At 38.5% G+C, this 144,008-nt stretch overlaps 2 protein-coding genes across 15 annotated transcripts; both read right to left on the reverse strand.

The window, feature by feature from the left end:
- Positions 1–10,335: 10,335 nt before the first annotated feature.
- SLC12A1 (solute carrier family 12 member 1) lies at positions 10,336–114,048 on the reverse strand. Of its 5 annotated transcripts, none has more exons than XM_003987165.3 (27): positions 113,900–114,048; positions 112,141–112,766; positions 99,282–99,416; positions 99,051–99,126; positions 92,431–92,526; positions 90,331–90,470; positions 89,168–89,278; positions 87,133–87,244; positions 85,030–85,157; positions 65,923–66,007; positions 63,333–63,484; positions 62,083–62,190; positions 61,641–61,764; positions 59,754–59,855; positions 57,453–57,608; positions 53,970–54,069; positions 53,076–53,187; positions 44,954–45,094; positions 42,321–42,427; positions 38,312–38,394; positions 28,597–28,740; positions 25,672–25,803; positions 25,322–25,433; positions 23,373–23,459; positions 14,595–14,730; positions 12,687–12,754; positions 10,336–11,647 (listed from the first exon to the last, which is right to left on the reverse strand). In XM_003987165.3, exons 2-27 carry the CDS (start codon positions 112,558–112,560, stop codon positions 11,512–11,514), a joined length of 3,303 nt encoding a protein of 1,100 aa, XP_003987214.1. In that variant the 5' UTR covers positions 112,561–112,766; positions 113,900–114,048; the 3' UTR covers positions 10,336–11,511. The 5 variants fall into 5 exon arrangements, with proteins under 5 accessions (XP_003987214.1, XP_044915298.1, XP_044915297.1 ...); XM_045059363.1 differs by lacking the exon at positions 92,431–92,526 and adding an exon at positions 93,028–93,123; XM_045059362.1 differs by lacking the exon at positions 92,431–92,526 and adding an exon at positions 93,659–93,754.
- A 3,255-nt stretch (positions 114,049–117,303) lies between these two features.
- Positions 117,304–127,223, reverse strand: CTXN2 (cortexin 2). Of its 10 annotated transcripts, XM_023255397.2 has the most exons (4): positions 127,030–127,223; positions 125,364–125,461; positions 118,724–118,810; positions 117,304–118,105 (listed from the first exon to the last, which is right to left on the reverse strand). In XM_023255397.2, exon 4 carries the CDS (start codon positions 118,046–118,048, stop codon positions 117,803–117,805), a length of 246 nt encoding a protein of 81 aa, XP_023111165.1. In that variant the 5' UTR covers positions 118,049–118,105; positions 118,724–118,810; positions 125,364–125,461; positions 127,030–127,223; the 3' UTR covers positions 117,304–117,802. The 10 variants fall into 10 exon arrangements, with proteins under 10 accessions (XP_023111165.1, XP_023111164.1, XP_044915302.1 ...); XM_023255396.2 differs by lacking the exon at positions 118,724–118,810 and having other exon boundaries at positions 127,030–127,222; XM_045059367.1 differs by lacking the exons at positions 118,724–118,810; positions 127,030–127,223 and adding an exon at positions 127,008–127,025 and having other exon boundaries at positions 125,364–125,398.
- Between the last annotated feature and the right edge of the window lie 16,785 nt (positions 127,224–144,008).

Below are 144,008 nucleotides of genomic sequence, written 5' to 3' on the forward strand. Positions count from 1 at the left end.
ACAATTCTAACGTCAGCTAATTATTCATGAGACAAGGAACAGAGTCTATGGCTGACTTTGTCAGCTGATGTAGGCAAAAGGGGAACGATTTAGGTTTGCTCTTGTCACAGGTAAATACAGCAGTCACATCCATAAGTCTTGAGAGAATTATGAGAAAGAGTGGACAGCAAGTCTTATCTAAGCCTGTGGGGAATGGTGGTTCATTGCAGTTTGCCATTTTCTAGAACACAAAAGGGTGGGCGATTTGAGGGGGAGGGATGTTTGGGGATATTTCTTAACCATCATTGTTTTCCAGGAGCATAGAGTTCAGGTAACATTAAACATTGTCAGCAACTTCTCTTCCTTAAATAATTTTTTGTAGATCCCCTCACTGACCACTCTAAGTACACCCTAAGTTTCCATCATTCTCTGTTACAGTTTCCTCTTTATTTCTTCATGGTATTTTTCATAATCCATAATTATTTTGTGTATTTGTTTGTCTATCAAAACCATAAACTTCTTGAGCACGGGGAACACAGCTGTCTTATATTTGAAGAGCTTAGGACAATGTGTCTTCATATCTTCAGGACATTTTTGTTGAATTGACAAAAGAAGAAATACCAGATGGCCAATAGACTCAGGAGAAACTGTCTAGTAATGACCTCATTGGTAGTAAAAGAAATAAGGATGAAAATAACAGTGGGATAAGCAAAAAAGAGTCAGAAATCCCAGACAGGAGGACCCACATGTTCAGAGACACAGAGGTGTGTGCTAAATGTGAGTCACAGCTGGTGTGGGATGGAGTCTGAGCTGGGTGGGGTGAGGCTCCACAGTTAGTCAGAAACCAGACCCCAAAGGAACTTGGGATTTATACTTCCTATTCCCCTCAGTGCCCTGCATTCATTCATCCTTTCAACAAATATTTGTTGAATATATTTCATGTGCCAGGCACTGGTCTAGACGTTGGGGACATAGCAGGAAACAGAACAGACAAAAATAAGTCCGAATAAATAGAAGTGATTGAAATAAATAGTTCTGAGTGTTAAGGAGAAGAGCAAAGCAGGAGGGTGAGATGTGGAATGTAGGTTTGTGATTTATAGAGAGTGGCCAGGAAAGGCCTCCATGAGAATATACTATCTGCCAGGTGTGGAGTTGAGGGGCAGGGGGCCTTTAACCAAACTTAAAGGAAGTGACATCCTAGAGAAGGGCATTCTAGGCAGAGGGCACAGCAAACACTCAGATCCTAAGGTGTAAACTCACCTGTCAGATGGCTGGTGTGTTGGGGTGCCTGGGTGGCTCAGTCAGTTAAGTGTCCAACTCTTGATTTGGGCTCAGGCCGTGATCTCATGCTTCATGCGTCATTGGGCTCTACACTGACAGCATGGAGCTTGCTTGTGATTCTCTCTTCTCTATATGCCCCTCCCTTGCTTCTGCTTTCTCTGTCTCTCAGAATAAATAAATAAACATTAAAAAAAAAAAAAAAAGATGGCCATTGTGGTCTGAACAGAGTAACTTGGGTCTTACAGTTGTCGGAGATGAGATCACAGAAGCGGGGGAGGGGTGCAGTTGCAGGGCCTTGTAAGCTTCTGTAAGGATGGTGGCTTTTCCACTAAGTGAAATGGGAAGCTCTTGGAAGATTTTGATAAGGGGAGTAACATACTGTATTTCATTTAATAGGATCACTTGGGCTGCTATGCTGAATGAGACAAAAAGGATCGAGGCCTGATGGGGGAAGACCCTTCAGGAGGCTACTCAGTGATCAGGGGAGAAATGATGATGGTTGCACAGATCAGGGAGGTCGCAGTGGAGATGGTGAGAAGTGGCTAGATTCTGGATATATTCTGAAACTGGGTCAGATGTGAGATGAGAGAGAGAAGTCAAAGATGACCCCAAGATTCATGGCAAGGATGGGGTTGCCATTTACTGAGATCTGGAAGAATGCTAAAAGCAGCTTTGGGAAGGGAGGCCAAGAGCTCAGTTTTGGACACATTAAGTCCAAAGTTCACAAGTAATACTTTTTCTTTTTAACGTTTATTTATTTTTGAGACAGAGAGAGACAGAGTATGAATGGGGGAGGGGCAGAGAGAGAGGGAGACACAGAATCGGAAACAGGCTCCAGGCTCTGAGCCATCAGCCCAGAGCCCGACGCGAGGCTCGAACTCACAGACCGCGAGATCGTGACCTGAGCCGAAGTCGGCCGCTTAACCGACTGAGCCACCCAGGTGCCCCAGTAATACTTTTTCAAAAGCAAATTTGTTTTGCGAATATATCTGCGAGCATTAGGAAATCATAGAACTGGTGTTCATACCTCTCCAATGTGCTGATTGCATTAGTGGCTGCATAGTTTAACACGACTCAAGACCTGTTCTTGCTTTCTTCTCTGAACTTCCTACCTTCCCTGAGAATATTTCTACCTCTCCTTTGTTGGGAGGAGTACAAGGAAAATTAGAAAATTTAAGTACATAATTGCTTTGGAAGTAGAAAGTCCATATGTGAAATAACTCCTTTTGCTGATCTCTTGGGCATCTAGAAGAGCAGACAAACTGCATTCAGAAGGTCAGGACAGCCACTAGCTTTGGGGACATAGGTGCATTGGAACGGAGGCCCATGCTTTGGCCCCCAAGGCTCTGCAGCTGAGTGCACAGGTTGGCATGTCTTTCCCCAGTAAATCAAGTGTTTAGCTTTGGGCCCAAACAGCCCTCTGCTGAGAGGTCGTCCAGGCTAAGAAAGCAAGCAAAGGCTCTTTGCTTCCAATGCCATTGCTCTCGCCTTCTCTGAAGCCGCAACATTCATAACCTGGAGCCTGCTCTCACACTCTGAGTTCCCCTTCCATATCCCTCATCTTGAACTGTCCAACCTGAAAATATACTCTGCTTTGCTGCAGAGTCATTCCATGTAACTCAATTTTCCAGATAACTGAAGCTTAGCTGTCCTTTGACGTCACCTATGTGAAGGAGAATTGTTCTGAGGATGAACTGCACCATTCTTGCTTTCTTAACCAGAGTACCTGGAAGAGAACTGAACATTTCTGCCAGAAGGCTGTCCTCTCACAATGATGATGTCCTCTGGCTCTGATGTAGAGTCTGTGTTTGCTACACTTAATGACCTCAGACTGCCATGTTTTTGAGGTGTGTATTTCTTTTTCAAAGTGTTTCTTGTTTTCTTCTGCACTACCCTTGCTGTCATTCATTGTTAGTTTCTGCCCACTTAACGTGTTGGAAAACACTGACTGAAAAACCATGTAATCAGAACTATATATGCAGATACTGTCTGAGAACCTTGATTTAGTACTAGAGGATCTCTGAGGTCTTTTTCAGTTTTAATTTATTTTTGTGGCTCTAGATTTCCTGGAAAATGGGCATAATTAATTATGCGTATATAGTGGGCTTTTGTTTGGATACTTCTCAGGGTGTTTGTAACTTATTATCTAAGTCCTAACTTGGCTCTTAGTGGCTGATATATGATCTTCAGAAGTGTGAGGTACCATTTGTGATAGAATTCTAAGATGGCCCCTTCATGGTCACCCTGTGTAATTTGCTTCTCTTCAGCTTGGGCAAGACCTATGAGTATGATAGGATGGTACTCCAATGACTAGGTTACCTTCTATGTTTGGCAAAGGTAAAGGGATTTTGGATATGTAATTAAAGTTTCTAATTAGCTAGCTTTAATGTAATCAAAAGGGAGATCGACCCTGGTGGGTCTGGCTTAATCAGGTGAAGCCTTTAAGAAAGGGTCTAGAGTGAAGAGGTTTTCTCCCCTGCTGGCCTTGAAAAAGCTAGCTGCCATGATTTCTATAGTTGCAAGGAAATTAATTTAGTTAGCAACCACGTGAACTGGAAGCACCTTGAACCTCCGATGAGACCACAGCCCCAGCCAATGCCTTGACTGCAGTATTGTGAAACCCTGAGCAGAAGACTCAGTTAAGTGATGTCTGTACTCTCGACCCATGGAAACTGTGAGATAATAAATGGCTATTGTTTTAAGCTGGTAACTTTACAATAATTTATTATGGAGGAATAGAAAATTAATACAGCATCCTATTTGGATTTTGTGTTTAAAAGGTAAAAGAGCATACTGCACTTGCCATGCATGGGTTCACACAAACTTAATCACATTATGATAATTACCTCATCCTACTACGTATGGATAATATCAATTCTGAGGTTTATGCAGGCCTGGAAATAAAACCCAAGAATTTATTAAGATTATGCTTGTCCATTCCTGAGAATCAGCAAATAAAACGTGCAGGGCTGTTGTGGGAAGTCCAAGCCAACATTTCTCTGTCAGTCATTGTACCCAGGAGAGAATCATAAGTTTAAAAAAAAGATCTCATGTTAAAAATAAAAAAAGCTAAACTACACTAAACTTAGTGGATATGAGGTGGAGTCAAAGCGTTTTTACAGTGATGTTTTTTTTGCTTACTTATTTTATAGATAAGTGCAGCACAATATAATGATGGTACAATATCTTACATTTTTCATAGCTTTATAAAACTTTTTAAAAATGTTTATTTATTTATTCATTTTGAGAGAGAGAATCCCTAGCAGCCTCCGTGCTGTCAGCGCAGAGCTCGACCCGGGACTTGATCTCATCAACCCATGAGATCATGACCTAAGCCAAAATGAAGACAGTTGGATGCTTAACCAACTGAGGCACTAAGGTGCCCGAGTGTTTCATAAAACTTTTTAAAGCTTATTACATATGGCCCTCACGATATATGTCACTTCAACTTGACGTTGTATTTAATTAATTTAATAATTAAATACAACCTGGAAGGCAAGTAGTTTAGTTATTTATGGATGTCATTTAGAAAATTTTTAATTCCAGTATAATTAACATATAGTATTATATTAGTTTCAGGTGTGCAGGATGGTGGTTCAACAATTCCACACATTATGGGTTTCATTTTTACATTATTTAAAAAATACTCTTTTTGAGTAGTCATTATTGACACGGTAAAAATTGGATTTCTCTCTCACATACCTGTCCTTCATTCATCTTGTTTTCCTCTTTAGAGTCAACCCCTACTGGTTACCTGAGCATTCCTCTAGAGGTATTCTATGCAATAACAAATAAATATTCAAATTATCAATAAATATAGGTACCTAATGCTCACTAGGTGTGATTAAGTAGTTTACCCTATTTTCTAAAAAGATAAATCTGTATCCCTGATTATGACAAATTATTACCTCAATATATTGATAAAATTGAGTTGTTAATATTTTATTTGGGATTTTTCTGTGTTTATTCCTACAAGGAAGTTATTTGTCCTTTCCAGTTTTCATGGTCTGTTGTCTTTTGATATTGTTATGGTAGTTTCCCAGAATAACTGAAGAAGGGAAAGAGTTTTATCTTGCTCCATTCAGCAGTAGCTTAAATAGAATTGTAATTATCTCTCCTTTGAAAGTTTAAAAGATGTCACCTGGAAAAAAAATTCTTTGGGTTGATACCTTTCTGCAGCTAATTACTTGACAATCTTTGTGTTTTATTCTGAAGTATTAGGTTTTGTCAGGTATTTTATGTCTTCTTCTGTTAATTTTAGTAAAAAATATAAATTTTACTGGAAACTGATGTATTTCACTGGAATTTAAAAATTTACCAGGCTAGAATTTTATTTTTTATTTATTAAAAAAAAATTTTTTAATCTTTATTTTTGAGAGAGAGAGAGAGAGAGAGAGAGAAAGAGAGTGTGAGTGGGGGAGAGACAGAGAGAGAGACACAGAATCTGAAACAGGCTCCAGGCTCTGAGCTGTTAGCACAGAGCCCAATGAGCCCAAGCCGGGAGCTCAACTGACTGAGCCACCCAGATGCCCCCAGGCTAGAATTTTAAAGAGCATTCTTTAAAATTCCAAAGTTGTACCAATAGTCTCTTGCCTGTTCATAAATTTATAAATTTGTATGCATTTCTTTTTTATCTTTCAATGTTTCTTTTTTTGTTTTAGTAATAATAGCCACAAACAGTACTTGAGTTTGCCAGCTGTACTGTTTTTGTCTTTTCTGAAAATCATAATGTCTAACACTTAGTTAAGTTACCATGAAGCACTCCGCTATTAATACACATGATTTCATTTCTTTGCAACAACCCTCAAGGGTAGTTTTGTGGGTTTTTTTTTTTAACATTTATTTTTGAGGGAGAGAGAGCGAGGGGTGAGGGCAGAGAGCAAGGGGGACAGAGGATATGAAGCAGGCTCTGCCCTGTCAGCTCAGAGCCCAAAGTGGGGCTCAATCTCTTGAAATGCACGATCATGACCCAAGTTGAAGTCAGATGCTTAACGGATTTAGCCCCTCAAGGGTAGATTATGAATCCTCAAGTTATGTAGGAGAAAATGGATTCTTCAGGAGGCAGGGTAGTGATCCCTCCACTACTCAGTAAGGCAACTGAGACTCAACTCTTCTCTGTGACTCCAGAAACTGAGTTTTTGATTTTACTTCTCTACTTTTCTTCCTCAATTTTTTGAAAACAAGTGTTTTTGAAAACACTTTCTCTGCACAAAAAAGGAAGGCTGACATCATTGTTTCAACATCAGAAATCCTCAGAGAGGTGCATAAGACTGGGCATGCCTTGCTGAGGAGAGGGGGTTCCACCAGTGGAACAGGGCTGATGGTGCGGGAGAGCTGGTGGCTCCGCAAGGGTACATGGGCCACCTGCTGGGGCTGGAGCAAGGTCTGACTTCTTGGCCATTACTGCAACTAATTGATGGGGGTGTTGTGAGCTGTCAACAGCTGGGATGCAGTAGCACTAAAGTGACTCACACCCCAAGAGAAATTTCTCTTCTCCCCTTGTGGAGTTCAGACAGATCTCACCCTCAGGTTGGTGTGTCCCTAATCTCTGTAGAGGGAGGGATTAGAAGTATCTAGTGACCGGGGTGCCTGGGTGGCACAGTCGGTTAAGCGTCGGACTTCAGCCAGGTCATGATCTCGCGGTCCGTGAGTTCGAGCCCCGCGTCGGGCTCTGGGCTGATGGCTCAGAGCCTGGAGCCTGTTTCCGATTCTGTGTCTCCCTCTCTCTCTGCCCCTACCCCATTCATGCTCTGTCTCTCTCTCTGTCCCAAAAATAAATAAAAACGTTGAAAAAAAAATTTAAAGAAGTATCTAGTGACCTGGGGGGCAATATCCAGTCAGCCAGGGCCCCATGGGGCACTCTTTTTCTTTTTTTAAGTTCATGTATTTTTGAAAGAAAGCATGAGCAAGGGAAGGGCAGAGAGAGAGGGGGACAGAGGATCTCAAGCAGGCTCCACCATGATAGCAGACAGCCCCATGCAGGGCTGGAACCCACAAATTGCAAGATGATGACCTGAGCTGAAGTCATCCTTTAGGGACTGAGCCACCCAGGTGCTCTGGGTGCTCATTCTTTTAAACCACAATGATGACAAGCAGATATGACAGGACTTGTTGACACGGGGACCTCCACCATACCTCTTGGTCAGTGTGACAATCTTCCTATTTAATCTTAACTAGGGGTCTGCTTGATACCATCTTGCAGGGCCAGTGTAGTAACCCAGCAGCCTGAGAACAGTGAGACCCAGGGCCAGAATCGCCCATCCCTGTGAACTTTCTTCCTTATATTAGGAGACATGCACTAAAAGCTGATTTTCTCCTGGGCTCAGCCTCTGTGGAAAGCACTTAACTTTCTGGTACCTTTCCAGGGCATTTGTGAGATGCTCCACTGCACCTATGTCTGCTTCCAGTGCTGGGGTGGCCTCACTGGGTGGTCTTTTCTGAATACTCTTTGTATCCAGCAAAATGGATCCCACTCAGTGCTGTACTCTGGCCTACCTCCACTTTCTCATATCCAGATGCAAATTGTGGACAGGTTAGTGGAAGTCTTTCAGAGTCTCCTGTGATTTTTTTCCCTCTGGAGTATTGGTTGCAAGCTGACCTTTGCTGAATCTTGTCCCAAGTAAACTATAGCTTGATTGGTTTTTTTAAAGTTTTTACTTATTTTGAGAGAGAGAGAGAGAGAGAGAGAGAGAAAGAGAGAAGAGGAAGGGCAGAGAAAGAGGGAGAGAATCCCAAGAAGGCTGGGAGCTGTCACTGCAGAGCTTGTTATGGGGCTTGGTCCCATGAACCATGAGATCATGACCTGAGCTGAAATCAAGAGTTGGACCCTCCACCGACTGAGCCAACCAGGCACCCCCTAGCTCAATTGCTTTTTAAAAAGTTACCATGTTGATGATATACTTCCTTAGTTTCCTACTGTGATGCAGATCTTTCCTATTTTCATTTCTTTGGTCATTTCAGGGGAGATAGGATACTCAGTAGAGAAAGAAAGTCTTTGCTCCAGCTGTGCTTGGGGTGTTTTTTGTTTTTTTGTTTTTCTTTTTTGAACAGAAGTCTGGTCTTCCTGCATTTAAGGTATCTGTAGGACTTACAAAGAGAAACACTATGAAAATTAGTGATTGAATGTTTGGATCTGAGACTTCAGGGAGATGTGGGTGAGAAATACAAATTTGGGAGACATCAGCCTATGGTGGCAGTCACGTCACAGGAATAGGAGAAACTGCCTGGAGCAGGTTCCAAAATATTACAGATCATCAGTCCCTCTCCCAGATTCTAATTTAGCAGGCCTAGAGTAGTCTCCAAGAATCTACAATCTATTTTTTTTTTTTTGAAGCTTCCAAATAAAGATTTCTAGAATTGAGTATTAAGAGAAGAACTTGTAAGACAATGCTCCCAGAATGGTCCTATTTAGGTACGAAAGGTTTATGTCTATTGCACATAGTTATGTTGTAGGGATGGTGGCAGGGTCATCCACTGAAAAAGTGATGAAGATTTTGAGAATCCATGATGAGGAAGAAGTGGGGATACTGTGGAGACACATAGACAAAATGAGAGGACTGAGAGACACCAATGCAGGTGATTGTGCAACTGTCTCCTTCCTACTCAGAAAGTTGAGTGTAGACAGGAAGATGAATGGTTGGCTTAACTGAGTTGGGTGAAGCATGGGACAAGTACAGGGCATTAAGGGCTACAAAAATCTGCTGGTGTCTGACCACTGCCTCCATCCATTCCATTTTCTGCTGCCCTAACCTAACCTACTCTGGACCTCAAAGCCACAGTCCCTTCTGCCACCTGACCCTTTTCTCTCAGTCCATGTACCCTTCTTTTGTTAACCTGGAATCCAGGGATGTCGCTTCAGTCACTATCTTGCCGGGAGCCCTCAGAAAATTAAATAACTAGTTTAAGGTCAAACTACTATAAATGGTGAGATGAAAATTTGAACTTAGGCCAGTCCAAGTTTTGTTTGTTTTAAGACCACTATTTTATAGGACCCCCGCGATGGGAACGGTGATGTCCTACCAGACCCTGGTTAATGAAGGACTTATTGCCCCAGCCACCAGGAATGCAGTTAGCAGTCAGACTTCAGCTCCCAGGCCCCTCAGGGATCCCTTGGCTGCAGAGAACTGCCTCACCCAAGGTTACACCCCTTCGTGGGCAGCACACATCCAGTGATGAATCAATGCATAAATATAAAGGCCCGGCCCTCTCAGCCCTGCTTGGGACTACTCAGAAGGAACTTTCTGTCTCCAGAGCTCCCTGTGACATTGGCTGAGGCTGTCCTCGGGCCTGCATCACAGCTCACCTTTCCTTCCACAGTTGTTGATCCCAAGAATACTCCTTAATAAACACACTGCATGCTAAATGCTCTTTCAGAGTCTGTTTCCCACACTGGAACCCAGTGTGCAACAGCCTCTCAAGGATATAGGAGCCAGACTTTCCTGTTACAGAAGTCCTATTACTTCTCACTTTTCCCAGAGTGTTTCTGAGAATTGTCAGGTCCAAAAGAAGCTGAATGCTCCTTCCCCTGGTCACAGGACCGCATCTCATACAGTCTTTGGATTTCAGTTCTGTAGGGCTCAAGAGAGATGGCTTAATATGGGGCTGAGTTAGGCAAACAGTCCTGGATTTGGAGTGCAGCTAGCCTGCTGCTTAAATCTTGCTGACTGTTTTTCCCTTTTCCTCCCTAGTCATCCTCCTGAGCTGAGTCTGGGCTTGGAATTCCTAATCTTGATTCCCAGTTTCAAACAAGCTTCAGACAAGGCAACTGATTGAAAAATTTTTTTTAAGTTTATTTTGAGAAAGAGAGAGAGAGACAGCGTGAGCTGGGGAGGGACAGAGAGGGAGAGACAGAATCCCAAGCAGGTTCTGTGCTGTCAGTGCAAAGTCTGAAGTGGGCTTAAATTCACACACCCATGATATCATGACCTGTGTGCCAAGATCAAGAGTCAGACGCTAACTGACTGAGCTACCCAGGAGCCCCACAACTGATTGAATGTTTAATGCTCACATTTGATATGCCATTGTACCGTGATCTTAGTGACTAAAAAGTAAAAACATGAGCTAGGCCAAAGCAAACAAATTTCAGTGCTTTTATTTCAGGTTCATTGTTTTCCTTGTATTTTAGCAGTTAGAATAAACAGTCGAAACATGTTAGGAAAAAAAATTAAGTCATCCATCAGAAAAAAAAATTATAGGGTTTTCAATGTGATTAAGTATAATAAGAATACTAACAAAAATGAAAAAAATCAATACTTGCATGTTACACACAACATACAATTTTGTAATTTTGTAAGTTTCTCCATTTTACATTTTAATTATTCTTTTCAATCCACACAATCACTATATAGAGTAACTAAGTATATGATTCAGGATATATTTGTTTATAATGGTTTGAAAATTTGTGGTATTTGGTTTTCAGTTAGACATCTATGAAGATTTCATCTGTGTTAACCACTTAATTAGAAAAAAATATGCAATGTACTATGATGGAGATTTCAAAATATTTAGCAGGTGAAACAATTGAAATTTATCTATTAAAATGGAATCTAGTTTATTTAATTGGAATATTGTTGCCTTCTAATCCAGCTAACATACTCTTCAGTCAGCAGCAAATTGAAGCCCTATGTTATCAATGATCGCTCAGATCACTCTAAGTATATAAGCTATGTTACATTAAATAACCTTATTTAGGTAACTGCTTTAAACATTCTGTAGACTCAAGTACTTCTTAAAGTTTTCAGTTATTGATTTTCAAATCTTCTTTGTAGGTATAAGCCTCTCAGAAGGCCAAGCATAATCACAGTTCCTACCCAGCCGGTCTTTTCCTTTGATAACCACCCATGGTTACTATACCAGCCTGTCAATAAGCATTTAATGAAAACCTGCTATGGGGCTGAGGCCTCTCCTGGAGCTGAGAAGCAAACAAAAGATTTGCCTAGAGAAGCTTACAATCAAGTTGGTGGTTTTCATGAGCATAAGCCAGCATGGTTTCCTTGATTTTCTTATTTATCAACAGCAACAAGAAATTGTTTTTCTAGGGGTAGCATTGAGTTGGACACCCTCTTAAGCTGAGAGAGGAAAAAAAATAGCCCCCAGTAACTAATAAAAAAAAATGGCATAATTTATGTGGAATCCTGTACGATTGTCTCCAGAGGTTTGCATATCCATCTATCAGATTTATAACATGAAGTACCACACATGTTTCTTAATTATCTACACATTAAGTTAAGAGGTGTTCTTATCCTTCATGTATTAAGAGTAAAATGTCAGCACATTTTTGTGGTTTCCTCTAACTAGTAAAACAGGAGGGAGGTTCTTCGTGAGGATTTCCAACCAAGCCATGTACAACCAATCTGATATAGATCCTTTTCTCGCCACTGGAAGGCTCCTGACAGCAATGGAAGAAAAATTTTAAAAGTGACAATTACTACAGGCAGTAACATCACTAGTCATCTGAGCTATTTAATAACCAGTGGCCTGAAACTTTTATAACCCTCCCCCACAAAATGAAAGCATAGACGTTATTTTGAATATAGATATTAAACTGATATATTTCTTGGATAATACAAATATCTATAAACCAGAAAAATAGGCTTAGGCACTGTAGAGTAGCAACAAAGCATAACTATAAATTTTCACTCCTCTTTAAATAGAAAATTTGATCAAGCAATACCTCTCCTTTTTGAATGGAAATGATATTCCCAGTAGTTTAAGTCTCTTATATTTGGCAGAAATCTCAGAAAACAGCTATTTGAACCCTCTCACCCAAATTGGGAGACTGTTCTAGGTCTTAGGTGGATAGTTCTCCAGTGTAGACCTTGAAGACATATTAATCTTCACACACAGGAATCAGACCATGAGGTATAAACGTAAAATAGTTCGTTTTCATGTTTAGCTATCACTGCTTGAGTCCACATTCATATTTACAACAGGTACACTTCTAACATTTGTGGGATAGAGGGTAAGAGTGGAAATGGGAAAGTCCCCTGCCTTTTTCTCCCACCCTGACCTCTTCTAACAGAGCAAGGAGCCTCCTGAACATGCTATAGACTCAATATCTCAGGACCATTCCCAGAGAAGGAGCCCATGAGCCTCAGAGGCTGACTTAAGGTCTGCTAGGCAGGGAGTTCCAGGGTCGGGTTCCTGGAGCATGGTCTGAAGAGGAACCCAGGGTTCTACGTGGGCACATGCCCTGGCCCCATGGGTAGGGCACACCGGATGGAAAGTCCAAGTGGGGCCTTCTAAAGCCCACGGGCTCCAGTTGGCAGGGTCTCAGGGTGGCATTTATTTTCCTTCACCGTCTAAAATCCCACATGTTCCAATTTTTTTTAAACTTTCCACCTTAATAGTTTGGACTTTTTAAGTTGATTAACCCATTTACCTAAGATTTCCCATTAACATTCTTAAATATCTGCAGTGATACTTACAGGACAATGAGATTAGCAGCTCTTGAGTGTTCCTGTAAGAGTTCATTCAGGCGAACTTGGCGGTAACTCTGTGGACAACATTCAGGTTTTGTTGAGGGCAGTTCTACCAGAATTATGAATGATAATCTATCTTCTTCCCTCAAATAGTGGAGAAGTAGAAAAGCCTCACTTTAAAAAATTACAATTATTTCATCCATATTTGGAAACTAACGGCGTTTTAAAAACTCATGAGAATTTTTGGAATTAAAAAGAGTAAGACAAGGTTGTCATTGTGCAATAGTGGCTTATTAAATTCTAAGGGAAAAAGCAAGCAAGCAGAAGACATGGGTAATAGTAAAGAGAAGATGAGAATGGCCAGATGTGGGAACAGGTTTGAGGTAGAAGAAAACTAACTGAATCTTGATACCTAAGAACATAAATTATATCCTCACCTACACTGTTTAGGCTCTTTGAATATTTTATCAGCACAGGGGACTCGTTCCAACTAAAAAGTCAACCAAGACTCACTTGGAAAAATAACTACATTGATGATTTTGCTTTGATGAAAGTAATATTTATTATTATATTGCATTGGTTCAGAAACCAAGGCTTAGATGTATGATTTGCTCAATTATATGAAAAATCTTTGTCAGATCTGGGCAGTTTATTATACACAGTTTATAAATTTCAGCTCAGGGGGCTCCTGGGTGGCTCACTTGGTTAAGCATCCACCTTCAGCTCAGGTCATGATCTTGCAATTTGTGAGTTCGAGCCCCACGTGGGGCTCTGTGCTGACAGCTCAGAGCCTGAAGCCTGCTTCAGATTCTGTGTCTCCCTCTCTGTCTGACCCTCCCCCATTCATGCTCTGTGTCTCTCTGTTTCTCAAAAGTAAGTTAATAAACATTCAGGGAAAAAAATTTAGCTCAGTATTTTTTCTACTAAATTTGAAAGGCTTTAGTATCTCTCATTCAAATTTGTTTCAAATTCAGCTCCTAATGTAGTTTATTTAAATTCTGTAGTTTAGAGGTTTCTGTGGCCCTTTTCCTTGAATATCTAATCCAATTCAAATGTCAGTTCTTCTACTTAATTCTGTTGTCCCAGCCCTTTTCATTATCCTCATGATCACAACTTCATTCAGCTCAGGCCACATGGGGTAACTTCCGTCTTCTGGGTTCTCCAGAAAATCTCCCCACTTTATATCCATCCTACAACATGTGCCCAATCCAACTTTCACAATTCTTGTTCCAATTGCATATTTTCTCAGATCCCTTTGTTAGTTTTCATAGCCTCATCAGGTTAAAATTTCTTTGTTACTTGTGTTATATTGTGAGTCAACTACCTTGATGTACTTTGCACACATATTGACTTAAATTATTTTAGACTGATGGGTATGTCTCCTGTTCTATAAAATTAAATTTGAAAGAAGACTTCATAATATATATATCAATAATCTGGTTTTTTTTAATCTTTTTAAAAAAGAATTCATTTCGGGGCGCCTGGGTGGCGCAGTCGGTTAAGCGTCCGACTTCAGCCAGGTCACGATCTTGCGGTCTGTGAGTTTGAGCCCTGCATCAGGCTCTGGGCTGATGGCTCAGAGTCTGGAGGCTGTTTCCGATTCTGTGTCTCCCTCTCTCTCTGTCCCTCCCCTGTTCATGCTCTGTCTCTCTCTGTCCCAAAAATAAATAAACGTTGGAAAAAAAAATTAAAAAAAAAAAAAGAATTCATTTCATATTAAAACTGGAAACTAGTTTCTAAATCCTCATATCCCATAATATGATTGAAAAGCACTTGAAAAATGCAGAAACCCTGGATCTTGAATAATGAAATTCTATAACAGACAATGTTACTTCTTGATCATTAAATCAACTGTTGTTTTCTTTTGCAGCTAGTTAGACAGTAAAGTAAAAATTAAGGAAGACAAGTCCTTACCTTTTCCTTGACTGCTTCCAGTTCTGCATCTGTAATTTTCCACGGGGTTTCTCTCTTTAATTTCTCAGCAGTTGTTAAATCTTTGCAGCTTTCATGGAGACGATATGGTTCAATCATCTCTTCAAAGACTTTCCAGCTGAAATTGGAATTATAAAGGAGGGCTCACAGTGGGAAACTAACTCATTATTTCACAGATACTCCAGGTATGACTGGCTCTGCTGGCTGCAGAATCAGAGCTGAATGTCATGCAAATCTTTTAAGAATTATCTTTGCAGGGGACTTACTGTGAGTAAAGTCATGGATATAGTACTGCCTCCCTACCCAAGGCAAGGCCTCAACATGTTTGAGGCCTTGTTAGCCTACTGGGTATTAGATCCTCAATATAAACGCACCAACACACAGATAGCAATTATTCTGCAAATACACTTTCTACACGGTATAGTCAAAGACACAGTTGTAATGTAGACATGTTAGCCCATAAATAAGTTTCCATCTGCTGAACTGAGTTTCCATCTGCTTATTGTACAGACTGTATGGGAGACATTTATGGATTAATGTGGGAGATGAGCTAGGTTCCTTGGGGGTGGGAGCTGGCAAGTCCTGCCCTCCCCTTTAGTCCAAGCACCCCACCCCCTGCTGGCAGGGGGCTGTGGACAGCTAGAAGAATAATAAATTTAATGGTTATAGGGCAATTTGGATGTATGCTGCAAATAATGGAGCTTTCGTCCTTCTGATGTCTGCTGTTGCTGCCTGAGATTTTTAAATGACTGTTTTTCAGGTGCATGTCAGAGAAAAGAAAACAAAAATCAATAATATTTTAATGTCTAAAAATCCAAGGCCATTTTACAGCAATTAAGAAGATGTCATTGAGTAGAAAAGTAGCAGTGCTATCTCACAGCTGTAGATCATTTTAAAACTTGCTAGAAAATCTCATTCTTGTCTTTCATAAGAATCTCATAGGATTTTTTTAAAACAGCAGTACAAAACAAAGCTTATAGTTTATGAGAGTAGTTGTCTTTAGTGTGCTACTTTAAGATGATCTCAAATATAAACAAGATCTTTTGATTTCATATAATGTAGCTTACTTATAATTTAGTACCTTTGAATTGAGGGGGAACTAAAATCAAAGTGCTGTTAGGTTAAGGGGTGCCTGGGTGGCTCAGTTGGTTAGGCATCTGACTTCAGCTCAGGTCATAATCTCATAGCTCGTGGGTTCAAGCCCTGCATCGGGCTCTGTGCTGACGGCTCAGAGTCTGGAGCCTGCTTTGGATTTTGTGTCTCCCTCTGTCTCTGTCCATCCCCTGCTCATGCTCTGTCTCTCTTTCTCTCTCAAAAATAAACAAATATTAAAAAAAATTTTTTTTGTTTAAGTGCTATTAGGTTAAGGAATTAAAATATGAGGAGATGAGTTCAATGATCTCATCAGTTGCCCTGATTTAGGATTTGCAGATCAAAGTGCAGAGATTACAAAGGAGAACATGCCAGTGTGCCTTTGTTAGGGATAGAAGAGCTACTTAATGTAGTAGAGTTCTGACATTTTGACTCATTTAGAACGATAGACAACACCAGAGAACACTGATATGCCTTATTATTCTTTCAGCTACACAATATTTCTCTTTGTTATTCCTTCCAACAGTGCCATGCCTTCAGAGACCTTTGGCAGTAATCTGTGCAGTGGAAAGACCCTGGCCTAGGAGAGAAGAGCCTGAGTTCTTAGTCCTGCTCTTCCATTGTCCTCCTGGACCTGGATAACCTTGCCTGTAATAGGAGGTCATGATGGTTGCTCAAAGCTGGCAATGAGGATCGGTGTGATGGGTAGATGTGATCTGGGTAACAGTGCTCTGAGAAGTATACAGTGCCCTGTAAAACCAAGGCATTCATTTTACTGAATAGCCACAGGACTGAGGTTAGTACTGACTCTCTGTTTAAGCTCTCCACGTAATTATTTTGATCAGACTACATTTTCTTTGCATCTCAACCCTGGTACTTACTAGGAAGACCAGTTCAAAAATAGTTTCCTAAGAAATAGAAGTAGAGTAGAGGTTGCTTGCTGTCTCCCTGGTATTCATACTATGCCCCTTTGGATGGGAGTGACTCCATCCTCAGCATCAGCTAATCAGGACAATTCTATTCCTTCTACCAGAGCATTTGGCCCGGGTAGACACATAGCCCAGGCAAGGTTGACCAAGAGGCACCTAACATCCCATTGACCACAGTAAGTGGCTCAGTGGCTCAAGCTGGTACAACCTGAATGGAGCCCATGACCTGAGTTCGATGACTGAAGAAGAGACAAACCTTCTCTCCCACTGAACATAAATGAGCAAGTATGTAGATTGCTATTGGCTGTCATCCTGTTTTTATGAGCTAAATCAATTTGATTGATGATTTCATAATGGAAGGTGGGGTAGAGATTATGGAAGAGAATTAGTCCTTGATTACAAAATTAACCTTCTAGATCAAACTTTGCCTGAAAGCCAAAACAGTTGGATTTTTCAGTTATGTTTGCAAATAATTTTCATTATTCAAGTCATTGTCAGTTTTCTTTTCCTGGTATTGAAACATGCTAAGTGACACAATAGGTTATAATGGGACTGTATTTGCCCATTTACTTTGTCTGAACTCTTAACGGTTCCTTGTCTATGTTCGTCTTTGACTTCATCCTAAGGTTCATCCCTGAACTGGCCATTTTCCATCCTCCTAGCTAGGTGATGCAAAGGTGGCTCAAGATTTCTATTCTGATTCTCATTAAATCTGACTTTTCTTTTTAATTCACTCTAGAATAGGCCAAGATTTACATGCTATTGAATGTAAATGGCAATGAATTCAATTTTAAAAATTAACTTATACCTGCCCTGCCTTCCCCATCCTGTTCTTCACAATAACAAAGTTAAAAAATTTTTTAATTGCAAAAAATTTTTCCCTAAGTTCATGTAAGATTTCTTTTCTCAAATTAATATACCAGTTGTTTTGTGACCACTTTAGTAGCTTCAAACTAAATTATCCAGTTAATTGCTTCTACTTTCTCTTTAATTTCTGTATAAAGATTGTTGTCTTTTTGGCCTATGGCTTTTAATTCAGCATATTCAATAAAAAATTAATTTAACCACAAGAGATTTTCAGTTTCTCCAGGCTCAATTATTTTCTCATTAACTTTGCTTTTATACTCCCTTTCACCCTTGCCCAGTCATATTTATAATGTTTCTATGATCAAATATCTCCATCAAGACTTACTGATATTTTATGGGTAGCTGAAAGATTTATTAGAGGTAACTTAAGGCATTTAACATTAGCCTCCAACTTGGGAATCATTGACAAACTATTTTCGACATTGTGTGTCACCTGGTGACCAAAAAAAAGCCCAGTGATGGAGAAATGATTATTAACGGTAGATAGGGGCTGTCTAGTCAAGAAAAGCTGAAGTTGAGCTGGTGCCCTAAGCGTTGGGCCCTGGAACCAGGGCCACATCAGCCCAGAGGAAGAGTCTTCTTCCTCTAATTGAGCCACTCAGAGGAGATGCCTTTTAAAAATTATCACAAACGCCTCAACAAAGTAGGTTTAGAGGGAACATGCCTCAACATAATAAAGGCCATAAGTGAAAAACCCACAGCTAATCATCAACAATTGTGAAAAACTGAAAGCTTTCCCTCTAAGATCAGGAACAAGACAAGGAGGTCCACTCTCACCACTTTTATTGAACATGGTACTAGAAGTCTTAGCCACAGCAATCAGACAAGGAAAAGGAATAAAAGGCATCCAAATTGGTAACGAAGAAGTAAACTTTCACTATTCGCAGATGACATACTACTGTGTATCAAAAACCCTAAATATTCCACTAAAAAATTACTAGAACTGATAAATGAATTCAGTAAGATCACAGGATACAAAATCAATGTATTGAAATCCATTGCATTTCTATACACTAATAATAAAACAACAGAAAGAGAAATTAAGAAAGATATCCCATTTACAACAAAAATAATAAAATATCTAGGAATAAGTTCAACCAGGAGGTGAAAGACTTGTGCTCTGAAAACTATAAAACATTAATGAAAGAAATTGAAGATGACACAAACAAATGGGAAGATAATGCATGCTCATAGATTAGAAGAACAAATATTCTTAAAATGTCTATACTGCTCAGAGCAATCTCCAGATTTAATGCAATCTCTATCAAAATACCAACAGCATTTTCACAGAACTAGAACAAATAATCCTAAAATTTGTACGGAACCATGAAAGACTCCACATAGCCAAAACAATCTTGAAAAAAGGAAAACAAAAGAAAAAAGAAAAACAAAAAAAGAAAAAAGATATCTGGAGATATCACAATTCTAGACTTCAAGTTATACTACAAAACTATAGTAATCAAAACAGTATGGTACTAGCATAAAGACAGACACATAGATCAATGGAAGAAGATAAAAAACAAGGAACAAACCCATGATTATATGGTCAATTAATCTTCAACAAAGGAGGCAAGGGCATTCAATGGAAAAAAGACTCTCTCTTCAACAAATGATATTTGGAAAACTGGACAGCAACATACAAAAGAATGAAACTAGACCATTTTCTTACATCATACACAAAAATAAACTCAAAATGGATTAGAGATGTATATGTGAGACTTGAAACCATAAAAACCCTAGAAGAGAGCAAGGCAGTGTGACAGTGGCCATAGCAATATTTTTCTATGTATGTCTCCTGAGCAAGGGAAATAAAATCAAAAATAAACTATTGGAACTACATCAAAATAAAAACCTTCTGCAAAGTGAAGGAAACAATCAATAAAACTAAATGGCAACCTAATGAGTGGGAGAAGATATTTGTAAATGATATATCTGATAAACTGTTAGTATCCAAAATATATAAAGAACTTACATAACTCCACACCCAAAAAAGTAAATAATCCTGATGGGTGGAAGACATGAACAGACACGTCTCCAAAGAAGACATACAGATGTCCAACAGACACATGAAAAGATTCTCAATATCACTCATCATCAGGGAAATGCATACCAAAATTACAATGAGATATTACTTCATACCTATAAGAATGGCTAAAATAGAAAACACAAGAAAAAGTAACTGTGGTGAGAACGTGGAGAAAAAGGAACCCCATGAAATGTTGGTGGGAATGAAAACTGGTGCGGTCACTCTGGAAAAGTGACTTTTTTTGGAGGTTCCTCAAAAAGTTAAAAACAGAACTACACTGTTATCTAGCAATCATACCACTGGGTATTTTACCCAAAGAATACAAAAACACTAATTTGAAAGGACATATGCATCCCTATGTTGACTGCAGCATTATTTACAATAGCCAAATTATGGAAGCAGCCCAGTGTCCATCGACTGATAAATGGATACAGAAGAGGTGTATATAGACACACTGGAATATTATTCAGCCATAGTAAAGAATGAAATCTTGCCATCTGCGGCAACATGGATAGAGCTAGAGAGCATAATGCTCAGTGAAATAAGCCAGTCAAAGATGAATACTATATGATTCCACTCCTATGTGGAATTTAAGAAACAAAACAAGCAAAAAAAGGAAAAAGAGAGAGAGAGAGACAAACCAAGAAATTTACTCTTAACTATAAAGAATAACCTGATGATGATCAGAGGGGAGGTGGGTGGAAGATGGGTGAAATCGGCGAAGGAGACTAAGAGTACACTTATCATGATGAGCACTGAGTAATGTATAGAATGGTTGAATTACTACTTTGTATCCCTGAAACTAATATTACACTATTAACTACACTGGAATTAAAATTAAAAACTTAATAAAAAATTATCACAAAGTACCAGATGTGCTACCAGTGGCCATCTGTGAGATTTACTGAATGATCATTCTCTGTTTTAAAATAGGGTTACCTTTACATATTTGAATAGATTTGCCAACACCAGATACGTGACTGTTTTACAAAGCAATATGGCGTCAGTTATGGTGGAAGACTGAAGAGAGGAGAATGGCACTTCCAGCACCCCTCTTCTTGGTGGTGTCTTGTCTTCACACCAGGTGACATTAGCTGCAAAGATTCTTTTACTCCAATATAAAATGGATTTTGTTTTTTGTATCTTCCTCAAGACATTGAAATATCAGAGAAAAAGATCTCCAAAATTGTGAAATCTAATTCATTTTTTTTCCTGAGAAAGGGAAATAGATCTCTTCATTGTAGGATGGTGAGGATATTAGAAACACCGAATTAAAATGGAGTCTAAAATCAAATTTAAGATACCAGGACAAAAGCAAAAATGCCTGGTCCTTTGTTTCTTGCTACTCTCCATAATGTCTGCTGCCTAAAAAGAGGGAAAAAAAAACATGGCACAAAGTTCAGGGTTAGTAAAATAAATTGTGTCTAGACTATGATGGGCACTCAAAGAATGGAAAGACATTAGTGGAAGAGGTACATTGACATTCTTCATGATAGGACAGATAAGACAGGTATGCAGGGGGTGACCACAGCAGCTGGGCAGAGAGGAGCATGGAAGGGAAAGAAACAAGGACTTGAGTAGAGAAAACCAGATTGATGGGTATAGAGGCAAAGGATACAGGAACAAATTAATCAGTAAGCACAGACAGTCCTTAGCTACTGCTAAGACAAACAACAGCAAGAGGAATTTGGCTGCAAGAAGTAGATGACTAATTTGTGCCCAGCATTGAGCCAGGGCCTCTGGAAAATCCAAAGGCAGTAGGGTACACCGTGACTACCCTCCAGACAACAGTAAATGGCTCTATGCTTGCAGAGCTCTGGCAGGCTCTGGCCTGTTGCAAAGTAGCACATGCTAGGAAATCATTGTACCTGCTGTGTTATGAAATAGAATGCATTTCCACCAATTAGAGACACAAGATGAGCCTGTTTGATCACATCTCTGCAAATGCCAAGAGGTGATGACTTAGGAATTAAAATTCTTCAAATGAAGTGTGGGAGGTTACCAGAGATTACTACATGACAACCCAATTCATATCAGAAAGTTAATTACATTTACCAAGGAGAATTATAAACTTTGTTCTTAATTTTTCTTAAGTATTTAAAGCTGCAGAAATAGAGGAATACAAGGCATTGGTGGTATATATGATATGAAGACATATTCCATGGTAATAACCAAAATGTAATCTGTTGATTATAGCTTTCTTATCACAGTTAAAACATTTTGGGGGCTCCTGGGTGGCTCAGTCAGTTAAGAGTCAGACTCTTGGTTTCAGCTTCAGGTCATGATCTAGAGGATCGTGTGTTCAAGCCCCAAGATGGGCTCTGTGCTGGCAGTCTAGAGCCTGCTTGGGATTCTCTCTCCTTCTCTCTCTGCCCCTCCCCACTTCTCTTTTTTTCTCTCTCTCTCTCAAAATAAATAAATTAAAAAAAAAAAAAGGTATTTTGTAAAGCCACTTTAATTGATCCATAGCCTTAGAGGAATCATGAATACCCTCAAATAACACAAAGTTCAATGTTGTTGTTTAGTCAATAAGAATGCATCTTAAATCTAGATGTTTCTCCATTAGTTATTAAAGTCATCTAGGATCAAAAGAAGGGAAGGGCAATAAGACTGGAGTGTGGAACTGCAACCCATCAAGAACTGCAGGCGAAGGGAGAAATGACTGATGGCCAACAGAAATGAGAAGAGGTCCAACAGGCCACCGAGAACCTAAGCTATACTGAGATCCTCATTTCCCTTTGTAGTCTCAACCTTGAAGGACCACTCCACACCGAATCAAATGTGCTAAATTGCATCCAGATGTTGGGACGCCTGGGTGGCTCTGTCAGTTGAGCATCTGACTCTTGATTTTGGCTCATGTCATGTTCTTGCAGTTTGCGGTTTTGAGCCCCACATCACTGCACTGAACTGAGCCTGCTTGGGATTCTCTCTCCCCTCTCTTTCTCTGCCCTTCCCCACGTGCATGGATGTGTGCTTTCAATCTCTCTCTCTCTCAAAATAAATAAACTTTAAAAAAATTTAAATTGTATCCAGATGTAATAGTAAATATGATTCTGGACTGTAAACAGTTGAAAATGTTTTATAATTGCTAAATTATCACTAGGTATTTTATTCAGTCTCAGCTTTAATTTCCAGGCAATTTTCTTACACCTCTGGGAATTCCTGTGAGAATCTAACCTACAAATTGTTTTCACATATATGGACTTGACACATTTAACAATTAACAAGGGTTAAAAAGATGTCATGATCTGAAGACATTTAAACAATTACTTCAATTTTGTCATTTAAAAATTTTGAAGCCAATACATTTCTTTGCCAGGCTTCAGTTTTAGAGGACCCCCTGCCTCGCCAAATTTCATAGCTTGACGTGTTGGGTCCCTAGTGCCTAAAAGTGAAAATGGCCATGGAGGGTGGGTTCTGTCATTGTGCCAAGAAGACTCAAGCTCTTTCTATCTTCTCTATCAGAGCTCCCCCTGCAGGATGCCCCACTAGGAATTTTAAATGATGAAAGCTTGCCCCCGACTGCTCAGTCCCAAAGAGTCTGAGCCCGTACTTCCTGCTATTTTGGCCACCACGGAAAGCAAGAACAGGAAGGGCAGTTCTAAAATGCTAACTAACCTGTGTTTCAACAGCTCTCCCTCTCAAGCTCAACTTTACCATAAAACCTTTTCCTTCTGTTAGAATTTATTTGATAGCTCGGCATGATTATTTGAAGTCCTTTTTTATTATATCTTATTAGGCAGTCACTGCAGTGAATAGATAACATTTCTACCCCTTAATAATCAACACAAAAGAAAATGAGAGAGTACCAGGGGTAAACAATGGATCTTGTTAAATGTTTCATACCTCTCTTTGTTTGGCTTAATGTTGATGTCTCCAATGATATGGATATCTGCAAATTTTATCCTAAATTTGCTCAGAAGGGAAGCCATTCTGAAAACATAAAAGAGAAATACCCCATCACTGCATGTTTCGCTATTTTCAGTCAAAGAGGTTTGTGTTTAAGATACCACAAGCAGTCCTGTCTTATTTCAGGTTCACTTTCACACAAAGGCTGTGGTCAGGGTTTGGTTTTCATCGCAGTGTATTAAATGTGGACCAAGCGATTCCACCAAAGACAGAGAAATTCATGTAGGTACAAACCCTGGAAACAGAAAATCCAACCCTGCATTCATGTTCTAGGTAAGAAAAAATAGAGCTGTACATGCTTCCTTATCATTTTGGGGGAAAAAAAAGAGGACAAGTTTTAACATTACTGGCTATTACCTTGCTGATAATTTTTATAGAGTTACTGACAATGTACTGAAAAACTAATAATTATGTCACATATATTGGAGGTTCTTTCCCTGGCAACTGGAATTTTTTATATAATTTCAAAGTTACAGAAAAATTGCAAGGACAGCACAAAAAAAATGCCAGATCCACCAGCTGTTTATATGTTGCTCTATTTCACTGAACACTTTTTCTTCCTTACATATAGCTACCTCTATCTACAACCTTCTTTTCCTTCTTTCTTTCTTGCCTTCTATCCATCTGTCCACCTGCCCATCTGCCATTTAAAGTAAGCTGCAGCCATCAGGTCCCTTTCCCTCTAAACACTTGGGTGGGTATTTCCTAAGAATAAGAACATTCTCTTATACAAACCGAGTATAATTTTTGAAAGCAGGGCATTTAGCACTGATGCCATACTATCATCTAATCTACCGACCAATTTTAAATTTCATCACTTGTCCCAATAAGTTACTAAAGGCTTTAAGAAATAGAAATTATTATATAGAAATTATTATAGCTATCATGTAACTTTCCATTTAAATATGACTCTCTTTAAGAGGAATTAAATCTATATATCTATGTCTGTCTATGTCTATGTCTGTATCTCTATCTCTCTATCTCTATCTCTATCTCTATCTCTATCTCTATCTCTATCTCTCTATCTCTATCTCTGTATCTATATAATATCCTTCCAGGACAGAGGAGAAAACATGAAAAATCACTGAATAAAAGCCTGTCATTATTTTGTGATTTCTGGAAGGCCTCAGGATGTAGTCCTACCATAAGGGAGCAAGGGCCCCTCGAGGTCGCTCCTCAGATTTCCACCAGAGACCTTTGGATGCACCACATTCTCAATATCCTTGCTGCCTCCACAGCCACATGTCAGACCTCTGTGACTAAATTAATGACAAATCTGCGAATTTCCACGGTGGGCACTTATTTATTTTTTTAATTAAAGGAGTTTTCAACAGTTATCCATTTAAACTCTTTCAAACTACAGATGAGAAACTGGGGACCCAGATATGTACAGTGACTGTGACGAAGTCTTGCAGCTCGTTGGTGGCAGAGCTGGGACAAGGATCGGGTTCAGTCCTTTAGTTCTATTTTAAGTGTACTGTGCTACAGTGACCACCACAAATCAAAAGGTTCGGCCCCCCAGCCCCACCCCAAGGAAGCTATTGAACACAAATCCCTTCGGGCTTTTTGTTTCTTGGATACATTTACTAGTCAAACCAAAACAAACATTATACAAGATAATGATGCTCTCAATAAAGAATTGAGATGAGACTTCTGTGTCAAATTCCTTTTAAAAGCATTTGTGGCAGGGGATCAAGGGACATGAAGACAGTGATTACAAAATGTATGCAATTTATTGACCAGAAAACCAAGTAGACACGAGGCTTATCGCGATGGCTTTATCTTTAAATCTGTTGTGCCTCAAAAACACTTAAAGTTCTTAAAATTAAAGGATTGAAACAAAAAACATCCCAAGTGTTCTAACAAATGAGTGATGCGTTACTCACGCAATTTTTTCTTCTTCAATGCGGTTGATCTTCCCTCCAACATAGATCCTTAATTTACAGTCTTTCCATTTTTTTCTGAGAGTCAAGATATAGGGGATAAGGAGTGTTAACCCTGAAGAAAGAGTAAATTATGACAGAAAGTATAAGCATATCTCACTGAAAGAGAATGAATAGCCTTATATCTTTATTCATTCCCCCATTTGTTGCTCCTAAATAACTTAAAATCTCTGGGAAACACAGAAATATTATTCTTAAACTGATATCATTTTCATATACCTTCCCATGCAGTTTGTTAAATTTATCAACACAGTAATTTTGCTCCCTAGTGTATATTCTGGAATTGTTTTTACCTCCGTCATCAAACAACCACCACACATCAATTGTGCCTTTTCCCTGTTTCTTTTTAAATTGGGTGCTGGCTTCCACTAGTTTCTGGTTGAACTCCCCCACGTGCATTGACTGGATTGTGCTCATGCTGCTGTCTGTAATGAAAGAAAAGTGGTATACCTATTGGTCTTTTGAAGAAAGAAACAAAATAACTTGCCAATAAATCTATTCAGGAAAATAGAGGAAGGGTCATGAATTTTAAGTGTTTTTATAGCTATAGGTAAACAGTGAGCTATGAGAAGGGGAGATAAAGGTCAAGTCCCACAGTAATTTAGGTTACCTTCAATAGTCCAACAAAATATGATATTGGTTTTATGATTACAGTTTTCATTATAAAACAGTAGATTATTTTCAAGTTCTTAGTAATCTCCAGGGTGGAATTTATTATTTAGACAGGTAACGATGCTAAGTTATCTGATACAATAGCCAAAACCCCCATTTTACAAAATTTCAGATATAACTCAATCATATTTCAAATTTACTTGAAACTAGAACATGTGGTGATTGGTTTTCTAGAGATAAGCAATAGAATCAGAACTATTTCTTCATTAGAGCATTCAATGAGTACAACTGGTATAAATTCCATGAATGTCTGCATTATGAAAGTGGCTAGGGACCAAATGCATCTTGACTCTATGACCCTTTGGACCTAATGTCAGCCTGGCTTGCTCTCTGTTTTCAAGGAGACCCCTGAAGCCAAGGAAAAGCCATGGAGCTCTATGAAAGAGATGAAAAAGCCAATACGGAAAGACAAAATTCCTTGACTGGAGTTATAGATAAGGGTGCACATAAAGTACTTAAACATTTTTTTGATGCTTTTTCCACCCTATCAAGGATACATTGAAAGTCTGCTAGGGAATGAGGCCAGTTTGAGCAGGACCCTCACTCCTATTTGCCAGTAGAGGTTTTTGTTGCTACACTGTATATATTATTTCTCATTTCCATGTCTTTTAAAGTTGTGACTTTATTGCTCTATTTCAAAGAGATGATGTCAGCCAAGTGCTTAGAGTAGGGCTGACAGCTGCTTCCGAGCTTCCTCTCTGATCTGAGAGGTTCTGAAGATGCTTTGTTCTGTCTTTTGCGGCATCCATGTTTTGGGCCTGTCAGTCCTGAAGCAATTATCTTACATTGCTTCTATCTCCCTAGGACTTCGGAGGGAGAAAGTAAATATCTTTACAAAATGGACCAAACTCTGCTCCCACTTACATGCAAATCAAAGCATCCAGGGGACTCACACATTAGTGTCTGGAGGTAGGGTTTGTCCTGATCTAGAACTCAAAAGAGTTGTCAACCAGCGAAGGCCCAGAGCAGTGAAGGGGCCTACTTTAGAGCTGCGTTTGAAATTTTAGGTGTTGGAAATAAAACATAACATCATTTTGCTTTTCTGAGCAATGAGACATGTTGACTTTCAGAAGAGTACCTCTTTGCCAAAAGATTTGTGATGCAGAAACAGGCTTCCAAAATAAATAATAAGTCCCTTCTCATTAATAAGAACATTGATGCTTCCCTCCTCTGCCATCAGCTAAAGAATAGTATTGGGCTATGACTTCTGAATTTTCCATTGCTTTTCGAGACGGTAACTAACATTGAAAGACTGAATGGTAGAGCAGATTCAATGAATAGTTAACATGTCTCATGAATAAACCAAATAATTGAAAAGGAAAGAAGATAGTTAGAATCTAGATGGTCTTATTCTAATATTTACATTCTGAAAGTCCTGATGTACCTCCAGCTTTAGATTCAAACACATCATTTTCCTAGACAATGTCATGTTAAGGTACATAATATATAATAAACTTTCCTATAGCCCATGGAATATTCCAGAAACCCGAGGGTACTTCCAGTATTTGAAGGGGGCAATGTTTATATTTTATGTTATAAATATGTTGTAAATATATAAAAATATTGTATACAGGTAAAATTTCATCCTTGGACTATAGTAGGAAAACAAGCAAACAGGTCCAAACTTTTTCCAGGGTATTAGAAGGCCTCATTGAAGAACCTCTTTGAAAGAGGTCAAACTAGCCTATAAGACTGCTAAGGTGCAATATGGATCTTGCTATTTGATGTAAAAAACCTCCCAGAGAAATAATCTTTTCTGGGCCTCATACCAAGTGACTTCAGTTAAGTATAGGATTATTTGTGTACGTTAACATTATAATTTTCTACCAGCAGAGGTCGCTGTGGACCTCATTAAACTTAAACCCATGGTTTTTCTGGAAAGAAAGCAATTTCTTATTTACAAAAAAGTTATATATTTGAATCACCTATTTATAAATTTTACAAAAAGCTCTCATTCTGTGGTCTTTCGTTACTGGGGTGTATATTGGACATTCAGAGGTTGAGTGTACCTCTCTGCTGAAATCTACAGGTAATTGGTATTAAGAAAGTTCCTAGTCCAGAATTCAGGTTTGTGATAAAGATGGCTGCTTTTTGAAACTAGGGATCTAGCTGGATCCCTCATTTACCTGTACTAGTTAATTTAAGTCTCCTTAAATGTCTGCAAGGTGTGTGTGTGTGTCTGTGTGCATGTGTACAGATAAACCCATTTGGGTATTCATTCTTAAATTTCTATCCCCTTTCCATTTTAACTAAGAAATGTCTATTTTATGGCACTCCAATCTGCTTAAGCACTTCAGGACTCCCAAACCAAATATTATTATTTTAAAATTAAGTTTTTACACTTAGATGGTACAAAGGGCTTAATGTTATTGATAAATGACAACAATGTCTACATTTTATCTGTGCTATCGTCTTGAAAGAAATGTCTTTCAGTCCTGAGCTACACTCAATGCCCTCAACATCTTAGATGCTGACTTCTGACCCCTATAGATACTCAAGCAGTGGCTCATTTCATAATCTTTCTTGCAAATTTGGAAAGCACTTACCTTTCTTAGGCGTTGGCTTAGTGATGTTCAATTGGCTGGCTTTTTTAAACAAGCCTCGGATGCCTCCACTCCCTTCTTCACATTCGTTATCTTTGATAGTGGCTTCCAAAGCCAGCCGCTCCTGTTCCAATTTCTCTAATTCATCTAGTGAAAGAAGACAAAACTCACTTACTTAACTCAGTGACAAAGTTTCTAGGAACCATCTCATAGACTATTTTAATATAAACGTGGTGGATATGCAATAAAATTAACATCATGTGATTTTTCCATATGATTATTAAAAGGTAATGCATATCAGTAAAGTATATTCAGAAAGTAATAACTAGCTTGGAAAAATATCTCTATGTGTTGTTATAATACATGAAATCACTGGGCTTTTTATTTGTGAAGGCAAGGGAGGCTATTTAATGACATCTTTATTCACTTCTGGCAAAAACCAAAATGCCAGATCCATTGTACATAAGATCTTGTACACTGTATGCCACTGATTTACTGACCTAAACTACTGTGTCAGATATTTTACAAGTAGAGGTGACAAAATTACCAAAGTATACTGGTATATATCAGGCACCCAACAATGCCTCCTGAACTGCAACGTAAAACTAGACAGCAAGAAGTAAGGAAAGGTGACCAAACTTTATAAAGGCTTAAATAAGCTCCAAATAGAAATTACAGTGAAAAATATCCACTAACAATTCTTTCTGATAGGCAAAATACTTTCTGGAATGAGTGGCCAAAGGGAAAGAAAGAAAAGCTGAGGTTTCTGTGTGCCTGTCCGAGTTCAAATTGCTAAGAAGGGTCTCACAACACTCGAGTCTGGAACAAGAGTCAAGCTGTGCAGCCTCCTGTCCAGGGCTTAGACCCAGTTTCCAAGCTTTGATGTTGCATCTGACTGCCTTTTATCTTTTTTGGATTCTGATTGTGACGAAAAATTCCTAGCTCCTACGTAATGCCCTGCATCACTTTCTGACCTCAACCTACATTGGGTCAGGGTAAATAAGACTTTAAAAGCAGTCATGGGACAGTGCTTAAAGAATGATGGGCATTCTTGCTTACAGTGGGCAAGGTGGCCTCTTGTCAGATCCCCTCATCTTCTTGCTTGCTGAGAACAGAGCCTTAGAAAATGAGCAGTGTTCTGAGGAACAGAGTGGAAAACCTAGATTCAGTGTTACAAAACACCGGTAGGGCTTCTGTAAATGTCAACCCTTGGAGCCCATTGCCTTATCTATCTGGGAAGCGAAGCTATACAAACTCTAGATTTATCAATTATGTACTAACTAAATCTGTCAGGACAGTCACATCCCTAGACGGTGCTGTTATTCAGCTACACAGAATTGTCTGGCCTCTTTCCAGGTCTTAGCAATTAATCTTTTGCCAGTGGCATGAGATTTAAGGTCAAATCACCCATGTGATTTCCCCAAAGCCTCAAAGGTTCTCAAGATCAGCAGCTATAGAAAATCTGAGAAATTAGACTGATGGTATTAAAGCTCAGACAGGAGTTGCTTACCCCTGACTTTTGAAAGGTGAACACAAGCTGCATTGCACTGGAGGTCATGACCCATTACAGCTATGCTGCTGGCTTTATGTGACATTAAGCAAGTCATTGACTTTTCCTATGCCTCTGATTTCCTATCTGTGAAATGGAAAATTGTAACCCTTCCCCTTTCCCACTCTCCCAGCTTTGCAAAAAGAACAAACAACAGTTTCTGCATGGTACTTTGTTGCTCCTTAAAGACCAAAGCAACGAGTGTGTTCTATAGGCAGTGTATTTATGCAACTTCTGGAAATGGGCTTAGTCATGCAAAGCAAATTGAGTATTTTGAGAAGCCTGGGAGTTATTTTAGCAGTTACCATTTATTGTACACTCTTTGGGTGCCAGGGATTGTGCTGCATATTATTCCTTCCCAAATGCTTCCGAGATAGTTGCTACTGTTATCCTCATTTTGAAGATGAAGAGACTGAGGCTCAGAAAGGTTAAGTGATTTGTCTGATGTCACCCCGAAAATAACAGGGTTCAAATCCAAAGTATCCAAAAATCCAAATCCAAAGTATCATGCCCCTTGCTTTCATCTACTGTTTGGGGTGCTGTAGGGGCCAGTTGAGGGGTCATCTACCCTTTGCAGTCGTCCGGAAGGCGCGTATTTGTGTGCGTCTTCGGGGGCAACTGCCAGGGCCATGCTGGGGAAGGGTTTCTTTTGCTGTGCTTTTTTGGCAGACTCCAGCACACCCTGTGATTAGACACAAGTTGCCACATTCTTTGTCCTCTAGTTTGGACAAAGGAGGAAAAAAGATAAATCCTCCTTTGTAACAGAGTCAGCTGGCTGAATGAACTGGGAGCTACTCCAACTATTTGCTCAAAGGTATGTACACAGCCCATCCTGGACAGAGCAAACTGCAAAATCCCAGGCCCCAGAGACAAAACCAGACTTTGCTTGAATGCGTCAGATTCCGCGGTCCCCTCAAAGACAACAGACAGAGGCCGACGGAGAGAGTCTGTTCTAAGGGCTAAAATCTGCTTGCTTGGCCCTCTTGGATTTTCAGATCCACACGGTGGTCTGCTCACTTGCACAGTGACTTTGCAAATTCTTATTAGAGTTAATTCTTAATTATTCCCTTTGTAGGTGATCTAAGGGCTCCTCCTGTGCAATCCATCCTTTTCTAATTTCAGTGCTAAGCAGAAGTGACGGTTTGATTATCTGTTCTGAATCATCTATCTGGTGTACAGCTTGCTTCCGTTCACATGCGAGTCAAGAGTGGACTTTGTGAAAACATTTCTTTCAACAAGAGTACTCGCCAGCTGACTTGTGGAAGTGTGCCATTGGCCACAAAGGGGGGTGAGCCAAGGGAGTATGAATGGAGAGATATAAACGGATTTCCACGAGCACAAAAATAAAAATTGCTCATTCCCTTACGACTGCATCTGTGATGTTCAGGATTCACAAAGCCCTTTCCTCATAGTCTCTTATTTGATCCCAACACGAGTACGGGGATGCAGGCAGAACTAGTGGCATTCTCCCCATTTTACTGGGAAGGAAACTTGGGCTCAGACAGTTCAAGGTTGCACACTGGTGATGCAAGCCTCCTGCTTCCAATTCTAGCTCCCTTGTTCCCATCCTTCCTCAGCAATAGGCCCTGACTGCCAATAGCTACCTGTTGAAGAAATCCACAGTCTGCATTTTTTTGAAGAAGCCATCCCTAAATCTCTCAATTAAAGAAATTTTTATAATGCTCTATATGTCCATGATACTCTGCTTCAAACTTTATTCCAGTAGACATAACTGCGTGACCTAGACTAGTTTTAAGACACATGTTTTTTTATGCCCTCTAGACTGCAAATTCCTGGAGGATAGCTTATTTCATACTTCATCACCTCCATTTATTGAGAGTTTATTTTGTGCCAGGTACAATGCCAAGCACTCTGCAGCCATAATATCCTTTAATCCAAAACAATACATCTGTGAGCTAGGGGCTATAATTATTTCCATCGGAAAATGTGAAAAGTGGGACACAGAGAAGATGAGTCATTTGACTAAGGTTACACAGCCAGAAAGTGTCAAGCTGGGATTTAAACCCAAGTCTGACTGATTTCAAAGTCTTCACATACTGCCTCTCACATTCTCAGCTGTGCCCAAACCTCCCTCCTCGTGCCTACCATCACAGTAAACACTCAAGAATAGTTTGTTGGGATAAAAGAACAAGTCAATGGTATTCAACACAGTTCAATACAGTTGAAAGTATCTCTATAATGGAGGGAAAACAAGTGAATTGTGGTCACAGATGAGCATGTGTAAAATTATGTGGAGGGGGGGATACAAAAGACAATGTTGAAAAGGAGTGGGGTTAATGCCATATACAGAGTTATAGAAAGAGGACGTAATAGGGGCTGTTGGCCCAAACCAGGCTGGAATGTCACAGAGGGTAGGACAGGCAGGACTGATCACAAGAAGGAGAGTCAAGAGAATGAGTCCTTTCCCTGGAAAGACCCACCACCTGGGCATCAGATGGGAATTTGAATCTTCCATAATAGATAATTCTATAGTCTATCACAATTTACAAAACCACAATGCGAGAGAGAGAGAGAGAGAGAGAGAGAGAGAGACAGAGAGAGAGAGACAGAGAGAGAGAGAGAGACTGAGAGAGAGAGAGAGAATAAGAGCCTGCCTTTCTCTCATTCCAAGATTAAGAGAGTTTCTGAGGTTCTAATGATGGAAGAAAAAGCTTAGACCTTTCTGTTCTCTCACTTGAGTGGATTTGTAACCAATTCCTCAGATATAGTCCCAAACAGTTCTCATGGACAGAACAAAGAGTGACCTTGTTCCATGTCTTCATGCAAATGCCAAAACCACTTGAACAGTAGTTACCTGTTTTCAAGTCCTTTATAAATTGATTGTATGATAACCAACGGGAGTGACTATAGTTTGAAATTCAATTTAGTTGTCAAGATTGCCTCAAATGTTCTATCCCCAGTCTTTATATATATATATAAAGATGTTTTCAGAAATAGGTAGGAGTCTACACATTACAATTCACTTTGAATCTCAAGGATGGAGAACAGTCAATTATCTGACAGCAGAAAAGGGAACAGGGAAACCCACTGAGGAATCGCATCGCCTCCCATTTCACAGCATCCTTTCTCTTTATTAATTATTAAATTATGATTCTTTCCCTGGTCAATCAATTCAAAGCTGTAAATGCTCACATGAATCAACGTGACTTACCCCAGATGAAGTCTCGTTGAATTGAAGGCAGGAAGCAATCCTGCAGTGGTCGTCTTCCAATCAAGTAATTATTTACTACCCTGCCATCTGTCTTTATTTTGCTAAGCTACTCCATCAGACACAGCAGAATCCCCATGCTCGGAGATGGTCATAAATCGTGTAGTACTTACATGGAGCACTTGACCGCAATATATTGCGGATCACGTTTCATCATTTTATTCCTACCAGTGCAATTTGGACTCTTTGTTGTAGATGGCAAACTTGCTAAATACCCCTGGGAAGCTAACAATATGAAATATTGCATTTTTTTGTGTTGTCAGGCAATAAATTAATTTATTAAGAGAAACTGTCAGCCATCAGTATTGGATGAGTTGCTGCAGTGTACAAGTTAGAATGTTATGAGCATCGATCTTATTTATATGAAAAAGTTATTCTCCTCACATAATCCTGTGACACAGTATAGAAATAATTGTCATTAGCTGGTAAATTACCTATAAAGCTGATTTCTATTCACTGCTTTATTAACTACAGTATATGGGCACTCTGAATTGCTAATATTTCCTTTAAATTATAATCTGTGATGACACTGTGGTGCCTGTGTTGGAAAAGCTATGATGATAATCATTAACATAGTATAATGCAATACTTAAGATTTATCAGGCTCTTATTAAGCCCTATATTACAGTATAATATAATGAAACACAAGCTTATTTCTTCCAATTCAAAATCTAATATGAGGGTGGTGTCATAAATTACATAAACTTCAAAACAATGCATGGAAATGTGGCATAAAGTTAATTTCTATCATTATGCTGTTGTTTTTCTGCATGTTCTTCATGTATTTGTATAACACTTTTTTGTTTACTCTAGATAATTGGTACTTATAATTATTTTATTAGCATCCAACTGTATTTTTCCTTTCTTGAGTAAGAAACAGAAATATTTCAAACATCAAAGTTGATATAAATTGGATACATCCCTTGGGAAATTAAAAGGGGATGCAGTTCACTGCCAGGATTCTTTCAGAAATACTACAAAATTTGCTTGCTGTATTGCCTTACAGGACTAAATTGATGGTGCATTTTGGTGGATGGAGCAGGAAAGGGTGGGAGTGATATTTTCCAGCTACCATCTCATCTTTCAGCTTGAGGAGATCAACATAACATACAAAGAAAATGTGTAATCTTAGTCATTTTCCTCTCTAGATCTCCTTAAAAGGTAGACTGGCAGTTTCAAACAGACACAGGTTTGAATCTTACCTCTACCAATTGCTAGCCTTGTGAATCTTGGGTAAACCTCAACTTATTACCTGTTCTCTGGGGCAAAGGTAGGACACTCTTCATAGGGTAGTTGGGATGACAAATGTTATGATATATGTGAACATGAAGCATAACACGTGGCACATAATAAGTGCTAAAAATGGTTAGGGGTGCCTGGCTGGCTCAGTAGAGCTTGTGAGTCTTGACCTCGGGGTTTTGAGTTCAAGCCCCACACTGGGCATGGAGCCTACTTAAAAAAAAAAAAATGGTGGCTCCTGTTGCTGCTAATGTATTAAGTTCTACCAGAAAAAAATATAAATTAATTATGAACACTGAATGAGAATTAGTATATCTTTCTGCAGACGTAAAAGATCCATAAAAGAGAATAGGGGCATAAGACAGGAAGCCCGAAGATCTCTTTGTTACATTTTTGCACAGGATAGATTCTCAGCTTTATCTTTTAAAGCTCTTCATACATAATCATAGAGTATACATATCACACAGTGGTTCTCTATCCTATATAAACGCTTGATCTTCAATTTCTTCTTCTCCCTTACAATACACTGGATTGGCTGCATCAGGAAGTTCACCTAATCCTCTTACATTGCCTTCTGTTATGAGGGAGACAATCATACATGGCCAGATAGAATCTGGGCCATCAGGCACTGGCCTTCTCAAATCCCTTTCAGGCTCTTCCTTCCTGATGAATCAGTCAACAAAATCCCGATCCTCCTCTACCTGGAGACCAAATGCCCCAAGAGAAAAACAGGCAACTAGAGAGCTTGCTCTACCTCCAAAGAGAATTGACACTATTGTGCACAATCGTCCTCAATTTATCACTCTACACTTATAAATCTACATACCTAATCATCATTCCTCAACTCTTTTGCTCTAATTTTAGAAAATGAAGCTTTTTTTTTTTTTTCTGTTTCAGACCAACTCTTCCATCCATGCCTATCCCATGATTCATCCTATTCTTCCAGAATCTTACTCCATGGGTCATCCTTTGTTTTCATTTCCATCTTCAATCTCTCCCATTATCTTGGGCCCATTTCCTCAGTGTGAAAACATGACCCTCTCTTGCATTCTAAGGTCAATGGGTCTTCCTCTGGTAAATCTCAATCTCTTTCCTCTCATTTGCATCCAAACTTCTCAAAGTGGTGGGCCACATCCATAGTCTCTGATTCTCTCCTCAACCCACTCCAACCCAGATCCTGCCAACACCACTCTACAGATAAGATTTTCACTCAGATTATCTGTGCTGTGTCAATTGCATTTCAGGAACAATCTCACTGATATTTCCTGCTGTATTTGACAATGTTGATGATTCTTATTTTGAGCACTCTATTCCCGTAGCTTCTGTGACACCACAGATTCCTGGTTCCTTTATCTTTCTGAGGGCTCCTTTCCTGCTCATCCTTTAGGGGCTTTTTCCCTGTACTTTGGGGCTCTCGACTACATGCATTCTTTAGATTTTATTTTCCAGTGTCATTGTTTCAAGTTTTACCTTAACTATGAAGTCTCCTGTACCAATCCACTTGGGTTGCCATAACACATACCACAGACTGGGTGCTTAAATAATAGACATTTACTTTCTCATAGTTCTGTAGACTAGAAGTCCAAGAAAAAAGTGTTGGCGGGGTGGTATCATTCTGAGGCCTCACTTCCTGGATTGTAGATGGCTGTCTTCTTCCTTTCCTCTGTGCTTGTCTGTGTGCTAATCTCATTTCATAAGGACACCAGCCATATTGCATTAAGTCCCACCCTTGTGATCCTATTTTATCTGACTTACTTCCTGAAAGACCCTATCTCCAAACCCAGTCACATTCTGAGAAATTAATTCGCTACAGAACTCTGGGGGAATATAGCTTGGCCCATAACATCTCCTAAATGTGCATCTCCAACTCACACTTCTCCTTTAAGACCAGGACTATCTAACTGCCAATTGGACATTTCCGGTAGAATTTCCCACAGGAGATTGTTTAAAACTAAACCAGGAGATTGGCTTCATTATACCTACTCTTCCTCTTGTGTTTCCCATTTCCACAGGCAGTATCACCATTGATGCAGTCAGCCAAGGGGTCCTTTTTCACTCCTCCCTTTTTCATATCCAACCAACCCCCAAATGCTGCTCTGTGTGTCTTCAAAGTACTCCTGTCCTTTCCTCTCCATCCCTAGCTCTAGTTCAGGCTGTTTCGTTCTCTGCCTTTGATTTTTACAAAAATCTTTTTGATTTGTCTCTCTGTTTCCATTCTAGCCCCTGTAACTGAAAGAGTATGAGATGTAAACCCCAATTTGACCACATTATTCCGTCACTTAAATCTCTTCAATGGTTCTGCACTGTCTGCAGAATATTTCTACACTTTTTAATATGGCAAATGAGGCTTTTAAAATCAGGATCTTATATCAGCAGCCTCAAATTTCACTATTATCTACTTCATACTTCCTACTTCAGTAACCTGAATCTGCTCTGGGTAGCCCATATACCCCATCCTTCCATAATCCTGTGTATTCACACCTTTGCTTGATGCTCTGGTCTTTGTCAGGAATGCTGTTTCCCAAACTCATTTCTCTTTCGCCCAACATTGCCTAGTTAACTCTACTCATCCACTAGATATCAAATCTAAAGTAACTTCCTCCAGAAAGACCTCTTGGAGTAAGATGTCTCTCTCTCTTCTCCATTATACTCTACAAATATACTTACTAGCACACTAATTAGTTTTGGTCTACCCAGCACCATCATTTACACCATGTCTGGTACACAAGAGACACCCAAAAAGTATCTCTTTGTTTTAGTGTTGGTCATCAGGGGACTCTATTTTCAAGTTCATCTGAAGAGATAAGTCATGAATTAGTGCCCTGTCCTAATATTTCAATGACTATTTAGATGTGTCCTTTATCTCATTCGTAAGTTTAAACATAAGTTATAACAAAAAGCTAAGTTTAAACATAAGAGGGTATGTTTAACCTCTTAAGATTAAACAAGTATACTGGGGCGCCTGAGTGGTTCAGACATTTGAGCATCCGACTTCACCTCAGGTCATGATCTCGTGGTTCTTGAGTTCAAGCCCCACATCGGGCTCTGTGCTGACAGTTCAGGGCCTAGAGCCTACTTTGGATTCTGTGTCTCCCTCTCTCTCTACTACTCCCTTACTCACACTGTGTCTCTCTCAAAAATAAATAAACCTTAAAAAAAATTAAAAAAACAAACAAACAAACAAGTAATCCTCTAAAGGGAAAAAAGCAGAGTTACTAATCTGAATTAGTGTTTCGGCCTGGGACTTAGATTAGTGATTCACAGCATGATACATTCAGGCTCATTTCCATGTTGGCTGAAAACCAGATCATAGACTCTTAAAAACAAAATACATGGTTTTTTGAGGAAAGAATTAATCTCTATTTTCTCAAACATCTTGCAGAAATTAATTCAGCAGTTTATTTTACCAAAGGTGTTTATTTTCAGTGATGCTAGCTTTGTAGTTTTGTGATAAGAATAATAATTTATGACTGCCCTGGATTATTCCATATTTTATTTTGCAGGACAAAGGCGGTTTGTGTTAGCAGTGGAGAAAACACTGGGGAAGTGTATACACCTCAGGTCAGCACAAGAACATAAGCTCTATCATTAGGGGGTTTTGTCTGTATTGTGCACTGCTCTATCCCCAGCACCTAGAAAAATACCAGGCATGGAGTAGGTGCTCAATAAATATCTGTGGCTTGAATAAAGAAAGTACATACCTTGTACTTGAAGAACCTGAGAGATGTCAAACCCTTGGCTGATTCTGACTATGACCACACCAATCTCAAAATCAAATGCATCACTGAAAGTGAAAGCAAAGTGGTTATTTAAATGACCCCTTTAATCTTGAGGTTTTGTACTAATAGTGAGAGTCTAAGATTCTCAATTCTAAGATTTTAACATAACTAAACTATGAAAATTCACTTGAGAATACAGCCAAGAGCTGATGCCTTTTGTTAGTTTGTTTTTCTCCCTTTATGCCTTTTAAAAATGTATTCTGGATAAAGGTAACTGATTCATTTACTCTGGAACCAATTTATTCAAATAATACTAGAATTTTGATTAAGAGCTTGTTACATGCTTTTAAAATAATTGTTTCATTTCTAATGTAAGCAAAACAATCACTGAAATATTTAGAACAGAGAGTTTCTAGGCTGCAAAGACCCTTTGAGATTATCAGCCAAATCCCTACTTACGGAGAAAGAATCCTACAACATTTCTGACATCAAGTTCCCAGTTAAAAATATCTCCAGTTCCTTTAAGGAACTTTCACCATTGACTTTGGGCAGACTGTTTGAAACAATGCTTTTTCATAACAACCCAATGCCGTTGGCTGTTGTGCCTTCTCTACACTCAATCCAATAGAATTAGATTTTCTAGAAGGAAAAGAAAGGCTCTCTTTCTTTTATCTCTGTTCTTGTAGAATATTTTTTTTCTCTGCTCCTAAATATGGGGCAAACCAATTAGTACTTTGAGTTCATTAAAAATTTTCTCCTTGGGGGTTCCTTTGTTCAGTCTCAAATGGATCGGAAGCCTAGGACCCTTTCCATAGAAGGTCACCCTCTACCAGAAATCATGCAGTTTGTGATTATCTTATATAGGCAAACAGGTTTCTAATAGCCAAAGTGAACCTGAATTTTCAAATAATGATATGAATAAATTCAGTGTAATATGAATATCCATTCAAAATTCAATCTATAAGTGATCTTCACTTAGCAACACAGACCTAGCAAAAGTCGCCACAAAATAAATTCCTGATAAGTCTTGTTTCTAATTGTCCTTGATTGTAAAAAGGAGACAATGTGTTCCACAAAAAATATTTGGGTTCTGTGCTAGGAAGAATAATTTTAGACTTCCCAAAGACATCCACATTCTAATCCCTGGAACCTGTGAATATGTTACTTTATGCCGCAAAAGGGACTTTATGGATGGGATTAGTTTAGATGAGATGAGATTAACCTACATTATCTAGGAGGGTCCAGTGTAATCACCAGGGTCCTTAAAGTGCATTTGGGAAGCAGAAGAGGAGGTGAGGGCAATGTGGTATGACCCATCAAGAACTTTGAAGATGGAGGAAGAAGGCCATGAGCAGTGGACTGCTCTAGAACCTAGAAAGGGCAAGGCTGGGGATTCTCTCCTAAAGCTTCCAGAAGGGAATATAGCCTAGCCTACACCTCGATTTTAGCCCAGTGAATTAGTGTCAGACTTTTAACTCACACATCTGTAGGCTATTAAATTTGTGTTGTTTTAAGCCACTAAGCTTGAGGCAATTTTTTATGGCAGCCAATGAAAACTAATACAGATTCAAATTAAAATTAAGCCATACCTAAGAATATTATAAACATTCAAAATCTTTTATCTAAAGAAAAATTATAAAATTCTATATTGTTGTAATAATGCCCCCATGTTAACAGTAATACTCTGCTTTACTCTTACTCACAAAACCAATCAAAATAGTTAGAAAGGGAAATATAATACAGTATGGAGGTATGATGGTCTTCCCTTCTATATTGACCTCACTGCTGTGGTAGTAAGGTCATTTAGCCTTACTAAGCCAGCCAAGTTTTATACTAGTATAAATTTGAGCCACCTTAACACTGAACTTTACTACCAATAAGACCAATTTGGTATAAAATCCAGAAGTCGCCTTGGCCTAATATTATTGGGTTTGATTATATTGGTCCCTTTAGATTTCTAGAATGTTTCAAAGGTGGGCACATTGGAAGATGACCCCAGATAATTTTGTATCAATTAATGGACACTAAATGACTGACGGTTTACATATGTCTTATTTGCTTCAATACTTTTTTTCCCCAAAGATGAAGATGAAATTTCTTTCCTCTCTGTCCCCCTTTTTTTCCCAGTGGTAAAGATGAAATTTTATTTTAGAATCTGGATAACAGAGAGCAGCTCTAACCTATTTCCAAGAATGGTCAGCAACTGACTGTTTCTGAATATATCAAAATGCTGGTTGGTGAACATGGTAAAATTCTACCCTCATCACCTGCTTTAGCCTTAACATACTGAACTTAGGGTATCACCAGGGGCCAAGTGGCAGCATTTGGCATCCAGACTTTATACCTTCGGGAAACACAATTCAGGAGAATGCATTTAGTACACAAGTTCCCCATGTCAGAAGGATTGTTAGGTGAATGTGTTTGGTCAGTAAACACACAAATTTCAGATGATGAAAATTATTTTTTTATAATTCTTTTCAATACACTAAAACTAGAATGCTTTTATAATGTTCCTTAAATCTCTCCTAAACAATGATAAATACAATGCTCATTCTAGCAGGGGCCAGGACATAGCCCGGTATAAGAAGCACTGTGAATACATGTGCTTGTTTTGAAGAGGTGAGGGTTTCTTTCCTGTGTATTACAGACTTTTAAAGTTCAGCCAGACTTCTCAGGGCACATTCCCTACCCTGTTGTATGGAATCAGAGCAAAGCCAGACTCCAGATGGGAAATATTCCATTTTCAGAGCTTTTGACAAAAGATAGCTGTTAGCATAGCTAACATTGCCCCCCTTGAGACAAATATGGCTAAATATTTTCAAGACGGGAAGAAAGGCTCAGTTTTCTAGAATGGTCGCTAAGGGTACTCTGAGCCTTTCCATATGTGTAGACTTCATTTTCACTTATGCAAAAGAAAGAACCAAGCCAGGTAATACTTTCGCTATACATGTACTATTGGAGGCAGCATAGCATTTTGGTCATGAGCTTAAACTTTGAGTTTGGATAGTCCTGGGTTGGAATTCCAGCTATGTCACAACTGTCATTTTCTGCATGTTACTTAATTTTTAATGTCTGCATCTCTCCTTATAAAATGGGAACAGTGGGGCGCCTGGGTGGCGCAGTCGGTTAAGCGTCCGACTTCAGCCAGGTCACGATCTCGCGGTCCGCGAGTTCGAGCCCTGCGCCAGGCTCTGGGCTGATGGCTCAGAGCCTGAAGCCTGTTTCTGATTCTGTGTCTCCCTCTCTCTGCCCCTCCCCCGTTCATGCTCTGTCTCTCTCTGTCCCAAAAATAAATAAACGTTGAAAAAATTTAAATAAATAAATAAATAAATAAATAAATAAATAAAATAAAATGGGAACAGTATTAGCACTTACTTCAAAGTCTTCTTGTGGGAATTAAATGGGATAATTTGTGTGAAGGACATTAGCCTGGTGCCTGCTGGTCTCTTAAAGACTATCGTTACGACCCTTGTCCCAAGACTTTTCCAATATATAGATATTAGATGTCACGTCCCATTTAAAACTCACTTTTTGTCCTTAAACCAACCCAGAGACACTGATACATGAAAGCCTCATATCAGCAAAGAGGCATCTGAGGCTCAGGGGTAGTAAACTCCTTATCCAGGGCTCAGAGGAGACGATGACTGAATTGGGCACACCAGCCAATCCAAGATTCCAGGTGTTTTGAAAGAACACTTCCTTCTTTACCTAGCTGTCCTTTGCTTTTAATCTTATGAATAGGTTTTAAGACTGCAAATCTTAATAATTACCTTTTTCTTTGACAGCAAGTTTCCTCCACCCTGCTTCCTCTGACACTATGATCCCCTCAAGTTGTATTATTGGCAGTGTTTCTTGCACTTTGGTAAAGAATTCAGAGTACCAGGGGAATGTCTTCTTCTCAGGCAATTTAATCTGGTACAACAGCACCTGTTATGTACTGCCCTGGTTAGTGGTTTGTAAACAAGAACACGTCCTGAAAGCCATCACTTACTGTATGATTCCCACATAGTTCTCAATCTCTGTCAAGGGAGCTTTCCTCCAGTTTTTTTTATATCCGATCACCAGAGTGTTGGGTTTCATTCTTCCTAAGCCCGAGGCCTAAACAGAGGAGATAAACACATGGGCAATCCTTTCCAGACCAGGAAACTACCACTGCAAATGAAAAATAATGTCCAAAAGAGCACTGAAGTAATGTTCTGAAGATTCTGAAGATTAGATTACATTTTAGAGCATGTCCTTCATGCCCGTACCCAAGCATAAAATAGAAAGATTAGTTCTAAATCATCTCAGCCATAAATGGATTTTAGATGACAGAAATGTAGCTTTTCTAAATTAGCAGTCATTTGCATTTCTTCTGACACACTCATTAAAATGGTTCAATAATTTAAAATCAAGTGAGGGTCGGCTTAACTGTTGGCATGCGTGTTGTAACTTAGTGGTTCAAAGCTCATTTCCACCTGTTTTACCCATAATGTCATTAGCAATAAAATCCATGTTTGGAAAATTCTAAGATACAAGGATCACTGAAACTCGTACTTGTATTATTTATCGAAGGGTAATGGCGCTATGTCTCTAGGACCTAAGCTTCTTACCTGATAGTATCATTAATAGCCATCTTCCATATCAGGTTTCACTCCCCCCCTTTAGATGACAGGATATGGCTTCCAGTTAATTAAACTTAATTTGGCAATAGTATTGAATACCTATTAATTACAAAGTGTTATGTCAGGTGCTGTAGAAGAGCAGTGAAGCATATTCTTTGGCCTTAAGGAGCTTGGAATAAGGTGAAGAAGGCAAGATACACACAAATAATTATAATTCAAGTGCACATGCAGTAGGAACTCATATGGAAGCATAAGGGAAGAAAACCTGAATTCTAGCTGTGTCTTCATGGATGGCTTCAGGGGAAAGGTGCCATTCATTCCAGATCTTGCAGGTCAGTTAGAGGTTGACAAGCATGGAAAAGAGAGCAGTGGGAGTGAAGGAAGAACACCCTGGGTCACAGGAGGAGTGAAACCAATGACCAGAGCAGAACACATTAAAGGGGACAGTGGCGAGCAGGAGGAAGCAGGCATTGATGGAGGGTTCCTGAAATAAACTTTGCCTCCACATCTGTTGTGTTTCTCCTAGAAATGTCCAGGTGGCACGGTAACTCCTTACAGCCATCGTTTGGTGCTCAGCAGATACACGGCAGGATGGAGCTTGTCTTTTCTGTGACTACAGTTTGGGGATGTGGCCGTTTGTACCATAAATTCTTAGAAGCAAAGAAGTCTTCATCCAAAATGGATGGTCGTAATGGTCAGTGCTTCCCTTTAATACCACCCTGTCTTTCCCTTTGTACCCCACTTTTCTTTAAGGAAATTCAAGTGAACAAGCTTTCTGCATTGTCGAATGTTTTATGGTTTCTTCTGGATTAATATAAGACTTACTTTCCAGGCCTGTGTCTTTTCTCTCCCTGCTTGTTTCATGTCAGACCACCCATTCCTTATTGAAAATTTTATTATTTCACCAATCTTCCAAGATAATTTTACCTTAAATGTGTAACCTTCCCAACATATTTCACCACAGGGCTCCTGAAAAGTAACTCACTAAAGACAATCAGCTTCTTAAAATGACACCTATTTCCATGGTTTGGCAAATTAGTAACAGGTGAAAGGATGCTCATTGGGGGTAACAGGTCTTTCAGAAATGGCTTCTGTATGCAGCTACTTTGCAAGAGTTCTTCAGGAATATAAGAGACAGAAATATACCAAATACTCTTAATCTCCAAAGTAGTACAGTTTATTTTTTCTCTCCTGACTGCATAAGCATCGGTGTCACCTGGACGTCATCCTGAATTTTGTCATTCCTGTAAATGGTAACTCTGAAGGCAAATACATCATTCAGTACATATAGAATCAGGGCTTTCCAACCATATTAAAGCCAGAATGATTAGAAAGCCAAGCCCTACAGTTTCTTGGGGTCTCTTGGATTGTTTGAAGAATGGTTCACCATTCTATTATGATCAGAACTGGGGAAAGACTCTGTGCACTAATTATGGAAGGGGAGAAAAAAAGGAAAGAATAAGGGAGAAAAAGATAAGAGAACCAAGGGCTTCTGTGTTGAGCCACAGAGATTATTACATTTTACTCAACATTCTGGAAATAATTTAGGAGGATAGGGAGATTTTTACGCCCAGATCACCATGCATTTATTTAGTCGAATCTAGCAGCTTGCCCTCGCGCCATTCACAGAAGAAAAAAGGAGCAGAATGCCTGACTTGAGTATTGCTATATGCAGTATGAGATGCAAAAATAGTTTGAAGTTTTAATAGGATCCTGAATGTCGTCAACCATCAGAACAAATTTGCATTTCAATAAGTGTGGGGACAGAATGTATGCTGGTGGCCAAAGGCAACCTCATTTCCCATTTCCAGCATATCATCCATAGTTCATTGTAATAGAACCTCTCTGCTTTTGTTTTAGTTTTGCCTCTCCTCAGGAATTCGAAATGAGTTCCTTAACCATCTGCATTGATCTCTGATGCTGGGCTGCCTAACGGGAGCCATTCACTTCGGGAGCCTCATTAATAGCGAGTGCTAATTGTCTTTTGCCTCCGTACTCATTCCCTCAGTGTCAGCCTTACCTGAAGGAGACTTCGGACACCATCTCTGAAACAGTCTGCTGCCACTGCAGCATAAAAAGCCTTGATTTTGTTCTTGATAAGCCAGGCCTGCTTTTTTGCCATGCCGCTGTTCATCTCTTTAACACACAGCTTGCGCGGTCCCTGTACGACACGATGAAATATTGGTTAGAAGCCCTGCTATTATCCATTGCGCTGCTGTTGTTTTCTAAAGGACAAAAATAGCCAGCAATGCCCCATCGAGTTAAGAAGTGGGAAAGAGGGAAAAACACCTCACTAAACAGGGTTCACGTAGACTCAACCTTTTGGAGCAGGCCTCTGCTGCTCCCATCATTCACTTTCCACCCAGAATGTCCAGATGCATTAACACCTGTTTAATTAACTGCCTCATGCCAATGAAAGAAAGAGCTGAGGGCATCACGGCACAGGAGGAAAACACTGAAAATGCGAAGAAGAAATTCAGGATAAATACACAATCAACCTTTGACTCAATAGCAAGAGGTATGTTTAAGAACACTAAGGAAATCTCAGCTAGACCCCAATTTGAAGAAATGGGCAGAGATCTTGGCAGTCAGAACATGGTGGGTTGCCACTTTCCTTGTGTAATGTTGACCTACCCCCATCCAAATAAATTAAGATTTCCCTCTCACTCAATGAATTTCGTGGGAACAGAAGTTCATATACCTGTGGCATAGGAAGAATACGGGAGCTTAATAGAGAAGAAGGTAGGTATCGTGGTGGTAGATGAAACATTTTATAATTTTAAGATTTGAGCTCTGGAAATTCATTTCAACTAAAAATTTGATTCTTTTTCTCCTTCCTTACAGGTCCAAGCCAACTCTTTTCTTTGCAAGTTTCAAATCACCCCTAAAAGTGTTTCCGATGATCTATCATGTGCCTGATAGGATATGAATCTATTTTCCTAGGAAATTCTTCCAACTCATGAACAGATTAGGTATGTTGTTGAATTGTCTTAGATCTCTTACAAGCTACCTAGGATCTTGATGAAATGCAATGTGTAGGTCTGGAATGAGGCTTAAGATTCTGCATTTCTAACAAACCCCCAGGCCATGCTTGGAGTCACAGTCTTAGAGGGTCTTTCACTAGAGAGGAAGGGCGTGGGATATATGAAAAAGATACCAGGATTTGTGGTCTGCAGAAGTGGTTTCAAATCTAAAATTGGCCGTTTGGAAGAAGTTAATTATTTCTGAGCGTTGCTATAATTTTCTGAAAACAGGGATAAAACCTCTAGCCTGCAGGGTTGTTTTGAGCAGTAATGATAAAGTGCCCAGTCTGGTGTCTGGAATATAGTAGGTGCTCATTCAAAGTTGGATGATTTTTATAATCTTAAATGAGTTTTCACAATCTTGCTGGAGCCCCAGACCTATTTCTACCACTGTGTTTGTTCTATGACAGAGTTTTGAATTGGGAGCCAGAGCTGGCTCTGGCACTGGCTGGCTGATACCCTGGTGTGTCATGTGCCTTTTCTTGGTGTGGGTTCTACATTTTAAAAATAAGGGAATTGTCTAGTTCATCACTATCCAGTATGAGAGCCCTTATCCATTCGCTGTTGAGCATTTGCAATGTGTCTGCTCCACACTGATATGTGCTGAAAATGTAAAATACACACTAGATTTTGAAGCCTTAGGATGGAAAAAAAGAATGCAAAATATCTCATTAATATTTTTTATATCGTGCATATTGAAATAATAATATTTAGGATGTATTACATTAAATAAAGTGCATTAAACTTAACTTTTCTTGTCTCCTTTTACTTTTTTGATGGCTGCTAGAAAATTTTAAGTTACATATTATGTTTCTATTATGCAATACTAGACAATCTTTGGTCACTTCCATTTTAATATTCTATTTGAAATGGATCAGATTCGTTATGTACTAATTTTAGTATTTTTTCTAGAACTTGCCAGCCTTTCAGAAGACTTGTCAAAAACTTTTTAAAACAGTTTGGATGGCTTACATTAAAGTTACCAAACAAGAACCTTCAAAGACGGTGGGTAAGTAAAGATACAGGGAGGACAGTTATTAAGCCAGAAGACCTAAACTAAAGAAAGATATGCCATTACAGATAAAATTCTGCTTAGGGTTCTAGAATGTCCATGCATTTTGAACCATTAGTTCTCTTTGGGCACTCTAGACTCCATCAGCTGCAAAGAAAGAAGAGATATTTTTTCAGGGAGGCTCAATGGTAACAGTATCCATGTGACAGAAGAACAACCAACAGCTAGAAAAGGTATTGGGCCATCAGTATATTGAGTTGTACCACAATGACTGTGCACCCCTGGGGAAAGTGGCATTGATTTAAATAAATGCAGTCTAATGTATGTCTATTATTGTTACAAAAATCCAGATTAAGCATTAATTGTGACAGAGAGATGTACTTTAATGCCTAAATTTGCCATATTGAGAAGTCATAAAAATATTTCAGACAGAATCTCTCTTTGCTAAAAGCGATTATAGTATCATTGTAGCACACTTACTAATGTGAGGCAAGGCTGCAATACAAATGTAGTAAGGAAAAATAAGCTAACAAAGAGGGAACACATACTGGAACATAATTACTCTCAACATTCAAATATGTCATAGTCACAAAAATGGATTTTGCCACTCAATTAAAATATTATAGAGATTAGCTCAGTTAGGATCCAAAATATGAATGCATAAATTAATTCAGGATTTGAACAAAGAAGCCCTAAAAGTCTTGTACGTATTATAACTTTGACATTGATTGAGAAAAGGGTAAAGAGATTCTAATTATTTAGTCTGGAGAAGTAGTTGATGGGATGCTACCTCAAATAAATGAATATTACGAAAAGAATTTGCGAATGAGTTCCAACATCATTAGGATCAAATAGAGAAATTTGGGCCAAAAGCAATGTTCTTTCCAACTTTCATTTTTCAAGACACTGAGAGTCTTACTGCTCTGTCTTTGCTTTCATTGCCGCTTTGGTTGGAAGTGTAGGAAAGAGAATTTTTCCTTTCCGATTTGGTCCATATTTCATCTCACCATGTGCCTAGTGCCCATTCTCAGGTCATTTCATTTTTCCTGCATTGTGCCATGTCACTCTCTTATGAACGTCATGACAGAGCCTCGATGACTAAAGAATAATAGATGCATCTATAAAAATGCATCAACTTGGTGGTTGTGAACATTGAGACGAAGAGGTTGAAGATAGAAGAAAAAATGAAAACTTTAGTTTCCTCTGGTTCATCTGTGCTTGAACTGCCCTCTGCTGTGCCAGAGTTAGGAGTTGGTTGTGTTCCCTGAGTTTTCTGAAGAGTGTCTTTGAATTCAAATAGAGCTTTAGGTTTTATTAAGATGTTTTCTAAATTTTAAGAAAAAAAAAAGAGAGAAAGGAAAACAGTAAGGGTGAAATTCTGTTAAAAGGGGATCTACGTAAGGAAGCTGGTCAAAAGCTATCTGTCATCTCCTTTACCATGAGAGGAGAGCAGGACAATCAAGGTTTAAGGAAAGTGAAAGAGTAGGCAAACATTAACCAAAATAGATCTACACCTTGGCACACTTATGTGAAATGAGTAGAAGAATGCCAACAAACCTCAGGTAACATTGCCTTTGGAGAGGGAGAGAGCCATGTGCTAAGTGGTTTTAACAAGGACTTCAGCTTGAGCTGTGGTTTATTTCATTTTAAAAGTGAGTAGGAACATTTATGACAAAAATGTTAACAGTCATTAATTAAAAGAAGTAGGATATGGGTGTCATTTTATTTTATATAGTCTAATCATATGAAATTGCCTGTATTCAACAGTTTGGACCGACAAAAATGTAAATTTCATATGTTTCGACATAATATTTTTCTTAATGTTTCAAAATAAAAAATAGAAACAATCTAAAAAAACTTTATTTTTCAGCCACCAGAACAGCACAATGTACTTAATAAAAGATACCACCGTACACTTGAAAGTCTTTTGCAATTTTAAGACAAACAAAATTTAGAAAAGAGCTAAGTATTGCATTTGGGGGGCAATAAAGGCTTTATCTGATTTGCATTCTAAATCCCAGATCAATTGGATCAAGTTTCCATCTTTAAAGTATATTTGTCTTTGATTTGTTTTCATAAAAATTACCCTGCCTTTCAACTAAAGCTGAGAAGTATGTGAGTGAGTGACTGTTGCGGCATGCACGATGCCTTCTCGCACGGGGAAGGTAAATGTGAGATGGCACCAACTGAGCAAGGTATACCCAGAGAACTAAGGGTACATAAACCCAAACTAAATTATTGTAATGATTGATTTTATTATCGCTCTAACTCCTATGAATGAGGTAAGTGAGGAGACTAATTGACAAAGAAAGGCAATGTGTTTTTATGTTGGGAAAAGAGGGTAGAATTGGTGGAGATTGCAACCCCTGACTTAATACTTGCTTGTGGCTGAACCCCTGAATTAGACTATGCTTGACAATATGAGAAGATACTAGAAGGTGGAGTCCTACTCCCTCTGATCTTTCTATGGTGATAAGAATGAAGCACAGAAGAAGAAAATTACTTTTGTTCCGATTTTCTTTTCAATGTTTTATATTTTTGAGAGAGAAAGAGACAGAGACAGAACGTGAGCGGGGGAGGGACAGAGAGAGAGGGAGACACAGAATCCGAAGCAGGCTCCAGGCTCTGAGCTGTCAGCACAGAGCCCAATGCGGGGGGCTCAAACCCATGAACCGTGAGATCGTGACCCGAACCGAAGTCCAAACGCTTAACCAGCTGAGCCATTCAGGTGCCCCTACTTTTGTTCAATATAAAGCCTCCTGGGATATAAGTATATCAATGATTTATCATGTGGTAATTCAAAGAAGAATAGCCAGCATTTTAAGTTACCAAGCTGGATTCCTTAAAAGAGATGCCCATATTTGTCCTGATGAAGGTACCTCTGAAATCTTAAGGCTTGTAGCAAAGAAGCAAGAAGGAAAAAGAGGCTCTGGTGGATGAGTGTAAGAGTTAGTTGAATATTTGGAAGGATACAGTGGGGGCTTGGGGTTCAGCCAAAAGAATAACTCTTTCAATTCAATTCAGCAGCTTTGAGGGCTATGATGTCTAGTCCTTTAAAAATGTCTCTGTTGTAGGGGCACGTGGGTGGCTCAGTTTTGGTTAAGCGTCCAACTTCGGCTCAGGTCATGATCTCACAGTTCATGAGTTCAAGCCCGGCGTCTGCCTCTGTGCTGACAGCTCAGAGCCTGGAGCTGCTTCAGATTATGTGTCTCCCTCTCTCTCTCTGCACCTCCCCCAACTCACACTCTGTCTCTCTCTCTCAAAAATAAATAAACATTAAAAAATTTAAAATGTCTCTGTTGTAGAAAATGGCAGCTGGGCCACACACTTTCCATCGACCCACCAGCATCGAAATACCACTGAGCTCTGAGTCTTGCTCCTTCCTTGTAGTGTCACCACATTTCAAGTTAGCTCTTAAATAACTGGAGGCCAGCAGAGGGTTGGAGCACAAAGCCAGCTATTCTATGATTAGTTGGCAGGAATACGTATCTTATTGTTCTATCATGATCATGTTGGGTACCTAAAAAAGTCCAAAAATCCAGTGTCTGGATCTGGTTTCCTTAAGAAAGGATGCTTCCAGTTTTGTTGAAAGGGATAGATTTTTGGAATGAAATGGCAACTATGGTATACCAAAAATAATGATGATGAAAATAACAATACCAACAGTAACAACTACAATTAATTGAGCATTTACTGTTTGATAGATGCTGAGCTGGCACTGGAAAGATCATCTGATAGAATTCTCACAATAGCTTTGTAACACAGGTGCTAATGTTGTTATTATTCTTCCCATTTTCTAAAAAAAGAAAGAGCATCGAGGCACTGTAAGACTAAATTATGTACCTAAGGGACTCACAGCTAACAGGTGGCAAAGAGTGATTCAGAACTTGACCATGTGTCTCAAAAGCCCATGAGCACCAGCTTCCCAGAGTTAAAAACTACATTGTCACCTCTCAACATTATCTTCTCTTATTTGACCTTTCCCATAGGTTGGCCTAAACACCAATAACTGTGCTTTCGGAAAAAGTTTTCTAGTGGTATGCTGACCTCCCCCCATGTCACTTTCCATCTGTTTCTTTGCAAAGATGATTGACGACTAAGTCTAGAGTTGAAAAATGCTGACAGCATCTGCAGCCCCAGGAGCTCACAGAGAGTAACTAACTGGAAAGTCATTAACTGATTCAGTAACTATTTCCTGTCCCTGAGAGAACCTCAGGACCTGGGAGCATGACTCATGGGCCTTACTCAGAGAGACCAGCACAATGATATATAATGTGGTCCAATATACCTGTCAGACAACAGGGCTATTGGAGGCACAGACAAGGATGCTTACTTCACGTGATAGTCCACAATCACGCTCTTTTATTAGAGTGAAAGCAGCAAAGGGTTAATTAAAAGCAATATCTCTTGTCTCTATTAGAAGACCTTTTCTCCCTTGCCAATATAGGACTGTTCATACTCTCAGTTCATTTCTTCTGTCCTAAAGATTTTTTATTGCCTGCTAAACTAAGTTTTCTCTAAACTGCTGGAGAAGAAAAACATCCCAAACTGCTTATTCCATCAAAACCAGCTCTTGTATTATATTGACCAAAATGAAATTCAGTAATCCAGGGCACAAAAGTTGATAATATGAGAGAAGGGTGCTTGATAAGATTTTTAAAAATCCTCTGGAGTCACAGTTGGTCATTACTTAACCTGTCAATCTTATGTAGTTGGTAGGGTGCCTTCTACTCCCCTTCTGGATAATTGCATTGAGTTCTATTGTCTCCGTTACTAGCATATGAGCACTTAAAGGAAGGAGAATGTGACCAACTTGCTTCATACAGCAAGTATTAGAGTACTGCCAAGTATAAAAAGATGCCTAAGTGCTGGTCATGATGATGTGCGGTAAATTTTGTCCCTGCATCATGGCACAGCTGACTGGCCCCAGAGTTACACGGCTTACTGACAGCCCTATTCCTGACAAGTACTGGAAGTTTGGGTAGTGGTACCTGATTCTATCAGCACTCCCAAGGACACAAGTCTGCTAAGGCTTTCTCCTCATGGGGTAACGCAGAGCACAGTCTGGTGGCCTGGACTGACATCCTGGTTCTGCCGCTTTCTTATCATGTGACCCTATGCAATAATTCAATTTTCTTGCATCTCACTTTTCCAACCAATAAAACGAAAAAAGGCATTCTTTTTTTCCTTCCCACCTCACTAGGCTGTTATACACCTCAAATAAGAAAAACTAGGAAAAATCTTCAAAGAATTGATAGTTACTATAAAAATACATTGAAGGAGCTAAGAATTTTGAGTTGTGTGTATGTGTATGAGAGAGAGAGAGAGAGACAGAGACAGAGACAGAGACAGAGTTTGAGGTAGAGATGGGGGTAGAAGGTGTGAGATTGCTATGGGAACACAAGTAGAGATAGGCTGATTTGGAGGACTTAGACTTACTATTTTATTAGAATTTTCATGCTTTCTCCTCACTTTAGAGATTGGTAATTGGTCAAGAATCATGGTTAAATTCTTAGCATCTACTTTTAATACCTCCTGGGAAAACCATCAATAAGTTATCATTAGTCTCCTACACACTTCCTAAAAAAAAGGAATTCATTCAGCTCCAAATGTTTATCTAAGGCATGGGAAACTTGGTTTAATTCCCTAGATATCTGTAGTGTCATCAATTTTATCCAAATATTTAATCTAAATTCTATGTGCTGTCATTTCAGGACATTATGTCTGGTTTTCTCCTCATCAGTTAATCTATATAATAGTACTCTCTGGCTCATTCCGTGCTTTTATATTTCTGTGGACAGTTACCACCCCAAATGCCTTCATTCTATTTCTGAGCCAGTTCTCTTTTTCTTGTCTCAAAGGCCATCATTTGGAAATATTTATCACTTTTAGTTGGTCTCCCATGAAATCTGAAACGTTTTTTATCTACTTATTTAAATTCAGGATCACGGACTTTGCTAGTCCTTGCTCTATGAATCAAGGAAAAGGGCCCCTGTCCAAACTGCCTTGCCATTTTCTTATCACTGCCTGTGCGCACTTGGCTCGCCTAAAACAACACAAAGTGAGCAGGGAGGGAAAGCACCTTCCTGGGATGAAGTGGCTCTTACCACAAAGACTTCGCAGCAGATGCAAAGGCCACTGTTCTTGGTAAAGGCATGAGTAATGTCCAAGAGAGCAGGTCTTGTCATCGGTCCCCCTGTTAAGACAATGCACTGGGGCCTGGAAATGGAGAAAAGAAGACGTGAAACTGGCCGTTTCAAGAAGCCTATGAACCAGAACAACCCTGATGGAAATGGCAGGAACAGAGTGTTTGGCAAATGGGACAACTTCTCCCCTAAATAGTTCTTGGGTTTCTCATCAGAATTCTTGAGTCATCCTACCTGTTCATCTTGCCATCTTTGTATTCTTAGTTCATTAGTCATGGCGAAATGTGAAGTACAAAACAGGTGGTCTTGGGTTTACCCCTGTTTTCTTCCCTCCAGATGCTACCCTATCCTAAATCCCCAATGTGACCTCTTACTCTCCAGCTGGCCTTTTCATGCTGCTTTCCTTCATCTTCCTTGCAAAGCTCATTTTTTTTCAGGTTCCATTCAAAATAAGATATAACTAATGAAGAGTTTAAAATGTTACTTTTCCTAAGAGAATTCAGTAAGCCACAAAGCCTTAAGCTGAACCAAGACAGCACCAATGATTAAGGTTTTGGGGGATTTGGGAACATCTCTCTAAAATCACACTCTTGGATCACCTCTCTATTTCTGTGCATGGAAGGTGACACCTGGCATTATGATGGTTTGTAGTTGAGAGTGGGCATAGCTCAGGGTGGAAGAGAAGAAACACTCATTCATAGAGGTGTTGTCATGAAAATGAGGCAGTTTTGTAGGACTGCCTATTCTGAGAATATACCCATAAAGTGTATCACTACTCCAGTGCATTTGTCTCCCATAAAGGAAAACCACTTCTAATGTAGAGCGATGCCAAGATGCCTGAGAGGTTAACTTTACCTGAAATTTTTCACATGGTCTTCCACGGTCGTTAATTCCAGGGCATTGTCTAACGCGCTCACATAAGAAAGAGCCTGTGTGGAGGAGCCCCAGTTCACATCTGTGGACAATGGAAGAATTTGGCATTAAAAGCATTGACCTTCCCTCTGTGTAAGCTGTTGCCTTCTATGATTTTCCTTGGCTATCTCATCAGTGAGGAGTGCCCAAATTAGAGAAAACACAATGTGGCATTTCCTAGAGATAGCATTGTGTCCTTTTATGAACACTTTATGAATTCTTAGAAGTGAGATCTCTCTTTCCAGCTAAGGGTCAGACTTTAAAGATTCGGCTCCAGAAATTTTGCTTGGTGAGAGAGGCTATGTGACAACCATGTTGCAAGTGGATAGACTTGGAAAAGGTTAGTCCCTAAGTAAATTGAAAAGGTCTTCATAAATTCTTGAATTGAAAAGAAAAGAGGCATTTCTGTAAACACAGTGTGTAGCAATCTTTATATTTTGAATAGTAAAACTGAATAGCTCAGGGATTCTTCCTCTTGGGTATCTATAAAGAGAGTTTGGCAAGCATTTTAGTTTGATGTTTTAGGGCCTGATCTTTGTAATAAGGGAGGGAAGTGCTACCATCTCCTACCATTTTTTTTAAATAAATTAAATATTAGATGGGGCCTCTAAACTTTATAAGAGGCAGTCCTGATGGGAATGTACAGACTTACTCCAGATGGTAGATAGAGTCATCTCCCTAGTCTTGCTTGGAAGAGGCAGGGAGATGGTGGGGAATAATTATCTGGAGGAAAAAAAAAAAAGACTAATATTGAGTTAGTATTGATTGCACCAGGTATTTAGCATACCTTAGGTTATTTTGTTCTTATAAAACTCCTACTAGTCAAATGGATATTTATAAGCAAAAAGTGAACCTTGAACCATTCCTCATACCATGTGTAAAAATTAACTCCAACTGGATAATGGGCATAAATTTAAGATCTGAAACATTAAAACTTTTAGAAGAAACTTGTGACTTTAGATTAGGGAAAGATATCTTAGATTAGAAGCAAAAATCCAAATCATAAAAAAAAATGATAAATTAGACTTTCTAGAAATTAAGAGGGGCGCCTGGGTGGCTTAGTCGATTAAGCATCCAACTGTCATGATCTCACAGTTCATGAGTTCAAGCCCTGTGTGGGGGTCTGGGCTGACAGCTCAGAACTTGGAGTCTGCTTTGGATTCTGTGTGTGCCTCTCTCTCTGCTCCTCTCCTGCTACTTATCATTCTCTCTCTCTCTAAAAAATAAACATTAAAAAAAATGAAAACAACAACAAAAAAGTAAGGTGACTTGGTTAAAAGCAGGGAATAGACTAGTCTGGAATCAGGCCTCGTGCTGACAGCGCAGAACGTGCTTCAGGTTCTGTCTTCCACTCTCTCCCTCTGCCCCTCCCCAGCTTGTGTTCTCTCTCTAAAATAAATAAATGTTTTTTTAAAAAAGAAATTAAGAATGTCTGTTCTTCAAAACAAACTGTAAGGAAAATGAAAAGGCAAGTCATAGCCTTGCAGAAAATATTTGCAAAACACGTACCACTAAAGGATTTACATCTAGAGTATATAAAGAACTCTCAGAACTGAATAATAAGAAAACAAATAGGCACAAGAAAATAAATAGGCAGAAGATTTAAACAGGCATTTGACTGAAGAAGATAGATGGATGGCAAATAAGATATTCAATATCATTAGTCATTAGGAAAATGCAAGCAAGTCATAATGATAGGACTCCACATCTATTAGAAAGTTTTATTTATTTTTTTAATCAACTGACAATGCTAAGTGCTGACAAGGATGTGGAGCATGAGGACTTTCATCCCTTGCTGGTAGGAATAGAAGATGATATGGTTTCTGTGCAAAACAGCTTGGCAGTTTCTTATTTAAAAAAAATGTATATACACACACTAGATGGTCAGAAAACCCACTCTTAGATATCCCACTCCTAGAGAAATGAAAACAGAGGTCCACATAAAGTCCTGTGTGTGCATGTTTATAACAGCTTTACGTATAATCATCCCAAGCTTGAAACAACCCAAATGTCCATCAGCTGGTGGATGCAGTTCTTAAATTTTTCAGATATATTCATACAACGAACTACTACTCAACATACATGAACAATCCACTTACACATGCAATAACATGGATGAATCTAAAAACATCCCGTCAAGTGAAAGGAAGCATACACAAGGCTACAAAATGCATCATTCTATGTAATACTCTGAAAAGGCAAAGCTATAGCAACCAAAATCAGAACAGTGGTTACTAGGGGCTGAGTCAGGGGGGGAAGAGATCGAATACACAAGTGTGAAGGAACTTTGGCTGATGATGGAAATGTCCTCTGTCTTGACTGTGGTGGTGGTTATAAGACTGTGTAAATCTGTCAAAACCTATAGACTGTACATCTAAAGGGGATGTATCTTACCATATGTAAATTATGCCTGATGCGTAAAGTAGTAAAGAAAACAGCAAACAAATCCCTCTAAGCTAGTTACTGCCTCTCTACTTTCCTTATGCAGTACAGGTAGGGGACATAGGAAGGTGGCTGGGGGCCATCTGGCTCCCGAGACTAGGCCTCTCTGTACCACACTCTGCTCTCTAGCTTCTCCCAGCTTCAGCCTATCCTTCTCGTTGATTCAAAAGTTAACACCCAAAGTTCAGCTCTAATTGAATGATCTATGGCAGCTTCGTGTTGCTCACTGAATCCCTAGCATGACATTATGTTTCGTATTTATCTGGCCCAAGCTACTCCTCTGCCCCTTCTCCTTAGCACCCAAGAACTCCATCTGTGTTACAGGCCTTGAGCCATGTCTCTGCATGCCTCCTAACTTCACTCATGCTTTTCCTTCTGCCCAGAATAATCTTCCCTGACTCTGTCTGATTTGTTCATTTAACAAATATTTATTAAGTGCCTACTGAGTGTTAGTCCTGGGAATGCAAGCCACGAACCAGAAGAGTCTTCCTGGACAACCCTAATCAGAACTAATCGCTCCCTCTCCTTTTCTCAGTAGTTCACTCATGTCATCGCATGGTACTTCCTATATAGTATTATGGTTACTTGCTTGCATGAGGGTCAGTGAACTCCTTGAGGATAGGGACTATATCTTATTTAGCAGGATTCTTAGAAGGTGATATAATGGGGTTTGGTATCATACACTCTACTCAAAATGTCAGCTCTAGCTCATCCTGTCACCTTGACAAACGATCAACTGTTTGAACTTCAGTTTCTTCATCTGTGAAATGGGTCTAATGATACCTGATATACAGCATCATTGTGAGGATTCAAGGAGTGCTTGGTATATATGGTATATATGGTTAACTATTATGTTATATTTTTAATATCCACTGTTCACATAGCACACCTAAGCACATAGGAGGTGCTCAATAAACATTTGTTGAATGGATGGTTAGTTAGGGAGTGCTTTTGAAACCCCCTCCTGTACAGTCCTTATCTTACCTGGTTTCTTATAAGTCACGTATATATAGAGGAAGAACTCAATGACATAGGTGATGACAGCTGCCCACCAGTTGATAACAAACATGACTGCACAGCACAAAACAGCTCCAAAAAGAGATACCCACATGTTGTAAATTCCATACGCAGGTCTCCATCCTGAAATAAAAAATCTCAGTGCATAAGAAAAACTTTCACACTATTACTTTATACCACTACGTATGATTAGAATGCAGCTTGGGGGTGCAGGTTGAACATCCGCCTTTGGCTCAGGTGTTGATCTCACAGTTCATGGGTTCGAGCCCCACGTCAGGCTCTGCCCTGACAGCGCAGAGCCTGTTTCAGATTCTGTCTCCCTCTCTCTCTGCCCCTCCCCTCACTTGAGTTCTCTGTCTTTCTCTCAAAAATAAACTTAAAAAAATTTTTAGCTGCAGGCAACAGTTTTTCCTAGCATGAAAATCAGAACTTTTAGGTCAAGTTCCCAATTCTGTTATTAGTTTTCTGTGACCTTGGGTTCCTGGCCTATGAAGGTATAGTAAATAAGAATGCTATAAATATAAAAAATGTGTTACTCATGGCCTCTTTGTATTTCCAGCATGCCCCAATTGTCTTCCCAAACTATGAAATCTTAAGCCTCTGATACCTATGCCATCAGGAGTTAAAAGGAGGCAGGAGAGATGAAAAGAGTAGGGTCTAGTGGGGAGGAGGGAGAGACACTCCTTGGTGGCCCAAGAAAGAGGAGGTTAAGACAACGGGCTTATTGTTCCTATGGAGAAGGTAGAGCTTCATCAAAAGTCAAGCCAGTAACTTCCTGATAGCTCTGTCTTTACCTTCTTTATGTTAAGAGGATAGTGATTGCCCTTTCAGAAATAATAATCTATGAGAAAAAGGGAGAAGTTTTTCTGTAATAGCTTTTTAAACCTGATGCATTAATGTTTTACATTTTACAGTGAAAATATTTCTCATGGTTCATATATGCATGGGAGTTTCCCATGTTCCTTGCAGTGAAGAAGCTGGAAGACAGTATGGTCAGCTAGGGAAGTTCTGATTTGAAGGGCATTTGGTCTATGGGTGAAATACGTATTAAATTTGGAGTTGCCAAAACACAACAGAGCCTTCAAAGTCTTCAGGAGCAATTTCTGAAATGGCCACCAGATGGAAATAGCACATTGAGAACATCCCTGGAAATGCCTTTATTTTTCCAAGTCTGGCTGTATGTGAGCGCGCGTGTGTGCGTGTGTGTGTGTGTGTGGCAGAGGCAGTGTGAGTGTCATTTTGTGGGTTTGTGTATCCATGTGTCTCTGTGTTTTTTTTCCCCTCTCTCTTTTTCTTTCTTCCTCTTTCACTCCTTCCTTTTCCACTCTTTCCCCTTCCCATCTCTATGATTTCACCTTGCTTTTCAAAGATGAACACAACATGGCATGGAGGCACATATTTCTATACTTGTTGTATTCACTGACTAGAACTTTCTGTTCTCTGTTTAAAAGAAGACAACACAACAGAAACAAAAGTTCCTCAGTTGTCCTCTGAAGCCCAGTGGCCTTGAGTGGACGAAGGCTCCCCTTCTGTCCATATTTTGTCTTATTGGCAGCAGGTTTTGCAAAGGAAGCTTGTGATCACAGCAGGCCCTAATAGAGTGGAAATGTGTTTACATCCCTGATAAAGGCTCTCTGGTGAAGAACTTTCTGAAGGTCAATTGTGACGAGTATCTATTCTGGTGGAAAGGTAGAAGGAATTCTAATAGCGAATGAAAGCAAGGAAGAGGTGAGAGGTGACTAGACAGGGAAGGTTCTTTGGCGTGAAATTTTGCACCACTTTCAACCACAGTCTGAGGAGGGCAGGGATGCCACTGGTTTCAATACGAATCTGCATCGACTGTACTCAGCAGGTAATTATGGGAACTACTCATCCTTCTCTTCTGCACCATGGGCAGGAAACAAATTGATAGTAAGGAAGTTTCAAATATATACATTTATTCCACTTCTGTGGTCACTTTCACCCTGGAAATAAATAGTGGTGTTTTTCTACTGCTGAAATAAATGTGGTTTCTCTTGCAATGAATAATTTATTGCCGCAGGAGAAAATTGACTTTACGGTTGGTCAAAAAGGCCATTGCTCAAATGATTCTTTTTCTATTTCAGAAGTCACCCCCCAACTCACCAAAATAAAGTGGATTACGCTGCCCACTAGGATATAAGGAAATACATAAACACAGATTGAGCACTTTTCACTGACTTATTTCATCTTATTGAGACAAACTAACTGCCTTCTTAGGCTTATTTTAGTTACGAAAAGTCAACTTACCCGGAGATTTGGCATAAGAGGCATGGAAGCAGGAGAAATTAATAAGTGCATATGAGGCCAGGAAAAAGTTGGAGATGATGGGGGCGATGGTGTTCAGTTCCGCTGTGAATGAAGCAGAAGTGAGCATGTACATATGAGTGATGAGACCAGGGGCTGAACAGCTGTCACAGCCTGGAAGCTTGACTTTATTTGGAAATTGAAAACATAGCTAGCATTTGTCAAAGTTTAAGAAGTTAGTGATTTTTCTTTGGGGTTGCATTCATTTAAAAATATTTTTTCAGCCGGGGTTTCCATAAAGTAAGATACAAGAAAACCTACCAATGAGAAAATAGACAATAGGCAAGACCTGTAATTCAAGTGGGCGTGGGTAGAGGGTTTGGGGACTGGGCAGATGATAAACTCCCCTGTAGGTAGTCCAGAGGTACCATATCTTCTATTCTTTGTCTACTGTGGATACAAGGAGAAATTATTTTTCTCCTGTGTCACTAAGCTCTGCAGTGTGACAGATTAAATACCAGGGCACCAGCAATACCCAATTGGAAATCTCTATACCCAACTTACTCTTCTTGACTCTCAACTCTTGCTAGTCATTTGCTGCCCCCCCCCCTTTTAAACATTTCTAGAGAGTTCTACCTCTCAAGGTGTGCCAGAAAATTTTTACCCCAGTACCTAAATATCCAGTATGATTTAATCCTAGCTGAATTGTTTACTGTATGATATAGGAAATAATTCAGAGACATTATCATTTATCTGTCAACCACAGTGATGCAAATACAGGTGGCATCTGGGTGTTATTCTAGACCATAGATGCCAGCAAGGAATAGGCAAAAATGGCTGCCATGAAGTTTGTGCCATGAAGCTAGTCTACACTGTTCTCAGTGATTTTTAAGGATATTATTTAATTTATACAATTTGCTAACATTTGGGCTATTCGATCACATAAATGCATTATAGGGCAATGATTTGAGGTGTTATGCTTAAGTTATAGAATGGAAGCTTTTCTGTAAATAATCACTTTTTATTTAATCTTTTAAAAATCTAAAAAACACAGACAGTCATATTTTCTACCTCTTAAACCTTGTAGAAATCTTATGAGGATTCAGGAATTACAGTCACTTCCTGAGTTCATGTGATGATGAGGGGCCTTTATTGTTTAGTGCCACTGTGCTGAGGAAGGCTCTGCCCTTCTAGGCACAGTTATCATGGCCTTGCTTTTGGCTTCTTTTCCTCTGATAGGCTCACCAGCAATGGTAGCACCTTAGGGAGGAACGAGGAACGTGCAGGCTAAAGTTGATGAATGTGCCTCTCCAAGATTGTGCAGCTGTTCCTATATCACTTTGGAGAGGAAGCCGAGATTACAGTCTGGGTAAGTGGTTCTCAAACCTTAGTCGTCTACAAATCTCCTGAGGAACTTGTAAACATGCAGATTCCTTATCTCCAGAGACACTGATTCTAATTCTGGGGTTGGGTCTCAAAACCTGGCACATTAACAAACCCCAGGTGATTCGGATTCGGATATAAGTGGTCAATGGACCATATTTTGAAAATGATACTTCAATTCTCCAGCTAGCTGCCAAACCAGGAGAGGTGGAGACAAGTGGCACCTGGGGAAGACTCTGGAATTACACAATATCAGGGAGCTTGGAGGAAGGATTCTCTTGCGTTTGGTTGGATGGATTTCCAACATTCAGATTCAAAGAAGATTCAAAGTCTACCTCAAGTCCTCGAATGCTCTCTACACACAAGGATTCCTTGGATTAGACAGACTCCAATTATCTGAATTGGGATATTAAACATAAAACAGGCAATTCGTCAAGCTAAAAAGAAAACCCTAACAGTAATCAGAAGAATTCCTTGGCTTTCAGGAAGCAAGAGAAAACTACGAACCAATAAGAATGAAGGCCATGGCTATAACAAAAGTGAGAATGTATCCTCTCAGGGGTTCATTGTTTTTCCCATATCCCTTTGCAAAGAACTGCAGGGCTTTGTAGATGTTGTCCTTGCACAGTGCCTAATGGAAAAGAAGAGGAGATATTCGTCATTTATATCTATGCACAGTCATTTTCCCTAGGTGATTCAAACAAGAAGATTTGGGGAAAGATGAAGTGGTACATGATATAGGCACAAGTTAACACTGCAGTTTATCATTCTTTATATTATTTGAATCGATCTTGACTATGTGGCAGACAGCATTTGAGCCAGATGCAAACGTTAAACTGTTTCAGAAAATGATGGAAGATGATTGCTCGTGAGAATGAGTATTTCAGCTTGATCCAAGTTTAGTGGAAACAGACGTAGGGAGAGGAACATGCTCTTGTGCTTGTATCACCTGGAACACTTTGGGTGCGCTGACGAGAGAGGCCAGGGCTGAGGACAGCGTTGCAGAAAAGATGCCAGCAGTGATGAGGGGGCCAAACCCTGACACCATGCTCATGACCTTGAGAAAAGACATTCCAGTAAGGAGACTCATCCATCACACAATTAAAAAAGAAAGTCAAAATTTTATGCAAATGCTTCCCTTTCTACTTTCTGTGATTTGGAATCTCCTTTACAAATTAATTGCTTCTAACAAGATTGCCCCCGCCCCTGCTTCATTCTCGAGTTCCTCAATATTTGTTTTTTTCAAAATGGACATGGCCATTTTGTTGTCATTGTTTATAACAATAAGAAATGCTCACCACAATACATCCAGAAGATACTGGAAAGAATAAATAAGGAAATGATTTCAAGGACTTTGACAACATTACCCCTGTCTTTTTGGGCATATGTTTCCTGGACAATGGGAAATCCTATCCAGTAGGAACTGGTATTTAAATAAGTTTTGGGGAGGGCTCAGTTGTTTACTGGTTTTCCGAAAAGCTTTAGACTTTCTTGTTCTTCCTGCACATAGAAGCTTTTGAAACATTTGCTTTCTCTGTGATCATTAAATATAATTTTAGATCTTAGACATGATGAGATTCTATCAATTTAAGGCATATTTTGGAATAATGACTTCAACTGAGTTAATTTCTCTTTGTTGGTTGTTAAAATGTACGAATGAAGCCTTCAAGACAAATTTGCCTCTCCCTCTGCTCACCAATCATTCAGACAAATTGATGTTTCAAGTTCTGCAGCTTTCCCAACTTCCCTTCTTCCTCCCCCCTCATTTACCTCCCCTTTTGCCACTCACAATTTCCTTCTTGGCCTTGTTTTCCAGGCACTCCAGGACCACATTGGGGCCCTTTCCTAAACTGAAGTCCATGCACAACGTGCATTCCAAGTGCTAACTATCTAAGTCTCTCCTTCTCCCCGCCATGGAATCTTTCATAATTGACTGGAAGATGCATAATGTCAGGTGGTAATCTTTCTCTGGTGATGCAATTCATACAAGGGCCCATTCTCTTCCCACCACAGTAAACGTAACCACAGGATTTGCCACTACATAATGCCTATAGGGTTCCCTTCCCTCACTCATGAATTGTTCCTTGCTGAATTCAAATGGATCCACAATCAATCATTTGCAAAGTCAGAAGTTTCATTATACTCCACATGACATTCTACAAATGAAAATAGCAATCAACTTTTTTTGGTCATTCAAACCTGGAAATTGTTCATCAGCCCATATTGACATGGTTCATGCCGACATCTTGAGAAGTCGTAGCCCAACCCACAGGCTGCTGAACCATTGCAGTTCATCCCAGAAATGATTGTGTCATTCATGCTTCCAGTGGCATCTCGGACCACACAGGCTCCTGGGGAAACAACCATGGCTTGTCATTTCTTTATAAGTGTTCTGCCCCCTATAAGGTTTTCTTCTGAAATCATAGTTTACTTTGAGTCTGAGCAGGTCCATTGCCATCCTCTCTTGTCATTCTGGGATCAGGTACCTGGAGGTTCCCATTCTCAGAGGCTTGAGAGCGCCCCCTGTCTCTAACAAGCTGCCACTTCCACTGCCTTGGGTGCTTTAAGTCCAAGCTTTCACCTACCTCTTTAAGACACTTGGGGGTTGGAACCCTATTACTTTCTGAAATGCACATGGCAATGCTTTGCACATAATATGTATTCGATTCATATATCTGGTTTGGTACTACTGATCAGGTGTTTTGCAGGTAGAAGGATTTATTTTCTCAGCGGTGAGAGAACCAAGGGGTAGCATTATTGAATTTGGTAATTAAGAGAACTGAGCCCTTGTTTTCAACTAATGATAGTCCTTTCATAATTATTTAAACATAGCTATAATTCTACTTTATATAGAATTTTAATGGTTTAAATAATAAAGAAATGGGGGATAAAATATTAAGATTTCCTTGGTACTATTAATGGTCAAATAATATTCTATCAAATATCAGTGTATTCCATTATTTTTATACATTTTGGTATTTCTGTTATTTTCTACTATAAACATTCTATGATGAACACCTTTGTACACAAAATTTCCTTCCATATTTTAACATATTTCTCTAGGGTAGATTCCTAGAAATGGAGTTATGAACTTTTTAAAGATTCTTGATAGATATTTTAATCACTGACTTTCCTTAAGAATTTTATAACTATAATCTCTGCCACTATGTATTTGATAGAATTATTGAAATATATGACTATACATGGGATATATGTAGAAACTTTTCTGAACCACCTGAAGGATACATGTTTTGCAAACTAAATCCCAACCAATGAAACTGTTCATTTTGCAATTCCAACTCCAGCCAGTAGGAGTCATCATCCCTTGCTATTAACTTCAAGAGAGGTCTCAGTGACAGGTACCCTGTCAGGTGGTAATCTTTCTCTGGTGATGCAATTCATACAAGGGCCCATTCTCTCCCCACCACAGTAAACATAACATGACAGGACTGCTTAAACAGTTGAAATCATGGATGTTGGTTACCAAGCAAAACTATCCATTCTAGATTTTACCTTTATGCTTTGTTCTTTTATGTTGAGCTGACTTTTCTGAATCATATATTTTGGCTTCTGCATTATACAACTCCCCAAATTTCAGTGAAGCCAAGCCATGAACCATAACTAATGACAGGCTATAGACCTCATGACTATCCTCCTCTCCAGGGAAAAGCATAGAAACAGATTTTCCGCCCCAGGCAAAAACTGAAAGATTCTCTGAAATCAGGTCTATAACTTTACTCATTCCTTCATTTTTACTTCATGTGAGATAGAAAACCATTTGGGAAATTTAACTTAAGGTGATTTCAATGTCATTTAAAAATGTGTCAATTTTCTAAAGTATTGGAATAAAATCTCTTTACATGTAACTAAACTTGAAAATGCCACAGCAATATAGCTAACATTATCCATTTTCCTCAAATAAGAGACAGTGAGAGGAGCAAGAATCTAAGTTAACTGTTTTGCTTTTTTCTCCACAAACCAAAGTAAGATAAATGCAGTTCCCCAATTTCCTTTAAGTAGAGGACTACTGGGATGTGCCCTTCAGCAAAATGGTCATCCGGGCTTCTGCAGTGGGGAACTATATTCTGTGCAGTGCACAGAAAAGAGTTTTCTTCTCTGAATGTTCCACATTGCTTCCTCTCCTACTATGGTATAAGCATGAAGTGACCCCCAACCAGGAGGAGGTGTGGCTGCAGGCACCAGGTGGAATGAAAGTCAGCTTAGGAACAGCAGGTGTATTCACATATTTTCTGTTCACTGAGCAATGTGGGGGCTGGCCACCCACACTGCTGGCAGCTGGGTCTTGTTCTGATTTCCTGCCAACTAGTGACAGTGACATTTCCATATTAGGGACAGTTAGTGCAAGGAGGAGATACAGTCATCAATTCTAGATCTTTCATATTTTCCTAAGCCTTTTTGTTTTTGTCTTGTTTTGCTTTTGGCTTCTTCTCTCTGGCTGTTTCTCACCTCCCTCCCAAGACAAGGGAGGTGGGTGCTGGGTGGGTGCAAAACATCTTTGGCAGGGGGGATTATCACCTAGAGTAGCTAAATTGGATTCTCTTTGTGTTCAGGCAGAATGACAATCTTATTAACTCTATCCTAGCCCTGACCCCGAGACACCTATATTATGGCTTAATTGCATTCAAACCCCTAGAGCACCCAGAGGGGAATAAAAATGTTGTCTTTAAAAAAAAACTTTCTACTTATGATCCATTGAAAGCCCACTGGACATGAAAGGACTAGACTCCTTGTAATTCTGGAATTCTTACACCAAAGACATACAACTTACCTACACAAATAGCAACTCCTATGTAGGCAACAGTGGTGATGAAAATGGCCAGCATGGTTCCTCTGGGGATGGCATCTTGGGGATCCTTTGAAAAAATAATGTGGTGGGATGAAGAGACAATGTAATAAGAAACAGAAATGACTTGGGGTTATTACTATATTTCAAATTTTTCATCTACCCTTCCTGAGGCACACTGTAAAGAAAAGATCAAGCAAATGGCAAAATGATGAGCTTGAGTTTTTTCTGGAGGTGTTCACGTGTTCAGAGTGAATAAAGAAACCTCTAGATCTTCGTGCTGAATGAAAGAGATCGCTAACTGTCCAGGACGGAGTTTTTATAGAAAAGTAAACTAGTTAGATCACTCACCAATGCATCTCCCTCCCTTTTATTCCCTGGGAATTTCATGCAGATGTATCCGACCTTAAAGTATTAGGGGAAAGACCCCAAACACACCCCACACATTGATACACATCGAGAATATCCGTGTGTGTGTGTGTGTGTGTGTGTATTAGTTTTGTACCAAGCATAGGCTTGCTTAAAAAAAAATAACTTTTAAGCAAAAAGGACGATGTACTAAATTCTCCAACCCCTCAAATTTCCCTTTTGGAATCTAGTTCAGGAATGACTGCAATGGGAGATATTTGATTTTCATAAGCAGGCATAAAGAAAGAGGCAAATTTAAGCTTATACCAGAAAATGGGCTTTTCTCTTGCTTATGAATGTATATAAATTCACTGAGCTGAGCTGACATCATATATAATATACCATTTTATATCCCATTTTGGGGGCTAAGTCATATCATAATCAATTTCCACACAGCATAACTTCTAAATAATTGAATTCAACTTAACAGGGATTATTAAATAGAGATTTTAATGTATTCATTGCTTATACAGGACAATGCCTGGCATATAGTAGGAGTCAATAAATATTGAATTGAAGGAGGCACAATCTCGGTAGATATTAGTTCCCCCACCAAAGGACCTGAGATTTATCAATACAAATAAGCAGTAAATGCAGCCAAAGTTTGAGATTTTTTTGTTTTTGTTTTTAACTTAAATCTGCTGATCAAATCCATCAGAGAGGGAAAAGAAAAAAAGGGGGGCACCTGGGTGCCTCAGTAGGTTAAGTGTTGACTTCTGCTCAGGTCATGATCTCACAGTCTGTAGGTTCAAGCCCCTGGTTGGGTTCTATGCTGACAGCTTGGACCCTGGAGCCTGCTTCAGATTCTTGTCTCCCTCTCTCTCTGCCCCTCCCCCACTCATGCCCCCCCCCTCGGTCTCTCTCAAAAAATAAATAAACATTAAAAAAAAACACACAACTCATTAGAGAGGCCAAGTCATGGTAAATGTAAACCCAACCTCACAGATGGAAATAAAATATACAAACAAATTTTCCCCTAATGGGAGTATGCCAGTCCTATGGAGCCACTATGTGATCATTAATTCCTCCCCATTCTTTTAGGAATGTCTGCCCAGGGGAGTTAAGATGGTGGAGTAGTAAGGGACCCTGAGCTTGTCTCGTCCCTGAAATGCAGCTAGATCAGCATCAAACCATTTTGAACACCCAGGAAATTGATCTGAGAATTAATGCAACAATCCTGCATAATTGGAGCCAGTGAATTTGGCAGGTATACGGTGTGGAGAAGTGAATTGGGGGAGAGAAAAGCTATAGAGCCACAGAGGGTAAGGATCCATTTTCATGGAGAAATGACAGAGAAAGAGAAAGGCAGAGTGCAGTGCATGGGGATCGCACAAGAAAAGCACTCCCCCTGAAAGTAACTGGAGAGAGAGAGAGAGAGAGAGAGAAAATACTCGCAGGGGATTGAACAAGAAATCTGTTCCCCAAAATCACTAAAGGGGAGAAAGGAGAGGGTTTCAATACCACCAAGATTCTATAAACAGTGGAGCTCAGAGTCTGAAGTTTCAAGCTCAGTGCCTAGCATTGCTTTGGTGAAAAAGTAGGGTGAATCCCCAGGAGCAGGCAGCATGGTCTGAAGGGTCACATGGGGAGAAGCAGTTTCCCTGATTGGATAGCATTTGGTAGAAGCCATATGGCCTCCCCACAGGCATAGGTCCCAACAGACCCCAGGGAGTGGCCACGTTTAATGATATTAGAACAAAGATGCCAGAGGACAGCAAAACCTGGTGCCAGTTGTATGTTGTGATTTGCCATAAACTCTGGGTGTCTGCCACTGCACGATAGCAGGAACATTCTCTGGGGCAAGCCAGCATCCGGCCATTGCTCAGTGAGATCCTCCCCCAGAGAGTCCTCCAGAAAACCATGGGAGTTTCTGAAGTGTGGGGTTTAGAAACACAGCCCCATTTGAGATAAAACTCTGGAGGGAAGTGCTACCTGGCAGGCAGGCAGCTTGGACGCAAACAGGGTAGAGGCAGGATCAGACAGAAGCTTGAGACAAAGGAGGATGCTTGATTGTGGGCTGGTTGAGGGCATGTGGTTCCTGCACCAGAGACTAAGGAGCTGAGTGAAGCCATTTTCACTTCTAGTGTGCACACGTGTATCAACCTCAGTAAGCTAAGCAGCACCACTAAGTGCATAACAGAGCTACTACACCAAGCCCTGCCCACCTGAACCCTCCAGGCATATCCCCCAGAAGACCAACACAAATCCCTTCCACTTATTAATTTACGTACTATAGTGTGCTGCAAAGTTTCAGTTCTAGGGGAAACTGGATGTAACTTCATTTGGGTTTCATTTTGTTTGCTGGTTTGTTTATTTGTTTGTTTTATTTTTAATTTTTAACTTTTTTTCCTTTCTCTTTTCCCAAAGAAAAAATAAAGGAGTTCATGACCACTAAATCAGCCCCACAAGAAATTTTAAGAGGGACTCTTTGAGTGGAGAAAAGACAAAACAAAACAAAAAAGACCAAAAGCAGCAAAGAATAGAAAGGACCAGAGAACATCACCAGAAACATCAAATGTACAGGCAACACAATGGCAATAAATTCATTAACTTTCAATAATCACTCTAAATGTAAATGGACTAAGTGATCCAATAAAAAGACGTAGGGTATCAGAATGGATAAAAAAAAAAAAATAAGACCCATCTATATGCTGCCTACATATAGACAAGAGACTCATTTTAGACCTATAGACATCTACAGATTGAAAGTAAGAGGATGGAGAACCATCTATCATACTAATGGAGCTCAAAGGAAAACCAGAATAGCCATAGTTATAGCAGACAAACTAGATTTTAAAACAAAGACTGGAATAAGAGATGAAAAAGGGCATTATATCATCATTAAGGGGTCTATCCACCAAGAAGATCTAACAATTATAAATATTTATGCACAAACTTAAAGCACCCAAATATATAAATCAATTAATAACAAACATAAAGAAACTCATTGCTAACAATACCATCATAGTAGGGGGCTTCAACACCCCACTAATAGTAATGGAAAGATCATCTAAGCAGAAAATCAACAAGGGAACAATGGCTTTGAATGACACACTGGAGCAGACGGACTTAACAGATATATTCAGAACATTTAATCCTAAAGCAGAATACACATTCTTCTTGAGTGCACATGGAACATTCTCCAAAATAGATCACATACTGGGTCACAAATCAGCCCTCAACAAGTACAAAAATATTGATATCATACTATGCATATTTTCAGACCACAATGCTATGAAACTTGAAATCAATAACAAGAAAAAAATTGTAAAGACCACAAACACTTGGAGATTAAAGAATATCCTACTAAAGAATGAATGGGTTAAACAACAATTTAAGAGGAAATTAAAAAGTACATGGAAGCCAATGAAAAGGAAAACATGACCATCTAAAACCTCTGGGATGCAGCAAAGGCAGTCATAAAAAGGAAGTATATAGCAATCCAGGGCTTCCTAAAGAAGGAAGAAAGGTCTCAAATACACAACATAACCTTACACCTTAAAAGCTAGAAAAAGAACATCAAAGACAGCCCAAAACCAGCAGAAGAGGGAAATAATAAACATTAGAGCAGAAATCAATGATATCAAAATTAAAAGAAAAATAGTAGAATAGATCAACAAAACCAGGAGCTGGTTCTTTGGAAGAATTAACCAAATTGATAAACCCTTAGCTAGATTTATCAAAAAGAAAAAGGAAAGAACCCCAGTAAATAAAATCATGAATGAAAGAGCAGAGGGGTGCCTGGGTGGTGTAGTTGTTTAAGCATCCAACTGTTGATCTCTGCTTGGGTCATAATCTCACAGTTTGTGAGTCTGAGCCCTATGTCAGGCTCTGCACTGATGATGTAGAGCCTGTTTGGGATGTCTCTCATTCTCTTTTCCCCTCCTCTCTTTCTTTCTCTCTCTCAAAATAAATAAATAGGGGCGCCTGGGTGGCTCAGTCGGTTAAGCGGCTGACTTCGGCTCAGGTCGTGATCTCACGGTCCGTGAGTTTGAGCCCCGCGTCAGGCTCTGTGCTGACAGCTCAGAGCCTGGAGCCTGTTTCGGATTCTGGGTGTCCCTCTCTCTGACCCTCCCCCATTCATGCTCTGTCTCTCTCTGTCTCAAAAATAAATAAACGTTAAATAAATAAGTAAATAAAATTTTAACAAAGAGAGATCACAACCAACACTGTAGAAATACAAACAAAAATAAGAGAACATTATGAGCAATTATATGCCAACAAACTGGGCAATCTGGAAGAAATGGACAAATTCCTAGACATATCCTACCAAAACTGAAACAGGAAGAAGCAAAAAATTTGAACAGACCCATAACCAGTAAAGAAATTGAATCAATAATCAAAAATCTCTGAATAAACAAGGGTCCCAGGCTGCATGGCTTTCCAGGGGCATTCTAACAAACACTTAAAGAAGAGTTAACACCTATTCTCTTGAAGCTGTTTCACAAAATAGAAATGGAGGGAAAACTTCCAAAGTCATCTATGAGACCAGCATTGCCTTGATTCCAAAACCAGATAGACTCCAATAAAAAGGAGAACTACAGACCAATCTCCTTGATGAACATGTATGCAAAAATTCTCAAAAAGATACTAGCAAATGGAATCCAACAATACATTAAAAGCAGTAATCACCATGATCAAGTGGGGTTCATTCTTGAGCTTCAGGGGTGGTTCAACATCCACAAATCAATATATCACATTAATAAAAGAAAGGATGAGAACCACATGATCCTCTCAATAGATGCAAAAAAGCATTTGACAAAATACAGCATCCTTTCCTGATAAAAACCCTCAAAAAGTAGGGATAGAAGGAACATACCTCAAGATCGTATATGAAAGATCTACAGCTAATATCATCCTTAATGGAGAAAAACTGAGAACTTTCCCTCTAAGGTCAGGAACACAATAAGCATGTCTATACTCACCACTGTTGTACAACATAGTGTTGGAAGTCCTAGCCTCAACAATCAGACAGCAAAAAGAAACAGAAGATATCAAAATTGGAAGGATTTGCTCTTTGCAGATGACATGATATTCTGTTTGGAAAACCCAAAAGACTCCACCAAAGAACTGCTAGAACTGATACATGAATTCAGAAAATTTATATCAAAGGATATAAAATCAACATATAGAAATCAGCTGCATTTCTATACACCAATAATGAAGCAGCAGAAAGAGAAATCAAGGAATTTATCCCATTTACAATTGTACCTAAAACCATAAAATACCTAGGAATAAACCTAATCAAACAGGTACAAGATCTATACACTGAAAACTAAAGAAAGCTTATAAAAGAAACTGAAGAAAACACAAAGAAATGAAAAAACATTCCATGTTCATGGATCAGAAGAACAAATATTGTTGAAATGTTGTTACTGCCCAAAGCAATCTGCACATTCATTGCAATCCCTACCAAAATAACACCAGCATTTTTCACAGAACTAGAACAAACAATTCTAAAATTTGTATGGAACCAGGAAAGACCCCGGATAGTTAAAATCATGTTGCAAAAGAAAACCAAAACTGGAGGTACCACAATTCTGGACTTCAATCTGTATTCCAAAGCTGTAATCACCAAGGCAGTACGGTGCACATAGATCAATGGAACAGAATAGAGAACCCAGATTGGACCATAAATGTATGGCCAACTAATCTTTGACAAAGCAAGAAAGAATATCCAATGGAAAAACAGGTCTTTTCAGCAATGATGTTGGGAAAACTGGACAACAACATGTAGAAGAATGAGCCTGGACCACTTTCTTACACCATACACAAAAATAAACTCAAAATAGATGAAAGACCCAAATGCGAGACCGGAAACCATTAAAATCCTAGAGGAGAAAACAAACAGCAACCTCTTTGACCTCAGCCACAGCAACTTCTTATTAGAAATGACTCTGGAGGCAAGGGAAACAAAAGCAAAAATAAACTGTTGGGATTTCATCAAGATAAAAAGCTTTTGCACAGTAAAGGAAACAATCGACAAAACTAAAAGGCAACCAACAGAATGGGAGAAGATATTTGGAATTGACATATCTGATTAATGGCTAGTATCAAAAATCTATAACGAATTTATCAAACTCAACACCAAAAAACAAATATTCCAGTGAAGAAATGAACAGAAGACATGAATAGACACTTTTCCAAAGAAGACATCCAGATGGCTAACAGACACATGAAAAGATGCTCAGCATCACTCATCATCAGGGAAATACCAATCAAAACAATATTGAGATACCACCTTGCACCAGTCAGAGTGACTAAAATTAACAATTCAGGAAACAACAGATGTTGGTGAGGATACAGAGAAAGGGGAACACTTTTGCATTATTGTTGGGAATGCAAACTGGTGCAGCCACTCTGGAAAACAGTATAGAGGTTCCTAAAAAATTTAAAATGGGCTACCCTATGACCCAGAAATTGCACCATGAGGTATTTATCCAAAGATACAAAAATGCTGATTCAAAGGGGCACATGCACCCCTATGTTTATAATAGCACTATCAACAATAGCCAAATTATGGAAAGAGCCCAAATGTCCATCAATTGACAAATGGATAAAGAAGATGTGGTATATATATATATATATATATATATATATATATATATATATATATATAATGGAGTATTACTCAGCAATCAAAAAGAATGAAATCTTGCCATTTGCAACAATGCTGATGGAACCAGAATGTATTATGCTAAGCAAAATAAGTCAGTCAGAGAATGATAAATATAATGATTTCACTCATATGTATAATTTAAGAAACAAAAGAGATGAACATAGGGAAAGGGAAGGAAAAATAAGATAAAAACAGAGAGGGAGACAAACCATAAGAGACTTGAATATAGAGAAAAAACTGAGGGTTGCTGTAGGGAAGATGGGTGGGGGGATGTACTAAATGGGTGATGGGTGTTACCATCACTTGTTGGTATTTGTTGGGATGAGCACTGGTTGTTATATGTAAGTGACGAATCACTGAATTCTACTCCTAAAACCATTATTACACTATATGTTAACTAACTTACATTTAAATAAAATTTAAAAATAAAAAATAAAAAAAGGAGTATCTGCACATAGGGTTGGTTCTGCTACATGTATACCCAGCCTTCTCCTTCCGAACTATTATCTCCAAAAGTGATTTCAGCTAATAGATGCAGTTGAGCAACACATCAAAAGAAAAATACAATTGTGGTTGAAATGGGTCCCTCTCAATCTCCCAATTCATGCTATATTTCAAGTTTTATTTTATAGATTAACTATTTCTTATGATCTGAGTGGAATGCAAAGATTAAGTGAATAAAGGCAATATTAATTTAAGTGGGAATAAAGAAATATATGTAAGGATAAAAGGTGTGGCAATAAAAGGCAGTTGTGTACCTAAAACATGAAAACTTTGTTCTTATGTAGAACTATCTGCTACAAACTGTGAAATTACTTACTTACAATATACATGAGAGTCAGACTGGACCCAGTATAAATAAGGATGTCAGTATCTTAATAATCATATATTCACATTGTCTGCTCTGGCTCCCTTTCTCCTAGACAGGGACCAGGACTTTGACAAATTCTTAGTTTTTACTTTAAATGTTAGTTTCCATCTCCCCAGCAGTTACCTAAAAATCGAACCTTCTTTAACCTTTTTAAAATTAAATATTATATATATTTTTTGTTAAGATAGAATACACAGCAATCCATTAGACTGCTGCTTTTGGAGTGTCAACCACGTCCTAATCTTGCATCTCTGAAACCACATCTTAACTGTCTTGATTAGATTTGGGTACCCCCCAAATCTTCTCCTAGGAACATATTTACAGATTATGCATTAGTGAGTTAACAAATGGAAAGTTCAGGGTGGGAACTTTGTAGCATTCCCTTGGGCCAACACTTGTTGACTGTCACTGGCAGCCTGAAGTGCCATCCTGTGAAGGATTCTGAGGCTGTGAACAGAGGTAACATCTTGCATATCCCTATAGTGTGTAAATAATACATGCTTACTAATCTGAAATAAATCTCTTATGTTGTGGTATTTCTGATTTCACTCAGAGAAATACAGGCCACTCTGGCTTTTGGTCATGTTAATTATTATTTCTCAAAGTGTTCTCCTTTCTAGATCTTCATGACCCCATTCTCTATTGAGTTCTCTTACCTCTTAGATAGCTCTTCCCTTTTTCTTTATGGACTCCTTTTCTACCATTAATATTTTGAGGGTCCCTGGGCACTGTCTTGGTTCTTCTCTCTCTTCTCTTTGCACAGACCTGGATGAACTCATCCACACCATGGCTCCCAGTCCTGTCCAAGATCCTTTCCAGAGCTCCAGACTCATGAATCTAGCGACCCACTAGACGTGTCCACTCTGATGTCCTTTTGCTATTGCAACCTCAATGGCCAAATCTGAGCTTCTTTTTCCTCATCAATTACAGCATGGAATCAATCAGTAGGTTGCACCCAGTATTCAAAGAATACGATAGAATAGAACTGATGTGACAATATCAGAAGATACCATTATTAATAAAGAACTGTTTGGAGAAAATTTATATGTGTGCACTTGATTTGATGTATAATGTTTTCTGCCTGCAGATCATAGTAGAAAACACTCTTTCCATTTCCTCTCCTAACCCTAACGAAAGCTAACCTCTTTGATCCATTCCCCCTGCCATGGTCTTAATTTAGACTCATGCCATCTCTTGTCCAGAGCTGTAATATCTTTTAACTGGTCTTCCTGACTCCAGTCTCCCTACCTATCACCCCCTACCCTTTATTCCATCCTTACAAGCTGCTAGAAGGCTCTCTCTAAAACACATTACTCCCTGACCTATGTTCATTAGTGTCTCTAGCTAGTTTTGGGATAATACACAAACTCCCTTTTCTGTAGTCTAAAGAATCTCTGAGTTCTATTTAATAGTATATAGTCATGTATGTGTTGAAAGTTAAGCTTAATTGCAAAATCACCAAATATTTTTATGCAGAAAGAAAGCAACTTTTTACAATACTATGACCACAAATGCCCTGAAAATCATGACAGGACATCCTCTGCAGATATATTATAATTCTTTGCTTACTCCCAAGGTGTCAGGACACACAGCAGATCCTTTATAAATATGTTTATTAAAGTGTTGCTAAAACTATTTTACTTGCATACTGTACCACACATAAAAACTAATTTTCATCAGCAGCATCTTTCTCTGTGCCTTTCTCTATTCCATTCCATCTACTCCAAATGTCCCTCTCTTCTTTGTTCTGTAGATGAGCCCCTATCTGTCCCTTGAAATTTGGATTGAATGTCCCCCTCCTCTGAAACCCTTCCCTTACTGTTTCAGGGACAGGAAATAACTGTCAATATAAAAAAAATCTGATTTAAAATGGGTAGTTGATCTGAATAGACATTTTTCGACAGAAGACATAGAGATGGCCTTCAGACATATGAAAAGATGCTCAACATCACTCAACATCACTCAACTCAGAGAAATGTAAATCAAAACCACAATGAGGGGAGGGGCCAAGATGGCAGAACAGCATGTAAGTTTTTTTTTTTTTTTTTGCGTCTCCCATCCACAAAATACAGCCAGATCAACACTAAACCATCTTGCACACCTAGAAAACTGATTTGACGATTAACACAACAATCTGTACAACCTGAACCACAGAACTCAGCAGGTACCCGGCAGAGAAGTGAACTGCGGGGGAGAGAAAACACACTGAGGGCAAGGAGCTGTTTTTGCTTGCAGAGAGAGGACAGAGACTGGGATGGGGAGAGTTTGGGAAATCACCCTCCCCCCCAAAAGCAACCAGAGAGAAAGTGGAAAAGTGGAAACAGCCAAAGGGACCAATCAAAAAAGGGAGAAGGGAGAAAGGAGAAAGGACAGGGTTTAAATTCCATTAAGACTCTATAAACAGGGTGAGCACAGAGTCTGAAACTCCATAGTTCGATACCTGGAGGTGCTCTGGTGGGAAGGGGTAAAACCCAGGAGCAGAGTGAGCTCCAGGGGTCCTTGGGACACACCCCCTGCTTGGAGGACATTTGGTAGAGGCAAAGACCTGAGAGAAGAACCACATTAGCTGGTGCTGGAACAAGGAAATTAAAGGTGAAGATTGGTGCCAGATGTGTGTTGTGACTTACCATAATCCCTGAAACGTTGCTGCTAGATGATTGCATGAGCTTTTTCTGGGTCGGGCTGGCACCCAGCTGCAGTTTCTGGGCATCGGCAGCAGTGCTATCCCTGGAATGTTCCTGGGTGTGGCCAGCACCAGCCATTGCTTGGTGAGACCCTCCCTCAGAGGATCTGAGCGGGTCAAAGCCACAGTCCCTCAGAAGTGAGGGGCTGGGAAACACAGCCACATCTGAGATAAAACTTAGGAGGGAAGTGCCTCCTGGCAACCTAATGGTTTGGTTACGGACAGTGTAAAAGCAGGGAGTGGATGGAAGCCAGAGACAAAGGACAGGTGGGGAGAACAGAGTTCCAGTACTAGAGACTGGGTAGCTGGGTGACGCCATTTTCACCCCTCCCACGCATGTGCATACACTCCTACAAGCACCAAAACAATCCACCCCAGTAAGCTAAGCAGTGCCATCTAGTGGAGAATGGACCCATTACACTAAGCCTGCCCAACTGGGCCAACGTCACTATAGAAACACAAGTCTCTCCACCTGCTTAGTTTACAACTATAAAGTCCTTCATAGTTTGACTTCTAGGGGAAAATGATGTAATTTCAATCATATTTTAGTATGTTTGCTGATCCATCTATTTCTTTTCTTTTTCATTTCTTTTCTTTTTCTTGAATATAGAAAGAGAAAAAAATTATTTTTACTTTCAATTTTTATTAAAAATATTTTTGTTTAATTTTCTCTACTATATTATTTAATTTTTGTAAAATTTTTCAAATTTTATTTTACTTCCATCATTTCATTTTATTCTATTTCATTGTATACCTTTTTTCAAATTTTCAAACGTTTTCCATTTTTTTTGTCCCCTTTTTCTCTAATCTAGCAAGCTCCTTTCATCAACCAGACCAAAACAAACCTAGGATTTAGCATCATTTATTTTATTTTGTGAGTGTGTGCTGTTTTTAATTTTTTATTTTAATTTTTTTACCTTAATTCCTTTTCTTCCTTCAAAATGATGAAATGAAGGAATTCAGCCCAAAATAAAGAGCATGAAGAAATGACAGCCAAGGACTTAATCCACACAGATACAAGCAATACGTCTGTTCCAGAATTTAGAATCATGATAATAAGAATACTAGCTGGGTTTGAAAATAGATTAGAATCCCCTTCTGTGGAGATAAAAGAAGCAAAATGTAGTCAGGATGAAATAAAAAATGCTATACCTGAGCTGTAATCTCTAATGGATGATACGACGGCAAGAATGGATAAGGCAGAGCAGCAAATCAACGATATACAGGACAAACTTATGGACAATACTGAAGCAGAAAAAAAGAGGGAGCCTAAGGCAAAAGAGCATGATTTAACAATTAGAGAAATCAGTGACTCATTAAAAAAGGAACAACATCAGAATCATAGGGGTCCCAGAAGACAAAGAGACAGAAAAAGGGGTAGAAGGGTTATGTGAGCAAATCATGAAAGAAACCTTTCCTAACGTGGGGAAAGACACAGACATCAAAGTCCAGGAAGCACAGAGGACTCCCATTAGATTCAACAAAAACCAACCATCAACAAGGCATATCATAGTCAAATTCACAAAACACTCAGGCAAGGAAAGAATCATGAAAGCAGCAAGGGAAAAAAAGTCCTTAACCTGCAACAGAAGACAGATCAGGTTTGCAGCAGACCTATCCACAGAAACTTGGCAGGCCAGAAAGGAGTGGCAGGATATAGTCAGTGTGCTGAATCAGAAGAATACACAGCCAAGAATTCTTTATCTAGCAAGGCTATCATTCAACATAGAAAGAGAGACAAAAAGTTTCCCAAACAAAAATTAAAGAAGTTCGTGACCACTAAGTCAGCCCTACAAGAAATTTTAAGGGGGACACTCTGAGGGGAGAAAAGATGGAAAAAAAAACAACAAAAAGAAAGCAAAACAAAAAGACCAAGAGCAACAAAAACTAGAAAGTACCAGAGAACACCACCAGAAACTCCAATTCTACAAGCGACATGATGGCAATAAATTCGTATCTTTCAGTACTTACTGAAACGTCAATGACTAAATGCTCCAATCAAAAGACACAGGGTAACAGAATGGATAAGAAAACAAATCCACCTATATTCTCTTTACAAGAGACCGACTTTAGACCTAAAGTCACCTTCAGATTGAAAGTAAGGGGATGGAGAACCATCTATCATGCTAATGGTTGTCAAAAGAAAGCCCGAGTAGCCAAACTTATATCAGACAATCTAGACTTTAAAATAAAGACTGCATCATGAGATGAAGAAGAGCATTATATCATCATTAAGGGGTCTATCCACCAAGAAGACCCAACAACTGTAAACATTTATGCTCCAAATTTGAAAGCATCCATATATATGAATCAGTTAATCACAAACATAAAGAAACACATTGATAATAATACCATCATAGTAGAGGACTTCAACACCCCACTTAAAGCAATGGAAAGATCATCTAAACAGAAAATCAACAAGAAAACAATGGCTTTGAATGACACACTGGACCAGATGGACTTAACAGATACATTCAGAACATTTCATCCTAAAGGAGCAAAATACACATTCTTCTCCAGGACACATGGAACATTCTCCAGAATAGATCACATAATGGGACACAAATCAACCCTCAACAAGTACAAAAAGTTCAAGATCATACTGTGCATATTTTCAGACCACAACGCTATGAAACTCGAAATCAACCACAAGAAAAAATTTGAAAAGGTCACAAGTACTAGGAGACTGAAGAACATCCTACTAAAGAATTAATGGGCTAACCAAGAAGTTAAAGAGGAAATTAAAGTACATGGAAGCCAATGAAAATTATAACACTCCAGCCCAAAACCTCTGGGACGCAGCTATAACAGGAAAGTATATAGCAATCCAGACCTTCCCAAAGAAGGAAGAAAGATCTCAGATACACAAGCTACCATTATGCCTTAAAGAGCTGGAAAAAAAACAGCAAATAAAACCCAAAACCAGCAGAAGACAGGAAATAAGAAAGATTAGAGCAGAAATTAATGCTATTGAAACCAAAAAAACCAGCAGAACAGATCAATAAAACCAGAAGCTGGTTCTTTGAAAGAATTAACAAAATTGATAAACCACTAGCCAGTTTGATCAAAAAGAAAAAGGCAAGGACCTAAATAAATAAAATCAAGAATGAAAGAGGAGAGATCACAGCCAACACAGCAGAAATAAAAACAATAAGAAAATATTATGAGCTATTATATGCCAATAAAATGGGCAATCTGGAAGAAATGGACAAATTGCTAGAAACATACACTACCAAAACTGAAACAGAAACAAATAGAAAATTTGAACAGACCCATAACCAGTAAGGAAATCAAATTAGTAATCAAAAATCTGCCAAAAAAACAAGAGCCCAGGGCCAGATGGCTTTTCAGGGGAATTCCACCAAACATTTAAGGAAGAGTTAACACCTATTCTCTTGAAGCTGTTCCAAAAAATAGAAATGGGAGGAAAACTTCCAAACTCTTTCTATGAAACCAGTATTACCTTGATTCCAAAACCAGACAAAGATCCCATTAAAAAGGTAAACCACAGACAGATTTCCCTGATGAACGTGGATGCAAAAATCCTCAACAAGATATCAGTTAACCAGATCCAACAACAACATTAGAAAAATTACTCACCATAACCAAGTGGGATTCATACCTGGGATGCAGGGCTGGTTCAATATCCACAAGACAATTGATGTGATTCATCACATCAATAAAAGAAAGGACAAGAACCACATGATCCTCTCAACAGATGCAGAGATAGCATTTGACAAAATACAGCATCCTTTATTGATAAAAACCCTCAAGAAAGTAGGGATAGAAGGATCATACCTCCAGATCTTTAAAGCCATATATGAAAGAACCACCGCTAATATCATTCTCAATGGGGAAAAACTGAGAGCCTTCCCCCTAAGGTCAGCAACAAGACAGGGATGTCCACTCTCACCACTGTTATTCAACATAGGATTGGAAGTTTTAGTCTCAACAATCAGACAATGCAAAGAAATAAAAGGCATCCAAATTGGCCAGGAGGAGGACAAACTTTCACTCTTCACAGACGACATGATACTCTATATGGAAAACCTTAAAGATGCCACCATAGAATTGTGAGAACTGATCCAGGAATTCAGCAATTTGAAGGATGTAGAGTCAATGCACAGAAATCAGTTAAAATTCCTATACACCAACAATGAAGCAACAGAAAGAGAAATCGAGGAGTCGATCCCATTTACAATTGCACCAAAACCCATAAAATACCTAGGAATAAATCTAACCAAAGGGGTGAAAAACTTATACACTGCAAACTATAGAAAGATTATGAAAGAAAGTGAAGAAGACACAGAAAAATGGAAAAAGATTCCATGCTCCTGGATAGGAATAACAAATATTGTTAATATGTCAATACTACCTAAAGCAATCCACATATTCAATGCAATCCCTATCAAAATAACACCAGCATTCTTCATAGAGTTAGAACAAACAATCCTAAAATTTGTATGGAACCAGAAAAGACCCCAAGATTGCCACAGCAATCTTGAAAAAGAAAACCAAACCTGGAGGCATCACAATCCCGGACTTCAACCTATACTACAAAGCTGTAATCATCAAGACAGCCAGTACATACTGGCACAAGAACAGACACTCAGATCAATGGAACAGAATAGGGAACCCAGTAATGGACCCACAAATGTATGGTCAACTCATCTTTGACAAAGCAGGAAAGAATATCCAATGGAATAAAGGCAGTCCCTTCAGCAAGTGATGCTGGGAAAACTGGACAGCGACATGCAGAAAAATGAACCTGGACCACTTTCTTACACCACACACAAAAATAAACTCAAAATGGATGAAAGACCTAAACAGAAGACAGGAAACCATCAAAATCTTCGAGGAGAAAGCAGGCAAAAACCTCTTTGACCTGGTCGCGGCAACTTCATACTCAACGCTTCTCCAGAAGCAAGGGAAACAAAAGCAAAAATGAACTATTGATAGTTCACTATTTTGACCTCATCAAAATAAAAAGCTTCTGTGCAATGAAGGATACAATCAGCAAAACTAAAAGGCAACAGGCGGAATGGGAGGAGATATTTGCAAATGATGAATCAGATAAAGATAGATTAGTATCCAAAATCTGTAGAGAATTTATTAAACTCAACACCCAAAAAACAAATAATCCAGGGAAGAAATAGGCAAAAGACATGAACAGACACTTCTCCAAAGACATCAGATGGCCAAACGACACATGAAAAAAATGCTAAACATCACTCATCATCAGGAAATACAAATCAAAACCACAATGAGATACCACCTCACACCTGTCAGAATGGCTAACATTAACAACTGAGGCAACAACAGATGTTGGCAGAAAGAGGATCTCTTTTGCACTGCTGGTGGAAATGAAAACTGGTACAGCCACTCTGGCAAACAATATGGAGGTTCCTCAAAAAATAAAAAATAGACTTACCCTATGACCCAGCAGTAACACTGCTAGGAATTTGCCTAAGGGATATAGGAGTACTGATGCACAGGGGCACTTGTACCCCAATGTTTATAGCAGCACTCTCAACAATAGCCAAATTATGGAAAGAGCCTAAATTTCCATCAACCTATGAATGGATAAATAAATTCTGGTTTATATACACAATGGAGTACTACGTGGCAATGAGAAAGAATGAAATATGGCCCTTCGTAGCAACGTGGTTGGAACTGGAGAGTGTTATGCTAAGTGAAATAAGCCATACAGAGAAAGATAGATACCATATGTTTTCACTCTTATGTGGATCCTGAGAAACTTAACAGAAACTCATGGGGGAGGGGAAGGAAAAAAAAAGAGGTTAGAGTGGGAGAGAGCCAAAGCATAAGAGACTCTTAAAAACTGAGAACAAACTGAGGGTTGATGGGGGGTGGGAGGGCGGGGAGTGTGGGGGATGGGTATTGAGGAGGGCACCTTTTGGGATGAGCACTGGGTGTTGTATGGAAACCAATTTGACAATAAATTTCATATATTGAAAAAAAATTAAAAATAGAACTACCCTATGACCCAGCAAATAGGTATTTATCCAAGGGATACAGGTATGCTGTTTCGAAGGGGCATATGCAATCCAATGTTTATAGCAGCACTGTCAACAATAGCTAAAGTGTGGAAAGAGCCCAAATGTCCATCAATGGATGAATGGATAAAGAAGATGTGGTATATATATATATACACACACATACATACACACACAATAGAGTATTACTCAGCAATCAAAAAGAATGAAATCTTGCCATTTGCAACTACGTGGATGGCACTAGAGGGTATTATGCTAAGTGAAATTAGTTGGAGAAAGACAAATATCATATGACTTCACTCGTATGAGGACTTTAAGATGCAAAAACAGATGAACATAGGATAAAGGAAGCAAAAATAATATAAAAACAGGTCGGGGACAAAACATAAGAGACTCTGAAATATAGAGAACAAACAAAGGGTTACTGGAGGGGTTTTGGGAGAGGGCATGGGCTAAATGGGTAAGGGGCATTAAGGAATCTACTCCTGAAATCATTGTTGCACTATATGCTAACTACCTTGGATGTAAATTTTTAAAAAATAAATAAAAAATGTGTGCTTACAGGGTTGCCTGGGTGGCACAATGGTTAAGCACCCAACTCTTGATTTTGGCTCAGGTTATGATTTCCCAGTTCGCAAGTTCAATGCCTGACTTGGGCTCTGCACCAAAAGTGGGGGATTCTCTCTCTCCCTCTCTCTCTGCCCTTCCCCTGCTTGTGTTCTCTCTTTCTCTCAAAATAAATAAACTTAAAAAAACATATGTGCTTATAGTCTGCAGAATTTTACATTAGTGACCTCTGATACTTTTCTAAATCTGAGAAACTGGAAGCTCAACATCCACAGCTAAATTTCATTAAGCAGACATACTTACTATTTGAATCATTTTGAACAAGTTACTTAATTTTCTGAGCCTCTGCCTAATTTATTTTATGCCATATCTCAGCTCAAGAATTGACCATGACACTGTGGTCCCTAATATGACAAATCTAAATGCTCTATTCATTCACTCAACAAATATGTATTGAAACCTTACTAGCTCTGAGGATGCAGCAATGAATATAACCAAAGGTAAGGTCCCCACTCTGACAGAATTAAGCACCTCTTGCTTAGGTCCCACCAACAGCTATTTCCTTTTGCACTCTGTCATCCAGCCTCATCAGGGCTTCTCCAGTTAAACTGTGAGGGACGACTGTCCTTTTTCTTCTCTACCTGGAATATCTGTACATTTTCTCACCAACAGTCACTATTTAGCTTTTGCTCTAAGTTCACCCTGAAAAGTTACACCCTTAAGGAAATCATCCCAGACTTAACAATTATTTGTTTACCATGTTTATTTCACAATTTATTTAGACAGTACATGTGGTTTTCATTTGTACATATCTCTTGACAGCTCTTGCAAATATTTCTTGTCTTCCAAAGTTGATTATAAATGTATGAGTTAAAACCTGTGTCTTCTTTTTTGTTAATGGTAGAGACCATTTACTATCCCCTAACATCCATTCTTATCTTCCTCCTTTTAATACTAGAACTCCCTAAAATTCAAAGTACATGGCTGCCCAGCTAGAGACTACATTTTCTAGCCTTCTTTGCAACTAGGTAAGGTCATAGAGACTAAATTCTGGCCAATGGAATGTCCGCAGAAGTAATACATGCAAGGGCCAGGATTTCTTGCCCTCTACTTCCTTAATCCTCTTCTTATGGGCTGGAACATGATCTTGAAAGTGACCAGTCATCTTGGACATTGCCGGTGAGGGCAAACCAACCCCAAAGGAATGTTAAAACAAGAGAGGTCATCTGGGATTCTGAGCTACCTTTTTGGAGAAGGACCTATGAGCTAAGATTTTTATCCAGTAGAAAAATAAACTTCTTTCTTGTTTAGGTCACTGCTATCAGTATTTTATAAAACATGCAAACCAATAATCTAACATAATGCTCTTTATGGTACTTGACATAAAATACTATGAATGGAGTGCTAAATAAATACTGATTGAATGAATATATGTATATATATTCATGTGTATATTCATATGTATATGTATATGTATATTCATATGTGTATATATATTCAGATATATATATATCTGAATTCAATAAATAAATATTCACTAATAAAGTGATTTGGTGGGGGTGGGGGTGGGTTTTTTCCCCCCAAATGTTATGTGTTCTTGTTCATTATGTGTTTAAAAGAGAAAGGCGGGTTCTGATTTTTTTTCACTGAGCTATATTCATTTTCTTGGAAATGTTATATACTATCAATATACTCTATCCTTCTAATGTCACTGAATAAGAGTTTTGGAAGGAATATCTGAAATAGGATGGTCTGGCATTAAATGTTGGCATTAAAAGAGAGAAGTTTTAAGTAACTGGGACTCATACAGAAATTTTAGTTTTAAAATTTGTAGAGAACTATGGTCACTGTTGACCTCTATAGCTCATGCTGTTCACCTATGTCACCACCACTTCCCAGGACCACAAAAGCAGAGGAAACAACATACCTCCAAATCTCCTGAGATATTGGCACCAGCAAGAATCCCAGTAGCTGCGGGGAAAAAAATGGCAAAGACAGAGAAGAAGCCTTCACCTTTTGTGAAGCTTGGCCCAAAGTTTTCAGCAAATATTGATGCTGTAACACAAGTAAAGAGAAAATTATCATGTAGACTTTCTTTACAGAGTATGAGATTGGTTTCCTTTAGTTTCTATCAATGTCTTGTGTAAATGTTTCCCTATATTTTAAATGGAAGGAACTTGAAGAGATTGGCGTACTCCTGACAAACCTCATACTCATGTTTGCCGAGAGTCAAGGTTGTAGATTTCTAGAACAGCTCTGAAAAACTTTTGTGCCAACAGAGACCCAGGCCTCCTGACTTTTTGAATCTTTCTAGATTGAAAAAGGGGGAAATGGAGAATGTTTCTCATGGCTATACTGGCATATCTGCAAATATACCACACATGTGTACTGCCCTATACACACACAGCTACTTTCTTCCATGCATAAATACTCTAATCAACACACAGATTTTCTATGCTTTTTTTTAATTGTAGGAAAGCCCTGTGGGTGAAACTATCTTATGATTTTTCTACTTATGTTTACCCTCCCCATTCCCTGCTCCCAGATATTAGATCTTAAATTCTTATAGCAAATTCTCATATACAGAAGTTTAATATAGTGAAGAGCCTTGGTCATAAAACAGTACTATTCCATGAGGTCTTAGCAAATTATTTAAATTAGAAGCAAACAATGCAGAAGAAAAACAGAAAAAGGAAGGGAGAAAAATGCAAACAAAAGAATCTGGCCTGATGCAAAAACAAGGAAAGAGAATTTGAGTCATCAGAAACAATGCAGCAGGAGCTAGAAGGACTCAGAAAATATATAGCAGGAGCTAGAAGGAGGGAAAGGGATAGAAAGGAAAAAGGACATTAACATACAAAGCAAAGAAGACAAACTTTACAAAGAAAAAGAAACAGGTAGAAAGGGGTGATGGGATACCTAAAGGAAACAAATACTAATAATAAATAATGAAGAGAAATATTTTTTTAAATCTCAGCAGTGGATTCTTGAGTAAGCTAGAATGGACAGCTAGGAAGGTGTACATAGGTGGAGTAGAATTTCATGCTCAGTATGATTCCCTCAGGATGATACACCAGCTCCTACAATCTTTTATGCTTGAAAACCTGACAGTGATGCTTAACTAGATAACACTAGATAATCCTAGAGATAAGCAAGGTACAAAGAAGTTTAGAAGGGGGCACCTAGGTGGTTCCGTCCATGGAACAAGCGACTCTTGATCTCAGGGTTGTGAGTACAAGCCCCATGTTGGGCATAGAGATTACTTGAAAATAAAATCTTATGAGGCACCTGGGTGGCTCAGTCCGTCGGGCGTCTGACATTGGCTCAGGCCATGATCTCACAGTCTCTGAGGACAAGCCCTGCATTGGGCTCTGTGCTGACAACTCAGTGCCCAGAGCCTGCTTTGGATTCTCTCTCCGTCGCTCTCTGCCCCTGCCCCACTTGTGCTCTGCCTCTCTCTCTCTCTCTCTCTCTCTCTCTCTCTCTCTCTCTCTCTCTCAAAAATAAACATTAAAAAAATTTTAAACACAATAAAATATATATTTTTTAAGTCTAGCAGGAAAAGGACTATGTTGGACTTTAGTACTCTCAATGGTTGAGCAAATTGCCTGACCTATGTTCTCTTTCCTTGCTTATACAACTCTACTTCTACTATTTGATAGCAACAACAATTTGTCCTACACTTGAAGGTTTTCAAGGAACTTTTGCATCCACTACCTTATTTACTTCTCAAAAATCTCTTCAGGAAGTTATTGTTATCACCCACTCTTGGTCAGGGAAATTTGAGACCCAAACATGTTAGGTGACTGGTCTGGCTGCGAAGTAGCAGAGTTGAGACTCACTGTGGATTTCCTGAAACCAACCCCAAGCTCTTCCCTGGATTGCACTGGCTGGGATTGCACTGGGATTGCACAGGCTCTTCCCTGGATTGCACTGGGATTCTAATGGCTGAAGTGGGGGACACAGGGATGGTGATGGAGGTGGACAGGGAGAACCACTGATTGCAAAGCAACTAATTTGTCACACGTACCTTGGTAGTTAAAGAAACCTCTGGACTTCTTCTCATTGTTGGATGGAATGACGGTTCCAATAAAGAAGTTTGCAATAGCAATGAGAAGAATGACCAGAAGTATCACTTGAGCCTGGAATGACAAAGAAAAAGGAGGCCAACTTAGATTCATTTAACAACTCTTCACCTAATTGTAAAAGTAATGTCCACTGAAGAAAGATTCTACCTGGTTATTCTGATTAAAACTACTATCCAATAGGCAATAGTGTATCCTTGTAGGGTACACTATGTCTGACCTGAGTGTAGCTGTTAACATTTTCAGTGGGCACATCTGCTTGTGCACTTGAAGGTGACATTTCAAAAATATTCCAAGTACTAGGTGGTAACTTGCTGCAGTGTCCTCAGGAACATAAATGGAGTCCAAAGTTTTATCGCTGATAGAGCTTATTTCTTTTCTAGACAGACTGCCTATGGATTCTTTCTTCCCTTTCCCAGTGCTAAATGCAACAGGAGTATGAGAACATGATGATTCATAGAGCTCCTGTGATGCCTCATGCATCTGATGTTGGGCCACCAGTTTGTGCTCAGCACAAGCAGGTTGCAAGGTTGACCAATCAAATTGTCTTTCTTTATCCCCCCCTCTCCTTCTGCTGACATTTCAAGAGTCTTTTGGCTTGGCATTCCCATATGCTCCTCCCTCTGCAGGGAACTCTTTGCATAACTATTTCCTTCTTCTCATCCTCGAAGTCTTAGTTACCTCTTCAGAGAGGACTTTATTGACCACTGAATCTAAATAATAACAGCTATCATTCACTGAGGGCTTACAACAACAGAGACAGATTTAATTTTACCAGTATTCTTTCAGATAAATACCACCAATAACTGTATGAAGTAGGCAACCTTATTATCATCATTTTAAAGATAAAGAAACTGAGGCACAGAGAATTTAGGCAACTTTCTAAAAGTCACACAGATGTAAACCAAGTTCAAATTCAGGTGCTCTGACAACAGAGCTAGCACTTTAAATCTACCCTCTACTGCCATGAAACCACATTGCGTCCCTGAGGGAATAAAGTCATTGTAAGTAGATTCCTCTTATTTTGTATCTCAGTGCCCTGTTCAGTTCCTTTATAGCACTTTCACAACTTACCTTTCTATATTTACTCGTTTATCTACCTGATCATTACTCCTATTCCCACAGACCATACGCTCAACTAGGGCCAGGATTGTGCCTGTTTTGGTCACAACAGAATATCCTAGCCTAGCAAAATGCCCAGCATATAATAAGCCCAGCACATAATAAACACTTAATTAATTTTTGTTTGATGTGTGAATGTATAATCCACAAATAAATGCCATATGGGAATGTTTCCCATTGCCTTATGTAGGTGGGTGACTTTGGCCCCCTTTGTATCTCTGGTGACCTCTTGAGGTCTAAGCACTGCATCTCCAGGCACTTACGACCAGTTGCAATTATACCAGTCACTGTAGCGTTATAAATCAGGAAAAATACATGCTCCTGACATGCAGAAATTTACTAACTGTATTACTATTAGTTAAATCCAGATATTCTCTAGTTCCAGGGCCTTATGATGCCACCAAATTTGCTCCTGTACTACTGTGTCTCCTGGGAGAATGATAGTTCCTGCCTCTATTACCTTCTCCCATTGCACTTGCCATTTCCTTTGGGCTTCAGCACCATAGCCAGCTTGAAATGGGATACCAGGGGTGTGACTAGGAGACCCAGTTTCCAGCATGTACCACTGCTATGATCATAAGGGGTCAGTGTGTGAAAATGGCAGCAATGTTGGTGTGTATGTCACATGGTGACAGCATAAAGAACAAAGCCCAGCCCAATCAGGTGACACATGAGCTGAGTCGTGACTGCCTGGACCTCGTGCTCTGAGGGCTTGGTGCTCTTCCCATTGCTAACCCACAACTTTTGCCATAGCAAGTAATAATAGCAATTCTTTTAGAATACAGGGTTTGTTCTATTCCTGCAATTTGGCCAAGACCTGAGCAGCAGTGGGTGATAGCACCATTTTGAGAAAATCACCTTTGCTTCCCATTCCATTCCAGCTACTGAAATTCCTAAAAGAATCACCACTGTGATGGAGCCTATTATCCGGATGTCATTGGTTGGATCCACCATCATTGAATTGCTCTCCTGGAACAACAACAGAAATCATTAAAATGGTTAGAGATGGAGCTTTTTTGGCCTGTATGTCTTATTATAGAAGAGACACTGTGCACTCATGTCTGGGGCCCTATAGGATAATAGAAAAATGAAGTGCTCCTAAATCTGAGATGAACATTATTTTGTCCTATAATAATAGGCCATTGTTAGCCAAGTTTGGAAGTTCTAGATGGTCATTCTACTCACAGATTTTAAAGCTATTGTAGCACTAAGGTAAATATGTGCCCTTATAAATACAATGTTTTCTTTCAGAAGAATGACTAGTTATTTTTGTGTGTCAAGGGGAATCTTAGAGAAATAAAAATGAGTGGTTTCCAACGTGAATATCGGAAAATAAGTGTCATTCAATTAAACTACAGAAACCAGATAATGTATGTCTTGAAGATCATGTACCTTATGAACTATATAATTCACTCATTTATTCATTTAATTTTCAAATAAAGGTCCTGCTATTAATTGGATTCAGTGAATGCTATTACTTCCAAAAAAGGAGGACTAGAAGTTAGTTCACATACCAGCTAATTAACATGGTCACATACATACTGTCTAGATGGAGCACCTAAACTAGGAAATGCTTAATTTCCTGCAGTGAGTTATTCGAATGTTTGAACTTTCTTTCCCTTTTGGAAATCTATAACCATAATAGTAATATTGATACTGAAAATAATGTTCATCATTTATCTTTTGTTTCATATTTTACACAGTATTCCATTTGTTCTGTACTGCATTTCTATTAAATACATAGAACAGTATTATTAGCTCATATGACAGATTTGAGAAAAAGGGTTCAGAACAATAGAGGGACTGGCCCAGAATCCTCTCAGCTGATAAATCTGAGAGTCAGCATTCCAAGCCAGTTCTGATGCCAAGCCCAGAGCTCCTTCCACTATATCCAACTTCCACATTCTACAGAATAAATGTATTTCCTCTCATCTTGCCATGGCGATAACCCTAGTGCCCTGAAAAGGCAAATTGAAATGAATTATCTTACTTGGCTGAAAAAAAGAAAAACTTTTAATTACCTTAAGAAGATCTACCACTGTTTCAGCAAATCCCACCACATACATAGCAACAGCCACTGCATTGGCAAAAGCAAAGATCAAGCCTATAGACCCACCGAACTCGGGCCCTAAGCTTCTGGAAATAAGATAGTAGGCCCCACCTAAAACAAAAAAATGAACATGTTTTACTTTGAGGAACTGCTAAGGGATTTAGTTTATATGACCAAATAATTTTGAATAATTTTTATTCTAATGAAAATATTGTAACTTCCTAATAATTTTAGGAATCTTGTATCACTTTAATGAATAACTTAGCCTTTTCTTGTACTCTGAGAACTGTAATAGAATTTAGTAGAACTATCCTTACTTAGTAAATTCTGATTTATCGAAACCTAATTGTATACAAAGTTTACAAATAATACAGCAAACTTTACCAAAACAAAATGCTTTGCCTTTAAAAAAAATTCATTGGTTTGGGGTGCCTAGGCGGCTCAGTTGGTTAAGCATCCGACTTTGGCTCAGGTCATGATCTCACGGTTTGTGAGTTCAAGCCCTGCATTGGGCTCTGTGCTGACAGCTCAGGGCCTGGAGCCTGCTTCGGATTCTGTGTCTCCCTCTCTCTCTCTGCCCCTCCCCTGCTCATGCTCTATCTCTCTCTGTCTCTCAAAGATAAATAAATGTAATAAAAATTTTTTTTTAATTCATTGGTGAGTTCAAATCAATGATGTAACCAGTGAAAAAAACTTTGTATTTGGAATGTCCAGGAACAGGCAGCCCTAGGCAGAAAATGATGTAGGAGATGTATATCATTGCTATTCTAACTTCCTTTCTGGTATAATTTTCTGGTATATATTTGCTGCATAAAAAAAGTATTTGTAGAGTGCTATGTATTATCTACTCTATAAATCAGAATTGGTTCTCTACGCTTTTAGCTCAAGAAGGCATGATTATTGCCAAATACCCACATGTGTATGGGTGGCCAATGGGAAGAAAGAGAGGGTTTGGAACAACTGTTTCTCCTCTGGACCTTGAATAAGGTAGTTCTATATATGGTCATGTACCTATGTGCACAGGGAAGCCTGAGCTGGACTGGTTAGCTTCTAGAGTGTACTGAGAGCAGGTAAAAAAGACGAGGTATTGAGAGGCCTAGATAGCTAGGTGTTATCACGAACCATAGTAAATTAATGGCTTTCTACAGTGAGCTAGTCTTAGAGTGGATAGAATTGGTAAGGGAATGACACCGAACAAACATATCTCAAAACAAAACACAACTATCTGTTACGGAAAAGGAATTTCCTCCACTGTAGTAACTCCTTTGGGTTAAAGGGTCAAAGCTCTCTTCAAAAATGTAACCAATTATCTGGGTGGAGCAAACTGCCATTATTTCCTTTGTCCAGATTACATTAGATAAATTAGCTAGCCAGTCATTTAGGCTTGGTCAAAGTGAGAGACTAGCAGGGGAAGCTCTGAGAGCAGGTGTATTTGTCAGAGGAGGAGGCTCTTAGAAGGCCCTGGGAAGGGGCACCTAGATAAGCTACCCAAGCTGAGGCCCCAGGTGTCAAACAGAATGGGAGGGGGAAGGCAGGAATTAGAACAGCAATGATAAACCTCACCCTCTTCATTTTCTGCCTTAGCTTGCATATTCCTGGATGATTTAAAAGTAACTCTTTGTTATGTTTGTTGGTTTCTATTTTCTTCTTAAGGATGTTTTCAGGCCTGTTAGCCCCTAGAAGTATAGCATTGGGGTGAAATCTGAGGGCTAACTAAGCGGGAAGTGTCAGCCGGGGTGCTGAGTGGGCCTGGCAGAGAGCCAGCAGGGCTCATCCAAGGTACAAAGCAACCATGTATTTTACTGTAATTATCTATGCCTTCTTTCTAGACACCTGGTCACTCTCTGTAAACGTGTTTAATCACAGGAAATAGGTCAAAGAAAACATCTAGCGGTCTCTTAATTTTAGTTGAGAGAATTTTGCCTTGATGTTCAAGTTTGGGTTAGCTCACTTTGTTTTAAGGCTTTGGGGACTAATTATTTAGATGCAGATTTTACTTCCAGCATTAAACCGACTCTGGACATTACTCTGTAACCAAAGCTTGTCGTCATAAGCAAATGAATTGGCTTACCTCCTCTTACTACTCCATTTGTGCAAATGGCAGACATAGAAATACCTGTGAGTGTCGTCACTACCACACTCAGGCCAATGATGATGACTCCAAGACCTGCAAAATCCCCCAAGAAATGTGTTTGGCTCCAGCACGTCCAGAGGCAGCAGTCTGAATTGTCAAAGAAGGATCAGTCTCCCCATGAAAAACCTGAAATGTTCTAAAAGATCCCATTCCATGAAGATCTAGGAAGCACCTGAAATGTACTAAACTTTAAATTAAAGCCACATCCAGGAATCCTTTCCCAAGAGACACCGGCAAGAGGTATGCAGCCTTGCCTGGAAAATAAAACATTCACCTACAGAATTCTGAGCATCTGGAAACCATGAGCTGCAATGCGCCAGAGAGATCCGTTAGAGACGATCCCACCGCTGACCAGCGTAGACCAGGACTGCACTCATAGTACCTTATGTTTCCTTCTGCATCCAGGTCACTTGTATAGTCCACCAGGCATCAAGAGCATTGGGCTACTTGCTTGTTCCAGTCAGAAAGGAGTATATAAAAATTTTGCCTACCCGTAGCAAGTGATGAGGGCATTAGATATCTTAGAAATGTTACCTCCACGAACAAACCCGTTAGTTGCTATTGCAGAAGTTGACAACCCAGTAATAGAAGTTACCATGGTGGAAAGAAGAATTATGAGAACTCCAAGACCTGTTAGCAATGAGAGATAGAAGATATTACATTTTACTTTTCTGACTTGGATTCCCTGTTGTTGCAAACTATACACTGCCTTGAATTTAAGTTTTCCTGTCCATGCCTGGGCCCCGGTGGAGTTCCTTTGTGCTCAGGAGAACCTGGTTGGCCTGGCATAAAGATCAAGTCGGCGGCCTGCTCATTACGATGGAGGATGGTTTCCAAAAGTAAACACAATCTGAAATGCGGCCCTGAAAAGGAAAAGTTGACTTCTGCTGGTGTCCTGGGAGAGAAACTACCCTGGCTGTGAAAAGAGAAAACATGACATCTGACCTTCTCTCTTGCTTGAGAGGAACCTGAATGAGAAAGTTGGGGGTTTGACAAAGGTTAAATCCTTCCTCATTTTTCTCGCATCTCTCTTGCCTGAAGGAGAAAAAAAAAGAAGCCAACTTGGATTACCTTTGAAAACACTCCAGAAAGGTCAGTGGTGAACTATCTGAGTCTTTGTTGCCTTTACCTTACAAATGATCGTGCGGGTCACAAGTTTAATTACCTCCTCTGACATATCCATTTGTGGCAATAGCAGAGGTGGATAAACCAGTGATACCAGTCACTGTCACGGCTAAGCCGATGATAATCACACCAAGACCTCAGTTGGGAGAGGAAAAATAAAGGCAATTAAACAGTGTAACAATCCATCAGATCGTTCACATAAAAGCCAGCAAATGGAGGGTAATCAACAAAGAACCACATCTGAATTAACAAGTTGGCCTGGAAATCACCAGAGTAAGTGCTCAGCTTTGAAGTTTTCTGCCTGTAGTAGCACAGAGCCTAGAAACCGAAGAGCTAAAATGTGCAGTGAGAATTGCCCGCAAATGAACAACAATGGCTGGTCAAAATGTAGTGGGAACCCCATTTTTTGTGCAGTTCTAGACACCTGTAAACATAATAATTGGTCAATATGATTCCAAGCTGCCTTTATAACTAGACAGGAAATGTTCACCCTTCCAGATAACTCTCTTTTTATGTTCGTTTGGTTGTGTAGGAGTGGAAAATTACATCCAATGTAACAAATTGTTTATCTGGCAGATAAGTAAAGTGGAAAGAATCAAACTGAACTATGTTCACTTATTGGCTTTGTGACCTCTGGCAAGTTACTTATTTTCTGAGCCAAAAATGGCAATGAGATTAGAAAGAATACATGTGTAAAAGTGGCTAGCAGAGCACATAGAACACAGTACACGATCAGTGGCACTGCTTTTTTTTTTTTTTTTTTAATTTTTTTTTTTCAACGTTTATTTATTTTTGGGACAGAGAGAGACAGAGCATGAACGGGGGAGGGGCAGAGAGAGAGGGAGACACAGAATCGGAAACAGGCTCCAGGCTCTGAGCCATCAGCCCAGAGCCTGACGCGGGGCTCGAACTCCCGGACCGCGAGATCGTAACCTGGCTGAAGTCGGACGCTTAACCGACTGCGCCACCCAGGCGCCCCCAGTGGCACTGCTTTTTGATTGTGTCCACGATAGTTATAATAGCTGTTGCTTACTGAAAGCCCACTATATATCCAACTATGGGTCAGGTAGAATGAGAAATGCAAGGAACAAATAAAATGAAATGAAAAAAGCTGCCCTCAAGGATCTTATGGTGCAGAAGGTCAATGATTATAAGAGGGAGAAAGTGATAAACCAGAATTCAGAGAAAGGCAAGGCTGCTTTCAGCTTCAGGAAGCACACAGTCAAGAGGATACTGAAGGGTAGCAGAATATGCTATCTCCAAATGTACCACTTTTGCATAAAGTATATTTTTAGCTAACGGCGACAGAAAAAAAGCAGCTACCTTCCCATATTTGTCTGAAAACAAGGCATAAATTTGTAAAGGTGTCTCTACTTTCCTCTATACCAGGAAGGACAGAAGTTAATCATCAGAGGTAATTCTAGACCCTTACTGGCTGGAGTAGTGCCAGAAGAACCTACATAACAGCCTTGACTTAATTTCCATGAGTTCCCTCATGTATCTGCCTTCCCACAATCCATCCTAGAAACTCAGTCCTTTTCCTTTGTCTTGTCACTTCTCTAAGAATACATTGTTCTTTGTTAAGATGTTATGTAAGCCAGGGGCCCCAGGGTGGTTCAGTCGGTTAAGCGTCCGACTTCAGCTCAAGTCATGATCTCATGGCTTGTGAGTTGGAACCCCATGTTGGGCTCTGTGTGGACTGCTCAGAGCCTGGAACCTGCTTTGGATTCTGTGTTTCCCTCACTCTCTGCACCACTCCCTCAGCCCCCACTCACATTGTCTCTGTCTCCGTCTCTCTCTCAAAATAAATAAACATTTAAAAAGTATTTTTAAAAAGATGCTATGCAAGCCCAAGTTCTAACCACTCTGTTGAGTTACTCATTGCTGAGTCTTCTCATGTGGACACATGATGCACATGTTAATAAATTTCTGATTGTTATTCTCTTGTTAGGTTGCCTCTTGCCACTGTTAATAAAGAAGTTTAGGGTCACAGGCACTGAAATCACCCTGGTTCTAGTGAGAATGCTCTTGCCTACATATGCTCCCCTACATAAAATGGATGCTTCATAATTGTTGTTGGCAAGCTGTCTTGTTCCAGGGATAATCAGAACAGTAGTCATCTGAGAAAGGCTGTGATCTCTCTGGCCATGCCCTGGGAAAAGGGGAAGTGGAAGGAAATGAAGGACAGACATAAATGGAAACAAGGTATTGGAGGTTGCCTCTCTTGATGGTCCCAGCTGTATCCTGGCTCTAAAAGAAGTCTCTAGGCTATTTTACAGTTTGAAGTACAGTAGGAGGAGGCTAACTATAGGCATGAGATACAAACTTGGACCATATGGCTTTGGCCCCTACAGACTCTTAAAGCTTGGAGTTGCAAGAAATAGTTGCACTAAATTCTTTGAATCTATTGCAGGGATCCTTTGGTACATATTACCTCTACATCACCATGTGGCCTGTTCTTTGCACCTCTACGAGTAATTTCTTCTTATCTTCTGCACACGATTTTGCTTTTGCTTTTGTTTTGAAGACATTTGATATCAAATGTTTAGCTCACCCCAGCAACTGTACAGAACCAAATAGTTTGTATTTCAGGACATGAAACCTACTTTGACTATTATTTTCATACCCTTATTTTCCCTTTGCTTCTATTTTCCCAACAATTCTTATTTATTCTTCTGCACTGTATATATTTCTGTAAACCATTTGAAATCCTAGAACAAAGTTTTATACACTTAAACAGCAACATATTTGCTTTTCTCTCACAATCAAACAAAAAAATCCCAGGGTAAAAGGCAGGTTAGAGAACGTTCAGTTCATAGTTTTCTCAAAGTCTGGTCCTTAAACCACTTATTTCAGGAAATACCTGAAGTGTTTATTAAAAATGCCCAGACCTGTTGGGATGAGCACTGGGTGTTATATGGAAACCAATTTGGCAATAAATGTCATATAAAAAAAATGCCCAGACATACTAAGTTGGAATCTTTCAAAGTGAATCCCAGGATTCTGTGGTTTTGGAACCTAACTTCCCAGGTAATTCCTATGCACCCCACAGTCTGAAGACTATCGCACTACCCTAGCCTATCTCAAGTTGTGTCTGTCTAGACAGCACAGTTATTTAGCTTTATCTTCAAAGAATTGATTGGGAAACAGTGAATCCAGGTCCTTAAGTTTCAGATGAGAAAATGAAACTCATGGAATGACTTGCTTTAGGTCATACCTCTTTCACTCCCTTCTTCCATGCCTAATGTTTAAATTTACTAGAAACCATCTTGCCCCAGCCTAAGTCCCCTAGACAGAGAACAATTTTATGACATTTTGGGCTTATTCTAGTATTTGCTTTTGGGGAAAAGACAGCCAAAACTCTTGGCCCTAGAATGGTTACCCAAGGGCTGTAGCTACTGTTACTCTTCGCTCCAGCTTCTTTCTGACTTTGTTCCTAGGGTCTCCTCTTGAAAGGATCTTCCCTAAACGATCCCAAATCAAGGAGAAACTACTTGTATTTGCTTCTTTTCTTACCCAATAAAGGGAATCTAAATGGGACCCAGAAGGTGACTTAATCAACTCATTTAGCTTTAAGTTCACAGCAAAGGCCAGTAAAACTGAGTAAGGGTGGTAATAAGTTTCTATGACTCACTAAAGTCTACTTTCTGAGAACTAAAACAACAACAACAAACAAACCTTCATTCAAAGGAAAACCCACTAGACACCCATTTAAAGTAGGATATGACTACTTAAAGGAAAGGTCCTTATTAAAACAACACTGATGTCTGAAAGTATAATACACAGTTTAGCAGAAGATAGGGTTCTTCATGTTTTACACTTTTGCAGTAAGCATGAAACTGGATTGACTGTAAAGAGTAATGTAAGATCTGATTAAGGTTCAGGTTATCGCTTAACACATGGATGTTAAATAAGTTGCGTTAGAAAGAATTACTCTTGCCCTTGGCTACACTCACACCTCCAAACAAAGTAACGCTGCTTGATGATCTCAATAAGTTACTAAACTGCCCTTAAAAAACTAATTTTGCATGAAACCCTGGGGCAAACACTTGGCAATATTAAGATGCAGATTTTCCATGGAACAGCATCTACTTATTTTGGACCCTGCGGCTATAAACATTCATTTGATATGCATCATAAAGCTGGCAAGCAGCCCTTTGTCAGGAACCCAGCACTTGCCAAACATGAAACATGGAAAAACTATGGGAACTGGTTCCAGTGTTTCAATTTACAGCTCAGCCCTTTCTTTTTGCGAGTTAGTCTTCCAGTCTGCCTTGAGGAGCAAAGATGATAAATAATGACTGAGTAACTTTGAATGTGAATTGGGATACGTTCTAGAGTAGTCTAAAAGCACATCTCAATCTCTATATTCTTGACACTAATGATTTATAGGTCTTCTCCAAAAGTGGATTTGTAATACGTTTTCCATACATAAAGTAGAACGTCACTAATTTTTATCACATTAAATCAGGAACTTTGATAAAATTCAAGGAAATTTTTCATATAAATTATATCTATATACTCTTGATTAAAAAAAAAAGATTTGCCACAGGAAATCATGTTTTAAGTAAAATATAATCTTCAAAAATGTTAAAGAATCACTCAAAATAATCTCAACATCATGCATTTTCCATTAGAAAAATTAGTAGTAGGGGCACCTGCGTGGCTCAGTCGGTTAAGCGTCCGACTTCGGCTCAGGTCATGATCTTGAGTTCATGAGTTTGAGCCCCACATTGGGCTCTGTGCTGACAGCCCAGAGCCTGGAGCCTGCTTCAGATTCTGTGTCTCCCTCTCTCTCTCTGCCTCTATCTCCCCCCACCCCTCAAAAATATATAAAAACATTTTAAAAATTAAAAAGAAAGAAAAATTAGTAGTAGTTACACATGTTATCTCAATCATTTCATCTATCACGTTTAAGCCTCTGTCTGGCATATTTTATTAATCTTTGTTTTCTTACCACTGGTACCTGAAAGTAACACAATTATTTACTTTGGCAAATGTTCAACAATTCAGCATTTCTATTAGTCAGGTCACATTGTTCCCACTTTTCCCACAAGCTGTTCTTGTTGAGTGAAATTTTGCCAATAAGCATAAGGGGGATGCACAAATGTCAGTATGTCCCAAACTATGAATGGTAGTTTAAAATATATGTGTCCCTACAGATCTGTACACCTAAAACTTTAAGAACAAATAGAAATATTAAATTGAGCATTTATCTGGTTGGTAAACTGGAAAATTCCAGTCTCCCAGAAGTTAACGCTACACTTTCCTCTCTGACAAACATGGTCAAAGAGGCAAAGTAAAAGAGCTCGAGTGCAGATCATTTCTGTGACCTCCATCTCACATTCAGCATTAATGGTGAAAACAAGTTGCTTATTGAGCTTATAATTGACACTGAAAATGGTATACGGGGCATGGGGAAACATGCTTACCGATTCCAGCTTCTCCAACAATCCAAGACAGGCGAATGAAGAGCATGACACCCCAGATATTCAGCATGCATCTTACCTGTGGGCCAAAGGAGCATTGAAAGGGATATGAGAAGTGATAGTGGGGCAAAACCCAGCCATGTCCGTAACTCTGTTGTCCAGGATTTGCTAACATTTAGTCCACTAGGACACGGAACAAACAGATTTCATTTGGAAACATAGGAGCTTTCTCACCAGCACACCTTTCACCCATCCAAACTTCACAACGCCAGCATTATCCTCCTCTTCCTTGTTTTCAACTTCTTCATCTCCAGGCATTCCATCTCCGTTAGCAACCCTGTCAGCTGAACCTGGTGCCACTGCTACGTTCTGTATTTATACAGGTAGCAAAAAAACACACAATATTTGGTCAACAGAAGTCTCCAGAAAACTTTCAAAGGCAAATCAAAATAATTGACATGAAATTTTGGACACATCAAATTCTAGCATGCACATAAGGTAAGTATTTTCTTGCCCTGGGAGCTGATGGATTCATTTTGTGAGAGATTTCAGGAGCAGCAAAGCTGCAAAGGAGCTTGGGCAGTCCTACGGGTGAGAATATTACCTTAGGGGAAAATGGTTAGATTTAGGTAAATTTAGAATACAAAAAGAACAAACAAAAGAAAAAGAAACAAAGGCAGCCTGAAAGTCTATCAGAAGTGAAAGAGGGTCTTTGAGGTATGGTAGGAGGTTAATGTCATTGATGCAGGCTAACTGGACTTCTTTCTATTAACCTCCCTGGGCTTCATCTTATTCACCTAAAATAATGATAACAAAACTTCTTCTCTAAACATGTCACAGTATCTTTAAGAAGATTGAATGAAAGAACACATAAAAGCATTTTCTTTTATAAATTTATGTATTTGGTTTTTTTGTTTTAACTTATTTTATAGAGAGAGAGCGAGAGAGAGTTAATGAACAGGGGAGAAGGACAGAGAGAGAGAGAGAGAGAGAGAGAGAGAGAGAGAGAGAGATCTGAAGCAGGCTCCACACTCAGGCAGGAGCCCAACGCAGGGATCCATCCCAACAACCCTGGGATCATGACCTGAGTTGAAATCAAGAGTCGGACACTCATCTGACTGCGTCACTCAGGCACCCCTATACGCATTTTCTTTAAAAACAAGAAGAAAAGGGTTAAAGTTCTAAAAATATTTAAAGGCACTGTTTGGCTACAAGGATGCTATTCCTGTAGAGGAAGTTTCTTTCAGATTCGATATGCCTTTGCCTGAGAATTGCTGGATGTGCTGGTAGCATTGTACAAAGGGTAAGAAATCTTATGACTGACTACTAGAAAGGTAAGCTGAGTACAAATAAGAAGTAGTATAAAAAATGTCAAAAGCTTATTTAGTGTTTTTTTGTGTGTGATCCAATTTTGAAAAATAGCTTCCTCGTCAGTAAGGATAGTCTCTGAATTCTACTGGGGAAAGAAATAGCCCTGTTTCTCTCAAGTGAAAAACAACTCTAACTTCTCTTTTAGATATGACCTTGAATAATTTCAGATACACCCACTTAATTTAGCCTATCTGACACCTACTTGATTCTAATGGTTATACTATATACCCCACTGAGTTCCCGAAAAGCAATATTTTCCAGTAAGGGGTTGAAACCATTGGGGGAGTCTCTTAGATTCAGCATTTAACTACCATTATTAAAGAACAACTTTGGGGGCGCCTGGTGGCTCAGTCGGTTAAGCGTCCGACTTCGGCTCAGGTCATGATCTCACAGTTCGTGAGTTCAAGCCCCGCGTCGGGCTCTGTGCTGACAGCTCAGAGCCTGGAGCCTGCTTCCCACTCTGTGTCTCCCTCTCTCTCTGCCCCTTCCCTGCTCATGCTGTGTCTCTCTCTGTCTCAAAAATAAACATTAAAAAAAAAAAAAAAGAACAACTTTGTTCTATTTAAGTGGCCTAAATTAGTTTACGGCTGGGATGATGTGTCCCCCTATTACTAACTGAGATGTCTCAGACAAGCACATTTTTTCCCCCTCTAAAATGAGACTGGCATGAAATAAATACTCAGTGTTTACTATAAGGACTTTATTTGAGGGCAATCAAAGTTTTTGTCCTTGCCATGTTTAAGAGTTATTGCTTCTTTGGGCTTTGGTGTATCATTAGCATACCCACTATAATCTGACTCTAATTTGAGCTGTTTACTCCAAGAGACTTTGACTTCTTGTCTTCTTGTTCTTCCATGTTCTTCTACTTCTCTATGTCAATAAGAATTTCTTCTGAGTTTGTTCTCCCACAAGATTTTTTTTCATGATACTAGTGGACATTTGGGTAACCGATGCAATACAATGCGGTAAGTCATTGTATATTAACTACAGGATGTGGGTTACTTCTCCTAGATGCCAACAAAGACCCTACTATACAGCAGGTCATCAATAAACATTACTGAATCCATAAACTAGGCTGGGAGGCCACCTGATCTCTACCACTTCAGAGAAGATGACCTCATTTCTTAACCATTCCTGCCTCCTATTTCCTTTCTCTTCCATCCCTATTGAGGATTTCATTTTTCATTGTTTTCTCTGTGTAACCCACATTAAAGAAGGGAGAAGAAGAGAATGAATCTCAAGTCAGATCATCTTACTATTTTCCAACAGCATTGCAGGGGAGGGGTAAAACTGAATCACAAAGGAAGCCGAAATTAATAGTTAAAATTTAGTTTTGAATTACCCGAGGAATATCTTAATCTTAAGCATCCTCTGTCCCTACTTGCACAGATAATTGAAATCTGACATCATATATTCATATCAAAGTAAAATATGGATAAACAAAGTCTACAGAAATTGAGGCTGAACTAGCAGGGCAGAAACTGGCTATCTATACCAGCTAGAAATGCAAGTCATGGATGTAATTCAAAAATTTCCAGTAGCTCATTTTAAAAATAAAAGGAAATTAGTGAAATAACTTGGGTTCAGCTTTGAACCCTTAAATTTTAAAAATATACCTAACTTTCATACAATATCATATTTCTAATCTTTGCAATGTAATATTCATCAGCTATGGTGGCAACCCACCTTGTAGGAGGAACCTGGATCATGGACTGCTTTAATATGTTTTACGTAATAGATCTATATCAAATATTATCATTTCAACATATAATCAATATAAAAACAGTGATGAGACATTTTAATTCTTTTTTTTTAACACTATGTCTTTGAAATCTGGTGTGCAGTTTACAGTGATACCACATCTCAATTTGTACTAGCACGTTTCAAGTGCTCAATAGCCACGTGTGGCTGGGGCTATTATATTGGAGCACACATGTCTATACATTGCAGTCAATTACAGATGGATGGAACATTTGAGGTTTTTCTCCAGGCAGTTAAAAATCCTATTTTTTCTCTGAACGGATTCTACACTCATAAGGCAGCTGCGCGGTTCAAATGTAACTTTAACTTTCCGTAACTAGAAAATCAATGAAAGCAGAGAATTGAGGAATGTGATAAAATGCCCAGGAATGTTGAAGAGATTATTTGGTTAAGAAATTCATTTATTTGATTTGATTTGAGAAAAACTTTTAAAATTGACACTATTCTAGTTAATGAAGATCTCACAGCCAGACCATCAACAGCTACTCATTGGGGAGAAGGCGATTTCCTTTTCCTTGGTTAATTGGGGATCCCATGAGACAGAGCCTTAGTCACTTGCTTTTTAAAGGCAGTCTTGGGAATAAAACCTATGTTTTCTGATCAATCCTGTATTTGAGGGTTTGGTCCAGGAAATTGCTTTGTTCCCAGATGAACTCCAGTCATAACTGTGACCCTTACATCTGGATTAATGAGAATACCAATGACTGTAAAAAACATCTTAAAAAATTGGCGAAAGGATGAATAAGATATTTAAAATTTCCCCTTATATGGACATTTCTATCTGATGGATGCCCTTCTGGGCACAGTTTAATGGTTCTTCAATTTATCACTAGGACATACACTATGAAGCAAAAGGAATATTCTATGAGGGCCTGTCAGGGAAATCATCATATATGAAAGTTAGTAGGGAAATAATTTTCTAAAGCTATTCAAAAATAGAGTCAATGTAGGGCGTTCAACTATTTCTTAGGTGAATGTGTTCAACCTGCTAGAGTTTCCACGTTTTCAATATATTTATGCCTTAGAAAGGAAAAAAAACCTTTAAATGTATATTTCTTGCCCTGACTATAAAGCCCTGATAATACATTTATAAGTACAGAATCTATTTCCATTGCTCACTCGCTTACAGGAGCTTAAAACTCACTGCACCATATAAACTAGGAGGCTTGGAATCTAGTTTCAGCTATGCAATTAATTCAGGGTGTGTCCCCCAGCAAGTCACTTAACCTTTCCTGGATAGTGCCAAGGAGGATAAATCCAATGAATTTTCTGAAAATCTTACTTTGAAGTAATTTACTCGAAGGCAAAATCATTTTTCTATGTTTGTCATCTTCCTCTTCTAACATGGCAAAGCAAAACTTGGTTTCACTCTTAATAAATGCCTCCTTTGAGAGCCTATACAGCAATTACAAAGTCAACTTATCATCAAAGTACTGAAAAGACTTAGTTGAGGGTTATGGGCACTTAATGGCTGTGAGCTATAACCAGTGGCTGACAGACTCCTGGCTGGTGCATTTTCTTGGGACCAAAGTCTCAAAGAATAGAAGTTTTATGATTGTTCCCTGAAACCAGGTTTTTCCCTCATACTTTGAATTAATTTGTTTGTTCATACTCCATCATCATAAATGATGACCCACCACCTTTCGTAAATGCATTTTAAACTGCATAGCTTTAGGGAATGATTATTAATTTACCAAAAGTTTTACCTGTGCATTAAGTATTCAGAGAAAGTAAAATAAAGTTCATTAGGAAGAAAAGAAAGAAAGAAAGAAAGAAAGAAAGAAAGAAAGAAAGAAAGAAAGAAAGAAAGAAAGAAACTTCTCCTCTCCAGTATTGATAAACTAGTAAAGCTTCAATCACATGCAGTTTAAGGGGTAAATTCCTAATGGGTTTTGCTAGATGATAAAAGATTATTTTATTTAATATGAAATGCGTGATTTTTTCAGACCCCAGAAAAATTACAAATGCATTTCTAGCTATCATCAAAGAAGAAAAAAATAAGTGTATTTATTCTTTCAGTTCTAACTAGAGGGGCACCTGGGTGGCTCAGTTAGTTAAGCATCCAACTTCGTCTCAGGTCATGATCTCATGGTTTGTGAGTTCAAGCCCTTCATCCAGCTCGCTGCTGTCAGCATACAGCTGTCCTTAGATCCTCTGTCTCCCTCTCTCTCTCTGCCCCTTTCTGGCTTATGAGCATGCTTTCAATCTCTCTCTCTCTCTCTCTCTCTCTCTCTCTCTCTCTCTCTCTCTCAAAAATAAGTAAACATTTTAAAAATTGTTAAATAAACTATACCTAGATAATATTTGCCACTATACATGTTTTTAGGTTTTCAATCTCAGGATGGTAGAAATCTTAGCCCATCCTAGAGAAACAACTCCATAAATATTTAGGACTATATGATCCCCTCCCAGTTGTTTTAAACTTTCTTTTATTATTGAAATATTTAAATATATGCCATAGTAGGGAGAATAAATAGATCTCATGTGCCTACCACTGAACTTCAACAGTTATGAACATATGGCCAGTACTATTCCACTTAAACCTCTCACACCCCTGCCACTGGATTATTTTAAAACCAATCCCAGCAAGGATCAGAGAACTTTTAGGGTTCATTTCAGCATGGAAAACACGATTTAAAAAAAAAAATTTTTAATGTATATTTTTGAGAGAGAGACAGTGTGTGAATGCGGAGGCCAGAGAGGGAGAGGGAGACACAGAATGTGAAGCAGGTTCCAGGCTCTGAGTTGTCAGCACAGAGCCCGACTTGGGGCTCAAACTCACAAACAGCAAGATCATGACCTGAGCCGAAGTCAGACGCTTAACTGACTGAGCCACCTAAGCACCCCGAAAAACACAATTCTAATCACATTCCTATATTTTACTAATCAATGTTATGATATTTGTGCATTACAAGCCCTTTGTGATAAATGGGAATATTTTAAATTATGAAAGTGAGAGGTTTCTTGTTTTAAAAGTTGCTATAGGGGTGCCTGGGTGGCGCAGTCGGTTAAGCGTCCTACTTCAGCCAGGTCACGATCTCGCGGTCCGGGAGTTCAAGCCCCGCGTCGGGCTCTGGGCTGATGGCTCAGGGCCTGGAGCCTGTTTCCGATTCTGTGTCTCCCTCTCTCTCTGCCCCTCCCCCGTTCATGCTCTCTCTCTGTCCCAAAAATAAATAAACGTTGAAAAAAAATTAAAAAAAATAAATAAATAAAAATAAAAATAAAAATAAAAAAATAAAAGTTGCTATAAACCATGCCTGTAAATCACTACTAATGGTCACAATTTATTATAATATTTTTACTGTACCTGAAAACATATAGCTCACACAAAAATTAACTTATATTTTTGATAACTTAGGTCTAAAGGTAGCTATGTGTGTAATAAGCAGTGTAAGAAAGTAAAATCAAGGGGTGCCTGGGTGGCTCAGTCAGTTGAGTGTCCAACTCTTGATTGGGGCTCAGGTCATGATCCCAGGGTCATGGTATAAAGCCCGGTGTTGAGCTCCGTGCTGAGCATGAGCCTGCTTAGGATTCTCTCTCTCCCTCTTCCCCTCTCCCCCATCACACTCTTGTTCTCTCTCTCAAGAAAAAATTTTTAAAAAAACCAAGAAAATCAAAAGATTCTTAATATTTTCCACATATACACGGGAACTGTTAGTCTATTCACCACCTATCACTGAACTAAAAACTAAAACTTCTGATAAGTATTAAAATGAGTCTTTAGTTGCAGATTTTCACTCCAGCAAATATTTTAGGGGTGACCACTAATCCTCCTTCAAGGCACTTATTGCCTCAATTTTTATGTCTACTTAATTGGGCTTGGTGATATTTCTAATTTGGGATAGCCCCAAGTTGAATGCTAAAGTTCCAAATTTGAACTTTAAAACATTTTAGAAAATACTATTTCCCAGAGAATGCATGTGTAAACCTTTGTTTACTTAAAGAAGATAAACATTTATACATTGGTTTATGTACTTTAATGTTTGTTAACCTGATTATATGTCCTTTATTTCTACCCACAACAAAGTCATTTGACATGTAAAATAAATCCTGGAGAGTAGAGATCAAATCTCTTTAACTCACTTTATACAGCATCTTGTATATAAAAGGCTAATAAATGCTTTTGATGATGACAACGAAAATGATTGAGACCTACAATTAATTCTGTAGGAGAAAGAGAGAGAAAAAAAAATTCTGTAGGAGAAAGCAACATGATCTTTTGGCACAGTCCCCAAAACAAGAAAGGAATTGAATCTCCTGTTCTGCCCATCAGGGCTGAGATGCAATTTCTTCTTTGTGCCTGAGTTCCACTTTCTTCTGTAGCTGTCAAAATGAACTGAGGCAAAGTGAAATGGGAGAGTAGGCTGAGGATGGAAAGTAGCAATAAACAGCATGGACTCTGGGGGCACCTTGGTGACTCAGTGGGTTAAGCACCCAATCTCAGCTCAGGTCATGATCTTGAGGTTTGTGAGTTTGAGCCCCATGTCAGGTCTCTGCTGTCAGTGTGGAGCCTGCTTCAGATCCTCTGTCCTCTCTGCCCCTCTCCTGCCTGTGCTCTCTCTCTCTCTCTCTCAAAAATAACAAACATCAAAAAAAATAAATAAATAAAAAGAGCATGGACTCTGGAGTCATGCAGACATGGGTTCAATTTATTAGACACATGACTTTTGTTTCTTGACCTTGGAAGTTTTTTTTTTTTATTTTTTTTTCAACGTTTTTATTTATTTTTGAGACAGAGACAGAGCATGAACGGGGGAGGGGCAGAGAGAGAGGGAGACACAGAATTGGAAACAGGCTCCAGGCTCCGAGCCATCAGCCCAGAGCCTGACGCAGGGCTCGAACTCACGGACCGGGAGATCGTGACCTGGCTGAAGTCGGACGCTTAACCGACTGCGCCACCCAGGCGCCCCGTCCTTGGAAGTTTTTTGACTTAGGTTTTTGTTTTCTCTTATAAAAGATACATAGGATTTTATAAAAACTTTAGAATCTATAAAATAGCAATAATAATAGTACCTACCTTGAAGGTGTGTTATAAAAATTGAATGAGAATTTGCCAAGTGTGAGCACCTTGTCTGATAACAAAAAATTCTCGGGGCCCCTGGGTGGCTCAGTCGGTTGGGCGTCCGACTTTGGCTCAGGTCATGATCTCACAGTTTGTGGGTTTGAGCCCCCGTGTCTGTGCTGACAGCTGGGAACCTGGAGCTGCTTTGAATTCTCTGTATCTCCCTCTCTCTCTCTGCCCCTCCCCTGCTTACACCCTGTCTCTCTCTCTCTCTCTCTCTCTCTCTCAAAAATAAATAAACATTAAAAAAAATTCTCCATAAAAAGTTTGCTTTTGCATGAGTGTATGTAATCCTTTCTATTCACAAATTACTTTTCCTAATGCTTTTTATTCACAGATTACTTTTTGTCGCTAACTACCTAATGACCCAAGTGTGAAGTCGTTCCATTGTTTTTGTTTTGAAACATTCTCTAAATGGTTGGTTTCCTTAAAAATAATATTGCTATCTTAATTTTTGTGGTATTTTATTCTTTGTATAGACAGTTTATTTCAATGACATCAGAACACTGACTTTGATAGAAAGGCTGTATATTTTCCTGATTCTTATGTAATTATATTTTTCTGAAATGCTAACAATGGTGGTTAGTAAGACTGAAAAGGAGTTCCATTTTGGTTAGCCCTGTAGTTAGGAATTGTGCATATAAAGATGGCCACAGATTTGCAACAATGTGGATGGAACAAGAGTGTATTATGCTAAATGAAATAAGTCAGTCAGAGAAAGACAAATGTCATATAATTTCACTCATGTGGAATTTAAGAAATAAATGAACATGGGGAAGGGAAAGAAAAAGAAAATAAGATAAAAACAGAGAGGGAGGCAAACCATAAGAGACTTTAAATATGGAGAACAAATTGAGGGTTGCTGGAGTGGAGGTGGGTGGGGGGATTGGCTAAATGGATGATGGGTATTAAGGAAGGCACTTGTGGGGATGAGCACTGGGTATTGCATGTAAGTGGTGAATCACCGAATTCTACTCCTGAAGCCAATACTATATGTTAACTAACAACACTATATGTTAACTAACTTGAATTTAAATTAAAAAAAAGTAGAAATGAAAGATAAAACCATGATCACTTAATAAAGTAGTTTAGTAATCAAAAAAAAAAAAAAAAGGTGGCCACAGGATTATGCTGGACAGTAAAAGTACAATTATTTTTACAAAGTAAAAATACTGGATTAATCTTTACCAGATATCTAATAATCATTATATTTTTTATATGGAAAGAACTCCAATGTGCATTGTTTAGTGAAAACAGTAGAATGCACGACAATGTGTAAAATGTTTCAATATGTGTTTGAAAAAAATACAGACGGAAAATTAGATAGATGAGATAGAGATACTTATAGATATATATGTATATTTGTATAGGCATAGAAAATTTCTGGGAGGATTTATAAGAAACTGACAGTAATGATTGTCTTGGAGAGAAAAACTGAAGATCTATATTAGATAAGAGACATTTCAAGATATACTTTTCAGTACTTCTTAAATATTTTATTAGTGTATATTTTACTTTTTGAGTAAAAATCAGTGAATACAAAAATTGCCATCATCATTATCAACAATGATTTGTTCAGTTTCTACCCATTGTAGAAGGCAACATGCTAGACTTTATATGCATGTAAACTAGTATTCACAAACATCCTACAGTATCAGTTGAAGTTATGTAGCTTATATAATATTGCAGAGAAGGTAAAGGATGGAGCCATTTTTTCCTGCTTTTAACTAGGGTTTTTGGAAATCTATAATTCATAGCCATCTGTATAGGCATTTAGCTCTTTACTACAGAGAAAATAAAAGGATTTTTTCAACTATGATCTCAAATCATTGGGATTACAAATTTTGTCAATATGTATCATTCCTAGAGTTTCAGTGAAGGTAGAGACTTAAAATACCGTCTTTCAAACTTATTTTTTTATTTCAACTATTAGGACAACCTTGACATATAATTTTTTTTCTGACTTGGAAGTTATAGCCAGGATTCTGCAAAAAATCCAACTGGTTTCTGTCTAAATATGTTGTCACTTAATGTAAATATACAATTCTTTTATGGCTTTTTATTTTTAAAAAAAATTTTTTTTTCAACGTTTATTTATTTTTGGGACAGAGAGAGACAGAGCATGAACGGGGGAGGGGCAGAGAGAGAGGGAGACACAGAATCGGAAACAGGCTCCAGGCTCTGAGCCATCAGCCCAGAGCCCGACGCGGGGCTCGAACTCAGGGACCGCGAGTTCGTGACCTGGCTGAAGTCGGACGCTTAACCAACTGCGCCACCCAGGCGCCCCACTTTTATGGCTTTTTAAAGCATTATACTTAGGTACAAAAAAATATATCACCAAACTTGTACTATGTCAATTGCTTTCCACTTTTAAATTGTTTGAGTAAACATTATCATTTATAATTTTTTGCATACAAAATTGGTGATGTGTCTGAGTATTATTATGTAATATTTGTTCTATTGATCATGTCTAGTTGTGATTTGGGGAACTACCATAAAAATGTCAAGGGCCACAAGGAGGTAACAGCATAGCTCATTACACTATAGGTCTTCATCTTTCACGGGAGGGAGGGTAAGCAGGAGGAAAAAGAACCAAATTCACTAACAAAGAAGAAAGGGATGAGTTGACGAAGTCTCAGATTGTTCATGTCTGGTATCAAAGGATAGCACAGAGGTAGATCATATGGAGAGGTGGACTGGGCCCTACAAGTTTAGAGACACTAGTATATAGATTCATGGTTGCATTAGAATTCTGCTCCCAATTTGGCTATGTGGATACTTCTGTGGGATTTAATGATGAAGTGTCTTGATAACTGAGGGTCAAATTCATAAAAAGAGTAACTTATTACTATACTCATTCAGAATGATTATTCAGGGCATTGAGCCTGAACCTAATTTTTAAACTATTTAATTTGCTATTTCTTTGTATCTGAGAAAAAAGAGCTTTACGTCAAAGTTAAGTCTTTGTGTCATTTTCAAAAAGAATATGATATCCCAAACAGCTATGAAAACTGTCAAATGCAGCTATTGCATTTCGACTACGGTTGTTCAGATTGGCTTTTGAACAACCAACCATTCCCGGAGAGTTTTTCTCCCCTTATGTAAAGATTTACATAAGCTGTGGCTTTAGGAATTGTAAATAAGCTATGTTTCTCTCTCTAGAACATTAGTCCAAAGAACAATGTGAGTTTACTCCATTTCCTTATTAATGGAAATAGACTTTTATTTTGTTTTCTTGCAAACTGGGGGACAAATATGAGAATATTTAAATTTTGATGATGCTAATTTTACAAAGGATGAGCTTTAAGACTTTTCATGTGGAATGAGGTGGAGTATGGTGGGAGAGAATTTCAGATCTTTTTAAAGAGAACTTTGGCTCATTTTACTTCTTCAGAATAAATTGAAATCCCTTCATAATGCCCTAAGTTTCTTTTTCTGTGCTTTTTGAAAACTCCTTGTGCCCTCTTCTCACAACCAACTTTTCCCTCTTTTCCTTCTCCCCCTTCTCTCTTCTTTCCACTTTCCCACACAAAGCAAAGTGATACCTGGGTCTGATCTCAGGAGCTTCAAATCAACCCCCTTCTCAAAATTTTAATGGGGGCCGCCATTTTTTTCTGACATTGTCACATTGCTAACTTCTTTTGATCAAAGCACCGAATATCCTAGATAAAGTCTAAATCTTCTATCTGTAAAGAAACCAGCCATTCAGCAGACTGTTGCAAATATAGTACATGGGACAAGTAAAGCCTGGTGAGGAGAAAGGATAAGGGTACAGCATTCAGAGCATGGGCTCCGCTCAGGAAGTCACTCAGCCTCTGGTGGTAGGATGCAGAGTCAGGGACCCTGAGCAGCCAAGGAGAATACATTTTAGAGATGGGTTTCCTTGTGGAAAGAAGAATGAACAGAAACTAAAGGGAAAACTTCACCCTTATTAGCATCTTCCGTGAGAGCAATATTCCTAGACTCCCTAGTGTGGGTAACCATTTGATAAAATCAATGTTGAATGAATGGATATGAAAGGAATTGTTCCAATCAATTTTTTCTTTTACCTCAAAACCTGGGCAAAAGTAAACTACATTTGGATATGTGACAGCTAATTATTCTTTTTAGCAAGTAATTACATCCATAAAGAATGATATTCATTCCAAAATGTGTTCCAGAAGAGCAGGAAGATAAAGTGCATCAATATATTTTAGAGCAAGTTATAGAAGAAGAAATGTATGAAGTTTATCAATGATTTGCTACATGATTAGAAAAAATGCTACCTCCTGCTTCTAGCAGATTTGGGAACCCATTATTGATTTTCATTAAATAATGAAAAGCTTAGCCATTTCTGTACTTAAATTTAATTCAGTTACTTTTATATGCTTAAGAGCATTCAGGAGCCTCAGGCAAAGTTTTGAAGAGGAAGGGATAAAATGCTGAATCTTATAAATCTTGGGTTTCTCTTTAAAGAATATAAAATACCCATGTGCTCTAAAGGCTGACACCACAGTATTAACTACAGTAAGCTCCAGTGATGATTTTTCGGTTTTTTTGGTTTTTTCCCCCTCTTACAACTGTTGCAGAGGCATTCATACTAAGGTGAAATTAGCTTAGTATCTGGTTTGGAATGTTTAACCAAGTGTGCACTGAGTACACTATAAGTTTAAAGAAAATATAATGCACTGCCTCACTTTCAGAGCTAATTCTTTAGTTCTCGGTAATCAGTAAATATTTGTGAAACACTCCGTGTATTGTCTAGTTATTGGGAACGAGGGACAGCTGTGTAAGGAAGGAGGGTGGTTTGGAATAGACTTCTCCACAAGACACTCTGACATTCATAGCATGATTAAAGAGCAGGAGATCACCTGAAGGAATAAAGGGAGGGAGGATACTTGCCTGTGCCCTGAAGCTTACCTTTGCAAGTTGCTCGTGAATCTCAAGCAGACTGGGTCGGTTGACCTTGGGCCCGCTGATGCTACCAGTATTGCGATAGTACTCAATCTTGGGAACAGCATCCACGGTGTTGTGGCCAAAGGTTTGTAGGTAGTATGTGTTTGTGTGAGAATCATAAGCATGAAAACTGGCATCTGTTTTAGCGGTTTCTCCATTTTGGAGGAAATTGTCATAGCACTCCTGATTTCCAGGCCTAAAGCTGATTCTGAATCTGTTCTGGGTTTCATCTCCAAAAGAGGTTTCCTCATAATGTGGAGGATCGGTGTTATTATCCACAGCCGCGCTGCTCTCGTGGCTCTCATTTATGACATTAACTTGAAAGCGATTGCTATTACTGGGCGCTGAATCCAGAAATACATTGGAAGAGTTGTTCAGTGACATCTTCCAAAAGGGATTTTTTTTTTTTTTTGGACTAAGCTGTCTACTTTATGGTTTTTTTTTTTTTTTAAATCTATGTATTTCCTCCTCAAAATAAACTTTAATGTGTTTACATTAGGGAGCTCCTGGCCTTTGTTCTAGAAGGACTCAACAAATAGATTCTTGATGTATTGTTTCTCTCCTATACATCCTTTGAATGTTCTTCAAAGCTGCCATTGAAAAAGAAAATTAAACTTGTTTCAAGTAATATAAATACATTTAAGTAGGCATAGGGGTATGAGGGCAGAGTTTTCTGTTACAAAACATATAATATCTTAAATTCATTCCATTAAAAATTACCTGTCCGGGAACTCTAGTCACCTGAGCAATTAAATCCCATAATAAATAACTAGGGACCTGCTTCAGCGAACAGAATTTTCAATGGAGTCATTAAAATATTATCTATGTTTGTAGCATTTGTTTGGACTCAGTGCAGTTGGATTTAATATGATTTTAGAAAAGATATAACTCTACCAGTGAGTACAGTAAGAGAAGATGAGAATATTCTCAGTCTGAAACACAGTTCATTGACAGTACTAAATGTTGAAACTGCAAAGTATTTTTTATAGACATGAATTCATACTATCTAATAATGATGATTATATTCCATGATGATTATAAAATTTAAAAATATTTTTTAACTTCTAAAAAATACATGCTTGTTAATTTTTAAAAATAAATCCTGTGAAGATGATAGCTTTGTAAATTCATGGATCTTTTACTAGCCTCTCATCTGCTCATACATTTATGTTTTGCAAATACTATCATGGAATCTTTAAAAATATATAGGTATTCAGTGTAACGAAATAAATCTCAGTCCTTAATAAAGGTGTACGCTATATTTAGGTAAGATAATCATGCCCTGTTAATTCTCTTTAATGAAATAGTCTCAAATTCATTGAGAAGCTTTTAATTTGACTGAGAGGCAGACTACATAATCACTTCTTTTACCATCCATGATATGAGCCATCTTAGTACATTCTTTAGTGAGATTAATAGTTCTTTATTGATAACTTAAATTTTGGCTTTTTAGAAAAGCAGACAAATGCAAACAAAACCGTGCCTGTCTCCTGAAGTTACTAGGCTATTTCTTTGAATTAAAAAAAATATCTTAACTTCAACTTGCAAAGAACATTTTTTGGGGCGAAACTATAAGTGAGGCTGTTATCTCTTTAGTTTTTATAGACCATCCCATGTCTCTTCATAGTCCTTGACATCCTTACCTTTACTCCATTCCTCAGGATCTACTTTATGACATAATATTAAGTGTGATTTTTACCCCATCCAGAAATGTTTAACTTACCATCAGAAGAAGCCTTCTTCTCAGGAAGCTTTATCTGTTTCAACACCACCCAGGCATATATGGGGCACCTAACTTTCACTCCAAAACCTTGGGCTTCTTATTGGTTAGAACCTTCCTTGAAAGAGGTGACTGAGCAGTGATTGGCCTCGAATAATACCGTGGGCCCTGCCCAGTCATTAGCCCTGAGGAACCTTAAGTACTTCATCAACTAGTAACCAGTAGTAAATCATTAATCCATTTAGACAGAAAGTCACATTAAGTTTCTTTAATTCATAAGGGAAGTTGGATTGCTCAACAGTAATAATCCACCAAAATATAATCAGTGCTTTAGCTGTTTGGGGCTAAATAAATTCAATCCCATTGTCTTCATGATTCCTGGTGGCCTCCTATTATTTAACATGTACAGCAAAATCTAGGCTTCCAGAGATAATTTCTATACTTGGTAACTAGAAAATGGTATTTGAGATTATTTTCTTTTTTATAGTAGATATTAGCTGAATTCTTCTCTGCATGGGAAGTGAGTGGATTGAATGTAGAATTGGTGATTTATTGAAAATATTTCTACCTAGTGGAAAAACTGAAGCAGGAATGAAACCGTGGGTAAGGTTCCCAGTGGCATTGCTAAATGACCTTTTTGTCTCTACCTGGCAAAACATTTATATCAAACCCGTTTTTTTAGTGTTGTTGAGAGACAGGTTTTGCTCAAATCTGTGAGGTGGTGATTATTAAGACAGCACAAACAATTCCTCCACACAGGTCCTGTCACTGGTTTTCAATCAGATTGATTGAATGAATCCACCTTGTGTTTTATAAGAAACTACCCAAGTGATTTCCACCTGCCTGAGCAGCACCGTTGTGGCAAAACACAGTGGTTAGGAGCAAGACTCTGAAGTCAGTATACTCAATTTGCAACCCAGCTGTGCCACTTCCTAGCTGCGTGAGCTTTGGCGAATTACTCAGTCTTTCCGAGCCTTAACTTTCTCATCTGTAAAATGCTATTGTGGATAATAATGTTATCTACCTTGTTGTAAAGTTACTGTGAAGATCAAATGAGTTAATTTGTGTATAGGATTTAGATCAGCACTGGTTTGTACTTAGCACTTGCTTTTACTATGTTGGGAATATTTACAATTGACTGCTGACTTTTACTTAGTCATATCCAAGATTCCAAAGTGAATTGTTAGAGATTGGGATAGGTTCTATGCCTATTAAAGTAGGAGGAAAGTTAAGTTGGTGAACAGATGCTGGATTGTAGAAAAGGGTCTGGAGATACCTAAGTAAAACTCCTTAGACACTCTTAGGTAAATGTCATGCTAACCAGCCAGGCTAATGCCAGAGGCTGTTTCAAAAATAGAGACAGAATTACAACTATGTACCACTAACTCATTCTGCTCTTAAGTACAAGGCATTTATCTGTTCGACAAAAGGTTCTGACTCCCCACACAGAAGGCATGGGGATTACGCCTTTCAGATTCAGATTCATTTGAGATTCATCTGGGTGTTACTGTTATTCAGAACAGCTAAGACGGGGCTGGTACTCAAAATAAGTCCTATTCCCTGGTCCTGGTGGGAAGCTTTGAATTCGCTTGCAGTTATCTCTGCCACCTCTAGTCCCCTTTTCCTTCAACCATTCCCTCAGCTCCATCCCTCTTTCAGGAGCCCACCTATTTATTCCTTAACCTTTTCCTCTGCCAAAGACTGTGCATGCATCTGATAGTGGTCAATTTTGCTTTTTCCTTGCTGTCTGCCTGTCTGACTGCAGTGTTGTGTGAATTAGTTTTAGTCTCGGTCTTACATCAACCAGACATTTTTGTTCTAAGCCTTTTATCTTAACCATGAAATGAAAGTCTTTGTTCTCTATTAAGGGGATTCAGACGTTCTGGAGCAGATGGAAGATGGTTTGGGGGATATGGATGAAATTACAACATCCATAAGCCAACTTTGAAAGGCAAACTCAATTTAGGCCTTTCAGACATAGGAGTAAGGTAATACGAGGAAACTGTCTGGAGGTATGCTCCTCTATTTTTTCTCTTGTCTTCCCTCATGGGGCTCTAGGAAAGGGGAAGCTAGAGGATGATATGACTATGACATTGGACTCTCCTAGAAGACTTAGCATTTCATGAAGTTTCCATGATGTATCCATATTATGGCCATCCTTCATATTTTTTATATTGTTTCTGGCTCTGAAAATACAGACACTGACCACTCTTTCCCCACCCCACCCCCCCAAAAGTCTAAGGTGAACAATAGATCATGAATAAATGCTATGGATAAAGACACTTTTGGTTAAAAGAATTTCTGTTTAGTGGGATTGAAAATAATACTATGGTGGAATTGATGAGATATGAAAAGCTTGTGAGTGTTGAAATTTCAGAAATAATGCTCATACTTCATAAATTTTCTTGTGTTTTAGGTTTTAGGGTCTTCTTTTTGAAATAAAAATCTGACTTTGTTATATTCTAGTCACCAAAATGCAGGGTCTTGTCGGATGTCTTCCCTGGGAGACAAAAGGTGCATCCTATACTTAGCTAGATATCTTAGCAAGTACTTTAAAAACCTGGTTCACAAAGGAGGTGCTTAGTGTCCTGGTATATACAACTTTCACTGTGTCCAGCTGACTTGGCTCAATGAGGTGTTCTTGGACCAAACTAATAACTGACTACAAGGTGTCCCAGGCCGACACTCCTATACCTACTGGGTCTCAAAGAGCCTCCTTGAGGTGTGGGCTTGGTCCAGAAGATCAACAGCCAACACAGAAGTGTTCTAAATCTATTAGGAGACGGAAAGTATCAAGGAATCATATCTGACACAACTGGTTTTGGAGTGATCTGAGCAGTAACCATAGTTCTAAGATATATAGAAATCTTGAGGATAGTGTCTGGGAGCACAGCATGATGTTTACAAATAATGACTCTGACATTAGACTGCCCATATTCAATTCCTAACACAACCACTCTCTAGCTTGATGACCCTGGGAAGTTATGTAATCTCTCTCAGCTTCAGTTCCTCATCTGTGACACTGAGACAATAAAATGGAAATAATAGTGTTGAACTCAAAGGATTCATAAGGGGATCAAATCACATAGTAAATGGAAAGCACCCAACTTGGTGCAAACTCTTAGTAAATATTAGTCATACTTTTTTCTGTGTGTTTGGCAGTTCTGTGTTCTCAAGTGACACAAATAGTTTTGTTTATTTATCTCCTACTATATTCCTCAATTTGATAACCATAAAGAGTCAAAATTTTGTAGCTGTTAAGAATTTTATAATAATATCCTATCTTTTCATTTATCAAATGAAGAGAATGAAGGTTGATTAAGGAATAATTTACACTAAGCCATTGCTTCTTTAGGTTTGAGAATCCTTATTAGTATTACCAATGAGGATAATAAATGATTGCAAGGTATGTTTCAACAATGTTTTATGGTTTTCATATTGCTTTCACATTCATCTTACATCACTTGGTCCTCTCAACATTCCTGCAAGATATGCAGGATAGGTTTCTTTATCCTTGTTTTTGTAGATATGGAAAGGTTCCTCTTAGACAGCTTTATAGGTCATAAAGCTTCTTGGCTAAGTCAACATTAGAATTCAAACCACAGAATTGAGACTCCTAAACTGAAAAAATTTTCATAACATCCTAAATCCTCATTCATCTCAGATCTCTGGGTTTCCCGATACGTTCACAGAGTTCATAGGGCACTAGAATTGAAAGGGACATTAAAAATCCTCTGGTTAGCTTCCTCACTGAAGTCCATAGAGATTAGATGACTTGGCCAACCATACATGTTTATTGAATTTAGTGGATGAAGTGAGCCTCTTCCAGCATGCTCGAGGAGATTACAGTTGTATCTTCCATGGGTCCCAGTGGCATAACTCTAAAAAACCATAAAGGTGGAACTCTCACGCAAGTGCATATTCAAATGTCCCTTTATCAAATTCTTCAACTTCATCTTCCCATGTAGAGGAAGGCATGCTACTGTACGGGTCTAACAGGATTTTGAAGCATCTAATAATAAGAAGTCCTAAGAAGATACACAAAATCCCAACAAAAGCAAAGCCAGTTTTTTGTTCCAGAGTCAACGAAAAAGCTGATACTTCATTGACGCTCATCTTAGCTGAGGAGTTGCCACAGTAGGTACTACTCATTATTCACTGTCACATCATTATGGCTCTTCAGATTTCCTGCTGGAGTCACCTGCTGGCCTAAATACAAAATAGAACTCAGTTTAGTGTTATTCATATATGGTATTGAGCAGGTAATTGTTTTATAAAATCTGGCAGTTTTCAAACCCTCTTGACTTAACTCACAAAAGATGTGTGAAAACATCATCAGATATGGATCAGCATCAAATTAGCATTGGAGATGCTATTTCTATTGTAGTAATTACTGAATTGCCTCGGTGGGCAAATGAAACTGTACCTACATGCACCAAATATAAAATCAGATATGAAAGTGAATATTCAAATAATGAACCCTAGAAGTTTGGATTCATTGTGAGATGGTTAAGTCACTACTTCTTTGAACTGAATTGTCATCTAATTTTTACTTCATTTTTGCATGTGTAGATAACACCATAAATAATCATAGTGTGTGAGCTGGTCAAGCTCTCCAAGGTCCATGTTCTAAGGTCTGTCTCCAGTGCCACTTTGTCTGATACAGATTCTGATCCTTTTAAATAGGTATAAAGTCTCTCTTTTCATTCCCTTAGCTTTTAGATGTATGCACTTGTGTTTTCTTCCCCACTACCACTCCGTATGCTAGATGTTAATTTCTTAAAGAGGTAAATTGTGTTCTTAAAATTATTTTAATAAGAGCCGTACCCAACAGAGCATCCTGCAAGTAGCAGGCAACAGTAGCTGTGGATCATTAGCCATTGCCCCGCCATCCCCATTAGCTTTCAGAACACCCTAAATGGACATAAAATCCAAGTTAAACAGCATGTTTTCCATAAACATTCAGCTTCACAATGAGCTCCCCAGTTCTCTTCCCAACCAGAATCTTACTCCTAAGCTTGTACTCTACTGAGATTTTAAAACTACAGCAAAATTGTTCAGAAAGTGTATGTTAGGGGCGCCTAGGTGGCTTGGTCGGTTAAGCGTCCGAGTTTGGCTCAGGTCATGATCTCACGGTCTGTGAGTTCAAGCCCCACGTCGGGCTCTGTGCTGACAGCTCAGAGCCTGGAGCCTGTTTCAGATTCTGTGTCTCCCTCTCTCTCTGCCCCTCCCTGTTCATGCTCTGTCTCTCTCTGTCTCAAAAATAAATAAACGTTAAAAAAAAATTAGAAAAGAAAGTGTATGTTGGATTGAAGCAAAACAGATTTTCCCACTTGATGTGTTAATTAAGTTAATTAATTAATTAAAATTAAGATGAGTTCATTAGATCAAAGTTCACTAACACACAGCCACCCTTCTTGAGAGGACTGTCATTAAATAGCTTATCATCTAAAAACTGAGAATAATAGATTGCTAGTGTTTGCACTTTTATTGTTGCTTTTTCTAATAATTTTTAAGAATTATAGGGGCGCCTGGGTGGCGCAGTCGGTTGAGCGTCCGACTTCAGCCAGGTCACGATCTCGCGGTCCGGGAGTTCGAGCCCCGCGTGGGGCTCTGGGCTGATGGCTCAGAGCCTGGAGCCTGTTTCCGATTCTGTGTCTCCCTCTCTCTCTGCCCCTCCCCCGTTCATGCTCTGTCTCTCTCTGTCCCAAAAATAAATAAACATTGAAAAAAAATTTTTTTAAATAAAAAAAAAAGGAATTATTTATTAAAATGACTGACCCTTCAGATTTTTTTTGTATTCAATTTTCAGAAAACCACTGAGACAGAACAGGGATGGGAGGTAAGGAATAAAGAAAGATAATTAAAAAGAACAAAACTTGTCGCTTTCAAAGTTATTCACCAATGAATAAACCAGTTAATATTTAATGATATTCTTTTTATTATGGTTTGGATTACAAAACAGCTTTATCTTTGTCTTCAAATCTTAAGTGTCAGGAATATTTAATACATTCTGGGGTATGCTGTTATTTGACTTTTTTAATAAAAGGAAAAATACTGTTTTCAACTTCTCTGTTAAACTTCTTTCCATCAAATCATTTTTTTCTGCCCTAATACATATTGGGATAGACTATACTTTGGTTCTTTTCTTAATTTAGTATCACTTAAGTGGTTCAGAGTGATTTCTCTGATCGACCTCTTGTAAGTACTCTTTATCTTGTAGAAGACATGAGACTGGACTGAATATTTAATGACCTTGGGACTTAACTAGAACTTTTTTCTGATGAAATTTCTACTTTTATTGCTTTTGTCAGTTAAAGGTCTTTTGCTGAGATCCATACATCCTCTGGTTCATTTGTTTAACAAGTGGAGAAACTGAAAAGCAGTATGTTTATACATGGAGATGCTGAACCAAATATTTGTCATGTAACAGACTGATTCAGCCAAGTAACTAGTCTGAATTCTTTCTTCACTAGAGCCATGACCTTGCTAGGCTATATCATTTGATAATTTCAGAGAGCATGTGTATAAGAGGAAGCAATAAACCTGGTTTACTGATGGACACTGTGGTATGTACGACAGGCTCCCTTCCATGAAGGATTTATGCCCAGCAGCTGGGAGTGTTGCCACCAGATGGTCTTTGGCTGTAGCCCCTTTCGAGGAGAGCTGCCTCATCCAAGGTCACTTCAATTCCTAAGGCAGACCATTTTTTAAATATTTTTAAAAAATATTTTTATTTTATTTTTGAGAGAGAGAAAAAGAGAGAAAGAGATAGAACATGAGTGGGGGAGGGGCAGAGAGAGAGAGAGAGGGAGGTACAGAATCAGAAGCAGGCTCCAAGCTCTGTCAGCATAGAGCCTGATGCAGGGCTGGAACCCACGAACTGTGAGCTCATGACCTGAGCTGAAGTTGGAGGCTTAACGACTGAGCCACCCAGGAACCCCAACTGATAAGGCAGACCGTTTTTAATGTCTGATTAATGTGAGAGCAAAAGACCTCATCATCTTGACACAAGGGAGTACAACTCTAAAAAACCATTCTAGCTCTAGAGTTGTTCATGGAGTAAACCAAGACTGTCACTGGTTCCACGTCACAGCTCGACTTGTGCCGATTCCTGCCTACTTTCTCGTTCTTCCACAGGTGTTGAGCCCAAGGGCACTACTTAACAAACATCCTCACACTAAACTCTCAGAGTCTGGTTTCTGAGGACCAAATGTAACAATCGGTGGTACAGAAGTGAAAACATCTGGGCAGTTTTCATAATCTGCACTTTTTTTACCGAGTTCATTTTGCCATTATGAAGAAACAGCCTAAACTATGTATAATTATGATATTAGTTAACTTTACATGTTTTTAAAAATCATAATGTAGAAAGAGATACAGGGTCATAGCTGATCATTAGAAGAGTTAAGTCAGTTGGCTCTTAATGATTAATCCACTAGACTGTTATTCTTATTAAAACCTATCGAGGGGCGCCTGGGTGGCGCAGTCGGTTAAGCGTCCGACTTCAGCCAGGTCACGATCTCGCGGTCCGTGAGTTCGAGCCCCGCATCAGGCTCTGGGCTGATGGCTCAGAGCCTGGAGCCTGTTTCCGATTCTGTGTCTCCCTCTCTCGCTGCCCCTCCCCCGTTCCTGCTCTGTCTCTCACTGTCCCAAAAATAAATAAACGTTGAAAAAAAAAATTAAAAAAAAAAAACCTATCGACTAAAAAATAAATAAATAAATAAATAAATAAATAAAACCTATCGACTGAGCAAACAAACAAAAAAGGCATTTACTAGTTGTAGCAATAAAACACTCAATTCATTTGTCAATATTAAATTAAAACACAGTATCTTCCTAGTTAGAGATATAAAATTATACTTTTTATCACAATCATCTAACATACGAGATAATGCTTTGTTCTGAGAGTCTCAAACAATCTGTGAATTGAGCTACTTTACTTTTTAAAGGAAAAACTCCTACTTCTCAAGTACTGGTTACAGTTCCCAGCATATCATAGATATCCAATAAATATTTTAATTGAATCAAAGTAAATTTATTGGAAAATATAATTTTTTAAGAATAAAGTTCTGGGTCCTAAGAATCTAATTGTTGAATATCCAGAAAACATATTAAAAACATTTAACATTTAAATGTCAAAATGAGGGGCGCCTGGGTGGCGCAGTCGGTTAAGCGTCCGACTTCAGCCAGGTCACGATCTCGCGGTCCGTGAGTTCGAGCCCCGCGTCAGGCTCTGGGCTGATGGCTCGGAGCCTGGAGCCTGTTTCCGATTCTGTGTCTCCCTCTCTCTCTGCCCCTCCCGCGTTCATGCTCTGTCTCTCTCTGTCCCAAAAATAAAAATAAAAACGCTGAAAAAAAAAAATTAAAAAAAAAAAAAAAAAAAAAATAAATGTCAAAATGAAATGAATAAAAAAAACTTTTATTTGATTTCAAAAAAAAATTGGCCTCAAAGATAATTATCAAAATTCAGCAGCTCATTCAGAGTTCAGTGTTTCTGTTTGTTTTTATCAGGTTGATTAATAAGAACATTCCTGGAAAGATTCACATGATTTGTACTCAAAGTGATTCTAGCCTGTAAGGGAGAGGATACATGCACAAACAGGAAAAAACTGGTATAGGCTTCTACAAAGACAATAAAAGGAAAGGAGGAGCAAACTTGTATTTAACATACACTGTGTACCAAACACTGCTTTACATATGTTATTCTATTTAATCCCCATAATAATCATACAGGGTTAGTAGTATTATCTTCAACATATTGATGAAAAAAGAGATTCAAAAATCAACAAATTTAGGGGAAATAGATATTTCACCCATTTAAGGATCAGGAAAGTTTTTCTTGTAAAAGATTGTATTTGAGATGAGTCTTGAAAAAAGACAGAAGATTTAGATATGCAAGGAAGGAAACAGCATGACAATGAATATGAAGGCAGAAAAGTGCTGAATTTATCCAGAGGAGCAGTTTGTTCAGAGCAATTTGATACAAGCAAAGAGTATGGGAAACAAAACATTGAAAAGGTAGGTTGAGCCAAAATGTGAAATCTCCTGACTGTCAGGCTAAGAGTTTGCAATATTTTTTTAATTTTTTTTTTAACGTTTTATTTATTTCTGAGACAGAGAGAGACAGAGCATGAACGGGGGAGGGGCAGAGAGAGAGGGAGACACAGAATTGGAAGCAGGCTCCAGGCTCTGAGCCATCAGCCCAGAGCCCGAAGCGGGGCTTGAACTCATGGACCTCGAGATCATGACCTGAGCCGAGGTTGGCCACCCAACTGACTGAGCCACCCAGGCGCCCCATAAGAGTTTGCAATTTATTTGCCCAAGGGCTGACTGGCTTGGTGATGAGACAAAATAAACATAGATTTCAGGGGGGACATCATAGGAAATAAATGTTCCAGGTGAGAAGTAATGAGGGCTTGGACTACAGGGTAGATGAGTGGGAGAGGAAATGGGTTCAAAAGATGTTTATAAAGGTATCAGGGATAGTTTTGGCAAAGAATGGAAGGTAGTGGGCCATGGAGAGAGGTATCAAAGATGACTCCACTCTTTTAAGCCTGAACAAGTGTAAAGGCAATGTTTTCATCAACCAAAATAAAGAAAATACAAGCAAAGTGTAAATTTAGTAAACAAAGGGTTTAGTTCTGGTCTTAGTGAATTTGTGGTGTTTACATCTGGCACATAATAGACATCAATCAACAGGCAGGTTTTTTTTTTCTTTTTTAAGTTTATTTATTTATTTTGAGACAGAGAGAGAGAGCATGTGCACACTCGTGGGGGAGGGGCAGAGAGAGAGGGGGAGAGAGAGAGAGAGAGAGAATCCCAGGCATGCTCTGCACTGTCAGCGCAGATCCACACAAGGGCTCTATCTCAAGAACCCATGAGATCATGACCTGAGCCAAAATCAAAAGTCCAACGGTTAACTGACTGAGCCACCCAGGCACCCCTCAATAAACGGTTTTAAATAAATTAATCCAGCTCATTTTGTCCCGCATAAAATCACTGGTGGGGAAAACATCTTAAGGATATTATTGCCAAATAGAGTTTGTGGGGAAGAATGCCTCCAGGACACAATTTAATACATAGAAGCATTTACAGATCAAAACTTAAGAGAAGGAAAGAATTGCTGAGTTTTTCAGGAAAGAGGAGACCAAGGAAGATGACAGGTGTATTCTAATATTTGAAGAGTTATCCTGGAGGAAGCCAGATCTACTTGTTCTGGATGGATCCAGAAAGTAATTTTGATGTCATCCCATTAAGGTTCTATTTGCAGTTACCAAAAAGGATTGAAAATGAAAGAAGCCTAGCAATGAGCCTCAAAGAATCCCTCTCTTACAAGAAGAAAACAGGATCTGCTAGTAGAGTTGTGTAAGGAATGATCAGAGTTCTAAGTGAATCTGCAGTAGGAAGTTCACTTGGAACAAAGGAAGCTAGAGTTTCTGAAGGTGCTGGTAAACAGTGTTGAATTCTTCAGTGGTGATGGAAACAAGTGATGAAAAACAGGACCCTGGGTTTGGCATTCAGACTTTTTTCACCACTTTTAAAGCTTCAGTTGAATGTCCAGGGGGGACAATAATTGAAGAGGGTTTTGGAGTGATGGGTAATGAATAAATGAAGCCCAATGCTAAAAGAAACTTGACAAAAAGGAAGTTTCACTTCCTTTACTTCAACAAAAATTTAAGTGTATAAGTTTAGATCATTAGACTACTTATTTCCAATAATAAGGACAGGATTACATATTCAGCTGTTAAAAGTAGAGCCAAGTAAATACACTTGGGGTTCAAAGAACTAGGAAATTTCCATTTTAACCAAAAATTGGGTGACAAAGAACAGAGGTTTTATTAAGATCTTAAAAGGAAGAACTTGGACTTTTATATTCATTTGAAAATTCTGCCTTATGCTAAAGATGAAAACCAAATACAAGTCAAGAAAAACAACTAAAAGGATAATATTTAAAGCTTGAAAAAAAAAAAGCCTGGCCATTGCTGTAGGCTGTGGACAGACAAGCAAATTAGTAAAAAGTTAAGCAATTGCCTAACAATGTGTTCAGCAAATAGATGCTCTTAGTAATTTAAGCCATATGTGTAGCAACTGAAATACCAGTATTTGTAGGCCTAAATTTTTCAAACATTTGCCCAAACTTTCCATTTCACTTGCTCTGTGAAATAAATAACTTATACTTTCAACAGCAGGTAGAAAATTTTTGAGAATATACTGCTAAGTGCAATGAACTTTGTACCTTTCTATTGATATAGAGCATAATTAGATTAAAAAGTATTGTTAGTAACAAAATATTGTTAAAAATAAATAGAAGTCTCCAGTTACAACACTGATTTCTTCATAATTAATATCCAAAATTACTCAACAATGTGGATAAAAGATACATTTTACTTTCTCTAGTCCATGGAAGAGATGGAAATGCAAAACAAATCAGTATGCTCTGTAAAACAGACATTTTAATGCCTACCTCAGAGGGAAAACATCATCTTAATATCTTGTTTACTGGGAAATAGAAAAATGAGAGACATTCAGACCATGAGGTTACAAAACCATGATAAATAAGCCCTGTTGAGAAAAAAGAAATGAATTTTCAAAAAAAAGAGTAGATGTAGAATTATGTGATAAGAGTCATTTTAAACATCCTACACCATAAAATATGGGTTAAAAGATCAACATTTAGGTCCTTTAGAAATGAGCAATTGAGTTGAAGGTACATCATTTCCTTCATAGCAATTATCAGGAGCTGGGATTTCTAAGTCCTGATGAGTCATAGGATTGGGCCAACAGTATACCGGTAGACCAAAAGGCCAAAATCTCATTCAATGGCTTTGTAGTTAGTAACCAGTAAACAAAGTCTATCTTTGATCAGTCATACAAATGATACCATTGTGAGTAGTCAAGCAAATAGTATTTTTATACCTAATATATATATAGCCCTTCATACATGTAAATGTTGTGTTACTTTTTTCTTCTATGAATAAGCTTACTGATTAGAAAGATATAATTTCACTTTTTAGAAACATATAGTATGCATGCAACAATGTGCAACTGCAGAAACCAATATTGAAGAGTATATGCCCATTAAAAAAAGAACCTCTAGCATTTTAATCAACAGGTTTTTTCCTTTGGTTTATTTATCTATTAATGATAGTCTAAACAGTTTATCTGAAATAACAACTATTATATTGGAATATGGTGTTCTTGGTGAAAAGTATTTTGATGTTAGTTATCAGATATAGTAATCTTTAATGCTCATAATATGGATATTCATGATTTCATGGAATGAGAACTATAAGAAATATCAGGCTTAAAAAATAATGAATCCTCCCATACGCACATAGACACATCCCCCACTCTACATCAAGGTTATTAAATCCTATTCAAAGTAAACAGGGAAAAAGAAACATTGTTCAGTCTGCTTCTGCACAGAGCTAGTTAATCATTAGGAATGGAATGTGTTGGAATTAAAGGAAAACCTTAAATTACAAACCCAGATGTCTTCATCATGATCAAGTGCAAACATTTCAGGCCTTCCCAGAAATCCAAAACCTCAGGATCTGCCAGAATTGCACCCTCCCTCTCCCACCAACCTTTCAGATTTCAACCTTAAGAGAACTTCCCTCTTAAGAGAATCTTCACATAGCTCCCCAAGGACTCTGACATTGGATCTTTTCAAAACACTGGAAATCTGGTCTGAAAATTTTCAAAATGTCTCACTAGAGAAATGTAGACTGTCATTACCATTCTGCCTTGTTTGTCTCCAGTTCTCTTTGGACATGTTAAACTAAAGAAGCATAGCATCAGCAAGCTAACTGCACACACACATTTTTTTAAATTTATTTTTTCTTTTTGGCAGCAGCACCAGCACCAGCAGAAATATCAGGGCTGCATCCTCCTTTAGAATTTGAACTGACCAGACCTGCAGGATCCATTCGTGAGCCCCCCTACCCCCCGCCCCTGCCCCCACCTCACCACCCCCTCACCCCCGCCCTCCCCAGCCTCCTTTCCCACTCCTTAGCTTCATAAATACAAGAGAATGAGGACATGCTTCTCATCTGAACCTGCACTGGAACCCTGTCAGTTAATGCGGAGGGTAGGGGGAGAAAGTTACTTCGCAGGCAGCGATGTCTCACCTTCCATGCTTGTTGCCATGGAGATGAAATCCAGCCAGTAGACTTAAGTGTTGGCAGGTTTGTCTGTGTTCGCTGATCGGTTCGGTAACAATGTAAAAGGCGTGTCCTGGGAACCTGCGTGGAGTCACAGTACCGTGGTTAGCGCTCTCCTGGCCTACGTGTGTAAATATCTGTATCTGTCGGTGAGAGATAGAGGACGTGGGCGCTCGTGAAGTACGTGTGCGCGCGCGTGTATTTGCAGGAAAATGTGCCTGATTTATTCGTTGTGGCAGAGTGTAAACATTGGCGCGCGCGCGCGTATATGTGAAGGCATCTGACCGTGTGTGTTTGTGAGACCGAGAGGAGTTGGGAAATGAGAAGGGGGAAGGGAATCGGCCACCGCAGCAGCAACAGGCTCTATCTATTCTCAGTTTTGCTAAAAAGAAAAAAAAAAAATAGGTGCTCATTTTCACTCATATTACACTGCAGGTTAGCAATCGGAGTTCATCGCCAATTTAATTAATTTATTGTTAAAATCCTTGTTATCCTCTCTTCTGCAGCAGCATCTGTACCGCGGGCATTTTGTTGTGCTCGTTGACCGCAGTCTCAGTGAAGGAATAGACGCTAAATTCTTCTTTCTTCTCATCCGATTAGAGAAAGACGAGAATGAAAGTGTATTGGTTTAAGTGGGGACTGCATGCGTCATTTGGAGTTGTTTTCTCCTACTCTTCACCTTTTCTTTTCTACGCAAACCCAACCGGATCCTTCTCCCCAAGCTCCCAACCTAGCTCGCCGCCCCACCCCCGCATTTTAAGGCAGGAGTCTAGGCGCTGTCCGTAGTGCTGAAAAATTGCGTTGTAAGACCTACCTAGTAGATAGAACACACCAAGAGAGGAATTCTCCATTAAAGCCCATACGTAGTTGCAAGGCACATTTTCTAAAGTGTTAAATACATAGAATCTAAACTTAAACCTCAATGAAAGCAAAGCCAAACAAAAACAAAAGAAAAACAACAACAAGAAAACCTTTCCCCTCATCCTAACTTAGGGGTGTTGTCCTACTCAGTTATAAGGCTCCAATTCTATTCATGCTTGGATACTATATCCAGAACCTTCAAGTTACAAACACCTGTAGATTCTCTAAAAACTTGATTATTGACCTTGGAAATTATTAAATTGTCAGTTATTGGGGAAAATGTAGGTGCAGAAGTGGGTCACTGTGTAGAAAAATGCTGAAAACACATCATGTAAAGGTGTATTAGAATTCAATAATAAAGTGAAGACAAGGTAATGGTCATTCAGAATATTTATGTATTCAGGAAATTTCATGGTCTTATAAAAAATTCTCAATGTATAACTTATAGTTCATATAAGACTATACTCAAAAATTTTTATTCTTTTTTAGTTAAAACCATTAAACACCCCATAATATAGGTGAACTAACTGCCCACCAATAGACTGCAAAAGTTATTCCAGTAACGTGTTCCTAACCAAGGTTTTAACTGGCTTTTTTTAAAAGCTTGCTAAGGTCCACATCTTATTTTGGTACTATGCCAGAGCAGTGCTTCTTGAAATTTAGTATGAGTATGAATCATCTCAGGATCTTGCTAAAATGCAGGTTTTCACTCAGCAAGTGTGAGTTTGGGTCTCAGATTCTGCATTTCTAACAAGATCCCAGGTGATGCCAGAGGTTGCTAGTTCAGGAACCACGCTTCAAGTAGCAAGGTTCTAGAAAGATTGTATTATGGCAATGCAGTCACTCATAGAGTATGGGAAAGGAGGTCGTTTTCTTCCTTCTATTGTTCTATGTATGTTTCTAGACTGCTGTAAGAATATTCTATTCACATAAGTACAAAGGTTAACCATTTTGTTTGTACAATATTAACAACTATAACAAACTGTATAAATTTAATCATTTGATCTTGATTTGGCATTGTCCGGACACATACCACTGTTTATTTCACTCTATATTTTTACAATATAACCTGCAATCACCCATTCTTTTTGTAATCCAAGCTCATGGAAAGAAACTAAATTATATGATTTTACTGCTTATGTATAGGCCTCAGTCCAAGGATTTGTTGTATGATTTTATGCTCATGATACTGATTTTACAAATCTGAATGTTACATATCTAATTCTTACCCAGTTTAAAAAGTGGGATAGGGCCATTGTTTCATTGATCATTTGAGTAAATGCTGATCTGTTGTGTCCCTGACGTGACACATGTATACTTAGATTCTGAAGATTCCTCTGGATGGTTTTCTTGTTTTTTAAAAAATCCATTTATACATCAGTTGATACAGTGCTTTTAGTTAATGCTTTTGAATTGACGCCAAAGGAAAGTTTTTACTATATATTAGGTTTCTAGGTATGTGTTAGTGCATGATCTTGATCTTTTTCAAGCTATATGAATGGTGATGTTCTGGAAACTCTGCAAATGACTCATTCAGGAAAGCATAATGAATTAAAAATCCATTATGTTCCACTTTCTTTGCTAGATGCTAGGATACAAAGACTGATGATCTTTGGTCTCTGACCTTGATAAGATACATTGCAAGACAACATGGCAAGTTCTACCAAGTTTTATAGAAGCACAGAGATTAATGATATATATTTTATTCTCTACTGCCAAAGAAGTGATGAAGAATAGCAAAATAGATAAAACCCAGAACATCTGCATTTCAGGTCCTTGCAGCATTGGCCTGCTGCTCAATATTTATTTTTAAAAAATGTTGAAAGATATGAAACACATGAATACTTTTCTAATGTGCACATGGTTAATCCATACTTCTGGATAGTCTAGGATTTATTTTCAGAGAAATCCAAATTATTAGAAAGATAAATATGTGGGTGGCATTTTTTAGACCTCCCCCAAGCAGAATTGCCTTTACTATGCTTTGACATTACATTTTCAGCTTATATGCAAATATTCTGTATGAAACAGTCTTCAGTTTATATGTCCTGTTCTAAGTGTACTATAGGGTTGCTAATAAAGGCTTGGACTTGCCCAACATATCACTTGCTATTCTATATATAAGTTCTCCCTAAAAACATTTCTATTAATGCCAATCTCATGACTTGAACTTTCATACTTCTCCTCTTCACTTAAACCATCCCAAGGTAAGTGTTATGTTCTCCTCTTATACACAATGTACATCGTGTAAGTGATTCCATTTGCCTTTTCTTTTAGTTACAAGGGATGTCAAAGTCAAATTAACAACTAAAAATTAGTACCTGTGTAAAATATGAAGGCTTTTATATTTGTGTTCTTTCTCTATTGCCTTGACTACTGCAATTTTGTTTTCTCAGGTATTGGTATGTTATTTTCTTTTAATTGCCTGATGTAATGTGTGTCCGCATATAAATGTCCTCACAAAATCAGGAATGAAGTAAAGAAATTAAAAATAAGCAAATAGATACATTTATTTTTCTACTTTTTGGCTCAAAATGTTAACTACCTTTTGGGTATATATGGCTATTCTATAAATTTGTTGTTTTTTTAAGTAATTTTTTTAATGCTTTTTTTGAGAGAGAGAGACAGAGTGTGAGTGGGGGAGGGGCAGAGAGAGAGAGGGAGACACAGAATCTGAAGCAGGCTCCAGGCTCGGAGCTGTCGGCACAGAACCCAACACTTGGCCTAAACCCACGAACCATAAAATCATGACTGTAGCCGAAGTCAGACACCTAACTGACTGAGCCACACAGGCACTCCTAAACTTGTTTCTAATAAGATGCTAAACTATAGAAAAAACAATCATGTAGTTAGCTATGAAGATAGATTATAATTTATTATGACTCAATAATAAAGGTTAAGCTAGCAGAAGAAATTTTCAATTTATGGAACTACATATCATCTTTATTTCAAAATACTTTGTTTCTCTGTTTCTTCTTTTATATTGTAGATAGTGTCCTTTATATGACTAGGACTTTTTTTTATGTCAGAGAGTGGAAGTGTTGATTATCTAACTTGTTCAGAAACATGGTAACTATAGAAATTTAAAGAACATGACAGCCCCACTCTGATGAATATACTTTTGAACGAGGGTGTCACAAAGGAGGTAAAAGCAAGAATTTCTTTAACAAGCCAGCTCAGGATTCTTCTCAGAGGAAATTTTGCTTGCTGTGAATTCTTGCTACCCTGGCTCTAGTTGTCTTCTTGCTCTCAAATTATCTATGGTGGGATCATCTCTCAAACTTATTAGGCCAACATGTCACCCTCAGCTTTTCATGGAAATCAATGTCATACCTGACTGGTTTGATTATTTTTTCTAAACTAAAATGTCTTAATGTAGCTGGGTCTTTTTATTCAAAATATTGCTATTTACTCAAATATTCGACACTACAACTTTCAAATGCAGAACTCTAAAAAATGTATTAAAGAAAAATACAAATTATTTTTGTTATAGACATTAAAATATTAACCCAAATGCTATTTCACTTAAGATGGTATTAGATAATTCGTTTTATCAAAAAGTCATCTGTTTATCTTTAAGAAATACATTCCTACTTGGGTGCCTGGTTGGCCCACTCGTTTAAGCCTCTGACTTTGGCTCAGGTCATGATCTCGCACTCTGTGAGTTTGAGACCTGCATCGGGGTCTGTACTGACAGCTCAGAGCCTGGAGCCTGCTTCGGATTCTGTGTCTACCTTTCTCTTTGCCCTTCCCCCACTCGCACTCTGTCTCTCAAAAATAAATAAATAAACCTTAAAAATGTTTTTAAAAAGAAATACATTCCTAACTATCCTGAGTGTCATTTTTAGCTACCTATGCTTTTGTTCTATATGAGTGGTTTTAATTTTTTTAGAGGGTTAAGATTGATTGAAATTACAATAAGAAATATATGCCCTCTACCTAAAAATACATATAAGCAGATAATTTTGCTCAAAACCCAGAGCAAGTCACAGGCCCTTGGAAGTCCATTTCTATAATCCTGATGTAATCCAAAGGACAAGTTAAAAATTTCAGCTATAAATGAATGGTTCATCGTCTTGTTCTAACTTTTGCAACTAGGTATTGACTGGCTTAAAGTGCTGTGTGGTTTGTTTTTTTTTTTTTTTAACCACTCTATTAGTTTTCTAGTTTCTTTTCTTAGAGTTCTTCCTCTAGGTCATTTTACCATCTGATCTCTGGAGAGTACCAATGCTGAATATGCTGAAATAGTATTAGAGAGTACAGTAAGTAATAGGACGATTAGATTTGATTAGAAAATGACTATGGGATTTTTGTCAACAGTGAAGAAATTATCTAAAGTGAGTGGACTCATGAGAGAATTGAGCACGATGACACTTCAGTGTAGATAATGATCTGATGTTGGTCTGTTTGATGAGTACCATTGAAAATGAGATGTTATGTTTTGCTGGTAAAATTTTCTGCAAAGAAAAAATGCACTAAATGTTTCAGTTCAGAGTGATCTATTTAAGTGAAGTTTCATTTAATTGGCTTTAATTTACAGCCCATAAGCCTTAAATTGTTTCATTTAAAGTGTACTTCAAGCCCTCTACTATATTTACTCTTGAAGCTAATGAGTATGATAGGATACCTTGGGCACAATCTCCACAAATATGGGAGCCATAACTATGGTATAATATATTTAATTGGTTTAAGTTATTTTACTGGGTTAAAGAAACAAAGAATCAAAGGCAGTTTATTTTGCTGCATTTTATATTTCTCTAATATGAACCAATTAATACATAATTGGCAAGTAAGTATGTCAATAGAATATAGAAATCAGTTTATACACAGTTTTCCTTGATACATTTGGGTTTGACTACCAAGTGAAAGCAATTTAACTCAAAGTCCACACTAACAGCTGAATGCAGTAAACTGTGGAGGAAAGCAGTCCTATACACATGCCCATTCACCTCTTCATCCTCTTGGCTCAATTTAGCCACATGCTCTGTCTTGAAATTGCATATTAACAGTTCTTCCTGGTCTTTGTGCACTTGTCCCTGTTTTCATAATTCAACTTGCCTTATATATTTCTACACCATTTGTTGAAGAGACTGTCTTTTTTCTGTTGGATTTTCTTTCCTGCTTTGTTGAAGATTAGTTGACCATATAGTTGTGGGTCCATTTCTGGGCTTTCTATTCTGTTCCATTGATTTATGTGTCTGTTTTTGTGTCAGTACCAAACTGTCTTGATGGCTACAGCTTTATAATATAGCTTGAAGTCTGGAATCACGATGGCTTCAGATTTTCTTTTCTTTTTCAAGATTGTTTTGGCTATTTGGGGTCTTTTATGGTTCCATACAAATTTTAGGATTATTTGTTGTAGCTCTGTGAAAAATTCTGGTGGTTTTTTGATAGGGATTGCATTGAATGTGTAGATTGTTTGGGTCAGTATAGACATTTTAACAATGTTTGTTCTTCCAATCCATGAGTATGGAATGTTTTTTTTCCATTTCTTTGTGTCCTCTTCAACTTCTTTCGTAAGTGTTCTATGTTCTCAGAGTGCAGACATTTTACCCCTTTGGTTAGGTTTATTCCCAGTTATCTTGTGTTTTTTGGTGCAATTGTAAATGGTATAGATTCCTTGATTTATTTTTCTGCTTCTTTCATTATTGGTGTATAGAAATGCAACAGATTTCTGTACTTTGACTTTATATCCTGTGACTTTGCTAAATTCATGATTAGTTGTAGCAATTTTTTGGTGGAGTCTTTTGAGCTTTCTACATAGAGTATCATGTCATCTGCAAATGGTGAAAGTTTGACTTCTTCCTTATCAATTTGGATGCCTTTTATTTCTTTTGTTGTCTGATAGCTGAGGCTAAGACTTCCTGTACTGTGTTAAATAATAATGGTAAGAGTGGACGTCACTGTCTTGTTCCTGACTATAGAGGAAAAGGTCTCAGTTTTTCCCCCATTGAGGATGATATTAGCTGTGGGTCTTCATATATGGACTTTAGGATGTCAAGGTATGTTCCATCTATCCCTACTTGGTGAGGGTTTTTATAAAGAATGGATGCTGTATTTTGCCAAATACTTTTTCTGCATCTACTGAGAGGATCATATGGCTCTTATCCTTTCCTTTATTAATGTCGTGAATGAATGAATGAATTAATTAATTAATGTTGATTGATTTTCAAATATTGAACCACCCCTGCAGCCCAGGAATAAATCCCACTTGATTGTGGTGAATAATTCTTTTTATATGCTGTTGGATTCAATTTGCTAGTATCATGTAGAGAATTTTTGTATCCATGTTCACCAGGGAGACTGACCTGTAATTCTCCTTTTTAGTGAGGTCTTTTTCTTATTTTGGAACCAAGGTTATGCTGGCCTCATTGAAGGAGGTTGGAAGTTTTCCTTCCATTTCTGTGTTTTGGAACAGTTTGAGAGGAATAGGTATTAACTCTTCTTTAATTTTCTGGTAGAATTCCCCTGGGAAGCCATCTGGCCCTGGACTTTTGTTTGTTGGGAAATTTTTGCTTACTGATTCAATTTTTTTGCTGGTTATGGGTCTGTTCAAATTTTCTATTTCCTCCTATTTCAATTTTGTATGTATTTATATGTTTGTAGGAATTTGTCAATTTCTTCCAGATTTCCCAATTTACTGGCAAATAATTTTTCATAATATTCTCTTATAATTATTTGTATTTCTGCAGCGTTGGCTGTGATTTCTCCTCTTTCATTTGTGATTTTATTTATTTGGGTCCCTTTTCTTTTCTTTTCAATAAGTTTGGCTGGGGGGTTATCATGTTCATTTTTTTTTATTATTTTAATGTTTATTTATTTTTGAGAGAGAGAGAGAGAGAGAGAGGAGGAGGAGAGTGATAGAGGCAGAGTAGGGAAGGGGCAAAGAGAGAGCGAGACACAGGATCTGAAGCAGCCTCCAGGCTCTAAGCTGTCAGCACAGAGCCCGATGCAGGACCTGAGTCCAAGAACTGTGAGATCATGACCTGAGCAGAAATGGGTGCTTAACTGACTGAGCCAATCAGGAGTCCCAGTTTATCATTTTTATTAATTCTCTCAAAGAACCAGTTCTTAGTTTCATTGGTACGTTCTACTGTTTTTTGTTTCTATATTGTTTATTTCTGCTCTAATCTTTATTATTTCCCTTCTGCTGGCTTTAGGCTTTCCCTGCTGTTTATTTTCTAACTCCTTTATTGTAAGGTTAGGTTGTATATTTGAGAATTTTCTGGCTTCTTGAGGTAAACCTGTATGCAATGTATATTTTTAACTTGTATTTTTAACTGTGCTAGTATTTTCATTAGTTTTGTAAATGTTTTTGTGGTGCTCTGGTTGTGAAGTTGCATGGGTTTTACACTGTTTCCCATTCCTCCACCCCCAGCCTTGAATGATTTTTTTTTCTCCTGAATATTATGTTATCTTTTTCTTTGAGCGGACTTTATTTTGTAAAGCAGTTTTAGGATTACAGAAAACCTGACCAGAAAAATACCATATACCTTCTTCCCCCCTTGCCCCACCATTTTATCTATTATTAACATATTGCATTAGTGTGGTGCATTTGTTATAATTGGTGAACCAATATTGATACATTATTATTAACTAAAGTTCATAATTTACATTAGAGTTCATCTTTGTGTTGTTCAGTTCTGTGGGATTTGACAAATGGTTATTGTCATGTATCCATCATTACAGTATTGTAACAGAATAGTTTTACTTCTCTAAATATCTGGTGCCAGACTTACATATTTCCCCCCTTCCACCCACCTGCATCATGAACCCTTGGAAACCATTGATCTTTTCCTGTTTCTATAGTTTTGTCTTTTCCAGAATTGTATGTATGGAGTCATATACACTCGTTTCTTTTTCAGACTAGCTTTTTGCACTTAGCAATATGCATTTAAGCTTCCCCCATGACTTTTCATAGCTTGATAGCTCATTTCTTTTTATTGCTTAATAACATTCCATTGCATGGATAGACCAAAGTTTAGCCATTAGCTTTTTTTTTTTTAACGTTAACTTATTTTTGAGAGAGAAAGAGACAGGGCGTGAGTGGGGGAGGGGCAGAGAGAGGGAGACACAGAATCTGAAGCGGCTCCAGGCTCTGAGCTGTCAGCACAGAGCCTAACGTGGGGCTGGAACTCATGGACAGTGAGATCATGACCTGAGATGCTTAACTGACTGAGCCACCCAGGTGCCCCTAGCCATTAACTTATTGAAGAACGTCTTTGTTTCTTTCAACTTTTGGAAACTATGAATAAAGATGCTATAAATGTTCATGTGCAGGTTTTTGTGTGAACATAAATTTTCAACTTATTTTGGTTAATAACTAAGAGTGCTATTGTTGGGTTGAATGATAAGACTATTTCTAGCTTTCTTACTGTCCTTCAAAGAGACTAAACCGTGTTGCATTCCCACTGGCAGTGAATGAGAGTTCTTGTTGCTTCGCGTTCTTCATCAGCATTTGGTACTTGTCAATGTTTTGGATTTTAGCCATTTTAATAGCTATGTCATGGTATCTCAATGTTTTAATTTGAATTCTCTAATGACATAAGATACTGAACATCTTATGCTTATTTTCCATCTTTGTATTTTCTTTGGTGAGGTGTCTATTCAGAACTTTTTTCACTTTTTAATGCGGTGGCTTGTTTTCTTATCATTGATTTTGGTATATTTTGGACAGATGTCCTTTATAAGATATATGTTTTGCATAGATTTTGTCCCAGTCTGTCTTTTCACTTTTTTTTTATAAATGTTTATTTATTTTGAGAGAAAGAAACAAAGCACGAGCAGGGTAGGGGCAGAGAGAGAGACAGACACAGAATCTGAAGCAGGCTCCATGCTCTGAGCTGTCAGCACAGAGCCCGATGCGGGGCCAAACTCCTGAACGGTGAGATCATGACCTGAGCCAGAGCTGGAAACGTAACCGACTGAGCCACCCAGGCGCCTCTGTCTTTTCACTTTTTAAAGTGACCAGTTATTTTCAGGGGATAATTTTGTAGAACAAGAGTTGTTTTGTTCCTCTCCCTCCCACCCCCCTGCCAAAAATGTGTGCATTGTTGAAGAAGTAACACTTGAACACTAGATATCAGATTTCTAAAACTAAGCTAGCCAAATAAAACTTACACTTCTCATATTCCAAGCAAAACTAAACTGAATGAGTGTTTGGTAAGATACAAAGTCACTTTAGGCAACTACAGAAGATAATTAGAAAGGTTCACATAGGGGCTTTATATTTCAATACTACCTAAAAATCAGTAAAATTGAAGTTAGTGACTCTTGGATAAAAGAATACTTGAAAGTAGGAAGATTTTAAGGAAAAAATATAAACCTGATATTTTGAGGACTGATTAGTTTTAGTAACTTTTACATAAAACCTCTGCATACATATTAGTTCTTATTTTACTGCTCTTAGATGAGTCTTAAACCAATAAACAGCTGGGACTAATAAGGTCTGATTTTTCAAATGCATTTTTGACACAGGTTTCCAGAAATATTAGGAGTCTAGATGTAGAAATCTAGGTTGAGGTAAATGAACACCTATATAAACCTATATTTCCTCAATGACTTCGGCACTGTCAGAACATTTACCTTGACAGTTGTATTACCATGCAATTTCTTTAATAATCTGAAGGATAGCTCAAAGAACTCACAACTGAGATTTGTTGATGAAGTCAAAAGGATAACATCAATATAAGTAAGTATTTTTACATATTTAACCTTATTTAGAGACATAGACATTCCTAAATGTAACAGATACAATGAGTGAATGGATAAATGGACAAATGGATATAGCAAGTTTACTCTTTTTGCCAAAACACTTAGACATTGTGCCAAATATTATCTGTTGATACTCAGCACCATCCTCACCCTTCTATATTCCTCCTGTATGTGATATTTCTCAGAATCTGTTGCCAGCAGTATTCTAACCAAATTCTACCAATGAGAGGCACTGGTGTAAAATTTAAGAGGATTTTTTGAGTCCTAGCAATAGCTCCTAGACCTTTGTTCCCCCAGCCCTAATTATTGTATAAACCTCTAAATCTTTGGGCATGTAATCCTACATGAAATACCTACAGTGCTTGGCTGAATATTGGCTAATGTTTTTAACATGTTTAAACAGTTTGCGAGGGGAAATACCATGATGTGAAGTCACTCCAGCCTACCAGTCTGCAATATACTATGAAAAAATGTAACACATTTGTACACTACTGAAAAACCATTGCTTCCAATGAACTAGACTCAATAAGCAGCCATCAGGAATAGTGTGTCCCTTGTTTCAAAAGGTTGCAAAGGGTAGGATATGTGGATTTTGTTTGGTGTCATGAAACTGGGGTAACACAAATCCAATGGCATCACCTAAGTCAAAGGAAGTTATTTTTCTCCCCAAATAAGAAATGTAGGTGTAGGCAGTCTGGGGGTTTTACAATGGCTCAGTAAGGTCATCTGTGTTTTGGTTCCTAGTTTTCTGATCTGACATCCTTAGCTGTGGCTTTTGTCCTTATTCCTGTTCCATCATGGTTTCCAAAGGGATACTCCACCCTCTAGCTTCACAGGACAGAAAGAAGGCAAAGAACTTATTAAGAAAGACACTCTAAGAACGCCTAGGTGGCTCAGTCAGTTAAGCGTCCGACTTTAGCTCAGGTCATGATCTCACAGTTTGTGGGTTCGAGCCCTGCATCAGGCTCTGTGCTGTCAGTTCACAGCCTGGAGCCTGTTTCATATGCTGTGTCTCCCTCTCTCTCTGCCCCTCCCCTGTTCACGCTCTGTCTCTGCCTCAAAAATAAATATTTTTTAAAAAATTAAAAAAAAAAGGAAGACACTCTAGAATCCATAGTGTATTTCTCTTTACAACTTCTTAGATAGAGCTGTGTCCTATGGCCGCTCCCAGTATGTTAGCTGGGCACACTGCTACTCGTGTTACACAACATTGTGGTTCTGTCAGCAAGGAACAAAAAGGGAGAATGAATATCATTGAAGAAACTTGCAGTGTTCTAAACCATTAGGCAAAGGAGTAAACAAAAGCCAATGTAAATGATGTCTTCAGAACAACAACAACAACAACAACAACAAAACAAAACGAAAAACACTTTAAAAGTAGTGTTGTGTTACCATAGCATAGGAAAAACTATTAAAGCAACTCAGTCATTTAAGTAAAAATAATGATCATTAGTATTAAGTTCAGCTGTATATAATAGAAAGACTGACTAGCAGCAATTTAATCAGGATAGAAATTTATTTCCTCCTTTTGGAAAGAAACTTGGAGTAATAATGTGAGGGTTGTTACTGTGGCCTTCTAATAATGAGCTGATCAGTCTATTAGTCTATTTTTCTGTTCCATCATCCTCAGCACTTAGTTTCCAATCACAAGGTCACTTCATGGTCAAACATGGTTGCTGTTGCTACAGACATCATTTCTTCATTTCAAGCCAGCAGAAGAAGAATGCAAGGGAGGACAAAAGAGCCATTCTTCCAGTTAAGTTAGTTCTTTCTAAGGAAACTCCTATTTTGTCCTCACATTTCTGCTTATATTGTACTGGCCAGAACACAGTCACCTGGCCAGCCAGAGCTGCAAGTGAGGCTAGGAAATAGTAACTTTCAGCAATTTTCAAAGTCACCTTAGATTCTATTATTAAACAAGAAGAGGAATATGGATTGTGTTAGTTATCTCATTTATAGGATTATCTTCAAATATGCAGGACAGTGTGTGGATTGAATTTTATTTTTCATCATTCTAAGAAATCTATTTTCTCTTCCAAACATTGCAATTGAAAATTGAGAATAGCAGTCCTACAAAAGGTAGTTATTTAAATGAAAAACAATATGTGCTATAAAATAATCATTTTCATTAACACTCTTTAGGACTAAGTCTAAAGATTTTTTTTTCAATGTTTATTTATTTTTGGGACAGAGAGAGACAGAGCATGAACGGGGGAGGGGCAGAGAGAGAGAGGGAGACACAGAATCGGAAACAGGCTCCAGGCTCTGAGCCATCAGCCCAGAGCCTGACGCGGGGCTCGAACTCACGGACCATGAGATCGTGACCTGGCTGAAGTCGGACGCTTAACCGACTGCGCCACCCAGGCGCCCCAGGACTAAGTCTAAAATGATTAAAAATATTACCACAGAATACCCATTTCTTTGGACAAAGGAAGCCCATTTCATGGAGTTATTTAAGAAGAGGAGCAACTATGCTTATAGGAAGGGAAGCAGGGTAGAGACATTAGATTGGCTCTTCTGATCCACCTTTTAATGGAGTTACTGGGGTGAGATTGAGGAAAAGGCAGGGTTATTTAAGTTAAGAAATTAGTGAATAAAAATTGAGACAAGTAAATGTCTAAGAATTATAGGAGTCTTTAGTCTTCAAAGAAAAAAATCTCCAAATATTGTTTATAAAAATTAAAATTAGGGGGGCGCCTGGGTGGCTCAGTCGGTTGAGCGTCCGACTTCGCCTCAGGTCATGATCTCGCGGTCTGTGAGTTCAAGCCCCGCGTCGGCTGTGGGCTGATGGCTCAGAGCCTGGAGCCTGCTTCAGATTCTGTGTCTCCCTCTCTCTGACCCTCCCCCGTTCATGCTCTGTCTCTCTCTGTCTCAAAAATAAATAAATGTTAAAAAAAAATTAAAAAAAATAAATAAAAATTAAAATTAAATCTGTTATTGGGTGATGACCCCGGCTTTGTAAAAGTTGAAAAATGAAACAGTTATCTAAGGAATTCAAGCAAAACCCATTGTATTATCTGAGTTATTTGAATAATTGAGGCGAAAGTGGGATTTCTGCCTGGATTATTCACATAATTGCCTTAATTCTAAGATTCATTTGGTGGGTAGAGACCTTTCCTCAGGATGTATTTTTAGAATGCTAAATGTGAAAAATTAGACTCCTAAATTAAGCAAAGCAATAGAAGGAGGGAGTGACAGAGGGGAGAGAGAGAGAGAGAGAGAATAGTAGGTCATTGTCAGAATAAATCTATACTTTTTTCCCATACTTTTTCTAATGACAATAACTGACATCCACTTTTTTTTTTATCATAGAATTAACTTACATGATGGAAAAGGGAACTATATATGGATCTCAGATATAACCCATAGTATTTTTTAAAGTCATAAATTCCTTTTGGAGTTTCAGTTCTTTAAAGTTTGGAAAATTAGTGGCTCTAAATCCAGCCATTTAATTTTACAAAGCCAAGTAAACTGACTTAACAATCATACTGTACTTTCTGGTTGACTTCATATTGTTGTTGGCCTTTGCCTTCAATTCTTAAAGACAAATTAAAAGGATGATCATATCCAAGTTGCCACTCCATTCTCTTCTTTGGTAGCAGAACTCTGGGCAGTGAGCCAAACTGAGAAATTATTTGCCAGCCTCCCCTATAGCTGAGTGTGTCATATTACTAAATTTTAACCTATAAGTCAAAATGTTGTTTGAGATTCTGGATGCCTCTTTACTGGACTGCTTCTGGCTTCTACTGAGGACAGGTGCCTAGATCTCCAGTAGCTATCTTGGGCCATAGAAAGACATTAAGAATAGAAGCCACACACTAGGTTGGTGAAAGATTTAGAAGAAACCTGAGCCCATGATGACTATACCTGCTCTAGGGTGCCTACTTTTGCACTATTTTTACTTAATAAAGTAAAAACTTTTATTTTGTTTAAGACACTATTATTTTTAATCTCTGTTACTAGCAGGTGAACACAATTCCTATATGACATTAAAGTATTGGTTGAAAATATTTTAGAATTCTAGGGTTAAATTTCCACGTATGTATAATGGTCTCTTTAAATCTCCTCTCTCTCTCTCTCTCTCTATCTCTCTCTCTGTCTCTCTCTCTCTGTCTCTCTCTCTCACACACACTCCAGTTTGTAAGAAAGAAAACTAAGTAGTTATAGGAAGTTGTACCAGTAATTCATTTTGTGCAATTATAAATGATAGCACTTGCAGTGGGAATTTTGAGAAGATAAAAACTAAACATTACTAAAGAATTTCTCAGCATGTGTACATAAACTTCAAAAAAAAAAACAGTGGAAGGAAGGAAAATACAGAAATATATTGTAGCAATAGAATGTTAATAACTTTTTTTTCACCGATTTAGCTAAGGTAAGTATAATATTTATAGCAAGAGAGGAAGAAAACATCTATAGAGCAGTCCAATGGAGTAGTATCAATAATTTTCTCTTTAGAAGCTGCCCCAATTCTCTCCATCTTTTAAGACCCAGCTCTTCTATGAAATGCTCAGCAATCCTCCTATAGGAATAACCTTTGCCCTTGTTCCATTTATTAGGACCAGGACTAAGTTATAGTGAGGGAAGCATTTTTCTTAGGCATGGCACAACATTTTAAGAGGTGCCAAAAAGCTCAGTAATCAATAAAAATATTTTAATGAAATATTTTAATTAGCACACTACAGCATGCAGTCCAGTCTTTTGTTTTATAAATAAATTTTTAATTATGCTTCACATTTATCTCAATTATAGCACTCAAATAGTGCTTTTTATGAATGTTGTCTCCCAACAGTACAATACTCATTTTCATATTCCTCATGTGCCTACTACTCTGTGTTAAGCATGAAGGTCTCTTAAAAAATATTAAATTGAATCTATTGAAAGATTTTGCAAGAAAATACTGTATTAGGGGCAGCAGGATTAAATTTTCGTCATTAAATTCAACTATAGCAAAAGAATAACAGAGGATAATGGATGTTTTGAAAGTGCTTATAATTCAGTTCTATGGGAAAATCACCTGACTTCTCTTTGACTAAAACCCTGCTCAGCCTGGAGAGATAGGGAATTATAATACTACTTTATATTCATATAGCACTTTGCCCTACATAAAGTGCTTTCTTTTAATTCTCACCTTAATCCTGTAAAGTAGGTATTATCGTCCTTATTTATTACAGAAAGATTGAGAAGTTAAGTGACTTGCCCAAGAAGTTATAGGCAGAAAGTGGCAGAACTGAGGTCCTAACCCAGGTTTTCTGTGTCAAAATCCAATGCCTTTCTGCTATTCCAAATGCTAAGTTTTGGGATTGACCAAGGAGAAATAATTCATGCAGTAACTACAACAGCGTGTGTTGTGTTTGTTAAATGATGTCAGTAGCACCCTAAACAGCAGTATTTTACCAAGTGTGCTCCTCATGAGTAAAACTGTTCTGATTTTTATGTGTGTACGTTTGATGAAGTAGCTCAACTCTTCTGGTATAGGATCAGATGTTCCAAGGTAGTTTTTGGTTGAGGGCAGAAACTTACATAATTAAAATGTCAAAGAACGGGGGGGGGGGGGGATGAGGAAATTATGTATGTATTACTTGAGTATTAGTTTCTAGCTACCACTTTACCACTAATGTGTATGTGATATTCTGCAAAGCATGTAAACCATACAGGCTTGCTTCTTTATGAAAAGAAACATTTGGGAAGGTCTTTCAGCTGAAAAAGGTTATTTCAATGTGAAATACTGTTACAGTATTCAAGAGTTAGGAATTAAGTTTAATGGGTTACTTTTTTATATTTAGGGGGAAAAATCTAGGACTATATTTTAAAACTCCATACAGTAATTAAATTTGAGAGCCTATAACTGCTTCAAATATAATTTTCACCAACATAAACACAACTCCAAACCAAAATGTCCATGATCAGCCAATCTAGTAGAAGCTTTCTTCTGAAAAAAACAAAACAAAAAACTATAGATTCTCCTCAGGGGTTGCTATCCAGAGAATTAAAAAACTTGTCTTCTTTTTATATGCCGATAGCTGAATTCCACAGGAAATCCTCTTTCTTAAAAACGACCAGAATTCAAAGAAATTCAAAGGTATTCATTTTGGTGAATTGTAACCTGTCATCAATAACTATTTATTGAATGTCCACGGGGTGCCTAGGCATTTAAGTGGCAAGTGATTTATTTGCATTATTCAAAGGATTTCTAAGGCGAGTCTGAAGATTTGCAGACGTCTTTAAAGATGCAAAGTGGTGTGTGCTTCTCTCATTTAAACTGCCCCTACAAGGAATGAACTGAATAGCCTGGGTTTCAGAGCTCTAGGGATTTCCAGCACAGATCCGACTTTTGTAAGCGAAGACCCCATTGGGTGCCAATCGATAGG

The sequence above is a fragment of the Felis catus genome, chromosome B3 (assembly GCF_018350175.1).
Source record: "Felis catus isolate Fca126 chromosome B3, F.catus_Fca126_mat1.0, whole genome shotgun sequence".
Taxonomy (NCBI): Eukaryota; Metazoa; Chordata; class Mammalia; order Carnivora; family Felidae; genus Felis; species Felis catus.

Excerpts from the sequence above, each read along its gene's own strand:
- SLC12A1 (XM_003987165.3), bottom strand. The coding sequence starts at position 112,560 with ATGTCACTGAACAACTCTTCCAATGTATTTCTGGATTCAGCGCCCAGT. Across the intron at positions 57,609-59,753 it reads CTCTTATGCCAAATCTCCGG|GATGGAGACCTGCGTATGGA; the intron begins GTAAGTTGACTT and ends TTTTTATTTCAG. Across the intron at positions 54,070-57,452 it reads CGTGACTTATAAGAAACCAG|ATGTGAACTGGGGCTCCTCC; the intron begins GTAAGATAAGGA and ends CATTGTCCACAG.
- CTXN2 (XM_023255397.2), bottom strand. The coding sequence starts at position 118,048 with ATGAGTAGTACCTACTGTGGCAACTCCTCAGCTAAGATGAGCGTCAAT.